A 139,194-nucleotide genomic window follows, 5' to 3' on the forward strand; every position below is an offset into this window, starting at 1 on the left:
ACTCGAAAGTGGAGTAAAGAGCATGCAGTCATACAGACATGATATGGGGATAGTGAACATTTTACAGTCTCCCCTCTAGACTCCTATTCAAAGTCTTGCACTTGGTTGCACACATCAAAAGTGACAGAAATTGTTGTGAAAAGATGAAAAAAAAAAGATATAGAAGTTCAAACCCTTGCTTATTTCTTTACTCCGCACTGCCGGCCAATCACAACATGTGTATGAAGTATGAATCTCAGATAATCGGTTCCAGAATGTTACCGAGCTCCCCCTCCTCAACTGAAAGTCAGAAACGTATCAACTATTCGTTAATATGTCACATAATCTCAAAAGTTGAGTGTTATGTTAATTGCTTGTTTCTGTTGCCCCCAAGTGGCCAAGAAATCTGTTACTGACATTTAAAATTGTGTTAAAATTGTGCTCAAAACTGTTTGACTGCATGCCTTGGTCCTGCACCATGTTGTTCCTACAGAGACTCAGAGGCAAAGCAAAAATGTGATGTGATCACATAAACCTCATTTGATTCAATACAGTTCCCCAAGACACTATAATGCTTTCATTAAACTGCAGGGGGTCTGAATACTGTGAAATACATATCACCACCTCGTAGTGACGTATATAATCCGTGCTGACAATACAGACAAGATATTAAGCAGGCAGGGATTACACATTTCCTATGTCTTCCAAAAAAAACCCCATGATTCATATCTGTTTCACAACCAAATACTTTTCCCTGTTTCTCCTTCCCATGTCGGTCCTTCATCGCTCTGGGTTCTGCTCCTGACCTTTTGGTATTGTTATAAATGGTATCAGAGAGAAGAGAACTTAGGAACAATACACTTTTGTTCGTACCAGTGTCAGCATGTCCATAAATCAGCAGCAGTATAAGCATGAAGTCACTTCAGGGCTGCATTGTACTAGTACCTTTCACCACTAGGTGGCTGCATTCATTTGTAAATCTACTAATTAAGATCCACCATGGCGGGGTGTTAAAGACTGCAGTGAGGCCTAATATCACAGTGTGCCCAGTTAGTTTTATATCTTCATATTCTCAGAAATATTCTAGTATTCTGCCGAAATTAATTCAGTCTCTCAGGTGTCTTTCCCAGCCCTCCCCTCGGCCTTTAGATAAAACAGCCTGTAGAAAGTGATTATGGGGAGATTGCCTGAGCAGAGCAACGGAGCAGGGTAATAAAGCTGCTAGTGTAATTAAGATTAGAGCTGTTTTCACTGGTTCTGACAGGCACCAGACACCCACGCTGGACTGAGAGAGGGCTGGATGGGGAGGAAGGGAGGGAGAAGGCTGAGGGAGAGAGAGGCATGGCTAATCTCTGGTCCCATGCCCGTGGGCACAGCAGAGTGAGGGGGGAGAACGGTGTGAGGCCGCGGCGAGGAGGAGGGTGAGGGGGCGTAACAGTGGGGATGATTACGGGGTGAGCGAAACACGTGAGCGGGTGGGTGAAAGTTTGGGAAGAGGGTGAGAGGTGGTGGGTCAGGCTGGGTGATCTATGAGAGGGCATGTGGACATCTCTGCACAGACTGAATGAAAACACGAGACTGTATTTATACTGTAACATTAGATTTACAGTCCGACCAGATGGCAATCAGTCACAATTACCTAAACTGCTCCACCCTCTGGCACATATCATGACAATTACCATAAAACTCACAACGCACAGTAAATGTCAGCAATGATCCCCTCACAATACACACTGACTTATTAACATAAATTGTGTTTTCATAAGGTTGTTTTTAATGTCATCATGAGGGCCAAGAAAGTCACATAAACATAAACACACAGGCCGCTGTGGCCATGGTGGCGAGGCTCAGTTAACATGCCCAGTACACATTCCTGGCTCATGAATGTCTCGTTCATGAGCAATAAAGCACTGCAGTGTAAACATACACGTGATTTCATTAAGATTTCTTCAGGCTTCTTAGATTTCTCTTTGATCAGTTAATTACATTGAGTGGGTGGTCATTTTTTTTTTTTTTTTTTTACAGTATAATGAATGTACATATACATTTGTGTTTGTGGTCCACTCCCTGGCTCCTCCTGTCCTCATGTCAGAGTGCCCTTGGGAAAGACACCGACCCCCCAAATTTTTTGTGGTGATCAGGCTATTGCCTCACATGATTTGACGTACGATGTGTGAGTCGGTATGCGTGGGGTAATAAAACACGTCACAAAGTCACATTGGAAATCTCTTAAGTCAAAATAATGATTTTTATATATTAATGCACTCCAGATACCAAAATAAAGAATAGCTAATAAACCATTAAGCAGCTGTAAATTGTTGTCTGGATGCTGTGCAGCTCCAAACTCTTCTTTGCAGGGGTCTTCTTGGTGAATGAAACAGATAGATAAAAGAAAAAAAAAAAAAAAAAAAGGACAAAGCATGCCAGAGCAGCTACACCAGCCAAAGGGATTGCTCATAGCAGATGTTTTTACAATGGCCTACTACTCATCTATTGAGCACTAAAAGTTCTATCGAAGCCCCCCTCCACTCAAAAATGATTTTTCATCAAGATATGAGCTTCACTCAGTAAAATGATTTATGTGCAGAGTTTGACGCTGGAAGGCTGTTTTCACATTCATTTTCTGAAAGTCGATTGCAAATCTAATTTGAAAAGGTGGACCTACAGACACAGTGTGTAACATAGCAAATAGTTAAGAAGCCAATCCTAGTCCAATATTCAGTATACAGCTGTGATGTGGAAACTTGATCTCCAATGCACATACACTGAGAATGGACTGTTTACGGTCAGGTAAGAGACATCTCCAGTGAAGTAGTTAAACTTTTGTAATGACACATATTTACATAATCATTTTCAGGATTCTTCAACAAGGCAAAAGGAAAAACAAGATAATAGAATAGGATAGAATTTTTGTGGAAAGTAAAAAAAACAGACATTATTAGTTATTTGAGTAATTTAGTGAAAGTACATTGTTTTATACACTTCCTTAAGGTGCTATCTAAAAGAAAAGCTGTTTTTTGAGTCTCAATCCTAGCTCAAATACTGATCCATCAGTATTTGACGCGTTGGGAATGAGACTCAAAAATCACCTTTTCTTGCAGATAGGCCCTTTAAAACATGTTTGGATGAGATATTTTAGCATATAACAAGTTATGCCAACATTTATGAATTACAGACTCTCTGACAAGAATATCTATCTAGCCACACTGTGAAGCTGTACTTAGCATAGCTGTGCTTTGAGCTACTGAGCTAAATGCTGACGTGCTCATAGTGACAATGCCAAAATGCTGATGCTGAGCAGTCACAATGTTCATGTTACAGTGAACTATGTTCAGTTATGCTTTAGCATGTTAGCAAGCTAGCTAGAGTATCAATAATATTACAGGTATTAGGTAAAATACAATTATTCAACCTGTTGACATCACCAAATAAGAACATTCAGTGGGCACTGCGGTTATTAATATTCATCCTGAGGGTGGGACATGAACATGTGCACCAAATGTCATGGCAATCCATCCATCCAGTTGTTGACATTTAACTTTAAACAAATGTCAATCAAATGTCAACATCATGATCGGAGCTTCACAGAAGTCAGCAGACATTACAAATATCCAATAGTTGCCAAGAGATTTCAGTCCTGACCACCTGACACTGCCATCTTAAGAGAAGTGGTTCCAATTAAGTAATGGTTAAATCATTGCAAATCTAACATCACATTCACTTTCTGTGGTGCTGCTCGCACACACTCACTTTCACTTTATATATACCATAAATGCCACAAATAACCTGGGTGCTAAGCCGGAAATAAGTAGAGCACATAAACAAAAGTGTCTTTGTTAGAGATTTAAGGAGATTTATGTAGCTTACTTTGGCCCCTACCAGGAGTCAGTGTGTGTGTATGTGTGTGTGTGTGTGTTAGTTCTGTGACTTGTCCCAATAGAACTCTGCTGTGCCTGAACAAGATTACACCTCAGCCAAACCTGCGTCAAGCGATTATGTGGGCTTGCATTTACGCATGTGTAAGTGTGTCAAAGGGTCTCTGTTGGCCCCTGCAGCATTTTATCCCATATCCATCGCTGTGCGCAAAACGTCAGTGTTCAACTAAACTGAACTTGTTTGGAATATTCTGAAGCGTGAAACACTGATTTTGTTTACTGACGCCAGCTGCAGCCTCATTTTGTACAGTCCTAACTGTAGTGTAGTACTGTAGTGTTTTCCCAGCAAGAGGATGCCAAACTAGAAGCTGAATGTCTGATTGTGGCCTTGAAAGATTAAAAAAAAAAAAAAGTGTTTTCTGTTTGTTTGATTACATAAAATGGTGCTCACAACAGGATGAAATCACATACAGGAAAAAACAAGAGGGGGTTTGAAGAGAGAGGATGAGAAATTCTTTGGTAGGGGTGCAAACTACTGCTGCTTCTGAACAAGTGTGTGTTTGCATTATATGTGTGGACAATTTTTAACCAGCCCTAATGACAAATCTGATGTGGGTCACAAATGACCCCGAACTGAACTGTTTCACCTTGACGTCCAAGGTGGAATGCTAGATGAAAGTGGCATTGTTATTGTGCGTGTGTGTGTGTGTGCGTGCGTGTGTGTATCTGGGTGTTTGTGTGTGATTAGTAGTTAATAGAGCAACAGGGGCACTGAGTCACAAACCTTTCAGAAGTAAAGTCGTACAGTCTAAGAGGCTCCACATCATGGTGCTTATGGATTATTCACATTTTTTTACAACCGTCCGTCAAGCGAACGTTCAATGATGCGTCTAGAATGCCGCTTTGGTAACTACTAGATACACCGACTGTTAGAGTGTTAGAGGTAGAGAGGTGCCGAGGTTACATTTGTGAACAGTGAAGACGGTCATGGGGAACTCAGAGAGCGTTTGGTGGGTCGTAGTGGAGTGCGCCTGCAGGATTCTTGGTGTTTCTACGGCAACAGGTAGGTAAAAAATAAAAACAAACAAACAGAAAAACATGACAATAGTTAATTATGAGTCATGTGCATCTCTTATTGTTTCAGTATGAGATGTGATTTAGTTCTTTGGATGTGCTAGCTGATGCACAACAGACTCCAGATCATCTCTCTGATAGGCTCTGTAGTCAGAGCTTGTACACTATTATGAAAATATGACTTCAAATTCAACATAAGATTATTGGCAGTAGGAGTAGTGATAGACGTTATACATTTCATCTGCTATGAAGTGTTGCAATGTGTTGTTTAAAGCTGATATCTGACTCCCGCCTGTGCTTAAAGTGTCACCTTGTTTTTTTAGGAGCTCTCCAGCTGGACTTTTTAAGGATTTCATAAACCCAAAATGTTAGAAGGTCAGATGGTGATGTTGGCCAACTGTATTCTTGACCTCCAGGAGCACTCGACTCTACAGAGCATATAAAAACATACTTGATCATACATAACCTTGCTAGTAGTGTCCCCCCTTTAACTGTTGTTCCCAGGCACACAGGGACAGATTGCACGCAGCTCTCTAAGCCACATTAAATCATCACGGGGGAAATAGCTCTCTGGATGCTGCCTCTTTCGTAAAATATGGGACCCCTCTACTTTAAACTCCAACAGCTGCAGACACTGAACATTTACTTAGAGACATGTGCCTCGCATCACACCAGAAACTGAGTCTCTGTATCCAGCTGTGTTACTGAGCTTATGTGATCACAAGCTGTTATACATTCACACCTACAGGAGCTTTCAGTGCATTGTTTCTATATGTGTGTGTGTGTGTGTGTGTATGTTTATGGTATGCCTCTGTCTGTGTTTACACGTCTTTATGTCTGTGTTGGCCTGTCTGCCTCTGTGTGTGTTCTCCAAGCAGACATGCATGCAGAGAGCACATATATGTTAATATCCAGCCGCTCTATATGCAGCGTTAATTCCTCTCACAGTCTATAAACTAGCAGAAAACAGTCTCTTGATTTCCCTCTGGTGCAGATTCTATCACAGAGTTTCTGCTAAGCACGCCAGAGAAATTGCTTCCATGTGTTTAGTGGCGATCAGCACTTGCTTACCTCTTTTAGACCCCACAGGAAAGCGCCTGATTAAAGAAAAAATTATATTTGATGGTCGATGGTTTGATGGGTAGTAAAACAGGCGGTTCTTTATAGTTTTTAAGACTTTGTTGTCATCCATTTTTATAGCGCATTTTCAAATGCATATGGGAACCTTCAAAATAAAGTTTGTACATTTTTGTTTCTCGCAGAGAGTTAGATGAGAGGATTGACGCTACTTTCATATCAAGATTAGAGCCAGTACCTTGTTAGCTTAGCTTAGCATGAAGACTAGAAACAGAGGAAAATACTTAGCCTGTATCTATCCAAAGGTGACAAACCTGCCAGTCTACCAGCACCTCTTACACATCATGCAAATTACAGTAATACAGTTGCTACCTTCAGAGGTGGCACCTTGTAAGTGTACATTTGTACATCTGAACGGTCAGAGTTATGATGTGTGTGCTAACGTTTAGTTTTTGACAGATAGTAGAAAAATGTATTGTAATTTTAGTTGTATAGCACTTTTCTTCCGCATCAGTTCCTGCATGCGTGACCTTCTTGCTAGCTTGCTGAATTATCAGCGTTGATGGCTTCCAGGCACCATTACTGTGCAGCGGCCATAACGACAAGCTCACAAGTCCCATTTGAAGGCAGCGTGTACGGCATGGTTTTTAATATTGTTGTGATTCAACAGCCATGATTTAATAAAGGCTTTTTGATTCAGTACCCTCTTGAGAGCCTCAGAGTTTTTCTACGATTTTGAACGAACGTGATCCCTAAACTGACGAGCACCGGAGGGAGGCCATTTTCCACAACTGAGCAGCTCTCTTTGCATTCTCTTTTTTGACTAAAGGCAGCATGTATGTCTCTTAATCATAGTGTGATTTTATGCCATATTATGTGCATGGTTCAATGGTATCTGCTGGTTGCGTGGTTCCCCACCATAAGGACAAGATGCAAGGTAGGCCTAGTTACTGTGCCTGCTAAGAAATAGTCCGGCACATGACTTCCTCTGAATCCAAAATTTGTTGTATAGATAGCAATGACAAGATATGATGACATATAATGGGTAGGCATAGGTAGATTTTGTTACCTTAAGACAGAGCCAGGCTAGCTGTTTCCAATCTTTATATCAAGCTGAGTAAATCAGCGGCCATGCTAGCTTCAGTTTTACCATACAGACATCTTCTCACCTAACCCTCAGGAGGAGGATACATTTATTTAACAGTATGTCAAATTATTCCTTTAAAATATTCTGAAGGTGGCGACAGATGTATAGATGAATCAAATTAAATAATCTTATTGATCTCTTCTGGGGATTTTCTCCCACCGCAGTGAGGTCGGAGATTAAGGTCAGCTATAGAAGAGATTCAACCTACTGAAGTTTAATGCAGCAAAGTTGATCTCCCAAACGGAAAGGGACAAATCTGCAGCTTCCAATTGCAATTTCCAAGCATTTGATTTACCAATAAATGTATGCTTTCATTTACAGTGAATTAATATAAATGGAAGAAAAGAAGAAATACTGATACTGATGTAAAGAAAGGATCTACATACCCTGATGACATGTAAGAACCACTTCTCAGACAAGTGGTGTTCTGCTGCGGCAGAAGATCTGTGATGTGTTAAGTGCCAACTCAAATAATGCAACCTAAACCGCCAGCAGTGAAATGATAATTACAGGCATGAGTAAGCTATTACAAAAATGTTGTGACCAAGGTGGAAACAATTTAAAAAATTGCCTTTTATTATTTTTTTTTTTATGAAGTACGCCCTCAGATGAAATCCATGCCCTTGGGCAGTTGAGTCACTTCAAGTCAAATCAGGTCAATCTTTATTGCTCAATGAGGGGAGAAAACCCAAAAACACAACAGCTACAAGGCTAGAGGAATACGTAAGTAAGATATGTAGAAATATGCCCCAAAAAAAGTAAAATCAGCACAACACAAATCTCCATCACAGTGGCAACATTAGAAATATTTGAACAACTTTCACTGGCCGCATTGAGTCACTCAAGCTTCGACCAGCTTTTGAGGGATTCATGAACTAAGTCTGACATCTGCTGGACAGAGTCTGCTCACCAGCAACGGAGTACCTGCGCCTGAATACAAAATGAGAAAATGATCATCCTGTTTCTTTTCCAGTGTTGTGTGCTGTGGGAGTGGAGACCATACATCATGGAGAGTTCAACAGCCTCGGCATCTACTTATTGTAAGTGGCATTACAGTCGACCTCATTATACACAGTATGTATTTAAACCTAACTAAGATCTCCTGACTCCGGCCTGCTTGGGACTAAACTGGTGGCATTCCTGAGTTACAAACAGACCGCCTCAATTTTAATATGGTAAAGAATGTGTGGCCTGAGGGCTTTTAGAAAACAATTACAATACTGTACCTGGCATGTACAATCACTTTTACACTGTATGTACACACACACACTTACAAGGAGCTGTTGGGAGGGAGTCAGTGGTATGAAACAAGGTGAAGAGGGCAGAAAGAAGAGCGATCCTTCAAACCTACTTCGTATTATCTCTGTGGCTCACAGCCAAACTCCCACAGAGTCACAGGAAAACATCTCCCGGAGGAGACGAGAAATGCACGACTGTTTATTCAGTCAGTACACACAGATGCAGATGAACGCCTCACAGTGAAACATGCGCGCACACAAATCAGTTTTAAGTCTTCAAAGAGAGGGTAGAGGGCGATGTTAGTCTATGGGCATTTTTCTGGTTCACTTGATCAGATGGCTATCAGACTGTTTAAACACAGAGGGGAGTTATATGGTTGCACCAAACACAATCCCTGAATGTCTTTTTGGTCTTTTGCACCATATAAAGATGATACCACTTTTTTTTATTGTGACAGGGCACTTGAAACATAACCCTTCTGCCCACATCTTGCACAACTCAGAAAATGCAATCTTCACCCACAGCCCAAGATAAGATGCACAAAAACTTAAATATTTATATTATTTGCATAGTTTAGAAAACAGTTTACTGATGTTATCAATGAGACCGTATCAGTTTCATGCGGGTCCAACCTTTTTTTCCTCCTTCCAGAGTGTCCTCTGTTGGTATCATGGTGTTTGAGCTGGCCTATTTCCTGGATACTCTTCTGTTCATGTGTCTGCCGTGAGTACAGTACAGTACAGTACAGAGGGAAAACCGCATACAGATGTCTGTCTTGCGCTGCTCGTATGAAATGACCGCACTTGCTGCAGCTTTAACTGCACAGCAGCAGGAGTTGGTTGGGCTTGACGTGCACAGACAGTGACTACAAGCCTGGCTGGTCTCAGAAAATTTTTTTTAGAATTTGTGCAAAAATGTTTTTTTATCATGTTGAATCAAGATGTATAAATTAAATAATTACATGTTTGATTTATTACAGAGACCCAATAACTAATTCAAAATTCATTACTTTTATGTATAATACTTGAATAATGAACACTTGAAAAGTTTATGTAGAAGATCCTCATAAATGATTGTGTAATAATTAAGTAAACGAGATTTATGTATAAGTATGCATTTATTTGATTTATTCAGATGTTGTTATCGATTTTATTTGCATTTACTCAACATTACAGAAAAACTCTGCATCGTACATGCCCATTACATTGAACTTGTGAAATTGTTAGATGGTAAATTATACACAAAGTACATTAAGTCACTTTGAGGCAACTGTTTTCCCCCAAAGTATTACACTGTAGTCCATTACCTTAAGTAACAAATTAATTCCAAAACACAGCAGAAACAAGAGAAGTTGGAAGATTAAGACCCCAATCCATAACAAATGAACTAACAAAAAAAAAAGAAAAAACATGAAAAAGTTGATGAAAGCCAAAAAATCCTGCAGGTCTAAGAAAGGAAGAGTCTCCTATTTCCCAAGCTAAAGAGAATATGATGATGTGCCAGGCAAACCGTAAGGACAGACACAGCCTGTCTTCTGATACCTTGATCATCGACCAACATTGCAACATGAAATGTCTGGGTCACGTATACAGGAGGGAAGACAGCAGAGAGGAAAAGGCCTGTTTGAAAACCAGATGGCTTCAGACAGGTACAGATTAAGCTGACCAGCGGTGATTCATATTGTTCTCAGGGCCCCCAGCGCCAGAAACAGAGGGAGAAGGCTTCATTCTTTGCAATGTAAACATATCTATTTTTGTAAGAACACAACTTTTCATGCCACAAGAAGAAAGACAGGGGTAGTGTTATTCCAGCTTCTACTACAACAATAGGTAAGAGTGGACCTAGCTCCACAGTGTCTGGATGTTCGCAAGATTTATTCTGATTCCTAGAACCAGGAACGCATGTGGACTCATCCCAAGAGGAACATACAATGTATGTGTGTTTTCATACCGAGGAGACTCTTGCTGACTTCATAACCTGGTGTAGTTAGTCAAACATACTGAAAATTCGGAGTACAAACTGATTCAGTTACACACAGTACACAGTATCTGCTCTTAAGAATGTGATGTGAAAGGGTACTGTATGTGTGTAAACACTCACACCTGGTTTCACAGAGAGATGAGCACATTGCACAGTTCATTAGTAACAATAATAAGGTCCCATGAATAATTGTGACCACAGAATTTGTTGTAGATGAGTCTCAATCCTTCTCTTCTTCCTATCTCTCTCTGTAGCTGTCCCCCAGACTGGCAGCTGTTTCAGTTGTGGGGGAAGATGGCTCGAATCGGAGGCTTCCATAAGTTCCTCTACTACTCCATAATGTCAGTGGTCTGCTTCCTGCACCCTGTGTTAGTGTGGCATGCAGTTATCCCAGGTAAAACTGCACCAGCAGGTACAACTCTTGCACTGATAATCACAGTACTGTTTACTGTACTGTTGTACTGTGTCATAAAGCACGGGTGTAGGACATGTGCTTTTGTTACTGTGGCATGTCAAATGTCTCTTTTAAAGAAAAAATATTCAAAAATATATACTTTCTGATTCCAGGGACAATGCTTCTGGTGACGGCCTTCTTTAACTTCATACTCAGCAAGAAATCAAAGGCCAACAAGTCTCCCAAAAGGCCACAGGAGAGCCACAGCGACCAAGGCCCGACCACTGTGTGTGTGACGGAAACAGCAGACTCGGACAGCAATTTCTCATTCCTCCACATGGCTCCGGGTAGGAGAGGAGGGGGACTGGCCCTCGCCACCAGAGACCGGTGCCTCGGCCCGGGGGAGAGAGGAGAGAGCGTCCAGGCCATGCTGGAGCTGGAGCAGACAGCAGCCACCGCAGACAGGGAGAGGAGGAGGTGGAAAGAGAGGAGGCTGATATGCTTCAGAGGCAGCAAGGAGGAGCCAGTGGAGAGAGAGATGGAGGAGATGGACTGCTACAGTGAGCCAGACACCACCTCAGACACTGCACCCATGATTACAGACTGAACGCCACACTGCGCTCAGACTGAGCTGCTTACTGATATCACACAAAGGAGAGGATGAGCAGTGTGTTCATACTGACTGGGAGCAACCAGCTGGTGGCCAAAATAAGACTTTTGAGCATTTTTGAGTGTTCACATAAAAGGTTTTGTGTATTTTATGTAATTCCTTAACTTAATACTGAAGATTATTAGATTTTTTTTAAATGTAAAATGTCCTACTGATTTGTGTATTTTTTACTTTGAAAAAATCTATTTGTACATAAAGAAACATGTACTGTATGTGGAATCTGCATGTATTTGAGCACAATTTGATCTCCAGCTGTATAAATGGAAAGAAATTAAACCATTCGTACCCACATGTGCACATGGGTGGCTTTTAGCGCGATTGCCTCTTTTTTTTTTTTTGCACAGCCAGCACTGATTGAAAAGCAAACATTAACGTGGAGCAATCTAATCCAGTTGCTGCAGCATGCATTATGCATGAGGCAATAAATAAGATCAACTGTTTCGTCCATTCAGCGTCAAGGAGGAAAAAATACGCGTGAATGTGACCGGGAGTAGCAGGAATTAAGAGCCTGTGCAGGTGCATGCGTTAGTCACATTCAAGTCTCCTCATTGTGTGTTTGTCGTGTGTGAGCGGTGACCATGGAGACGGAGCTCTGGGAGGAGTGCTCACGTTATTATGGTGATGAGAAAAAAAAAAAGAAAAAAAAGCATCAGAATCACGCTTGTGTTTCAACACAACATATCTTATGTGCCAACAAACCAAACACAATTACTTTTATTATTCATGCATTAACAATATGTCAGACGTCGTCCGTTGATAATATTAATAGGTTGTTTGGATCACACCCGGCCTCCATAAATCACCCTGGAATTAGCATATTTGTGATACAAAAGCATGTATGAAAAACATTTCATTTGTTTTCCTTTTGTTTTATCACGCTACAAAGGATACAATTCTCCGTGCAGACGTTTGTCTTCTGTTCAGGTCATAAATCAATACTGTTTCGCTCTGTCAAAACACACACACACACACATACACACATTCACACTATACACACATTGTATTCCTCAGTCCTTTGTTCACTGAACTGCAGATATATAACTGCATGTAGCCTTAAGAGGCAATCTCTCCGCAGCATCAAATCTAAAGAGGGAATCGATAAAAGCAGAGAGGCTCATTCATCAGAAAACACCTCACTGTCTGAGGTCAGACACGTGAAAACACACTCGCGCATACATAGCCTGTAGGTTAAACAACTGGGTTATTCCCCTGATTTGACACCAATTACACCGCCGGCAGCTATATTGATGCCATAAACTCTTTTCGCTGTTTAAATGTGGTTTTCACAGAATAGGTAGCACGGCATGTGAATCCAGTCAGGAGGGATGAGATGAGGGGAGAACAGAGAGTCTTTGTCCAGAGTTCAGTGAGGCCGCTCATTGTCCTGTAATCAGGGCTGTATCATCAGCTTCACAATGATCTTGGGTCAATTAGCAGCTGAGTGACCCAGTAATAGAGGAAGGGAACGTCAGTTTTTTTTTCCAGCCCGCTTCCATAAATGTTTCCACCAACGTTGTCATACCCATAGCCTTCAGAATGAGCTGTTCTCTGTGGGGGGAAGTTATTCAGCTGCTGGAACAACTTACTTCCTCTGTGCACGGTAAATCATAAATCCTGTTCAGGCAGAGAGAGAGGGAGACTTCCTACAGTTTGTACAACAGCTTCCTAGATGGCACATCCAGGCTGAAAAACAGGATGGGTGAAATAAATCTTAACAGGTCACTCGCAGGGACTTCTTCCTTTTACTGCTGTGCTGGAAAAACAATCAGGATAGGTGCTTTAATGGTGGCTGTGCTGAAGGAGTGGGGTTTTCTTACTGCTGCATTATGTAAAAGCACACAAACGTGTCATTGTCTTGTTTGTTTGTGCAACGGGTTTGCTTCAATTCTGTCCCCCAAAAAATATGCATGACTCAATCTTTCATCAAAATTTATAGCAAGATAAAGGGAATTTTTTTTTTTTTTTTTTTTTAAAAGAACACAAAAAACTATAATTAAAAAAGCATGTAAAAGAATTGATGATATTCATAAAATATAAGAATAATTCTGGACAAAAAGAGAAGGAGTAAACGCTATAGCTAATACAAATTAAATCAGCAATTCATCAATCAAGTCTTTCAGCCATTTGCCATGATAAAAAAAAACAAAACAAAAAAAAAAACCTTTGACATCTAATAACTTGAATAATGTTACAGATATGACTTGGGGGGGGGGTCCATTAAACATTCAGAATGTCCATTTATAAAAGTGCACAAGAAGGAAATACATTTCAAAGATCCAAAATATACATTAAATCAAATGAACATAATCCACATGTGCATTTTCTGCAGAAAACACATCAATAAACAAATTCCGGTGTAACCTCCAGCTCGAGTTTTCCTGGCCAAGCTATCATAATTATTAAAATCGAAGCGCTAGGAGTTGATTTTTGCCACTTTTGAGACGAGAAGATGAGAATCGAAGACACTGCTGTGACTGATGAGACAGAGGCAGAGCGCAGAGGCACCTTGATGAAGAGGAGACAGGTCTGAATCGCAGATGTCTTCGTCCCGCCCTCGCCCAACGCTTATTGGTTGAGGATGTCCAAAGCGGCCTTCCATTGGCTCACCCCGCCGCCAGTATAATCTCCCATCTCTGAATACCGCACGACCGGGTAGGCATGAAGACCTGATAAGAAACCAGCAGCGGGATACATCGCTGGTGGATATACGGAAGAAGACGGAAGACGCGCTCTGCTATGGTAAGACCCTCAAACTGATCACATTTACTGCGAGATGTTTTTATGTGAAAACACGAAGAAGCGGCGAACTTTAGCGGTGTAACTATGCGGTTAAACCCTGAAAAACAACAGGATGGGAAGTTGGATGAAGGTTATCACGCTGGAAATTCCTTTCATGCGTTATTGAATATATTTCATCAGATTTAATCATCGTGACTCCTACAAAACTGCACAGGAATACATGATTTATCAGCAAGTGGTGATTTCTCATGACCCCACTCGGCGTTTGTCTACATTTTTAGAAAGGTGTTCTTTTGTGTGTTAAAATTGGCATCCCGTGCGTCATTTTTGGAGCTCTCCTGGACAGTTTTTACGCGCGGGGATGGGTTGTCTCCGGGGCGCAGCTGCCGGAGAAGGTGCGATAATTGGATACGAATCTCGCGATGATCAAACCAATTAGCGGACCCGAAATGAAGCTTTCTTTGTCCACCGAGGGAGCTCAGAGGTGGGCTAACGCGCAATTTAGTCTCAAGAGAAGAGAAGAAAGGAGGAGAGGTACAGACAGACAGATTATGTAAATTCACTTCACCCACAGACTGACCCCTCTCTTCTTTGCACAGCTCTCAGCCCCTCCAGTCTGTCTCCTGTGCAGCCATGTGCGCTGGCTGAATAATTCATAATAATGGTGACTGACTGGAATCTTTAAGTTATGGAATATTTATACTCCCATTATTATGTATGAATATGCATGAGAGATAGACTGACCATCCCATTATGCACCTACTCTGTCAGCAGATTCCTCCATGGGAGTGAAAGCGGGCAGAGAGGTGTTTAAAGGGAGGGAGGAGGGCTGATGGGTGGTGAGGTGACCTCAGTGGTTAACAGTTTCACGTGGATGACGAACAAGTGCATCAGAGGTGTTTGGATTTGAATCCTCGGCTGTACTAAGTGATTAGAAAGGCAGCATAGTGACAGAGAGCTAAAACAATCTTTATCTTTCGTGGTCAGTGTTCATTGTTCAGCTGAATCTGCAGAGATCTCCCAGAGATCACTTCCCAGTCAGGTGGTGGTGTGGTCAGTGCTGGGCAGTCTGTTTCCTGGTTTTTGTGGTGACGATCACTGCTCATGCAAGCATTTTTGTTTTCTTCCAGAGTAACTTCTGTCTCAGCTGCAGGAAATGCAGAAGAATCACTTCCCATGTGCTTATTCTTAACAATGCTCTGGCTCAATAGCTTTTAAGAATAGCAACCATCAAGGGGTTTGATGAACTAGGTTCAGTTTATTATAAATGGGTCAGTAATAGATCAAAGCGGAACTACCCTAAATACATTAAATAAGTCAGACGTAAATGCTTAAAGGAACAGTTCAACAAAAAATTTAAATCTGTTGGTCAGTATCTACTTCAAGTCGATGGAATATGGGGTGAAGTTTCGTAGTTAACAGAACATCTCTGGAGCTTCACAGCAAAGCAACGTCGCAGTATTCACCTAAACAATTCAAATGGATGGGGACTTGTTTTAATAAAACAGCCAAAAAAAGCTTGTCTGGTGGAAGCCCAAGATCACATTCAGTTTGACTTGAAAAGACATTATTCACTCCTTTTTTAGAGCCAATATCTTCACTGTAGCTATAGTGCACACTCTGTTTAAGGTGGTGGTGGTGGCTCAGGGGTATATCTGACCAGTGCCTTTTTACCGGAAGGTTGCTGGTTCAGTTCCCCTGGTCTGCTTGTCAAAGTGTCCTTGGGCAAGATACTGAACCGAAAACTGCTCCTGAAGTGCCAATCGGCACCTTGAAGAGCAGCCACCACCATCAGTGTATGAATAACTGTTAGTCGCTTTGGACAAAAACATCTGCTAAATGCCCTAAATTTATATTTGATAATTTATTAAATGTGAGTGGTAACAGTGTTAATTGTGTCTTTTAAATATATTTTGGATCTCAGGGCTTCTGGCGACTTTGATTACACCAGACAAGCTGTATGGAGCCGTTTAAGTTTTAAAAAAATAAACAAGTCTCCATCTACTGCAGTTGTTTAAGAGAATGCTGCGACGCTGTTTTGCTGTGAAGCTCGAGAAATGTTTTGTGGATTAAGAAACGTCACCTGACATTTCATTGGCATGAGGGTGAGAAGATAATGACTGAATATTCAATTTGGGTGAATTCATACTTTAAACTGATTAACCTCCCTTATTTATCATGCGACCAAATAATGCAGTGCAACCAAAGGAATCATCTCACAAAGTACTGGGAGTCCCAACCAACAACTCAGCCATGAGCATGTCTGGAATTAATGCTAAATGAAAAGCTCCAAAATCCATCTGCCCACTGTCCTTCAGGCTCTGTTTCTGCAGATGGTGTCGGGGGTTTGTGCTCCAAGTTCAAGACAAACTGTCTCTTACCGCTGAGCGAGACCCAACGATGCAGCAACACTTTACAAATCAGATGCACATAATGATTTAGACACTAGATGGCAGCACAATCCAGTGTTGAGATGTACATTTTCAGGATCAGTTTGTAGTAAACACTAAGCTGTGGTTAGGAAAAGTTGAAGATGACATGTTATGGCATTTTTAATAAGACATTTCCTCTCCGTTTTACACTTATAACCTCTTGTCTTTATAATTAGTTTCAATAGCTGCTACTTTTTTTCACTTCTGTCAACAGAAAACCTCCAGTAATCAGACCAAAGCACAAACATGGACCCAGACTTTCATTAATACAAATACCAGCATCATGTTACGTCATGTTCATCGAAATTTTACTTAAGATGCCAGCTCAAAAGACTCCCGCACACTGCTCACCTCAATTGCAATCGTCTCGGTACAAAGGCCACCGTTGGGTTATTTTACAAGTCAATACCTGAGGCCATCTTACAATAGGTTGACACGCGTGGACCAGTCAGGTCACGCTACAGACCGACATCACTCAAAACATTATGAATCACACCAGGACCAATAAAGTCACACTGATGAATCAGATAGCACAAATACTGTATGTAGGCTGCAACAACTACATGGCACCGAAACATCATGTTACATCATACGTGGCGAATGTAATGATGAATGATACGGCCCCAAAAACATTATATGACACTGGCACTATTACAACAGTGATAAAAGGAATAAAAGAAAACACACTGCTATAAAAGTTGTTAGCCAATCATTTACCACGACATATTAATGATTCATGATTTGAACTACATTTGAATCATGTGGTTACACAAGATGTGTGTAGTGTGTGTCGCAGGAAAGGTTCAGCAAAACTGCAGTTTGTGTGGAAGTCTTAATACGTTTGGTGAACAGTCTTTCGTAGCTGATTGCTAATATTACGATTGACTCCATTACCTTTCACTTTTTGTAGCATTGTTACCCTTCTGTCCCTCAAAGGGAAAACAAGAATTAGTGTCAAACCAGAATTTGCAAGTTTAAGTATAAAGGCAATCGATGCCAGTAGTAAGTTTGTGTGAATTTCTGTGTTAATCATATTAATGTAGGATTTTAGGGAGTATGTGTTGCTAACATGCCTTCCGGTGACAAAACATGTTTCCTGGCAGCTGTTAGTTAATTATCTTGAGCAGTATCCTGTTTAACCAGCTCAGTGATGGATATCACTGAAGTCACCCAACTACTTTCTATTTATTAACCGATAACATGCTACCTGGGAAAAGTCCCGGCCTGAGACAAAGGCGACTCTATTAAGCTGTTTACTTTCACTTTCCATATTACCACAAAAGGCCACCAAGCATTCAGCGATAACATCAGGATCAGTTAAGCCAGAGTCCATAGCGATGCCAGCTGCTGAACTCTGTGTGTGTGTGTGTGTGTGTGTGTGTACGTGCGTGTGTGAGTGCGTGCGCGTGTGTGTGTGTTTTCTCTGTCTTCAGGCTCCACTCGGATCCATCCTGTCACATGATTTACAAGAAATCAGAGCTGGTGTTACACCGGTTTACAAGGCATCATAAAACGTTCACTTTTCAACAGCCCACACCCTGATCGCCTTGATTCTCAGTTGTGCAACGCTACTGAACAGTCCAATAAAGTATAGAACTACAACCTGCGACGCGCACAACTGACGCTGTTGTGCTTTTCAAGAACACCTCTAGTGATTGCTCCTACATCAAGTGGTCGCCTCTGTATATCTGTGCCACAGAAAGAGATATAGTGACAATAGAACACACAGCAGGCTCCTGTCAGAGCTTAGAGATATTTGTTCAGATGTTTTGAAGGAGACATGTTTGGTCTGTTCCGCCGCTCACTGACTCACATCCTGTCGTTTATTAACTAAAGCTGAAGCTGCGGGTTAAGCGACCTCTCATATCCTGCCAAGTACTTAATCTTCCTTCCCATCTTTGAGTCTGAAGATAATCAGGAGTTGTAACAATGAATTGCACACAGAGTCAAACTGTTGTTCTGATGTATTTATTTACAAAAAAAAATCCTCTATATTCATATAAAAATAAATATCCAACTAATGTCTTCAGTTAGCTCTTCCAGCTGCATACACAGAAGTACAAACAAACAATACATTGACCATTTTGACCATTCAACAGTGTTTTAAAGCTCAAACGGTTAACATTTATGCCAAGCCTCCAGGGCTTAGTAACATCAGTCATCTGCACAGAAAACATAAGGCCCGCTGCTAAGAATGATTTATACTCAGAAAAACAATTTAGGGTCGCTTGACATCTGAGCTGCATGACATTTACAGCGAGCAGAGTGGTAGCCTGCTGTTTCTCCATCTTAACAGTGTCTCTGGTGGTGAGAATCAGCGTTCACGCTTCTCTCCGTGCAGTAGCTTCCCATCTTTGGTCAGGCTGCTCGCTTACTGGGAGCTGGAGGAAGAGGCTTTCCTGATCTGGCTACGACTCCTCTGTCGAGACCGCTGGCGCTGACCTCTCCCCCTCCCTCTCCTCCTCCTCCTCAGGCACAGCTTCGTTTCACGACCCAACTTGTGAGCCCTAGAAAAACACACACAGAAGAAGAGAACATTAGTTTGGAGGAAGGTCTGTGAATGATACTGTTGTAGAGCTTGCTGATTAAAATAACATCTCTTAGTTGAGTCAGAGTAGATAAGGCACTAAGAACTTGGCCATAGTCCATTGTAAGTTGGTGAAATATTGGTGGACAATATATTTGTAGTGGCATGAAAAGCTATTGTGAAATAATCCATCAAATACAGTAAGGAAACGAAGGTTCTAATACAGAATTAGTCGAGTACGACTATGTTAGAAACTCTAACTTTTATTGTTTCTGTCTCACGAGTAGCAGAACACGTGAAGGAGAGCAAAAAAAAAAACTGCACAACTAGGTGCTTTGTCCGGACAAGAACTGGCTTGGCAACAATTAAGATACTCTTGGCTGTGATTTATGGGAAATATGAAGTTGGGTGGAACTCCAACTCTACCCTCTATAACCAGTTATAACCTGTCTTGTAAAAACGTTATTGTATTTTGCTGTTTTTGTGTTGCAGAATTAAATTTTTTGACGTAAATTTAAGGATTACATGTTGACAAAGCTATAGTATCCCCTTAGGCTTTAGTTTCAAAGATCAGTGCCCTCACCTGTTCCAGCAGCGTATCAGCTGTGTGCCCATGGCTCCATCTGGACTGAGACACACTGTCTCGTTACTCCTCAGTGTCACACTGAAAAAAAAACACACATTTACTCACACTCATCTGAATGTCTGTGAGTGTACATTAATGTCATGCACATGTGCGTGCAGGATTTGGTACTCACATTACGGTGACTTTATCACAGATGGGGCTTTTTGGATAAACTATGAGCTCCTTCAGTTGCCCTTTGACACCCGCTTGGGTTTCTGGACATGAACATCTTCCCGGGACAAACGGGGACGAGTCTGACTCTCTCACTGCATAGACACAGTAACAGGATTACAGGTTAATTCAATAGAGTGCAACACGAGCTGTGATTACTGCAAGTCTGAATACTCAATTAACACAACACGTTTACCGTATGCAGATTTTATAAAAGAAAAATACACGCATCTCTCTCTCTCTCTATATATATATATATATATATATATATATATATATGTATATATATATAGCATCATAAATGCATCCAATCTGTAGATTCTCACCTGTGATTAGTACACAGCAGAGGCTGAAGAAGGCGAGCTGACAGACCGACTGGTGATAAAGCTTCATACTGGAGACAAGCTGAGCGTTGACACTGAGCCCCTGAGCCACATGTTGCTCTTTTATACCCTTGCTCCTCCCCCCTCACAGTCGGAGCTGGGCTTTCCAAACCAGGAAATTCCCCATGCCTGGCGCTTTCCCGAGAAAATATCAGGACACAGGATTTAGGATGCAGGGATCAGGGACTCCATTCCGCAGGCTTTATCAGGAATAAGACCTGACACCTTGAAGGACACACAGATTGATAGCTAAGCCTGATTTTTTCTTACTGCACATAAAACCATTAGTCTGATGTTGCAGACTTGTTGTTGTCTTGATAAACTGTTCCACACTCACATGACCGAGGAGTGTTTCCAATCATTTTAATGATGCTAATTGTTTAGAAGAGGTTTGCCACAGTAGCAGGAGGTCTCCTTCAATGACATGAAAGACACATGAAAGTTTTCCGGGCTTTGTTCAGCGTTGCCTTGACATGTAACTTCTATCAGTGTGTGGCTCTGAGTCAACAACACCATGTGATTTCTTGTCATTCCCTGTCTCTGCTTTTAACAGGAGTCATCTGTCCAGCAGTGTCCTATTTAGAGAAAAAATACTCAGGGCTCAAACTGAATTACGAATATAGCAACACAATGTCCATATTTAGTATTTATGAATAATTGGTTGTGTTGAATTACATTTTTATGTCATTGTCCGTCATCTTTTAAGGAAATTAAACATGCTTTTTGTAAGAGAAGTCTCACTCCCAACACAGGGGTGGCAGATGACTACAATTCTAATGCATCAATGAGACTCAAAAATCAACAAATAGCACCTTTAAGGTTATCTGTACATGCACATCATCATTTATGTCGATTAGTTTACAGATAATTCTGTCATTATGTTGTTTCATAGTGTATGTCTCGTGTTTTTTTTTCGACTCAGCTGGGCTCCAGACAGAATGAGTGAGTGTCAGACCTTCGTGAAGCTCAGCAAAGAAAAACTCATACCAAAGTAAGTCCTTTGCGTTCACTCACTGCACAGCAATTACCCACGATTAGGTGCAATCACAGTGGGGATTTCTCGTATAGATTTCATCACTGCTTGCGGCGCTAATCGACCGTCTGTGGCCTTGTCTTCACATTCAGGTCTGACATCTTATCACTGCTGAGGACCTACAACTGTTACCACGAAGGGAAAAACTTCCAGCTGAGGACTCGCGAGGTAAGAAAAGGCTCGGCCGCCTCACACCATGTCACCAGACTGGCGGAAATAAGAAAGATAAACAGGGAGCGTTATCAACAATTGCGCACCCGTGAGTGCGTGGGCGTGCTGGACTGCAGGGCATTGTAAAAAAAAAATGGGTCGCACACACATCAACACTGGAACCAGTTAAACCGGCGCTTTGATACTCAGGCAGACAATGAGGACCAAAGAATCTCAGACCAAACAAGCTTCCAGCGTGGATGCAGATCTGAGCGCAGAGCCGCGACTCCTGGCTTCTTTTCCGACATGCCAATGGGCTGACAAACCACAAACAGCCCTCCTTTTCCCTTGAAATGAAAATGGAAGGAGGGAGGGAGAGATGTCACATTTTACTCATATGCACTGACCGCTCAGACAAGTATTTCCACAGTAGACGTTTTGCTGTTGCGGCGCGTCTGTAAAGCTCCTTGGCTATTTGTTTGATAATCATTCTATGGGTTTTATGGTCAGGAGTTCCCCTATGTGTTCACCAGCAGGTTTTTCAGAGAATGTGTGTGTAGGGGTGTGGGGTGTTGGACGGGTGGTCATGAGCGTCCCTCTTTTTGTCCCACCAGCCAGACCCACTACATCACTACACTCTGGGAAAATCCCACACACTCACATGTCGCATAATATGGCTCCATGCAACATACAATACACATGCACAGACAGACGGAGGGACCAATGAGATCACATCAGTGACATGAAATGACCCAGACTTATGGCTCGAACCCATTAAAAGGGTCATTTGTAGTGAACATTAGTGTTTGATGGGGAGATTTGAAACAGATTGTGCTCATTATTGTCCCTCATTATACACAGTGACTCAACACATTGCACTACACCACTGTAACTGGTCATCGCTCATCTGAGGTTTTTATGTGGGTGTCATCTTTTAACTTTGCTGAAAACACAAGTCAGTAATCCAACCAAAACATGTTGCATCACTAATCGGTAAAAAGATTCAGTCAAGGCTTTTAGAATAACCTAAATATATATCTATTCACTGCGATAGCTGTAAAAAGAGAGTCATTCCACAGTGTATTTTACTTACTGTGTTGTAACTCAGGCTGCCAAAGGGTCCGGCTTTGTGAAAACTACAGAAAACAGGCAAAGAAAGAGCTAAGAGTCTCAGCGAGAACAACTTTAAAGTAGCAATGCCTCACTAATACAACTCTAATTTTATTCATTGCATCTGCTCTTACTGCTTTCAAAGATGCCTGTGTTTTGTAAAGAACAATAGATTTGCTCTATAGACCGAACAGTCACTTCCAGGAAGACAACAGAGATATGAGAATTCGGTAAACTTTTTTTCATTTCTGATGTCATTTTCATTAACGTTAATGTTCAAGTATATAAATTTAAAACATGCTTGTCCGACATATCTGCCGTTTCTGCTGTGCTGATTATTTGTATTGTGATGCTTTGCCGGCATCTTTGATACCTACACAACAGCAACATCTTGGACCAACTGCTAGTTTTGGGTAACTCATAGTGTCAGTGTCTTAGTGACAGAGTTATTACTGACACATGAAAGCATCAAATCTGCATTTTAGATGACTGAGATATATAGACTTTGAAATAATATAATTTCAAATTGTGAGTGTATGTAAACTAGTGTTTGATGCAGGGGTTTTATACCCAGAAGTCATTCTAAACAAAAATCGTGATTCGGACTATTGGTAATATAAAATATTGGCTCTTTAACAGTATCATTGCAGAATTTTTTGCTGCACTTTCTTGATAATCTTGCCCAAATTGAAGTAACTCATATATGACTTTTTTTTTAAAAAGTGTTTAATCTGGTAGAAACAAAAAACATGGCATAAAAACATAAATTGGCATAGATCAGCCTCTACACTTATAGGGAAAGGAACACTTGATGTGAACTGTGGCCCAAGGCATGTCAGTCAATCCTAAATCACTCTGTGCCAAATGTGGTCATGTTGGGAAATCTGAGTCTGTGTGTATTGCGCAAAGACAGCATTGTTAGGTGAGTCTAGTGCGACCAAAAAAAAATCTGCAGCCACAAAGCTGCAACAACACAATCTGATCATCCGAGCGTTGAACAGAAATTCGATCTTGATGAATAAACGTTCTGCTGCAGTAAAAAAAAAAAAAAAAAAAAAGAAAGCATTCCAGTAGTGCTCCAGCGTTCAGTTTGTACTGTGAAATTACTTCTTTACAACTTATGTAGTAGTTGGGAATCAGCAGAGCCCTGATTCCTAAAAAGTTGGGACAGCATGAAATATACTTGATGAATTTTTACTGCTTTTTTGACATATATCGTGAAAAAAAAAAAAGACAGCACAAAGACAATATACTTAATTTTTTCAATAATTACCTATGTTGATTTTTGTAAATCTGTGTTTAGTCTGAATGTGATGCCAGCATCATGTTTCAAACATATTGGGACAGGTTCAGCAAAAGACTGGGAAAGCTGTAGAACAATCCAAAAACACCTGTTTGGAGTTCATTGGTGACAGTTGATAGCATCGTGACTGGGCATGAAACGTCAATCTTGATGGGGCGAGGTTAACCACTTAGTAAAAAACATGTTTTTTATTGAGGATGTTACAGGCCTGGCAACACATTGTAAAATCATTGTCACATGCTTAATTTGCAAATTATCACTTTCTGTTTTTATTTACATTTTATGCAGCGTCCCAGCTTTTTAAAAAAATGCTGTTTCTCTTACTTGAAATCAGTCATCAACGGGTACTTAGAGAACATCACATTTAATTGATTTGCTTTTTCTTTCTTTGAAGGGCCTCTTCTGATTGGTGTCTTTTCTGAAATATATTAGAAAAAAAAGACACAAAACAAAAAAAACTTGGGGGGGAATTGAAAGTTAGTTTCTTGACCTCTCATGAGCTGACAGAACAATCTAACAGCTGCCCAGCCTCTACTTTTGAACCAACATGTATGAGGTGTCCTTACATTGTAAGGCAAGGCAAGGCAAGTTTATTCGTATAGCACAGTTCAGACACAAGGCACCTCAAAGTGCTTTACAGGCACACACAAATTACATAAAGACATACAAATTTCATTTAAAAGACATTAAAAATTGCATTAAAAAACATAAAAAATAGCATCCTAAAACAAGTAAAAACATTAAGAAACAAACATCAAAACAAGTAGCAGCCATGTAGTAGCATGGTGACAACTGCAATACGACACATGATCAGGTTGAAATGAGCTCCTTAATGTAAAATGATCTATTCTCTTACTCTAGTAATTCATACTTGGCATGATCTGGTGACGTTGTTAGAGCTGATGGATTGAGGCCAAAAGTTACTGAGGAGTGACTCAGTAGATAGTTTGGGGATATAAGGGTCAAAAACATTACTCAGCAGTGACATTCCTGTGTAATTGAGTTTTGATTAAATCCAGCCGTAGACGGGCCACCGTCATTTCCAGAAAGAGTTTACTGCGGTCATATATACACAGGGGTTGTGAGCAACAAAGTACATTTACTCAAGTATAACAGTAAACAATGTTAAGTTTTGATTTTGAGATACTTGTACGTCACCTGAGTTTTTCAACTTGTGGCTACTTTCTTCTTCTTCACCACAATTGAGAGGTACATATCATATGTTCTTACTCCACTACATATATTTTATATTAATTCATTTTGGCTAATGGATATAGATTTAGTTTGATGATGCAAAATATGAGCAACAAAAAAATTATGATGCAATATAGATTAAGATACATCTTCATCGTTCCCTGAGAAGAAATTAACAAGAAAAACTGTGTAAAGGTGTTCAGTCATCTTTTAGCAATTTCAAGATTGAAGTGATAAACACATTAATGCATTGATTTTATATGGCAATCATGTTGAAAATGAAATGCGCTCCTGTTTAACCTTTTGTAGCCCCATACTGGAGTGTTGTTAATATCAATGTTTGGTAGTAGTCCACTAATGCTGATGCTGCTGTACATTTTTTAAAGTAAAACTGTGAAAGCATGACTTTTACATATATTACAGTATTTCTACGCTGTGGTAGGCGTATATACCTGACATATCTGAGGATTTGTTTTCATTGTTCCATAATTAGGGGTCTGTTTGAAAGGAAAAGTGGAAGATGTGGTTGGAGAGGGAACAAGGATTTACAAGTGTGGTTGTTTTAGGATTAAATCATGAGCTCACCTCTGCAGGTGCAGTCAGGTGATGTGTGTTAGTCATGTCGTGGGCGGACATGTCAGGTGCTTTGCGGTTCTGCACCATTCACTGTAAACAGACCCAGAATCTTCTAGGAGAACACAAGCTCCAACATGTATCCCCACTAAGAGCACAACTGTATTAGCTGTAACTATGTTGATGAGGCGGTGAGCTGAAGGTGTTTTCTCTCTTCAATTCTCAGACTGCAGAGCGGCAGCCTTTCCTGAGCCAGTAGTGATCCGCTGTCTCACTCAACAGCACTCCAGCATGGTGCATTTTCACTCAATCATCTGATTAAATGGATTCCTTTTACCAAACCATACTGCCACTAAATAATCTCTTCAGATTATAATGTGCTATAGTCAAACAATTTGCGTCTTATCTGGGATCAGCAAATCACAGGAGAGGCGGAGGGTATTCCTCTGTGCTTGTTTGCTCAAGATCCTCATGTGTCTAATGTGCCTGCAGCTCCCTCGAGTGGTGGTATCATGAGCATTGTAGTAAAAATAAAAGGCCATCTCTGCACCACCATTGACCACCACTAGATGACAGTGAGATGCTGGGGTTAAAATCACTAGCCCATTTTAGATAGAAAAGGCGGCACATTTGCTGCTAGGTAAATGTGGCAATCTGCCGCCCTGTCTTTCTAAAAGGGAGGCGTAATACTCCTCCTTTCCAAAAGCCGCCACTTGGCCGCCACTGGGGTAGGTGTAAACATGTGACGTGATGTGAAGCACGAAGTTGGGCAGAAAAGTAAGAGCTTTACATTGCACCCCACTGGAGTTTAGAACTGGGTTCTTCGCAGGGGGCTTTCACTGATATGGTCGGTTCAGACCCTTCAGACTTGCAGTGGAAACAAACACAGCTCTAAAAAAATGTGTGCAATTATATTGTTTCATATTGTATTGTATATTGTATTGTATGTAAAACAGTTGCTGCAATATGTATAAGTAGTATTTTGTTGTCGCTGGTCGTTTCAGGTACTTTGTATAATGTTCAGGGGGTTGATCTGTGAGATAGAGTGTGTACTCAGAACTAATTCCATTAAAGTAAGAGTAGCAATACCACAATGCAGATATAATCCATTACAGGCAAATGTACAAAATTGATAGCATATAAACACAGTAAAAGTTTGAGAAGAAAAACTTTTACTTTATGTTTGGGACATTTTTGCATTTAGTTGGCAAAATAGTTTCAGAGTAATATATATTGCATTATTGGATGTATAATGATGACAATGTGTGATGTGTTTAGCTTGTAAAATTTTCTCTGGAAATTGATAAAACCTTATATATCTAGAATTAAATTAAAATTGCCTTTGCTGATAACGTGATGTATTGTTAAATCTGCAAAGTAACTATTAACCAAAGGTCTCATGTAAATGTATTGGGCTACTGGAATATGGCTGTATGAAAATTAGCTGGAGACTTTAATAGTCAACTAAATGTAGGGGAGTAAATCAGAAAATGTTTCCCTGTGAAATGCATTTGACGTAGATAATGTTATAAAATTGCAATAACTTAAATGATGTACCTCATAATCTCACTTAGGTGTAGTATTTGAGTAAGTGCACTTAGTTGTACTCTGGCCTGAATGCATCAGTCTTTTCATACATCCATAGACACAAACCTGCAGTAGCATTTCAACTATGGCTGTAACTTATAATTGGTTTATTATCATCTAAGCTATTGATTCTTTTTTTTTTATTATTAATCATATTTCCTCATATGTCAAAAAAACAGTAAAACCGTCACATGTTCCCAGAAAGCCGAAGGGAATGTCTTCAAATGTTTTGTCAAAGACACAAAACTAAGATCAAGTTTACTTTACTTAACATAACATTTTTTTACACATTTGAGGGACCAGGAACTTACAATTAATTGCAATTTTCTGCTCATAAATGGTTTAAGAATTAACCAATTAATTAGATTCTGGCAAATAATCTACACTAATCATTTCAGTTCTTTTCTTAACCGCACTTGAGATGCATTGATCTTCAGCTCTTTTGTCGAGTAACTTTCGAAACAGCAAAGAATAAACGTTTTCATGATTATTTTAGTATTTTATTACAAAAATATCCTTAACATCTTTACAAACAATGTAAACACGTAGACTTGAGTCCTCAGTGCATAGAAATAAATAGATCTCCACTTTTCTTTCAGGCCTTCGTATTAAGTCCCATCATACACCGTGTTGTTTCAGTCCTTATAAACAGAGCAAGTACTTCCAGCCTTGTTTGATTACGAGATACTCCACTAGAGTGCGTTCAGGGCTTCACACAAAAACAACAGCTTTTTGTTTCAAGTCCTTATCTGTCCAAACAGCCAGTCCATGGGGTCTTTGCCCCTGCAGTCTTTTTCTCTGCTCATCTTTAGAGAAAAATCCTCCGAGCTGTTCAGACTCAGACTGTAAAGTGTGGAAGTCCTTAGTGTGCGGGGAGACCCGCGAGGAAGTGAGGCAGAGACGGAGGGCTTCATCGGAGCCTTTGAGAAGTTCCGCAGCCTGGGGGACCTCTGGAGTCTGACGGGGCCGCAGCTCGGGGCTTCAACGGGGCAGGCCAGTGCCTGGATACTGCTCATGTAGTCCTCTTGAGACTCGGAGCTCTGGGAGGATGAGGGAAGGGCAGGCAAGTCCTCGAGCGTCTCAGTAATTGTTGGTAAGAGAGGCAGAGAGAGCAACAACCGCCTGTGTTTCATGCTGAAGGGGGAGAAGAAGAGTAAAATAGTTAGACAGTGATTTTAGATAGTGATTTTAATTTTCTGTTCATTAGGGTCTTTCACTGTGCTGCTAAAAGATTTGCTGTTTTGCCTTTCGTTTGTTAATGTCCTGACTTGACTCTAATCTGAATTAGTTTTTCATCTACTTTATCAAGTAAACTATGTGATGTTGTTACATTTCCTTTAAAAGCACCTTGTAAAAGATAATATCTGGTAATGAAGAGCAAGCAGTAGAATTATTCTCACCTTTGATGCTGTAGCTGTAGAGCTGATATGCAGAGTGAAGCGGCGTGATGTCTCATTCGCTCAGTGGAGTCTGACTGGATCAGAGCGCGTATCCAGGCTTTATAGTGGCACGTTGAGGGAGAGCGATTAACTGCCTCGTCCAAAAATAGCTTGGCTGACCTTACTCACATCTCTTTGTGAGGGTGTGTTCATGCCTGTTCAGGAAGCTCAGGAGTGGTGGGTTAGCGAGGTTCAGTGCTGCAGCCGCTCTCACTGTTTATATTACAGAAACAATGAAGCCCTGGGAGCAATCTGCCTCCCCTTCAAAAACCCACCCTCTGCTTTCTTCTCTCCCATCTCTGACTTTCCAGTCATAAAATGATTGTGGTCATATAAAGATGGCTCTAAAAACTGCCTCCAGCATTATAATTCTTTCAGTGATTCCTCACTGGAGCGACTCCTTTAGACCCTGCCCTGTACAACCATGAAACAACAGTCTGTGTAAAGTTAAATGTATGTCAGTCACAAGTTATCCATGCAACTCAGTCCGTAAACAGTCAGGAAACATGAAATGTTTGAAATGAAATGAACTTATGTGACTCTCTTACACAATCTGACATCCTGCGTTCAACTTCTTTCATTCATAGTACGTTAGTCATGAGTTAGAAGGAACTCGTTAAAGCATTTCTGCCGAAATCTCTATTTATACCCTCAGCTTTGATCTGTTGTTTCAGCTTCGAGACATCTTTTGATTGCTCAAGTCACATTTTTGTCAGTTTTGTCTGTCAGACGAGTTGCTTAAAAATTCTCCAGAGAGGTCGACACATTCACCTTCTATGAACCTTTTATCATACTCTTTGGAATCTGACTGTGCACCATGCACCTCACACCTCTCCTTTGTTCTTCTTCCTCCTGAGAAATAACTCAACGTATATCTTCAGTGAGCTGGTTGAGACCACATTTTTGTTTTAAAGGACGTCATAATTGCGGTCTATCACTGAGGACTTTTGATCAGCTGTTGCAAGATAAACCCTTGAATTCCATATCCTGTTGGATATTTATACTCCTTAGCTGTGACGATATCAGATCTACACAACACAGTTATCCTGTAACATATGATAAGCTATTATTGAGAGAAATATGAAATAAAGCTATCAGTCAAATTAAACTTTGTTTACTGAGTATTTTGTCTCTTTCTAGCAAATAAGTTATACAAAAAATACGACAGTAAGGAGGTGGAAGAGAGTTTGTAACTGTAATGAACAAGTAGGGAAAAGGCAACTAGATGAAATGATACAAATATTTTTTTTTTGAGGATCCACACGGATTATTTACACGATATCATAATATTGGTATTATTAACACAAAACGTGATTTTTTTTTATGTCATGATTATCGTTAATACCAGTATGTCATGGCCTTCTAATACATCCACACACACCCATATATAGACCTAATTGAAATGATTTCCATAATTTCCATTTAAACATCTTTGAGTAAATTCAGCCCTTTTCCTGGACTTTTCGTGTTAGCACAATATCCCATGAAATTAGTTCAACAAAAATGCCACAGGGTGACCACAAACGTTCAGCCAACAACACTGACTTCATTAATGGGCACTCCCATCCACAGAATCTGAATTAGAAGGTCTCCATGGTATTCTGTGGCATCAAATAAGATACAGTGGTTATATAACAAGCTGTTTTGAAGGAACACTAACAAGAGTATTTGCTCTGTGTTTGTTTACACGAGGCCCCAGTTCTGGTTTAATATTTGATTTATCATATTGTTCAGTTGTAATATATGCACAATAAAAACCTGATTGGCTGTTGGAGCTTCACTATTCAGTTCCTTTTTCTCACCAGTCTTAAACACAATGACACAATTTGTTTCTCCTGTATTCAGAACACGTACAGCTGTGTGACCATTATCTTCCAATAGAGTTTCGGTTTTGTGAAATCAAAACACCTCCCCACGGTGGTGTGTACGTGACCCAAAGCAGTCAATTCTCTGCCTCCTCAGACGTGACTTCACCCCTGTACTGTATAAATAAAAGGGTGGGTCAGACCTGACGAGGTTTCTCCAAGATGAGAGGGTTCACCCCGTGAACGCTGCGAGCGTCTGCTCCTGCACGTACACCTGATATTGAGCCGCTGTGGCAGGCGGCCAGCAGGATTTCCCCTCTGACCATGAGTCCTGATAATTATTGTTGTATGTGTGTGTGTGTAGGAGGATGGAGAACTCATCCTCGAGGGGTTACTGAACATCTACTGGGGTCTGCGCCGACCGATCAGGCTTCAGATGTACGATGACAATGAAAGGTTTCGCCTCAACAGGTACCTGATGCAAACTGACACACACACACGCCTTCATGTGCTGAATAAACAGATGTGGGCCGTGTAACTACAACAGAATCACAGGGGATCTCACACACAATAGAAACTCTAACAACTCTTTGTTCAGCAGTATCCCCACCCTGTATTATTCAGTTAAGGAAAACTGGGAACATGGCTTTTACCAGTGCAGAACTTGATGTTTCTATACCCATGGTTTGGTCAACTTAAGAGAATACTTTATTCATCACTAAAAAAGGACATTTCCATTTTTACAGCAGTACAAGACACAGTTTTAAGAGGAAGTTTATGGAATATAAATCGATCAAAGAAAAATGGGGAATTGAAGAACAACATTCAAAACAAAGATACAATAAACATGACTTTGGACTAAAGTAAAAACAAGCATTTAAAATACAACATATTCACTATCCTGACATTTATGGTCAAAACAATCTTTGTATTTTTCAAGACTGCAATGGAATATGAATCTAAAATGAAAATAATTGTTAGTTGTAGCCTTCGTCACGAATGGAGGATATATTCTCACTTCCTCTCTCATGTGTCCCACATAAAAAAAAAGAGATGGACTTTTGAATCCAAAGACCAGTATTTTTAGGAAATGCAGTATGTCAGATAATTAAAGATATAACATTTCTGACTTTAAGTGTCTAAAATGGCTAGACCTTGGGAATTTACATTATTTCAAATATTTTCACGATGGTCAATCCCAGAAAAATCTATTTAATTTAAGGGTAACTTGACTAAACATATGTGAATAAAACTGTGAAATATTACTTCATCTGTGAACATTTCCACCTGAATCACATAGATAGATTTGTATCGTCAGTGGTGGTGGTTTAACCATAAAGAAAACAACTCCAGTGATTCCACAATGCCTTTGTCTTTTGACTTGTTTGAGAGTCACAGTGATAAACCACCTCCTGTAAAACCTGAGGCCTTATATCTTTAAAATACCTTCTTACTATTGTACATGAAAGCCTATCCTTTACCTTGGGACTGTAGTTTTTTGAAAATGTCTTTGCTTTTTTGACAGATGATATGATCAATAACTCAAATAAATCTGTCAGCCAGGAGACAGTTAGCTTAGTTTAACACTAATTTGCCCAATTACTGAGCGTTAAATGAGAAAATCAGTTCGATACAAAGCTATTGACTTTCTCATTAAACTCTCAGTAATTGGGCAAATGAGGTTATTTTCTTTTTATCTACTGTAAGATAAAGTTAAATAAAGCACGTAAAACACGTAGACATTTAGTTCAGATCAACTAAATCGTATCTTTGCACTTTGACGCATTTAATGTATTGTTTCGAGCCTCAGGAATGTTAACAAACACATTTTTTCCTCCCTACAGAAACGATGTGGAAAAGGAGTTATCACCAGAGTCCAACAACAATTCCCCCGGCAGAGAGACTGGACCAGCTGGTGGGTAACACACAGGTGCAGTCGCTCTCTGACAAACATGTGATGGATTTATGTACACATGCTGAAACGGATTAGAGGTCAGCAAGCACTTTAGTCAGCACATCCAGTGCGATGGTTGGCTCACGTGGAGAGTGAGGATTACCATAAAATGCCATTTAGATCAGATCACTGACACTATAAATAACCACGGCGAGACTACTTAGTCATCGATATGGGATTGTTTCGTTAAGCCGTTTTGTCACCTGCGGACAACGTACGGGTGTCATCTTTACCAAAGATAAACAGAGTGGTGTCACATGATGATCTTCGTGCTGTCTTATAGGATTTACAGTTCTGATGGGAAGACTAAACCCTGGCACAGAGGTATTCTTATTTAACTTGCACTCTCTAGACCTTAAATTGAGAGCAGAAGAGTTTATAGATGTGCATGTAGATTGCAACAAAGTTTTAACCAGGCCTAACATTGGCACCTGGGCTAAAAACAGTGTAAATTGTACGGGACTAGAAAAAATTAAATACACTTGGCGAGGCAAGTGTTTATGAAGAAATATAGAAACAATTTATACATAAATCCAGACAGTTTATCATGAGAAATAATTAAAACAATGCGACTTTCTAATTTATGGGGAGTTTATAGGCATAGCTAATACACCTGCACACCTATAGATACACCTAATTAAAATAATTTGCATAATTTACAATAAATATCTTTCAGTTGAGGTCAGCCCTTTTCCTTGACTTATATTTCCACGTATTCATGTGTTTGCACTTAATTTTTCCATGAAACAAAAATGCCGTAGGGTGGCCACAAACTTTCAGCTAATAACACTGACTTCATTGATAGACAACCCCATCTTCAGAATCTGAATCAGAAGGTCTTCATGGTGGTTATATAACAAGCTGTTTTGAAGGAATACTATCAAGAGTATTTGCTCTGTGTTTGTTTGCACTAGACACCAGTTCTGGTTTAATATTTGATTTTATTATCCGGTTCAGTTGTAATATATGCACAATAAAAACTTGAGCTCCCCACCGCCGTGTGTACGTGACCCAAAGCAGTCAAATGATACGATATGTAAGATAGGTAGAATGTCAGTGCTTTTACTTGTAATGGAGTGTTTTATGATTGTTGTACTGAGAAAAATAAAGTAGTACTTCTAAAGTAGTATAAGTAAAGGCCTAGTACTTTGCCCCTCTTCCGCCAAATCTGTAGATGTATATAAAAAGCATGCATACGGTAAGAAAGGTTTGTTTTTCCTGAGGCGGTGACGTGGTCGGTCAGGAGGAAGAGGATTCTCCTCAGCTGCTGAGGACCAGGAGTGATGCTTCCTTCATGCAGATTCAGAGGAGGTCGAAGACACACACTGCACGCGACTTGCAGCGCTTGCGCACACACCGGTTCTCAATCAACGGACACTTCTACAACCACAAGGTACAATAAACAGAACACACATGCGAGCGCGCACATTAATGTATCCCGTTGGTGACACATGTCCATGTGCAGAGGCAGAAGTTTCCTGTGCGGGTGAGCCTGTACTTGAGTTTCACAACAGCCGGCTTTGAGCTGATTTCATTAATGTGCCACAGAGTACAATAAGGTCCTTCAACAGTTTCTCCAGAGTACAGTGTGTGTGTGTGTGTGTGTGCGTGTGTGTGTGTGTGTGTGTGTTGCTATTGAGCAGATCCCAGCTGCACAGATTTCCTTTCTGTTTTAGATTTCCTGCTCAAAATGTACAAGGTTCTCATGTCCAGGAATCCCTGCTCAAATAGGGTCAGGACACAGGTGTTGATGAAACAAAGTCCCCAGTACTTTGTGTCCTCTCTGTAAAATATTTCTCCATGTTTGCTTTGTCTCGCCTCCAGACATCTGTGTTTACTCCAGCCTATGGTTCGGTCACTAACGTGAGAGTAAACAGCTCCATGACCACTATACAAGTCCTCAACCTGCTGCTACACAAGTTTAGGGTAAGACACTGGTTACACTTCCAGTGTTGTGTCTTAAAATGTGAAGTTATAAAGCGAAAAATAATATCTATTTGTGTTTTATGAAGGTGGAGAATAAATCGGAAGAGTTTGTCCTTTACATGGTGCACGAGTCTGGGGGTAGGTCGTAACTTTCATTGTGATTGCGCGGCTAGAAATGTTGCGCATGTGTGTGTTTGTGATCATTTTCTTTCTTTGTCTATGATTTTGTAGAGAGGACCCGACTGAGGGATGGTGAATACCCGCTGGTTGCCCGCGTGCTTTGCGGACCCTGTGAGAAAGTTTCCAAGATCCTTATCACAGAGGCCGACCTGGGAGAGGAAGTCACATATGATGTGAGTCTGGGCCTCCTGCCACCACTCTCTTTCTCTGTTCTGACATCTTGTTCACATGTGACCCGTTTTTTTTTTTTTTTTTCATTTTTGGTGTAGTCGTCAGCATAGACACACAATAATACAATGGAGCAGACAGTTGGGTTAAATTTAGCGAGCTGAGGAATGATATCCTGTTCTAGGACTGATGTAACAATAGGCTAAGATGACCGACAGTGTGTTGTGGCTGCACTGTGTGATATAAATAAAACCTAATTGTTGCTGGAGGACTTTTCTAGATTGTTTACCTCTGGTGCTATTTAGCCACAGTTTTGTTTGTATCGCTCAGGGCATTAAAAGATGTTCCAGTTGAAAAAAAAGTCAGTTTGTTTGTTTGGTTGGTTATTTTTTTGTTGTAATCATGATGACCTGACCATTTCAAGATAGTGGTACACCTATTCTACCGTGTTTTATTATTTTATTGTTTAAATGTTCTGACATGTTTTAATCTTATTTTCCTCCCCAGGTTGCCCAGTACATAAAGTTTGAGATTCCCGTGTTAGACAGCTTTGTGGAGAAACTGAAAGAGGAAGAAGAACGTGAGATAAACAAACTAACCAAAAAGTGAGTCAAGCATCTCCGTGCTCAGCTGGTTCCACAGCGTCCTCTTTAATGACATTACGCGCAGCCAGTTCCTCCAGGCACTACGGCGTTCCAACATTTTCCAATGAGGACAGTGTTTGTCTGACACATTCATTACGCACTGTTTGCACAACTGTGTTATCGTCAAGTCATATGACTGAAATTTCTGCCCTGCAACCCTTACTATGTGTGCGCCCCTTAGATATATGGCTCTGTTTGTTTCTACACGCTGGCATATTTTACAATCTACCAATGACACACTCACTGTAACAGTCAGCACTGAAAGATATGCCTGGTGATTTTTTTATTGACAAGAAAAAAACAATGAAAAAAAAAACAAACAAACAGCAAATTGATACTGCTACGCTCACATGCTCCTAAAGTTACAAAACCTTTTTACATTTTTACGTCTTACAGTAAGCACGAACTAAAAAAAAATCTATATAAGATCATGTGTCTATCAAATGAAAATGTGGATACGGGAAGTGAAACAATAGTAGAATGGGTCATTTCACAGGGGTTGTGATGCTCAATGAGTTTATGTAACGTTTTCTGACTGCGTCTTCAACACTGTCAGCCTGAGGGGGATAAAGCGTTGTGGCGCCAGTTTGCGTCAGGCAGTGATGTAATTACATGGTTTAGCCACTATGTAAAATTGGCCCATCGCTGTTTGAGGGGGCTCGGCTGAGATCCACAGACAGGCTTTCAGACAGGAGACCTGGTAACGCACTGTGTTTCTTGTTTTTGTCTTTAATTTGTCGGCAACGGGAAAAATAACATCAACCTTATCCTTAATTGTAGATGCAGCTGGTGTGATTAGTTGTGCTTCTGTCACTCATCTGATATGTCCTTTGTTACTTATATACAAATAAATATTTTGATATGTCTGTATTTGTATATTTCAATATTGTGTATTGTGTGTGTTTTCTCCCCTCTGCAGGTTCAGTGCTCTGAAGTCCATGATTCAGCATCAGCTCGAATGCAAAGCTAATACCAGCGACCGAGAATGACCGTTACTGTATTAATGTGAACCTGTGTAGTGTGTGTGTGTGTGTGTGTGTGTGTGTGCGTTACATGAGGGGAAGGGGTGGGTACAACACTACTTATTGTTGATTTACGATGGGAACTTTTTTCCAGATGCTGTAGTGAATGTGGAGGTGAAGGTTGAAAAGTAAAAATAAAGGCTGCAATAGAACCATAGAACATTGTACACCAACGTGCTTCTACTTTTAGAATTGCATATCTCAGCAGTTTGTATGATCTGTTTTTTCAGCGTTACTATTACCACGATGTGTATCACTGCTTTGATATCTTTGCATTTTGTATGACAACAACTATTCTTACTGCAAATGTGGATATTTATACAAGCTGTTTTTGCTAATGTTTTCTCTGACCTTTTTACGTAATAAATCAATTTTAGTGTGGCCTTTATAACTGCTGTTGGATCTCTGCTGACACCCAAAAAGTACTCAGCTCGGACTTCCCACAAAGAAAACAGTCTTCTTTATTATTTCCTGTACTTCCACTGTGACTGGAGCAAAGATTAGCATTGTTCTCCTGAGTGACCCTGTTTGCCAGCTTGTTCCCATGAGCTTTGTGCGTGTGTGTGTGTGTGTGTGTGTGTGTGTGTGTGTGTGTGCGTGCGTGTGTGTGTGTGTGTGAGAACCTATCAACATTACACAATAGGGGTATCCTGAGAGAGGAGGGCTGTTCCTTTTTCCCACAGTTTCAAGAAACAGCAAGTCTGTTGTAATATTTGGTGGAGCCTTAAACACTGACTTACAGCCAGTTGACCATTATTGTTATTTGATTAATCAGATAACAGTAATAATAATGCCCCCCTCTGTCTGAAAGACACACACACTCACAGTGAAACTGGTAGTTAAACTGAACAGGATAGATCTGCGAGGAAACATGACGTAGAGTCGGACCGATTCTGATATTACCAAGTAAATGAGTCCAATATCAATAGTTGCGATAGTTGCTCAAAGCTGGGCCCCTTGGCAGTCTTTTCACCTAGATGTGCAGACTGGAGAATTCTGGGGGAACTGAACGGTCCATTTTGAAATCCACAATGAATGACTTCATCTGTGGGTCCCAACACAGGTATCAAGAGTAATAGGGAGAATCAGGTCAGATGCAGGAAAAGAGTGTTATTAAAGACCACACTTATTCAGGCCATCACTTATTTTCACTGCCATCAGGTAAGCTAAGTCATACTATCATCAAGACACACTACTGTGTGTAAAAGACTTGAGAACGGGGGGATGAATTCTATGATTGAAGTAAATTAACTTTCTCTGTGATGTTTTATAGAGTAGAGTTGCCCTTTAATGCAGGGTCTGGATAAGAACCAATTTATGAAGATAATGAAATGACTTGACAAAATTCTGTTTCATTGATTACAACTATCAAATGATATTTAGACACACCTGGCATACAGTTGATGCAGTTAAGTGATGGTGGATCATTCACCAAACAAGGAAAGCAACTTTAAAGGTGTGTACTACTATACTTGCGACGCATTTGTTAAATGATCTACATGGCTGATGGAACGGCTTTTACCCACCCCCCACCCACAGTCAATCTGAAACATTTTATTCGTCATGAGTTCAGTCAACATCCAAAATAGCTTTAATTAAACTGAATAACAGTTTTTAAAAGCTCACAATTGATATGAAAGAAACATAAACACAGTGGCCACAAAGTAAAGTTGGCATATATATAATTTCATGTACTTGCACAATGCCTGTTCTGATGAACTTTGACCCTGGATTACTTAAAAACTAGGCAGTAAAAGTACTTCATAGTATTTGAGCAGGTAGTGTAGGAAGTACTAATACCAGAAATATAAGTTTGATCAAGTACTTATGGAAGAACATGTTTTTATCACACCTCAAAGTTAGAGGAAAATGCTTGATCTGATGAACTTTGAACTGAACTAACCTGTACAAGTACTTCATATTATTTGTGCAGGTAGCAAAAGAAGTACGGATTCCAAACATATTAATTTGATGAAGTATTTATGGAAGAAAATATTTTTTATCACACCTCAAAGTAGAGGAAAATGTCTGTATTGATGGACTTTGACTGGATTATTTAAATAAAACCATGCAGTAAAAGTACTACAATGCTCCTTATACTACTATAGCATGTAACAAGTAGTACAAGGAGATGCACTTCATTAGCCTTAGTGTCTGATAAAAAATAAATAAATAAATAAATAAAAATAGAGCATTCCTGTGTCACTCGTCCAATACCTGTGAGACTGCACCCTGAACAGTCTCCTCACAGGACGCTGCGTTGCAATTACCGTAACGTTTACATGAACCGCGCATTCGACATATTGGTGCGGCTCATCATTCGAACACGCGACCGTGAATGACGGCTGGCCTGAACGCAGTTTCCTGCTGGCTAGGGTGAAGTCCGTTCGGGTAAAGCGGAAGTAGCCGTCACTTGCATACCCTGTCCGGTACCTGTTATAATATCTTCTATCCTATCACTTCACACTGGTCCTGAGTTAAGCTTCGACTTCGAGACAACGGAACCGTCTGTTTAACGCGAGGCGACATGGCTGCGAGCGCGGATCCAGAGATAGTTGTCATCGGATGCGGGATATCAGGCATAGCAGCGGCTCAAAGGCTCGTCAGAGCTGGATTCCATCATGTGCGGATACTTGAAGCGACTGCGAGGAGCGGAGGGAGGATCAAATCAGGAAGACTGGGTGAGCGACATTGCCGTTCCTCTTTCTGTGTAATCATCTCCACTGCCCTCACCAGTGGCCATAACTGAAACTCATGATGATTGGCTCCACCTCCACACCTTACGAGCCCAAGCGTAGACTTGCGGAGGTCCTCCCATCAGTGCCACTCTCATACTGTTCCCGTTAAACAAACAGGGGTCCCTACATTTCTTCTTCTTTTTTCCTTTTCCTTTCTCTTTTCTCCAAATTTCCTGAAGCCACCAAGAACCCGATTTATTTGAAAGGATGCTGTAAACCTTTTTTAAAGAGGTCATATTATGCACATTTTCAGGTTCATGTTTTTATTTGGTTTTTATTTTATTTCGTCACTCTTCAAACTTTGCTGAAAGTTTCAAATGCACATTACAGGTAGCCAGTTGGAAGAGAGTGAATTTGTGCCACCTGTTGGTAAACCTCGCCTTTATAGACTTTGCTCTATTGAAATGATTGATTGTTTTTAAGAAGTAGAAGAATCCTTAATTTATCACACATAATACACATGTATAACATTTTTGTGTTTGCATCAATGACATGCAAATGGATCTGACGGCAGGAGATGCTCTCCAAATTAGAAAAAAGAATAAAAACACCAAAAAAACCACTGACTTGAATTTTAGTGGTCAATTCAGCCACGCAATCCTGCTCTCCCTCTACAGGTAATAACATCACGGAGATAGGAGCAAGTTATATCCACGGTCCATCTGAGGAGAACCCACTCTTTTGTCTGGCTCGTGACTATGGGCTCCTGGATCCAGAGGCCCTCAAACCGGAGAACCAGGCCATGTACATCGATGAACGTCCTCACTGGAGTCCTAACTGGTTCAGCTGTTCAGGTCAATGGAGGTTTTACCACAGCCTTTTTTTCCCCCCATTTCAAGTTATCCTATTGATTACTTTGTGGAAGTGCAGAGAGAGATGAATATTTTATATTCTGTGGGTGATGTGCAGGTCAGAGGCTGAGTACTGAGCTCATGAGACCTGCTCTGGATATGTTTAACGAGCTCATGGATGAAATTGAACAATTTCACAATAGAAGAGAAACACCCTGGCCCAGCGTAGGACATTTCATACGATCAGAAGTATGTCACCTCTCAATCAGCAAAAAATTTTCAGCCGTACGATCTGAAAAGTTCTTGGATGGTAAAATGAATCCTGTGTCTGCTCTCTGTGGGGGTGTGGTACCACGTGCAGGCTCGACAGCGAGCAGCAGAGAAGTGGAAGGACAAGGATAAAAATACCCAAGAGCTGCTACTGTGTGGCCTCAGTGCCAAGCTGAAGGACGAGGTCTGTGCCAGTGCAACTCACACCATGGACGAGGTAGACCTGGCGGGATTTTCCATGTTCGAAGGTCTAAGTGGACTGGACTGTAACCTCCCAGGGTTTGTACTCCAACATCTTCCAAACACATTCCTCCATAATAAAGGGTATAAACTTAAAAATAAGACTCAGTGAGGGGCTAAACATGCTCAGCCCTATTTGGTAATGGTTTACTCAGATGAGGCTCCCCCAGGGCCCCCCGAGACAGATCAATGTATTCGTCACCCAGTCAGGTGCTAGCAGTCCCTTCCTATCAGCAGAGTTGAAATGTTTAATAGATTAGTCAACTGACATAAAGTGAATTGGCAGTAATTCAGAAAAGGGACAGATGTTTCAAGAAAATGCTCTGCATGCTTTCTAAAATGTGAGGGTCTGCTGCTTGTCTTTGTCATACATAACAGTAAGCTGCAGTTTGTTTTGTTTTGGACTGGACTCATTTGCAGACATTAACTATGGCTCTGAGAAATTAATCAAAAATCTAATCATAAACAGTTTGATGTCATTTTGCAGAACGTAATTACAGCAGCTGATAACACTCTTATCTGTCTAAATAAGTAGTCTATTAATGAAAATGCACTCAGTTCACCCCTTTAATTCATTTAGTCATTTAAAATAGTTTTTGAGACACTTTGAATAATTATTTGAAATTTCTTCCATGTTTCTCCCTGTGAAAAAGGGTTCTTTGTGGAGTTGTCCCTTACCCACATCAAGGGTGTTGTATGCTTTACAGATTGTAAGGCTGCCTGAGGCAAATTTGATTTATGAGATTGGGCTATTTAATAAAAATGAGTCTTGCCTTGACTTGAATACACTTTGTTAATCCATTATGGAGGCTTCTTCTGCTCTGCCTTCCTTTTGCTTCGTTTGTAGACATGGAGCCGGAATCTCACTCTCTCTAAACCAGACACTCTAGCCTGACTACACCTTAAAATGCTTTTATGGTTTAGTCAGGCTAGAGCGCCTCTTGTGTAATATTATTGGTGAGATCATCTTGTCAGGCTCCTCAGGGTGCTGAGACAGGTTGTTACTGAGATAAACTAATATCTACCTTAATTAGAAGCTTATATATCTGCATCCAGGTAACGTTTACTCATGCCTTTCTCTTGCAGTGCCTTTGAAGATCTAATCAAAAACTTGATGTCGGAGCTCCCCGCTGACTCGGTGACCTACAATCGGCCTGTTCGCTGTGTCCACTGGAACAGCACAGAGAACGGAGTGAGCACTGTGACGGTCGAGTGTGATGACGGGGAGAGAATCGCTGCTGATCATGTTATTGTCACAGTACCTCTAGGTACATCTCTGTACTCACCCTGTACTATTGATACAGATTTGTATTTAGTTTTAGTTTATTATTTTATTTATTATACAGCACTTTCTGATATAACAATTCTTTTGGAAAACCAGATGAAACAACCATATAATACCATCTGGTTGTTTCAAGTACCTGACAAAGCAAGATACCTCATCACACAAATGCAAGAATCATTCAAATTCAGTATTGCCATAAAACAGTCAGGCTTGTTGCTCACAATAGCCTCATATAATAGTTTTTGATGGTATGGCAAAATGTTTCATCAATCAACTTTTTTCTCGTCAGGATACCTTAAGAAGCACCATTCAACCCTGTTCTGTCCTCCTCTCCCGGCACACAAGCTCCACTCCGTCCAGAAACTGGGATTTGGGACGTGCAACAAAATATATGTGGAGTTTGAGTCACCGTGGTGGGATGCTGACTGTGACATCATCCACCTGGTGTGGGAAGATGAGGTCTGTATTGCAGCCATGAATCACACAGTGCCTTTGCAAGCATGCACAGAGCCCTTGTGTAAATGCTATAAAGCTTGACAGAACACGTGTCTCTGTTCTGTAATGTTTGCACCCTGGCAGCATGCTTAGATATCAGGCCTTGTCAGAAGTAGTGCATCGCTGACAAATGAATATGCTCACACACACACAGTGATTGTTTGTTTTACACCCTTTGTGTCTTTAGGGGGACATTTTGGTCCACATAAAGGATATAAGCAAATCCTGGATAAAAAAGATGTCCACGTTCACCGTACTCAAATACTGTGAAAGGTACAGACAGGTGACAGTTTCTCAGTCTTTTCTGTGGGAAATGTTTACAACAGTTATGGCACTCAATTCCTCCTCTCAATTCTGTTTAAACTCTCAGGGGAAGCCATGTTCTCTGCGGCTGGATCTCCGGGCAGGAGTCAGAGTATATGGAGTCGCTTCCTGAAGAGGAGCTCAGAAGTTCCATCACGGAGCTCATCCGCACATTCACAGGTGAGTTTCAGAGCTGTGGTTTCGACCTGTAGCTGTCTCCTAATTGCTAGTATGGATCTTATCTCGTCTAATTTTCCTCTGAGAACAGCTTGTTTATTCAGTTATGGAATAACTTTGTTTGTATAATAAGTTTGTGTTATTACCTCATTGAAATTGTAAATATTCAAGTTCTTTATATTGAATGTATTCTCCAAAACTACATAGAGTGCTTTTAAAGATGTGAAAGAATTTTTTTAAAGACAGGAATTATGACGAAATTTAATTTTAATCTAGAACCTCAAAAAATTAAAAGATAAAGCTCAGCCCACCTGGGTTGTGTGACAGGCGCTTCACCTTAATCAGGTGTATGGACAAACATTTCAACAGTCAGTATTATGCACATACATGCTTTGTAAATTATCCAATAAGAGGACCACACACCTTTAGATAACACATTCATTCAAACTTATTACCATCCAGGAAAATAGGTGGAGGAAGTATTTCTACAAATGAAATCTATAAAACATCACACAACCATACTATAAGATTGGATACGGATTAGTTAAAAGTGTTACTAATATTAATAACAATTCTACTCAATAATGTAATGTACACACTGAGTGAATAGTTTATATTCATTTTTATAATAGAATTTATTTGCTTGCCAATTTAAAATAATGGGAATATAATGCATTTACATTAAGTCGGCATATAGTCATCACATTAATATCCTCCCAAACCTGTCAGACTTTTCAGGACGATAGAAGTTTCCCAGCTGTGAACACCTCAAGGATGTTTACAAAACTGGTGTCCTTTCCTGTGGTGCCACCCGCTGGCCAAACCGTACATATTTTGACTCACTCATTGAAAGAATAGCAGAGCTATTTCTCTATTTTTAGCTTTGTGCACAGGAGTATTACTGTATAGAATTACAGCCACAAGTATGACTATCAGTGTCCTGTTGAAAATGTATTCGACCTAATTAAAGAGGTGTCAGTTAATGTTTAAGATCGCAATAATATTGACGCATCAGAGGATCTCGAGATGTTCTACATAAGGTAGTAAAACTTCTGATATAATTCATGTAATCTGGATCTTGGATCGAGGACACAGTCTCTGTACATGGGGCTCACACTCACACCAACTGAACTACTTATTAAAAATGTTCTAAAAGTGTTTCTGAGTCTTTCCAGGATGGTCATGTCAGCATAACTGTGTGTGTTTAGGAAACCCTACAATCACACCAAGGGGAATCCTGCGCACTCAGTGGTTCCATGACCCCTGGACATGTGGGTCCTTCTGCTACCCAGCAGTAGGCGTCTCAGCGCAGGACCTGGAGAACATGATGGAGCCGCTGCCTGTGAAGGGATCACAGTCACAGGTATACGTGAACACGTTTTGTTTTCACACAAACGCACATGTGCATAGTGAGTACATGAACGCGACCTCAGTTGCCCCTCGGTTCTAACTGCTTGGATGCGTTTCAGCCCCTGCAGGTGTTGTTTGCAGGAGAGGCTACTCATCCCTGCCACTACTCCACCGTCCACGGAGCTCTCCTCACTGGGTGGAGAGAAGCTGATCGACTCATCTCTCACTACTCCACCGTCAGTCCATGAGGCCACCCAGATCAAAAAAAAAGAAGCTAACAACATTTTATATTTTTTTGCATCAAATTAATTAAGGTTGATACTTTTCATCCCATGGATTTTAATAGAGAACGCCACTATTTTCACATTTCTTACAGACTACGTACTGTATGTAAAAAAACACTCTATAAAGCCTTTTGCAGCTTGAAAGGAGAATCTCTCGGACCACATAAAGGAACCTGGTTTTCCACTTATTTATTTTTTAAGGGTTTTTTTGTTTGTTTATTTGTTTTTTACATTTGGAGCTAGTTTGAAATAAACCAAGTGGCATACACAATCATCCACCGATGTAAGATAACAAAACAAAAAAAAGCTTGCCAGATTACCTTCCAGTCAATTTATTTACCAACCATAACACATTTCTTTTGATTTGTTGAATTTACACTTCAGCCAATAGCTGTAACCACTGGAAAGATTCACTGTTCTGTCTGCCATGTCAGTATATTCGCTGAACAACTGCACATGCAAGAATGTAATTGTTGAAGCAACAGTGTTTTTTATGCAAAATTAAAATTTTCACAGATTAATCCATAAACAGGTGTGAGCATATGTGATTGCAGTCCTGCATGGCTATATGTTGTTTACTGTTATGGATAGGAAGGATAGGATTTTTCTCCTAATTGTTTCCATTCAGTCACCCTACCAAGTGGAGATCTAACAGGTTTTGGAAGCTGTCAAGTCATTGTGAACCTCACCGCAGCTGCATCATCTTTGTTGGTTGCACTGCAGAAAGTTCCCAGGGACCAACCCAGGAACGATAAAAACAGCGTGGTCTTATGGACAGCTGCCCTCTGGTCATACTTCAGGGGTCCCAGAAAGTTCCAGGATTACTGCATGTCCTTCTAACTGAAAATGTGTTTGATATTGTGCATTACACATTACAATATCAGGTGACATGATAAAGGCCTTAAGGAGGGTTCTGCTTTTACTGGCCCTGTTTGAGGAAGGTCCTGTTTATCGTTGCTTACATGTTACATACTCCTGAATTAATGTGTTTAATCAAGTTGCCACAATAAAAAAGGCCTCTCACTGGTAACAACCTATCCAAGCCGAAAACGTTATTGAGTAGATACTCACATATGTGTAAAATGTTTACACACATGAGTATCTGTCTTTTTACAGTAAAAAGCAGACATACAACCCCCCTGAATTAGATTAAAAATAGGGCTCTCCATTCTATCACGTAGGAAATATCAATCACAATGGACCACTGTCTCTGTAAATGTAGTTTAAAGTTGAGTAGCTCATCTTGGCTTAAAGTGACAGAAGTCAGTACAAAAGACGATGTCTAACCATTGCCTGGTGTGTGGGGATGTTCAGGTCACGGCTAGTCATTCAGTGGCGGACTGTCTGAGGGACAGGGGTTAAAAATGTTTTCACAAGGACACCAGCTGCAAAACTGTTTTATTGTGTGACTCAGGTTTAAAGTATAACCAGACTGAGTACATCTCTGTTATAAAACACACAGTGAACTACAGCCTGTTTAACCATTTAAAGGCACACAGAGACCAAATATGATGACGCCACTGTATCATGTTTTTTCTACCACGGGGGCACTTTTGTAATTCTTTTCAATTTTTCTTCTGAAAATGGGAGCACCAGAGAAGGAAAAATCTTATGCAAAGACTACCAAAAATAAGAACAATTATTGTAATACAATTATTATTATTATTATTATTATTATTATTATTATTATTATTATTATTATTGTTATTATTATTGTTATTGTTATTTTCCAAATCAAACAATGACTGAAGCTTGATATTTACCCCTTTACGAGTACATGTGTAAGAAGCTGAACATGCCACCATATGCATGTGTGTGCTTCCACATTCACCAACTTGTAAAGTAACCCGGCCTCCATATAAACGACCTTTATTTCGAAGGTTTTGAACCGGAAATGTCCCCCTTTTTTCGTCATCTCCACAGGAAGTCAAACAGAGACAGTTATCCATCAGCAGAGTGAACTGTCCGTAGTAGTTAGGGCCCAGCCATGTCTTTCGGTGTGAACTCTAAAGTAGTCATAGTAGGATGCGGGATATCAGGCGTAGCAGCGGCTCACAGGCTCGTCAAAGCCGGTTTCCATCATGTGCGGATTCTTGAAGCGACTGCGAGAAGCGGAGGGAGGATCAGAACAGGAAGACTGGGTGAGCGACTTGTCCGTGTTCTGTAGCAACTTCTGCACACTTACCCCGCAGCCTGTTGACCACAGAGACAGGCTGACTGGCTCTTCATATTACGTGTTAATTACTGCAGGAGTAGGTGCAGCCTGTTAATGTTTCGCGGTCGCCCCTGATGTAAGTTACTGTTGTACCTAATCATAAAAACAAATAAAAGTGCCGTTATTTTTACTAGGCAGACCGATTATCGATTGACCGATTATCTGAGCCGATATTCAACATTTTTCTGTCAGAGCGCCAGTACATATATATCATCTGAAACAGCTGATCCTCTCACTGTACATTACCAGGTCCCAGCTGACATTGGGGTACACCATATGAATATGGTACTTAAGAACAGCACTTGAGTAAATTGTACTGTATTCCGTCACTGGTTGTTTTGACAGTTTTTGACACTAAGAGTTAAGAATTAATGGAAATAATCATTTTTGCTTCACAATTTAAAGGAACAACAACCCAGATCCGTGATGATCTTCTTCTCTTCTGCAGGTGATAATATCATTGAGATAGGGGCAAACTGGATCCATGGACCGTCCGAGGAGAACCCCGTGTTTTGTCTGGCCCGTCAGTATGGGCTCCTTGATCCAGAGGCCCTCACCACAGAGAACCAGACCATGGACATCGGAGGACATCCTCCCTGGGTTCCCAACATCTTCACCAGTTCAGGTCGCCAGAGGTTTTGAAAAAACAAAGCCTGTTGTAAGACTGAACTCTCAGATCGTAGGAGTAGAAATCTGTATGTGAGGGGCCAAAAAGTTTGTGAGGTTAAATTGTATGGCATGACATGATGCAGTATTTTAGTTTATATTTAGTCCGTAATTATTTGTGGATAGTTTGACCTTTCCTTTTTATGCCAAGGCCCTATGACTCTCTGTTGTGGACTTAGCTGGTATGCATAGAGTAAATTCTTATATCAGTTAAAAAGGGTGGTGGATTTTTTATTTATTTAGGGGGGAAAAAATAGTTATGATTGTGCATTATTTATGTATAGCAGCCAAAAAAAAAAGCTGATTTGAGACTTAAGTTTGACTGCAGTCTGCTACACAAGTCAGACAGGTACCTTAATTTAACTGATGTTAAAATATGTATAAGCTTGAGTGCAGAAGAGACATTTTAGGTGTGTACGTGTGTAATGAATTACAGCCGCTTTTGCTTTGAGTCAGGGTATAGATGACTTAGTGTAATAGTGTGTGAGTGAAGTGATATAAGTTGGCTGTTTTCCTAATTAGCTTTCTGTGGGTTACGTAACGTCTGCAGGTCGGAAGCTGAATGCTGAGGACTTCGATCCTGCCAAGGAGATGTTTATTGAGCTGCTGACTGAAAGTTCAGACTTTCAGAGTAAAGGAGGCGAACCCTGTGCCAGTGTGGGAGATTTCATCCGATCAGAGGTACATTTCTTACAGTGACTACAACTGTAATACCAGCAGAGTGTGTTTTAGCTACCAGCCTGGATTATCTAGAATATTTTAGCTGTGTTTGATGATAAATCTTGTTTCACTGCTTGCTGTCTGGTGCAGGTAAAACAGCGAGCAGCAGAGAAGTGGAAAGATGCTGACGCAGCCACTAGATCTCTGAGACTGTGTTTGATCAGTACCATGTTGAAGGTGGAGTGCTGCGTTAATGGGACCCACAGCATGGATGAGGTGGGCCTGGGGGGCTTTGGCCTTTACGAGACTCTACCTGGACTGGACTGCACATTCCCAAGGTTTTTTACTCAAACAGTGCATCCTCACTTCCTGCATTTTCATTTTAAAATCTCATTATCAAGTGGCATAAAATAAAGATAATATGTTATCCAGTATTTTACTTAAAGGGATAGTTCAGGTTTTTTGAAGTGGGGTCATATAAAGTACATATAGTCGATCTGTTTCCTACCGTAATCACCTATCAGCGCAGCCTCAGTTTGGAGAAGTAGAGAGCCGCTCCAGCCCAGACGCTCAGCTTTGTACTGCAGTGAACGGGGTCCAGCAAAAAAGCAAAATTAACCACCTAAAACAAGGCTCACGTAAAAAAATCTATATAAGTTCAAGTGTACGTTGTATAGGTAAAATTCACACTGCTTAACATCACTGTCAGATCGCGCTTTCTTTTGGCACTACATTTTCTCAACCACAGAACCTTCGTATCCCTACGCATTAGCGTAACTGGGCAACAGCTGATCTGCGAGCGGCGGCTGGACGTGAGGTTTACTTTCGATAAAAACGAAATTTAACTCTCCGTATCCTTCCACATTAGCGCTCATGCGTAGGGATACGGGGGTTCTGTATGTAGTGCCAAAAGAAAGCGCGGTCTGACGGCGATGTAAAGCGGTGTGAATTTTACCTATACAACGTACACTTGACCTGATATAGATTTTTTTTAGGTGAGCCTTGTTTTAGGTGGTTAATTTCACTTATTCGCTGAACCCCTGTTCACTGCAGTACAAAGCTGAGCGTCTGGGCTGGAGCGGCTCTCTACTTCTCCAAACTGAGGCTGCGCTGATCGGTGATTACGGTAGGAAACAGATCGACTATAGATATGTACTTTATATGACCCCACTTCAAAAAACCCGAACTATCCCTTAAGTGATTTCTACAGCACGTGTGTCCGTCTGACTTCTCTTTTATGATTTTCTTTCTCCTGCAGTGGCTATGAAGATCTAATCAAAAACTTGATGTCGGAGCTCCCCGCTGACTTGGTGACCTACAATCGGCCTGTGCGCTGTGTCCACTGGAACAGCACAGAGAACGGAGTGAACACTGTGACCGTCGAGTGCGATGACGGGGAGAGGGTCGCTGCTGATCATGTTATTGTCACGCTACCTCTCGGTAAAATCAGATGCATTTATTCACACGCACAGTTTGATGTCTTCTATCTCAGTGCATGAAATGTTGAGTTAGTGCTACACAAACAAGTTTTGACATGCAACTGTATTATCCTCAGTTTGCGTCCAGCTTTAGTATTGTAAGTTATCACAAAAACATTTTTATGTGGTACCAAATCTGTCATTAAGTGACACCTTGGATTCAAAATTAAGTGACGACAGCATGACATCGACATGGGCTTTTTTTTTCTCAGGCTGTTTGGTACTGCGCATAAAGTAACTTGTTCTGTTTCATCAGGGTACCTGAAGAAGCACCACCAAGCCCTGTTCCATCCTCCTCTCCCTCTGCACAAGCTGCACTCCGTCCAGAGACTCGGCTTCGGAACGAACAACAAAATATTTGTGGAATTTGATTTGCCGTGGTGGGATGCTGACTGTGAGGTCATCTATTTCTCATGGGAAGATGAGGTGAGACGTGTGGTCAACGATGAAAGGTGTACATTTTACCGCGCATACACACTGAATCAATTACATACGCTCTTTTCTCTTTCGTGTTTTCGTTTCAGGATGCCATGGTGGACCAAGTGCCAGATGTACATAGATCCTGGATAAAGAAGTTGTTTGGCTTCACTGTGCTCAAACCCACTGAAAGGTCAACAAACACATTGGCACACAAATGCTGGTTCATGTCTCACATGTTGAGATTGCATTCAACAGAAATACACTGTCAGATTATTTGAGTAGGAGTGCAGTTTTGTTTGTGTTTTAACTTTCAGGTACGGCCATGTTCTGTGTGGTTGGATCGCCGGGCATGAGTCAGAGTATATGGAGACGCTGCCTGAACAGGAGGTCATGCAAAACATCACACAACTCATCCGCCGGTTTACAGGTGATTCTGAATGAGTCAGAAGCCTAATTGTATAATCATTCCAACCTTGGTTATGTTAGAATAATTTCTTTCAGCATTTCTGGACTAACTGTGTATGTTTAGGGAACCCGACCATCACCCCGAGGAGAGTCCTGCGCTCTCAGTGGTTTCATGACCCCTGGACGTGTGGATCCTACAGTTTCCCTGGAAGAGGCTGCTCAGTGCAGGACCTGGAGAACATGATGGAGCCGCTGCCTACGAAGGGATCACAGGCAAAAGTACCTAAATGTTCATGCTCAAACATAAATGTGTGCTCCCAGCCAACACACCGATATGCACCTGATGAGCCAATATTTAAGTTTCCCTGTTCTAGCAGTTTGGTCTGTTTCAGCCCCTGCAGGTGCTGTTTGCTGGAGAGGCTACTCATCCCTACTTCTACTCCACCGTCCATGGAGCTCTCCTCACTGGGTGGAGAGAAGCTGATCGACTCATCTCTCACTGCACCACCGTCAGTCAGTCAGAGCCACACAAGTCAAAGCTTTAAAGGAACGCAAAAAGGGATTCTTCACCGGATTTATAGCTAAAAATGTGCACCTTTTTTAAATGACCATGTTTGGGTTGATTGTCTGGGAGCCTGCTGCTTATTTAAATCAGTCATTTACATTTTTGAAAAATGTTCCCCGACCAGTGAAGAGCAAAGCTCCTGCTTACGGTGCATTAAAGTACAAACAGATGGACAGGCAATCTATACAAATGATAATACAGTTATGATTTTTTCATTAAACACATTAAAGATACAGCCTAAAATGTTAAATGATGAAATGCTCTTAAAATTAAATTTTAACATGTAATCCTGTTTACAAATCAGCTTAATAACAACACAGTGATATCAATTAGCAGTGATTTTGCATCTTTTTTATTATTATTTCAAGACTGAAGTCAATACAGCTTTCAACTTTCCCCTTTTGAGGATATATATTTTGGATATAGTGTCAGATATTGTAAATAAACATAACATTTATTATTACATTGTTCTTGTCCTGTTTTTGCTTTTTATTTTGTTGTCAATATCATACAACAATTCTATTCTACTTTTTTTATATATATATATATACATATGTATATGCATATATATATACATATATATATATACTGTCACCACTTTATAATACACATTCTTTCCAGTTGTATGATTCTTTAACTTTAATAATCATCAGACATCAGTTTTTGTTTGTAAGATTTCTGAATCTTCTGATGACAAATTACATAAATTGCCTGCTTAATGTTGCTTAGCTTTAAATTATTAAGTTACATTTAATTTAGCGAACTTTTATGAGAAAACTTACTTGTGCTTTTGGCATTGTTTTATATTTATAACTGACTCCTGATAATATCTATTTATGTTGTTTTGTAAATATAAGCTGCTGAAAATGTGTCACATCATCAAGAGACAAAACCTGACAAATTAAAGCTGATTATCGTTTTTTTCTATTTTTTAATCAAACAACTGCAAAGAATTAGAGAGAAGAAGTTTTGGGGTCTTTTTGATGAGACAGATTTATTTTTAAGTCAGTATTTGATTCTCACAGTGCTTTTTCACACTTTATGTTGAAACATTAAATTTATTTAAATGAAAATGAATAAATTCAATGTGCAATTAAATCACCGGCAGCTATTATTTGGAATCATGTGTGTGGTTGTTTGTCATATGATTTTACGAAGGCACACATTATAATAAACGCAACATTTATTTTAATAATTAAATGTCCACTTTTTATTTTTCCTTTTTTTCATTTACACAAAATATTCAGGGCCCACAAACTGTACACGTGTACCAAGTTTCATGTTTTATTAACCACAAATTAACTCAAAGACTGCCTCGTGTGTGCCTCCTTTCATACTGAACAGAGGGGAAACAGTATCTGACAGTAATATTCCAAGCTGTCAGGATGTGTTTCCCCTGTTTAAATGGTCAAATGTAATCATGTCCGCCTGAAAATCACAGGACTTGTCTGTTGTTGGGAAAGAAGTCAGGAGTATGAATTTGAAGGATGTGTGAGCCTCCTTTCATACTGAACAGAGGGGGAACAGTATCTGACAGTAATATTCCAAGCTGTCAGGATGTGTTTCCCCTGTTTAAATGGTCAAATGTAATCATGTCCGCCTGAAAATCACAGGACTTGTCTGTTGTTGGGAAAGAAGTCAGGAGTATGAATTTGAAGGATGTGTGAGCCTCCTTTCATACTGAACAGAGGGGGAACAGTATCTGACAGTAATATTCCAAGCTGTCAGGATGCGTTCCCCCTGTTTAAATGGTCAAATTTAATCATATCCGCCTGAAAATCACGGGACTTGTCTGTTGTTGGGAAAGAAGTCATGACTATGAATTTGAAAGATGTGTGAGCCTCCTTTCAAACTGAACAGAGGAGGAACAGTATCTGACAGTAATATTCGAAGCTGTCAGGACGCGTTCCCCCTGTTTAAAAGGTCAGATTTAATGATATCCGCCTGAAAATCACAGGAATTATCTGTTGTTGGGAAAGAAGTCAGGAGTATGAATTTGAAAGATGTGTGAGCCTCCTTTCATACTGAACAGAGGGGGAACAGTATCTGATAGTGATATTCCAAGCTGTCAGGATGCGTTCCCCCTGTTTAAATGGTCAAATTTAATCATATCCGCCTGAAAATCACAGGACTTGTCTGTTGTTGGGAAAGAAGTCAGGAGTATGAATTTGAAGGATGTGTGAGCCTCCTTTCATACTGAACAGAGGGGGAACAGTATCTGACAGTAATATTCCAAGCTGTCAGGATGCGTTTCCCCTGTTTAAATGGTCAAATTTAATCATATCCGCCTGAAAATCACAGGACTTGTCTGTTGTTGGGAAAGAAGTCAGGAGTATGAATTTGAAGGATGTGTGAGCCTCCTTTCATACTGAACAGAGGGGGAACAGTATCTGACAGTAATATTCCAAGCTGTCAGGATGTGTTCCCCCATTTAAACGGTCAAATTTAATTATATCCACCTGAAAATCACAGGACTTGTTTGTTGTTGGGAAAGAAGTCAGGAGTATGAATTTAAAGGATGTGTGAGCCTCCTTTCATACTGAACAGAGGGGGAACAGTATCTGACAGTAATATTCCAAGCTGTCAGGATGCGTTCCCCCTGTTTAAATGGTCAAATTTAATCATATCCGCCTGAAAATCACAGGACTTGTCTGTTGTTGGGAAAGAAGTCATGACTATGAATTTGAAAGATGTGTGAGCCTCCTTTCATACTGAACAGAGGGGGAACAGTATCTGACAGTAATATTCCAAGCTGTCAGGATGCGTTTCCCCTGTTTAAATGGTCAAATTTAATCATATCCGCCTGAAAATCACAGGACTTGTCTGTTGTTGGGAAAGAAGTCAGGAGTATGAATTTGAAGGATGTGTGAGCCTCCTTTCATACTGAACAGAGGGGGGAACACTATCTGATAGTGTTATTCCAAGCTGTCAGGATGTGTTCCCCCATTTAAACGGTCAAATTTAATTATATCCACCTGAAAATCACAGGACTTGTTTGTTGTTGGGAAAGAAGTCAGGAGTATGAATTTAAAGGATGTGTGAGCCTCCTTTCATACTGAACAGAGGGGGAACAGTATCTGACAGTAATATTCCAAGCTGTCAGGATGCGTTCCCCCTGTTTAAATGGTCAAATTTAATCATATCCGCCTGAAAATCACAGGACTTGTCTGTTGTGGGGAAAGAAGTCATGAGTATTAATTTGAAAGATGTGTGAGCCTCCTTTCATACTGAAAAGAGGGGGAACAGTATCTGACGGTAATATTCCAAGCTGTCAGGATGCGTTTCCCCCTGTTTAAATGGTCAAATTTAATCATGTCCGCCTGAAAATCACAGGAATTGTCTGTGGTGGGAGAATAAGTCAGTAGTATAAATTTTAAAGATGTGTGAGCCTCCTTTCATACTGAACAGAGGGGGAACACTATTTGACAGTAATATTCCAAGCTGTCAGGATGCGTTCCCCCTGTTTAAATGGTCAAATTTAATCATATCCGCCTGAAAATCACAGGACTTGTCTGTTGTTGGGAAAGAAGTCAGGAGCATGAATTTGAAGGATGTGTGAGCCTCCTTTCATACTGAACAGAGGGGGAACAGTATCTGACAGTAATATTCCAAGCTGTCAGGATGCGTTCCCCCTGTTTAAATGGTCAAATTTAATCATATCCGCCTGAAAATCACAGGACTTGTCTGTTGTGGGAGAAGAAGTCAGTAGTATAAATTTTAAAGATGTGTGAGCCTCCTTTCATACTGAACAGAGGGGGAACAGTATCTGACAGTAATATTCCAAGCTGTCAGGATGCGTTCCCCCTGTTTAAACGGTCAGATTTAATGATATCCGCCTGAAAATCACATGATTTATCTGTTGTGGGAGAAGAAGTCAGTAGTATAAATTTTAAAGATGTGTGAGCCTCCTTTCATACTGAACAGAGGGGGAACAGTATCTGACAGTAATATTCCAAGCTGTCAGGATGCGTTCCCCCTGTTTAAATGGTCAAATTTAATCATATCCGCCTGAAAATCACAGGACTTGTCTGTTGTTGGGAAAGAAGTCAGGAGTATGAATTTGAAGGATGTGTGAGCCTCCTTTCATACTGAACAGAGGGGGAACAGTATCTGACAGTAATATTCCAAGCTGTCAGGATGCGTTCCCCCTGTTTAAATGGTCAAATTTAATCATATCCGCCTGAAAATCACAGGACTTGTCTGTTGTTGGGAAAGAAGTCAGGAGTATGAATTTGAAGGATGTGTGAGCCTCCTTTCATACTGAACAGAGGGGGAACACTATTATACAGTAATATTCCAAGCTGTCAGGATGCGTTCCCCCTGTTTAAATGGTCAAATTTAATCATATCCGCCTGAAAATCACAGGACTTGTCTGTTGTTGGGAAAGAAGTCAGGAGTATGAATTTGAAAGATGTGTGAGCCTCCTTTCATGCTGAACAGAGGGGGAACAGTATCTGACAGTAATATTCCAAGCTGTCAGGATGCGTTCCCCCTGTTTAAATGGTCAAATTTAATCATATCCGCCTGAAAATCACAGGACTTGTCTGTTGTTGGGAAAGAAGTCATGACTATGAATTTGAAAGATGTGTGAGCCTCCTTTCATACTGAACAGAGGAGGAACAGTATCTGACAGTAATATTCGAAGCTGTCAGGACGCGTTCCCCCTGTTTAAAAGGTCAGATTTAATGATATCCGCCTGAAAATCACAGGAATTATCTGTTGTTGGGAAAGAAGTCAGGAGTATGAATTTGAAAGATGTGTGAGCCTCTTTTCATACTGAACAGAGGGGGAACAGTATCTGATAGTGATATTCCAAGCTGTCAGGATGCGTTCCCCCTGTTTAAATGGTCAAATTTAATCATATCCGCCTGAAAATCATAGGACTTGTCTGTTGTTGGGAAAGAAGTCAGGAGTATGAATTTGAAGGATGTGTGAGCCTCCTTTCATACTGAACAGAGGGGGAACAGTATCTGACAGTAATATTCCAAGCTGTCAGGATGCGTTTCCCCTGTTTAAATGGTCAAATTTAATCATATCCGCCTGAAAATCACAGGACTTGTCTGTTGTTGGGAAAGAAGTCAGGAGTATGAATTTGAAGGATGTGTGAGCCTCCTTTCATACTGAACAGGGGGGGAACACTATCTGATAGTGTTATTCCAAGCTGTCAGGATGTGTTCCCCCATTTAAACGGTCAAATTTAATCATATCCACCTGAAAATCACAGGACTTGTTTGTTGTTGGGAAAGAAGTCATGAGTATGAATTTAAAGGATGTGTGAGCCTCCTTTCATACTGAACAGAGGGGGAACAGTATCTGACAGTAATATTCCAAGCTGTCAGGATGCGTTCCCCCTGTTTAAATGGTCAAATTTAATCATATCCGCCTGAAAATCACAGGACTTGTCTGTTGTGGGGAAAGAAGTCATGAGTATTAATTTGAAAGATGTGTGAGCCTCCTTTCATACTGAAAAGAGGGGGAACAGTATCTGATAGTGATATTCCAAGCTGTCAGGATGTGTTCCCCCATTTAAACGGTCAAATTTAATTATATCCACCTGAAAATCACAGGACTTGTCTGTTGTTGGGAAAGAAGTCAGGAGTATGAATTTGAAAGATGTGTGAGCCTCCTTTCATACTGAACAGAGGGGGAACACTATCTGACAGTAATATTCGAAGCTGTCAGGACGCGTTCCCCCTGTTTAAAGGTCAGATTTAATGATATCCGCCTGAAAATCACAGGAATTATCTGTTGTTGGGAAAGAAGTCAGGAGTATGAATTTGAAAGATGTGTGAGCCTCCTTTCATACTGAACAGAGGGGGAACAGTATCTGATAGTGATATTCCAAGCTGTCAGGATGCGTTCCCCCTGTTTAAATGGTCAAATTTAATCATATCCGCCTGAAAATCACAGGACTTGTCTGTTGTTGGGAAAGAAGTCAGGAGTATGAATTTGAAGGATGTGTGAGCCTCCTTTCATACTGAACAGAGGGGGAACAGTATCTGACAGTAATATTCCAAGCTGTCAGGATGCGTTTCCCCTGTTTAAATGGTCAAATTTAATCATATCCGCCTGAAAATCACAGGACTTCTCTGTTGTGGGGAAAGAAGTCATGAGTATTAATTTGAAGGATGTGTGAGCCTCCTTTCATACTGAACAGGGGGGGAACACTATCTGATAGTGTTATTCCAAGCTGTCAGGATGTGTTCCCCCATTTAAACGGTCAAATTTAATTATATCCACCTGAAAATCACAGGACTTGTTTGTTGTTGGGAAAGAAGTCAGGAGTATGAATTTAAAGGATGTGTGAGCCTCCTTTCATACTGAACAGAGGGGGAACAGTATCTGACAGTAATATTCCAAGCTGTCAGGATGCGTTCCCCCTGTTTAAATGGTCAAATTTAATCATATCCGCCTGAAAATCACAGGACTTGTCTGTTGTGGGGAAAGAAGTCATGAGTATGAATTTGAAAGATGTGTGAGCCTCCTTTCATACTGAACAGAGGGGGAACAGTATCTGATAGTGATATTCCAAGCTGTCAGGATGCGTTCCCCCTGTTTAAATGGTCAAATTTAATGATATCCGCCTGAAAATCACAGGAATTATCTGTTGTTGGGAAAGAAGTCAGGAGTATGAATTTGAAAGATGTGTGAGCCTCTTTTCATACTGAACAGAGGGGGAACAGTATCTGATAGTGATATTCCAAGCTGTCAGGATGTGTTCCCCCATTTAAACGGTCAAATTTAATCATATCCACCTGAAAATCACAGGACTTGTTTGTTGTTGGGAAAGAAGTCATGAGTATGAATTTAAAGGATGTGTGAGCCTCCTTTCATACTGAACAGAGGGGGAACAGTATCTGACAGTAATATTCCAAGCTGTCAGGATGCGTTCCCCCTGTTTAAATGGTCAAATTTAATCATATCCGCCTGAAAATCACAGGACTTGTCTGTTGTGGGGAAAGAAGTCATGAGTATTAATTTGAAAGATGTGTGAGCCTCCTTTCATACTGAAAAGAGGGGGAACAGTATCTGATAGTGATATTCCAAGCTGTCAGGATGTGTTCCCCCATTTAAACGGTCAAATTTAGTTATATTCACCTGAAAATCACAGGACTTGTCTGTTGTTGGGAAAGAAGTCAGGAGTATGAATTTGAAAGATGTGTGAGCCTCCTTTCATACTGAACAGAGGGGGAACACTATCTGACAGTAATATTCGAAGCTGTCAGGACGCGTTCCCCCTGTTTAAAAGGTCAGATTTAATGATATCCGCCTGAAAATCACAGGAATTATCTGTTGTTGGGAAAGAAGTCAGGAGTATGAATTTGAAAGATGTGTGAGCCTCCTTTCATACTGAACAGAGGGGGAACAGTATCTGATAGTGATATTCCAAGCTGTCAGGATGCGTTCCCCCTGTTTAAATGGTCAAATTTAATCATATCCGCCTGAAAATCACAGGACTTGTCTGTTGTTGGGAAAGAAGTCAGGAGTATGAATTTGAAGGATGTGTGAGCCTCCTTTCATACTGAACAGAGGGGGAACAGTATCTGACAGTAATATTCCAAGCTGTCAGGATGCGTTTCCCCTGTTTAAATGGTCAAATTTAATCATATCCGCCTGAAAATCACAGGACTTCTCTGTTGTGGGGAAAGAAGTCATGAGTATTAATTTGAAAGATGTGTGAGCCTCCTTTCATACTGAACAGAGGGGGAACAGTATCTGATAGTGATATTCCAAGCTGTCAGGATGTGTTCCCCCATTTAAACGGTCAAATTTAATTATATTCGCCTGAAAATCACAGGACTTGTCTGTTGTTGGGAAAGAAGTCAGGAGTATGAATTTGAAAGATGTGTGAGCCTCCTTTCATACTGAACAGAGGGGGAACACTATCTGACAGTAATATTCCAAGCTGTCAGGATGCGTTCCCCCTGTTTAAATGGTCAAATTTAATCATATCCGCCTGAAAATCACAGGACTTGTCTGTTGTTGGCAAAGAAGTCAGGAGTATGAATTTGAAGGATGTGTGAGCCTCCTTTCATACTGAACAGAGGGGGAACAGTATCTGACAGTAATATTCCAAGCTGTCAGGATGCGTTCCCCCTGTTTAAATGGTCAAATTTAATCATATCCGCCTGAAAATCACAGGACTTGTCTGTTGTGGGAGAAGAAGTCAGTAGTATAAATTTTAAAGATGTGTGAGCCTCCTTTCATACTGAACAGAGGGGGAACAGTATCTGACAGTAATATTCCAAGCTGTCAGGATGCGTTCCCCCTGTTTAAACGGTCAGATTTAATGATATCTGCCTGAAAATCACATGATTTATCTGTTGTGGGAGAAGAAGTCAGTAGTATGAATTTTAAAGATGTGTGAGCCTCCTTTCATACTGAACAGAGGGGGAACAGTATCTGATAGTGATATTCCAAGCTGTCAGGATGCGTTCCCCCTGTTTAAATGGTCAAATTTAATCATATCCGCCTGAAAATCACAGGACTTGTCTGTTGTTGGGAAAGAAGTCAGGAGTATGAATTTGAAAGATGTGTGAGCCTCCTTTCATACTGAACAGAGGGGGAACAGTATCTGATAGTGATATTCCAAGCTGTCAGGATGCGTTCCCCCTGTTTAAAAGGTCAGATTTAATCATATCCACCTGAAAATCACAGGAATTGTCTGTTGTGGGAGAATAAGTCAGTAGTATACATTTTAAAGATGTGTGAGCCTCCTTTCATACTGAACAGAGGGGGAACAGTATCTGACAGTAATATTCCAAGCTGTCAGGATGCGTTCCCCCTGTTTAAATGGTCAAATTTAATCATATCCGCCTGAAAATCACAGGACTTGTCTGTAGTGGGAGAAGAAGTCAGTGGTATGAATTTGAAGGATGTGTGAGCCTCCTTTCATGCTGAACAGAGGGGGAACAGTATCTGACAGTAATATTCCAAGCTGTCAGGATGCGTTCCCCCTGTTTAAATGGTCAAATTTAATCATATCCGCCTGAAAATCACAGGACTTATCTGATGTTGGGAAAGAAGTCATGACTATGAATTTCAAAGATGTGTGAGCCTCCTTTCATACTGAACAGAGGAGGAACAGTATCTGACAGTAATATTCGAAGCTGTCAGGACGCGTTCCCCCTGTTTAAAAGGTCAGATTTAATGATATCCGCCTGAAAATCACAGGAATTATCTGTTGTTGGGAAAAAAGTCATGAGTATGAATTTGAAAGATGTGTGAGCCTCCTTTCATACTGAACAGAGGGGGAACAGTATCTGACAGTAATATTCCAAGCTGTCAGGATGCGTTACCCCTGTTTAAATGGTCAAATTTAATCATATCCGCCTGAAAATCACAGGACTTGTCTGTTGTTGGGAAAGAAGTCAGGAGTATGAATTTGAAGGATGTGTGAGCCTCCTTTCATACTGAACAGAGGGGGAACAGTATCTGACAGTAATATTCCAAGCTGTCAGCATGTGCTTGACCTGCTATAATGGAACTGGATTTAAGACAAATATGATAAAATAGCGATTTACATATATAAATGAATGAGCACATTTTGTTCCAAAAGTTCATGATATTCGAAATGAAAAGTCTCTCACACATATAATATTTTTTATTAATAGAAATATCAGTAGTTGGTTATGTTAATAAAGACATAAAAACACAAACATATGTGCTGTAGTCCCAGTTGATATCTTGACAGTCATGAAATCTGGATTTTACCGTCTACAATACAGCATCCTCAGATAAAACTCGCTAGGAAAAAAAAGTCTGTTTTGAACCATAGCACTCTCCACAGTGCCTCTGTGGTACGAGCACGACAGCTCGTTGGCGAGCTTTTTGTGAACGCGCGCTGCCTTCACCCTTCGGGGCATTTCGGATGGGGGCGGGACCAGGGGAAACAAACCTCGACGTGGAAACAGAGCCCGATACAACACCTGTTACGTCTGCGCGCGCTCGATCTTAAAAAAAATCCCCAAACATTGATCTTTCTTCTTTTACCTTAGTTGTTCTGACTTCATGAGTAACGTGTTTAAACTGCGTCCCCTCTAAACATACTTGTGGGGACGGATCTGTTGCTTTCCGCCATTTTTTTAACGCAATTTCGTGTAACTGTAAAACTGTGTTGATCCACGATTATCAGTACAGGTATTTAATAGCTGTGCAAAACAAGTGCAAGATACACATTTCACATTTTCACATTTCATTTCAGTGTAGCAGTTAAACCACACACAAAAAAGGCATAGAAGCAGAAGCAGTCTCAAAGCGGAACGAATGTGTTTAACGGCGGGTTCAACTCGGCATGTAAACAGTGCAGCACACCATCAACATGCCCAGCTTCAGCTTAGCAAGAGTCTGTCGGTCATAGTTAGTCTGGCAATACCACAAATGAAAGCCAGTTAGTCGTATGTAACGTGCCACTGAGGATGAAACTGTACCAGGCGCTCCGTAATGTCGGAAATTTCCGAACCGTGTTTGACTTCGGTGGACGGGACGTGGCACATTGGTTCCCCGGACACATGGCTAAAGGTGACAGCTCTGCTTTAAGTTATATATCAAATAATATAACATGTAATTTAACTTACTGGTGACATTGTTGTAATGATGGTTTCCAATGACTTTGCAGGACTCAGACAGATGAAAGCCAGCCTCAAGAGTGTGGACTGCATCATAGAAATCCATGATGCCAGAATATCCTTTTTTCTTTTTTTTACTGCATCAGTATTACAGTGTAGAAGAAATATTGTTCCCAAGTATTATTCCAAGATAAAATAATATTAATATAACTAAATTGATGTGTTAAAGCAATTTACCATCCTGCACACATGTCACCAGGTAGTATACCTGCATCATGCCCTAAGCCCAAGCAGGTGAATCCAAACACGTTTGTTGTTTGTTTCTTTAACATGAAGCACATTCCCTTCTCTGGAAGAAACCCTGTGTTTCAGGAGAGTCTAGACGTCAGACCACATCTGCTGGTTCTCAACAAGACGGACCTCACCGATCTGTCCAACAAGCAGGTAAGAAGTCGTGCTGCAGTTTCTGGAGAGTCACAGTTCTATCAGTGGTTTTAAAATCAGCCGTGCAAAATCATGCCTTTGCATATGCGCTGTAGAAAATCCTGAAGACGCTCGAAAAGAAGGGGGTGAGGAATGTTCTCTTCACAGACTGTCTGAGGCAGAGAGATGAAAACATCAAAAGGGTAAAGGTCATCTTCACTTTGTACCAAACGTTTGGCCGTTGTGGAGGTTTGTCATCAACCGATGTGAAGCAAAGATTATGAGCATAAATGTTCAAATTAATCTGTTTTGTATTTTTCCTGTAGTTGGTGCCAATGGTGGTCGAAATTATCGAAAGCACACCGCGCTTTAACAGAGATGAGGTGAGGCTAAAATGAATGCTTATCAAATTATACAACCTTTCCTCAACTTCCCCACCCCCATTTTATTGTTTCTTATATATTGGCCGTTCTCTGATCTTGTTCATGTGAATCTTTCAGAATACAAATTATTGCCTGATGGTGATCGGAGTGCCCAATGTGGGGAAGTCATCTCTTATTAACGCCTTGAGGAGAACATACTTGAAAAAAGGTATGTACAGTATAACCGAGTGTTTGATAGTTATTGGACCTTGATTCAGTCTGATAGCTAAAGATAGTAGTGAAAAAGTAATTGATGTTGTAATTTCACTCCAATTTCAGGTCGTGCATCTCGAGTGGGCGGGGAGCCAGGTATTACTAAAGCGGTCCTGACTAAAATTCAGGTGGGTTTGGAAGACGTGCTTGTCTCTAAATACGTCCATTTATGGGTTCACTATGTGCACATTTGTTAAGTATCTGTAACTGTCTTTGTCCTCAGGTGTGTGAGCGACCCATAATGCACCTGTTGGACACACCAGGAGTCCTGCCCCCTAAGATTGAGAGTGTTGAAACTGGGATGAAGCTGGCATTATGTGGTGAGCAGAGCAGGATTATTTTCATTATTAGAAGAATTACTGTCATTCAGGTGTTTGAAGTGTTTTTTGAGGTGCACAGCTAATCTTTGATATTTTTTCTTTCCAGGAACTATCTTAGACCATTTGGTGGGTGAAGACGTTATCGCTGACTACTTACTTTACTCTCTGAACAGGCTCGGAAATTTCAGGTGGGAACTTTCTCCCTCAATTATGACTGAGTGAACTTTGATATAATCAGTGTTTCTTTTGCGTCACATTGCTGTGATTGAAAACTGTGTGCGTGCGTTTATGTGCAGTTATGTAGAGAAATACAGCCTCCAAGAGCCTTGTGATGACATCAAGGATGTCCTCAAACGTATTGCTGTAAAACTTGGAAAGACTCAACGGGTAAAAGCCATTACTGGAGTGGGTAAGAAAAAGCTAATCCTTCACATACTCCTGCCATATACAGTGTCATTGACAAGCTACTAACAAAGCGAACAGTTTGACATTTTGGGAAATACATTTATTGTAATCCTGTCCAAGATTTGGATAAGATGATCATGTCTGTATGAAAAATATTACACCAAAGCCAGCAGCAGGTTAGCTTAGTGTAGAAAAAAGAGTGATAACAAGGGCAAACGGCTAGCGTAGCTCTGTGCAAGGGAACAAAATCCATCTACTAGCATCTGAAAAACTCACTGATTAATTATATTCATTAAATAAGTCTATTTCAGTTTAGTTATAATGAAATGAAATGACATTTGTTTTTTTGGCAGTAAGTTATTACTGCATTTATCATAGTGTCCTGGCAGCCTCAATCATAAGAAGAAAATGTTCCAATTCATTGGACTGTATCCAAACCAGGCAGTCAGTCTTCTTATCTCAAGCTTAGCAAGAATGTGAATCGGCATGTTTCCCAAAAATGTCAAACATTTGCTTTAAAAGTGACATTACATCACAGCCAGATATGTGCTATATGTACATTTATCTAATTTAATGTTGTGAAAAGAGCATTTGGTTTTTTTAAACACACAAAGACATATTCTAAAACTGTAGGAGTCAGTATTAGTGTCACCACTAGTATTCAATCATCCTAAATACTAGATGCATGTGTTTTCCACGCTGAAATCCGCATCTGTGTTTGTTTGAACATCAGTGGGAAATATGTGCCAGCGTCCTTGGAAAGTCTGAAATTGTTTGTTTCTTGTCTCCCTCAGGGAACATTACCATCACTGTCCCAAACTACACAGCAGCGGCTTACGATTTCATCAGAGCCTTCAGGAAAGGAGAGCTGGGACAAGTAATGCTCGACTGACCTCAGACATTTTAACCAGAGAAGCCACACAAGTGTCATCATGGGAACACTCTAGTCTGTGTCCCCGTGCCTTTGACATTTTGGGGGCACGATGCAGTTTGTTTTGTTTTTGGACGACATAAAAAGTCGGCAGCGCTCTGTGTCCTTTGTAAATAAAACAATTTAACGTCATCAGGTACATTTCTTTCTCGGCTTTGTTTTTAGAATACACGAGACAAGCATCTCAAACAGGGTGTAAACATGATATTTATTAGCATAAAGACATTGACCACAAACTCTTAATTTCATATGTACATAAGTAGTGTAGTATATAATAGAGTGCACTTATAAATATGGAACAGTCTGTTGCTCCTGAGTGTCTACTGCAGGTAAAAAGCTTTTCTGGGATGGCAGGCAGACCCTTAAAACCTTCAGAGACATGAATAACAGTGAGAGCAGCAGTTTGTTTACGAGTGTCCCTCCCATAACACAGGTCTGAGAATTACATTTCACACATTTCAAGTTTATAAAATGGCACAGACAATTTGAGATGATTGTTGGAAATGCAGTTTAGCTCGAGCCATAAACAAATACTCTCATTTGCACCGTCTTTTTGTAGAAAATCATTTTCACAGCCGCCATAAAAATCATTCAGATCACTGAGCGGAGTCTTTAAATCAAGTTTGAAATTAGGTCACACTGAAGGAATGGAGTATAAAACAAGAACGGCTTATTTTCCTTTCTAAAAGCAAAAAGTGTAATGGATTTCTTTTTTTCTTTGTTTTCCCCCCCGTTTTTTGTTTTTTTTTTTAAAGTGATTTGGCAGTTTTTTGTCTCAGGGGCAGAATAATGCTGGTGCCAACTGCGTGCTTACACTGTCAAGAAGAGAAAACACAATAATTTAATACAAACAGTTGACTTCAGTTGTGCTGAGCAGTAGCACTGATCATTCACCTCGCATTTGTGGTGCACATTATGAAAATATAGATTTTTGACCGACAGCTGAGTTTGGCAGTGCAATTACAATTGGCAGCCAGTGGTTTGATTTCTTTCTTAAGGGCTGGTGACATTTTTCTGATACATAATTTTCTTCATTTGAGATACGGGATTCAGGCTTTAAGGAAGGAAACTGACGCTGGTTCTTCTTGAGTTTTGTCTTTGATGAAAAGAGGTGAAATGTCACACTGAATACTGTGCTGGTTATGTACATTTGTCCATTGGTATAGAAGATTATATGTGTAAAAACATACAGTACAGTGATGTATTTCATAACAGTTGTTTCTTTCCACCTAGAGCTGCAATAATTAATCGATTAACTTTCAACTATGAAATTAAATTCCAACTATTTTCATTGTTGATAATCGTTTCGAGTCATTCTTTAAGATGAAAAAGGCTAAATTCTCTGATTCCAGCTTTTAAAATATGAATATTCTCTTTTTTTTTCACCTGTTAATGACAGTAAACTGAAGAACTTTGGGTTGTGAAAAAAATAAGAAACTTGAGGGTGTCATCTTGGACTTGATCAACACTTTTCACCATTTTCTGACATTTTAGAGACTTAACAACTAATCGAGAAAACAATCAACAGATTAATCAACAGTGAAAATAATCCTTGGTTGCAGCACTATATCCACCACTGTGTTGCACCTCTAACTGGTCTTCACAGTGCAGGTTCCAGCCAGTCCTGCACATTTTAGTCAGATCCAATGCAGAAGCTCGGCCCTAGACTGAATCATGAATTTTTCCTAAAAATGATTGTGAACACCTACAGTATACTGTCCAGTAAGAGTCCATACTTGGGGGAGAATGTTGCAACTATGATAGAAACCATCTGAGGGAGAGAAAATCCCCTTTGAGGTGAGCCTGACATGAGTGCATCAAAGTAATTGGTCCTGTTGTAGTAATCCAGCTCTTCCTCTGAGTTATCTGCGTTGCTGCGGCGGTAGGCAGAGGCGTACCATTTATCCGCTGTTAACGCCACCGCCGCCCCCGCCGCTGCTGCTGCCGCCACCCTCACAGGGGACGACCGCCCTGCCGCCCTGAAGCGGGAGCGGGTTCCACCGTATGTGCCTGCTCCTCGGTAGTTCCCCGCCGTGGAGCTGCGGGAGGGGGACCCCCGAGAGGAGCCCCGGGAGCCTCCGCGACCGCCCTTGGACAGAACGGGCTCGCAGAGGAAAGCAGAGAGCAGGAGGCAAGTCCAGCATGTTGCAAGCACCTGATTCATCCCTGACATTCTGTGATGAAGGAGACACGATGGAGAAGCTCGTTTTAGATGCATGCTGCATCCATGGAGACACCCTCCATTGTTGTAAGACATTTCAGCAAATTCAGAATACGGTCCTGAACAGGTGTGACATAATATGTTCTCAGCAGCAGGAAGGAGCTCAGATTGTACTGATCAACAAATGCCAGACATCCTGGTAGTGCTCAGTGTTGTTGTTGAATACGGTCCTCACAAACACACATCTCTCTGTTGCAGATTGGCCCTCTCCATTAAAGTAGGTCAGTTTAAAAATAAATATGCCCCACTGAGAAAGCAGCCGTCTGCTTTAGGCTTTAATGTACATCAAATAATATCCAGTCTATAGATGATTATGAAAAAAAAGGCAAAAGATGGCACGTTTGTTGATGATAGGCCACCATTTGAGATAGATTACAGATCTAGCAGGTAACTCGGCCATTACGTAGAAATGTAAAAGATGTTTTCAATATTTCTCGCTCGGTATGTGATCATACATGAATGCATGTACAATGTAGATTCATGCGTGGTGTTCATCTCACCGTATTCTTATAAATGAGCCTGTAAGCTGTTGTGTTGTAGCCTGAAGGAATCACACATTTACAGAGAAATGCACAGTATGTATATACATCCACGCCCACGTTAACCTGTATATCCTGATGGAGGATGCCTACCTTGTTCCCGTGTGTGTCTCCCCGCGTTTGTTTTGGCACTTGTCGGAGATGAGAGCCAGTTGTCACGGAGGATGCAGGCTCGTTCACGCAGAAGACCGCGAGAACGCGCAGCGCGCTCACACAGGAGCGTCACGAGAGTCAAACTGGGGTGAGTCCAGAACAGTTTATTATCTTATTTTGAAAAAAGTGTCTGTGATATTATTATTTTTACTATATATTTTATATTATTTTATTATTCTGCTCATTTCAACGTATAATTTATATTATTATATTAGACAAATAATACACTTTTACAATCACAATACTACTACATCCTTTAACAAAATAAGAGTATAAAGAAGAACAATTTCCATTACCAGACCATAAAATACTCTTGATACATGTGGCTCACCTTTTATTCTTTTCACAAATCATTATAAGTTCCACACTACGTGCTCACAAAGTATGTACAATAACAGTCATCTACACATCAAGGTTTGGCAACTTATCTCCGATTACCTTTTGTTTTTCAATTCTCTTGAATGTAATGATATTTGAGCTGCATTTTAAGTCATTATCCAGATGATGATGAGATGTTGATACGGTTGTTACGTTTGGTTCATCCCTTGAAAAGGGAGGCCTCCAGTGGGTGAACATAATCAGTAAGTTTCTTGCGATAATAAATTCTTGCAATGAGTTTTTTTCTTGGTTAATTCAAATTCTATCCAATATACAATGGCCCTGAGGGTCCAAACAAAATCACATTTAAGAAAATACATTTTAGAAAAGACAGAAACATTTCACGAAACACAACATTTGATTCATATCGAAAAAAACCTTGTGTATTTTAGCCATTTTACCAGGAAACATAATAAGAATATTTTATTTTTACATTTGAACAATGCAGCATGTTTGCCAAAAAGAACAAATAATATCTGATAATTGTTATTGATTTGTTTATAATCGGGTTAATTAATCCTGGATAATAAACAAACAGTAAAATAAATGGCGTGTTATAATAAGTCGGGCTTTACTAATCTAAAGCAGATTTTATTTATCATATTTTTAAGTGGGAAACTTGGAGGAGGGTAGCCTGATCACACGCTTCAGACACCAGGTGGCGGTAACGCGAGCTCGTGCTGGTGCTACCTCTTGGAAAAACACCAACGACGAAGACGACGCAAGAGGAAAGAGCAGCTAACGATCTTGGAGCAACTTCTTTGACAACAGTCCTCCTCTCTCTCCTCCGTTGTCGCTGTCATGGCTTTCCTGTGCAGAAGTGCAGCTTCTCTCCTGAAGTCCTCCCGAGCAGCTCCGGCCGTCCTGTCTGCTGCTCGTCTCTACAGCTCAGGTGTGTGTTTTAAAAGCTGTCCGGGTCAGTTTAATGGAGCCATATGAACAACTGGCCTGCCACAATGTCAAGAGACATGCGTCACTCAGTGTGCGCCGCAGGCACACTGTAGCTAACTTATTCTGCTCTGACATTTATCTGTATTTAGTGTTATTTATATTACCAAACGTTTGAGTGCTGAACTTTAATGGAGGATAAATCAGGAGCGTGATGTTTACATGAGGACCAGTCCTGTGTAAAGGGAAATTCCACCATAAAAAGGACTGTACAGGTGTTACTGTTTATAACTTTAAATCGCTCAGATGTTATTTGGGAATTTAAACGTGTCTGATATGATACTATTAATGTATGGACTGATGTTGTGCACTTGTTTTCAGTCCAGTCACGAGATAGTGCAAGACATACAACATTACAAAACAGAAAGAAAGGCTGTGCTCAAAAAATCAAAACATCTGAGGACAACAAGTAGATGGACTATTGAAGGAAGGAAAATGTAATTCAAAATATCAGTATATATAACAAAGATTGTTCATTAATGTTGTGAGACTGTAGTGATGCTTTCAGCCCAGATACAAATCCCAGAGCTGCTCCACAGATGTGACAGTGTAGCTGTGACAGCTCTCAGGACAGTGTGACAGCAGGCTGCAGGGTTTTATGGCGTCATGGGCTCAGAAGCAGTGATCTACAGCTTGACGACCTGCCCTCATATTTTCTATGAAACACAGAGGTATCCGCTTCCACTGATGATCGAAAGTTCAAACGGTTGTTAAATTGTATTCTGTTTAAATGTGTTATCTTTACCTAAATTACCTGTAAAAGTAGTTATGATTGACTATGATTGACATAGTACAGAACAATTATCACCTGTGATGTTGTTGTAGAATCAAATGTCTGAAGCTGGTCAAATTATTGAGATTTTTTCCTTTGAAAATGTAAACAATTTGTTCCATGTCCAGCTTAATTTATGGTGTGTGAGCCCATGCTGGCCACAATAATTCATTGATATAAATCTCACCTCAGTATAAAAAGCTATTTGTACTAGAGTTGGTAGTTCCATGTCAATTAAGCTCCAAAAAGTGTCACGCCAAACATACCATCAAGTTAAGTCTTGATGGTCTGATTTGCAGTTTAAAGAGACAAATTAATTGAACTAGCCCGGAGAGAAAATTCTGTTTTTAGGTGGATTTTCTCCTAAAGGCCCCACTTACAAAAAAACAGTTTGAAAGCACCAACCACGAGTCTTGTTCTTGCTCCACCTTGACACAAGGTTGTTACAGGTGTCAAAGCCTTGTGTAAAGGTGTATCCTTTTACTTGAATGATTAACCAGGACTTTACCTTTTCTTTGTGACATCACCGCTAAACTTGGACCACTTCAGTGACATTTCACCTGATTCCAGAATATGCTGCTTCTGGTTAATGAGTCCACAGTGCAGGGTGAACTGTGTACAGGGTAAATGCCCTGAAAAAAAAGTCTTGAAGGGGATTAAAAAGTCTATTATCTAATGATTGGTACAGGCTATATCCTCTTGCTAATTTACCATTATATTTTAATACTTTTGCCAGCACAACAGTAAAACGGGTATAAATTGCATTATATGTGATATTGAAAAGTTACAAATCATTGAACCCTGCAGAAACCCTTGAGTGCACAGAAATCTAATCTAATCTGTGTTGGTTCTCTCTGCCTGTAGGTGGTCAGTATGAGTATATTTTGGTGGAAAAGCGCGGTGAGAACAGTAACGTGGGTTTCATCCAGCTGAACCGACCCAAGGCTCTTAACGCTCTGTGCGACGGGCTGATGAGGGAGGTGGGACAGGCCCTGGATGCCTTCGAAGTCGACAGCGGCGTCGGAGCTATCGTCATCACCGGCAGTGACAGAGCGTTTGCTGGTGAGGGAGCCGAGCGTTTTCTTGGCTTGTTTTTTTTTTTTTTTTTTTTTTTTCAACTCCTCTGAGGAGCAAAGAAATTACAAGAAGCCGTTCACAGTGATTAGTCAGCGTTAAACTCTACTTTTGTGTTTTCCAGCGGGAGCCGACATTAAAGAGATGCAGAATCGAACCTTCCAGGAGTGTTACGGTGGGAACTTCCTGGCTCACTGGAACAGAGTGTCCACGGTGAAGAAGCCTGTGATTGCAGCTGTCAACGGATTTGCTGTGAGTGCCTTTTTAAAATTTGATTTATGTGCATGATATATTTATCAAGAATCTCTAACATCGCCACGTAAACCTGGAAATGATAAGACATTTTAAGAAAGTGAATGGATGTGACAGAAGTCAGATTGTAATTCTTGGCTCAAATGCACGGGGCAGACTGGAAAATAGCTTCATAACAAAAAGAAAGATCTGTCCACATACTTTTGGCCATGTAGTATTGCTTTTATCCCTTTTTATATCCAGTATTTGAACCATTCAGGAAGTACAAAATGTAAATGAAACGATGAAGAACGAGACTGATCACTGTACAATGAGCTTTGTTAAAAATCTCCATCCCTTCCTCATGCTGCACGTTGTTCTCTTTCAGCTGGGCGGAGGCTGTGAGCTGGCCATGATGTGCGACATCATCTATGCCGGAGAGAAGGCGCAGTTCGGCCAGCCAGAGATCCTGTTGGGGACCATTCCTGGTAAACACTCATTTCTATCCACTTTCCTTCCTGTTCAGACTTCACTTCCTTTATTCTGAGGTTATCAGATTCTTGTTTTTGGAGCAGCTGTTCACAACATCTGTCTACCTGCAGGGGCGGGAGGCACCCAGCGGCTGACCCGCGCAGTTGGCAAATCCCTGGCAATGGAGATGGTACTCACCGGAGACAGAATTAATGCCCAAGAAGCCAAGCAATCAGGTGACAGCAGTGTTGGAGAGGACATTTACTCAAGTACTCTGCTTAAGTACAATTTTAAAGCACTTGTGCGTAACTTGATCGTTTCTATTTTATGCTTCTTGCTCCTGGACTCTGAAGGAATTTTTTCTTTTTACTTTTTATGCCACTTAATTTATATGAAAACCGTAATCACTTGTTACTTTGTCGATTAAGATGTTGCGTAAAACAGTATACGATAAGCTTACAAAACACTTGTTTGCTCTGTGACATCTGGCCAAACAAGTCTTTTTATGGGGGATCAGATTTCAGATGTCTGAGGTGCAAGTATGTTCTAACAAAGAAGTATTTCCCTCCTCTAAAGATTGTCTCATTTAAAGAATTTATTCGAGGTTCAAGGAGTTTTCCATTATTTAAGAACATTTCCGAAAGCAAAAGATGAGATAAAAGTAAAAGACAACTTGTCCTTGTTACAGATTATTTTCACATTTTTGTATTGGTGTTTTCACATAAGTAAATGTTCTGAATTCTTCTTCCACCTCTAGGTAACAGCGACACTAATGTTTTGACAGTATTGACATACAGTTGACTTAAGATGGCATATGCTCTTAATACCTTAGACTGTACCATTGTACCTTACGATAAACTGACAAGACCTCTTAGTTGACTGTGTAAAATATATGTAAAGATTTCAGATCTGAAAAGTGAAGCCATGTGAAAGTGCCCTAAACTTTAAGCATTAATTCTAAAGGCCAGCAGGGGGCGACTCCACTCTTTTCAAATAGAAATTTGTATGCAAGTTTATTCGAAAATGACCCCACTTCTCATTTTATTCATCACCTCAGTAAATCGTTTCTTAATGAGTTTATGGTTTTAATCACTAGTTTCAAGTTTCCTCGAACGCAGCATGACACCCATATACTAAATTATGCTCCCAATTACAGTAAAATAGATGCTCGACTCTCTCAAACAAATATGGTCACTTCTGATTTCAAACAAAACCAAGATGGTGACAACAGTAATGCTAAACTCAAGGCTTCAAAACAGTCCACAAACCTCAGAGTGTCATCACTGTGCATTTACACTTGACTCTAGCATTTTGTGTTTTCCCAGGTTTGGTGAGTAAAATCTGTCCTGTGGACCAGTTGGTGACCGAAGCGGTTAAATGTGGGGAGAAAATTGCTTCCAACTCCAAACTGGTCTCTGCTATGGCTAAAGAGGCTGTTAATGCAGGTCTGTAAATTAATTCTATTAAGTTGAATGTTAAAACTTAGTAAATGTAATCATTTTCAGTGTTGTCTCACTTGTTCCTTTGTGTTATTGCAGCTTATGAACTGACTTTGGCTGAGGGTAACCGTTTGGAAAAGCGCTTATTCCACGCTACCTTTGCCACAGTGAGTAGAGTCTCAGAGCGAGGGAGGAGGGTGTCGACTCTGGTGTTGACAGTCCAATCATGATGTGTGTGCCTGTGTTGTTCCCTGCAGGATGACCGTAAAGAGGGCATGACAGCATTTGTGGAGAAGAGAAAGGCCAGTTTCCAGGACAAGTAGAAAAAAGCAAGAGCTCGGCCAAGATCACAAAGTTTCCTGATATCAGCGGGTCGATTCCTTATCTGCAATAAGTTGAGTGATGCAACAATCCTGATTGTAGTGGAACATACAAGTGTTTGAATTAGGATTTGACCCTGAGTGAGTGCACAGGAGTGTCTTATCACAGGGAACCCCCTCCTGCTGAGACTCAAAATCAGATGACATGTGTGGGCGCAGGAGTGCAGGGGGTGTGTATGTGAATAACATCTGATAACAGTTATAGTCAGTGTGTAATAGCACGAATCAGTCTGTGATGATTTGTACTGCCTTTGCCTTCTTTTCATTTTCACTGTCAAAATGTTGTTCTGCATTTTGCAGGTAAATTGTTTCTGTGTACATTTTACAAATAAAGCTCCAGAGTGCTGCAACTGAGAGATGGGAGTATACTGTAGGTCTGCTGTATTTAATCACACACATTGAGGTTTTACTTGCTACTTAAAGGGGGGAAGCTTTCTGGGGCTCATGGAGGCCAACAACAGACATGTTCATCCTCATGTAAGCAATGATATCCACATTTTATTTGAAGTCACTTATTAAAACAAGAAAAGTAAACATTTTATTTATTCCTCCTTTTGCGAGAAGTAGCCTGTTTCATAATGACAAACCCTCTGTCCTGCAGTATTTCATCTGTAATTGTTTTGTAGCAGTGGTGACAGCGGATCATTTTTGTATTTGTGCCACATTTTTTTCACTGCTGGTCTTAGTTTTGGTTTCAGCGCACTATTTCGCAGCACTGATATTGCTCATTTTGGTTATCTGATCATGTCCAAAGGGCCTCTTCTACACACTCTTCCAGTCGGCCAGGAGGCTAACATTAAAGCTAAGATTAATAGCCAGGAAGCAGCAAGCATAGGTGAAGGAGCCACGATCATCAGAAGATGATGGTGATAATAGCAAAGAAGTCGTATTAATGAATACACAAATGTTGAATGTGAAAAGAGGTTTGGGGAGGGCCCATTCACTGCACCATGTCAGGGGCCCAGCCAGTTCTGTGGACAGGCCTGCATACACTCATAATATTAGCTGATACAGTGTGATTGCAAATGAATTAAATAAGCCTATTTGTAGCTGAGTTTGCAACGCATCTGAACCAGAAGCGCTGGATTCACTCCACCCGGAGTTAAACCAGTGCGCACCTCTCACCACAAGAGGGCGCTCCTGTGCTGTCACAGACTGACCTCAGTGGGCCTGCAGCAGAGACACGCACCGGGCTGGGTGCAGAGAAGCGCGTCATTTAAGTGTAATGTGACAGTTATAAAGTCATTAGACTTTAAGACATTCAAATACTGCACAGAAAGGTTTTGGGTTTTTTTAAGGAGAGCATATTCTCAGCAGCTCATCGAAGTCAATCTCACTTATGATTTCTTTACTTGAAAATCATAAACCCGGATTTTGTCACCGCGTAGAACCGTTACGCAAAAACGGCTTTTTTTAAAAGGTCTTACAGCCGATAGCTTTTTGACAAAATGTCTATGGGTAATTGGTTATATATGTAAGATTTAACTCTACACAGCCGGTGTGATGATTTAGAGAAGAATCATGTAATCTTGGCAGCAGTTACGCTGCAGCATCAAAGAAGAGGCATGGAGAAATACTTATGTCTAATTGTAGACATTAAAAAGATAAGAGCCGTGCAGATTGATCTATATGATGTGAAGTCTTGTGCATCACCTATTGGCTGATGTCCATCGAGGGCACATGAAACCGTCGTTCTGACTTCAAAGGAAACACCAGAACAAATTTGGTTAGTGTGCGCTTTCTCCGGCCGCTCCAATCATCGCCAGCCACCGTTTTCTCTCTCTGATCTTCACACGGCGGCGCCCCATATCTCCACAAGGCCATGGCCTAATTGATTTTTATTTTCATTCAATATTCCCCTGGAGCTTGCTTTCTTGTCAGCCCCCTGGAACAAAACTTTGAGAAAAGGAGGAGGGGGGGAGAGAGGAAGAAAAAAAAAAACTCGTCTCCTCACTCCGCGGGGAGGCACAAAAGTCTGCGGAGAGGGCCCGAAAAGAAGCTCCTCTTTGAGGCTGTAGCGAAAGGTCAAAATAATAAATGTAGACTCAATTGAGGCTCTCCGCGCGGACAAAGGGGGCAAAACGTTACATTTTGGCAGCGCAGACCCTCATAGCGTGATAAACTCATTTAAAGAAGCCGAGATAAAGAGAGAGCAGCGTGAGTCCGGGGAGGGAGAAAGGGGCTTTCAGTCCGGCAGACAGGCCTTGGTCCTGCGAGGGCCCTTTCTCCTGCCCAGCAGCCTCCCTGTCCTCTCCAACAACCACTCTCAGAGCCCCAAACACTGCACTGCCTCTGTCGTGTAGGACACTTTATCTATTTTTATTTTTATTTTATTTATTTATTTATTTTGCATTAAATTCCTTTCTAAGAACTCAGTTTTATATGCACAACATTCTTAGAAACTCTGCATAACCAAAGGGAAGCAGCCACATAAACATGAGCGGTTTTCATGATGGAACTATCGTAATAGTTTCCTACATATGCAGTGAGAAAACGGTATTTTTAGATTTAGTTGCACACACGCAATCTCAAATCCTGGGAGAATATAAGAGGAGCAAACCATACTACATTGCAGGTCTGGAATGCGGGAATAATATGATGGCTAATATTTGCAGATGCAAAACACGCAATAAAGTACCAACACATTTCTCCCGTTCGTTATTAACAGCAGCTGTTTCGGGATTGTAAATGCAGTATATAGGCCCACAAGCCCGCGATGCCGAACTGTGACTCGACTTTTATAAAAGCCCTTTTTATATGCAGATCTGCTTCTTGCGGTCGTGGAAAGGATTCCTCAGCATTTTTCTGCCATCCAGCTGAGAGTTTCTCTGGCTCAGATGAAACGGGCCGGGGTGGAGTGGTTTTCATCCGACAAATATTTTCATTATCTCACATTCTTGGCACCAGAGACCGTGTCGGAATAGCACATTCACCGGTGTCTGCTTTAAATTATGCCCACCCAAGGGTGTCAGAAACAACACAGGCAGAAGATTAACCGACTATGAAGTCTGCCGGACTAATGACACAACCCTATACTTTCAAATAAGCTTCTGTCAAGTCTTTTGCTTAGTGTGTTTACAAACGTGAAATGTAAAATAGCGAAATGAATCATTCAATTGAACACAAACTATACATTTTAGTCTCATTTCATGTTATCTGTCTGTTTTTGTTATAACATGATCTCACAATTTAGGAATTTGGGCCACAATTCACGAAGAAAATTCACAAAAGGTGAATAAAATCAAGTTTAAGTTTAAGTTTATATATTTTGCAGGGACAGTGCACATTAATCAACATCACTGTAAATGTGCCAATGTTAGCCAGAAGGCTAATTTTCAACTGTTGTCCCTTGGTCAGAAGTTAAGTTAGCCATTGAAAAACAACAACAGTAAAACGCACAAGTAAAATATGAACAATCAAGAATAAAACATGAGTAGCTGAACCAGTAAAAAACTTGGAAAAATATGTAAGTGTCATGCTAAGTAGGACATAAACAAGCAGAGAGTTGAAAAATAAACAACAATTCTATTTATTTACTATAGAAATTGGACTTTTATTTGAGAATATTAAATATGTTTTAAAGGGCCCCTCTAACCAATCAGATTAGCGTCTTCGATCACATGATGTCTCCTTGCGTCTACAAAGAGGATGACGTTCAAAAACGAGATAGTTCATTGACTACAAAAACGTCCTTCCGGTGGACCGAAACATGTAACAGATGTCTGGAATTTGGCTTAATGACCAACAGGCGACATCACTGTAACATACACGAGACTCGCTACTTGATAAACGGCGTTTGTTTTTTTTTCAAATAGGGATTTGTGTTTTTTTTTAATCGGCTAGCATGCTTGGCGGTTCTAAACGAAGACTGAAGTACGCTGGCGTGAGCCCTCTCGCTTCACTTCCGCACTCTCCAGGTCTGCGTTCTCTCTGCCTGCCAGTATGGTCGTACTGAAAGGGATCCCCTCTGTTTTATCACCTGAGCTCCTCTATGCTCTCGCTAAAATGGGCCATGGGGATGAAATAGGTATGACGTTTAATTACGTACACCAAGTCGCCTTTCTTATAGGCTGTGCTAGCCTGTAACGTTTTTAAGCGATCCCAAGTCAAAGTAAACAGCAGTGTAAAGAGTGACAGAGCAGGTTTCACTGGATCATTAACCTGGAGCTGTAAGGACACATTCAGTCAGTCGCCCACTCACCCTTTTTCTTTCCCTTTTCAGTTCTTGCTGATGCAAATTTTCCAACATCTTCCATTTGTGCTTGCGGTCCAAAAGAGATCAGAGCTGATGGTATTTAAATACCTTTATATGTCAATAACAACGTTAGATCACTGTGTTTATGGTTTATTGTCTCAGCTCTCTGTAATCTTTATGCAGGTTTGGGAATCCCAAAGCTTTTGGAAGCCATTTTGAAGCTGTTGCCCCTGGATACCTATGTCCCCCATGCGGTACTGGACCCATACATCTAAAGCGAAAACCACTGAGTGATGTCTTGTCGGTGGCATTATTGGGCACATGTTCTTCTTTTAAAATGTATTTAACCTGTAATGTGTGTCCACAGGCTGCAGTCATGGATCTGGTGGACAGTGACAAACGGAGGGGTTTAGCTGTCCCTGTGTGGGTCACATACAGCGATCTCCTGACTGAGACTGGGACTCGGGTAAAACAGCCTGTCCACACAATGATTGAATAATTCAGTTAGTTACACTGTGTTCCTTTGAAATTTTGACTCTTTTTGTGTTCACTTCTGTGTCCACATAGACTCCCATTGAGACAGTGGAAAGATTTGCTTTCTATGAACGAGCCAAGAAAGCGTTTGCTGTTGTGGCAACAGGGTGTGTATTCTCCCTGCCTTTGTTTGAATATTATAGCTGAGTGTTTCACTCTGTGTCAGCAATATGGTCACAAAAGCATGTGCTACTTGTAAAAGACACACATCCTCTACAAGACAAGCCTTTGTTAAGATTTATTTGTCACTTGTCTTTTCCTTTTTTCTTTTTAGAAATGCGCAAACCCTAAAGTCAGTGAATGGGCACCTTAATATCTGTGATTCACTGGAATGATAATCTGATTGAATTTCTCTCCGTCTCTCATAATTTCTGAACAAGTATGAGATGACGGAGGTGATTCAGAGGTCGTCACAAAAGTCTCGTTATTTCGAACATGTCTTTAAAAATGAAGCTGATGCATTTCATTATCTTCCTCTGCAGGGAGACAGCTCTGTATGGAAATCTGATACTGAAGAAGGGGGTCATCCCTGCCGAGCTGCTGCAGTGATACACCGGCACACACACTTGACAACGATCTAATGTTGGTTTCAGTCGCAACTGTAATTCTTCGTGAAGAGACATAAAGCATATTTTATCCCTCATTCTTGTTTATGTGTAAATAATACTGTAAAAGTATCTGATTAATCTTCTGTTTACATGGAGCAGAAATGTATTTTGTATTTTTGTAACTAATCTTTGCATTGCACAGTCTGATCAATAAACAAAACGCATGAACTCCTTGATTGGTGTTACAGTATCTTTATCAGCTACTTTAAATACATAGAGTATGAGCAGCACAGTGTTCATTCTTTTCAACAGTTTAATGGAGTCGGACGACACATTTATTTACCTGTCGTAGCAACAGCGCATCGGCTGTGTCTGATTTGAAAAGTTAAGGATCAACACAGGGGGGGAGTTATTAAGTGATCACTGGTGGTAGAGATCATCCAGATCTTCCTCTGGTTCGCTGTGCTTCCTCTGAAACGGCACATCAGCAGGAGCGGCGGCCTCAGCTTCACCTTGGTAAGGGACGGGCTGGAGGACGTCTTGGTGGTACAGTTCGTCAAAGTCCTCCTCTGGTTGAAGGTGAACTCTGACATCACTTGCACCCCCGACCTGGTGTTTCAGCATCTCCATCTGCACAGGCAACAACTGCTCGTCTCTGTGGTACAGCTCGTCTTCGTCCCTCTCTGGCTCAGAGTACCCGACACGGACCTCTGCACGGGCCTCGGGATCAGCCACCATTGGGGCCAGATATTCCATCAGCTCATCTGTCTCTTTGTGGTAGACATCATCCCAGTCCTGCTCGGGTTCACTGAAAACAGGGCGGCCCATGTTATAGTCAGTCTTGTCCATGTCCTCTGGAGCCTCCACTTGCATTCCCCAGGACATCTTTCCTTTGTCATCTATGGACCTGAAACAAAAATCACGTGAGCTCAGTCTGCATTTCCTCTGTCCAAAGGAAGATTATTCACGTGCTTAGTAGTTAAAGGAAATCACAACTTACATAACGGCAATCTGGTATGCTTCATTCTCAAGTTTATTCTGAGAAAAGAGTCCAAATGTCACATGACCGCTGACCAAATACAAGTAACTGACAGTACAAACATATACAGCCAGGAGCAATATATACATACAAACATACATGTATACAATATGTACATACCAAGGGTTTATATGGCTTTGCTGTGACGCCAAATATCAGAGCAGCGCAGACGATTAGAGAAAACCTAAAAGTGAGTGTCTGGGTTAATGTCAAGATTTCAGGGCAGACGTTACACAACACATCTCTTCCGGTCAATGTGAAAAAACATGTTAAACATTAAAATCAGGTTAACAATCGCTAAAGTCAGTGTGACAAGACTTCAGTTTTCTTACCTGAACATGGTGTTGGCCTTCAGTTGAACAGTTGGGATCTGAACTACAAGAAATCTGTCCCTTCAGTCCACCTGCAGTGGGAATAAAAGGCCAAAGTTCCACCAATATAACCGTCGCATTTTTTTGACCTTTGTATCCTTTGAATACGGGAGCGTCAGCTGTGAGTGATCCATCTGTTTATCTAGTCTGTGTTTAACAAAGTGGCTCCGAGTTTTAAAAATTTAAGCTGCCTCCAGCAACATTTTGTCCATACAATGAGTCTCTGCTCGACAGCTGAGCACAGTTAACCTCCTCATCCTGTCATCAAGTCTACTCAGTGTGAATGGGCCGTGTGTACATGGTCTTATTAAGATTAATGTCCCCTGTTGTTGGTAACCTTTGTTGTTCTACTTGTGTCTGATTTTTTTGAATGCATAAATCTACACAGATCTAATACCATTACAAGTATTAAAACTTTGGTTTTGTGATTAATCTTCCTTGTCAGCACTCAGGGATTTCAGGGTTATAAAACTCTGTGACCTTAAAGCTGAGGGTTGAGATATTTAATCTTTTATAACACAGTAATCGTCTCTCTAATCTCCTTCAGGGGGTCGTCCCTACTACCTGGGTTCAATGTGACTACAGTGCAATGCAAATAAAGTTTAATTACAGAATAACACGTACAATAAATAAACATTGCTGAGTCAGTCTGTTGAGATTGTAATGCAGCAATTAATTATACAGCTTGCCACTCAGCACTTTGCTTTCACTGAGCGAAGTCTATTTTCTATAGACACACAGACATTTTTAATCAAGATATACTGTATTCCATGTTATTCCATCTGCGTTTTACTATAATGGCCATTCAGTATCTGTGTCCATCTGTTTGACTTGTTGACAATTACATTAATAAATACTTTTATCTGCTTTCAACCAGATGATTATTTGTTATAAATCATATATTAAATGTTTATACACCGATCGTACGTGCTAAACACTTTGATCAAAAATAAAGTTTTACCCAATTTTTACATTTTTTTTATAACATGTTCTCCTTTGTAATATGGATGGATTTGCATTTATTTTGGTGCAGCAGGCTTGCAGATGAATTGTGTTAACTTTGATCCCTGACTTTTCAATGAGCGTTATGTCCAATAATAATACTAATAATATAGTGATACCCTTTTTGACATCCTGTTTTCTTTGATTGCAGAAGTTCTGAGCTGACTTTTGGTCCTGCTTTGTGCGAGTCTTTCATTGTAAACAACACAACACCAACATACAACTTCTGCTTTACTGATAAATGCAGTGATTTGGGACTTATACTGGTCAATTCATTATTCATAAGAAGGGACTGTGTGCATAAAATGTGTATTATTCAAGAGTCTTCTAAACGTATGATTTTATCATGAAGCAATAATACTCACCATGCTGGGCGGAGTTTTCCCGGAACCATCTCAGACACAGACCCCTTCTTCATACAGCTTTAATCATTTAAAACAACTAATTACCCTTCACATACACACCCACATTGCCGGGGACAGATTGGAGGCAGATGATCGGTCTGTGATCTTAACGGCAGGCCACAGCACTCACTGAAGCAACTGTTGAATGTGTCAGCTCTAATTTACATCCAGGCCAAGATCCTTGTCAGACTGCAGAACTCGCTGTTTTCTGAAATAAACAGCCGCACATTTAGAGTATGGACTAAGTTGTTTAGATTAAAACTCGCTTTATGAATAAATGTTTCTGATATGTGGCCAAGAAAGAAAAAACCTTTAGCTCCGAGGCTAAACATCTGTAAGCTTGCAATACGCCATAAACTAATTTAAAGTAATCTAACACACGTATACACGGTTAAAGAATGTGACTTCATTTCAGTTCCGTGTTTCAGAGTCTGGCGGCCCCTCCGTCGAGCTGCCGTGAGACACCTCGTTCACTGTCCATGCAACAGTAGGAGGGTCATTAAGTTAACATATGGGCTAATAATGTCTCATGACAACAGGACTCAGCCCACATACACACACATCTACACAGTGTACAGTAGAACAGGGGCGGACAGACACACATTTCCTGCTCGGTTCGAGGGATGGCTCCGCTGCGTCTGCTGGTTATCTGCCCTCTCTATCAGATCCATATGTACAAGTCCAATGTTACCCCTCGACCAGCCCCACTCCCGGGTCACTGAGTCGTCTACTGTCTCCTACCCAGGAAAGCGCTCCTTAAGCAAGCAAAGGCCAGGTACCCTCGATATAGTCTGTGAAATACTGACAAGGAAACGGCTGCTGTTTTATTCTGCCTTCACCACCCCATTCAGTCCACACTTACACGGCCAGAGTAGTTGAGAAATATGGTTATTTGTTTTCTTGCTAAGAGGTAGCTGAGAATATTGATACCAATGTTTGTATGCTCAATATGGGGCCACTTGCAGCAGCTGGTTAGCTTAGCTCGACAGCTAGCCCAGTCCCTGTAAAACTACAAACGTAATGACTGATTTCTCTGACATTTAAATATAAGTTTCAGCTTATTAGCAAACATATTTCAGGCAACAAACCAAAGACTCACGACATTTAGACAAGGGAACCAGACGTGCAAAAATGCTAACTTATTTGGGGTTATCACTCCTCCTGCGACGCTCATACACACATTTTATCCAGTTATTATTTCTGGTATAAATGTTTAAACATTCCATCAACTTATCAAATACATCCTTAATTTTTACATGTTTCGTACAAATGAGATATGGGCTAACATGTTCATTTATTAAGCTGTAGAGATGCCAGTTGGCTGATTTTGTTACCTTTGTACAGGCTAGCTGTTTCCCCCTGTTTCAAGTCTTTATACTAAGCTAAGTTAACTAGCAGCTGGCTGTAGCTCCATATTTGCTGTACAGAAGGGACAGTGGTAACAATCTTCTCATCCAACTCGCAGCAAGAAAGCAAATAAGCATATTTGTCTTCATGAACATAGTCATAAAATCTGCCAGACTCATACTGGTGACAAACATTCACTGGCTGTTAAACTGACATGGAGGCCGGGAGATGTGAGCTATTATGGAAATGCTCTGCCGGTCTCCCAGAAACCGCAACCCCGGCAGAAGACATCCCGCTGCTCCGAGCCTTGAAAGTGAGGTTTGATGGATAAAGTGTGCTGAAGCTTCTACCAATCCACCCCCCCAGTGTCCCGCACACATCAGTGAAACAGCTTTCATGTGTAGCCCAGAGGCCCAGCAGCTAACAGCACAGATTAACCACACAACTGTGCTCCCTGAACCTCTGATGGTCCCACGGCTGGACAGGAAAACACGCTCCTGTGTGGTTTTGAGCAGCCTCTGGCTGGCGGGGCGCTGCGGCTCGGCAAGTGAGTCGCTCTCCATCATCTCACTCACTCCTCTACGGTAATTAAGTGTTAGAACGTTTAAAAGCAGTGGTATCAAAAAGGTAGCTTTTCAGAACAACACTGGCAGATTTATATGACACAGGAGCACTTTAAATGAATATCAATGTGCAAACTTTCGGAAAAGATCATGAAAACATCCAAGTCGGAAGAACAACTTCCCAACAGGGAAAGGACTGTGCTGTCTGATATGTTGGAAAAATGGTTTTCTGACTGGGAAAATTCACATGATGCCTGCTCAACAGCTTGGAAAGTTGGAAAACATTTTGGCACACAAGTTGCTGAGTTGTCGTCATATGACGTTGAACCATGGCTGAAGAAAAGAAAACATTGTCGATGGTAAGAAACTTATATCAAAGTCATGTACAGTCTTGTCATCCTTTGCACTTCCTTGTCACTCAAATACTGGAAACAGCTGTCAACGTGTTTAAACGCTCCAAGCGCTAATATGCTTAGCATCTTCATTTTGGCGGCCATGTCGCTCCCACATTCCAACATGAACATGAACCGAAGTCGGAAGACTGACTTTCCAACTTGGGAAACGAGACCAGGATCAAATGCATTCATAGGCATTTTGAAATATGCCTAATTTTTATATTATAAACGTTTCAAAAAACAATAGCCACCAACAGAAATGTGTTTCTGCCCATAACCTAAAATACTGTTAAGGTGTTTTTGTTTCAATCAGTGGCCACTTACAACTTCATTTGTCTCCAGGCAAAAAAAGGCAATGATTATACAGTAAAAACATCACCTTCAATTAAATTTTATATCAACATGTGCGTGTACTGCTTTGATATGATGACACATGATGAGCCATAAAGACAGTCACTTATATGTGATTGTATCGCACTGAGGTGATGTACGGCACACTACAAGTTTGTATTTAACTGTCTTTATTGGCAAAGAAGTTCATGTAGCGTAATTATCAAGCCTAGAAGCAAAACAAGTGCGAGAGATGGTGGAATACTTCTTAATGAGCCTCTAACACACCCTCAGCTTCTCTCGTCTCACATTGGCTGCAGGCGGTGTGGAGGTAACATACTGTATACTGTATGTGTGGTGTGCCCGGACACCTCTAGAGGCCATCAGAGGTTCCGTTTGCCAGATATTTTTCCCTCCTCTGGCGCTGGTGTGTTGTGCATACGCGCGTGCATCACGCGAACGACAGGCTGCCTTTTAGAAAACTGTAAGGGCAACAATAAAGACCAGAACGAATGGGAGTTGTCAGCAAGTAATGATTGCTGCCAATAAAGTGTGAAACACACACACACAGTCACACGATGTTGTTGCACAAAACGCACGGAGCAGGCCAAGAATAAATCGCCTGTCTGTAACTATTTAAATGCAGCATTAAGGGGTGATTTATGCCTGTAAATCTGGGATAGTAAACATGCTCCAAATGTTGCAGCTTGCAGTAATTTATGGGGGAAACCACCAAAATGAATATTGGACTAAATTCCCGTTTTGAAATAAATGATCTTGGCTTAGTTTTGCGTCATGTTTCTGTAACACAGTTGTCGTATGAGCATGAACGCACGTGCGCACAGTTTGCAGTACCACATACTTACACACGTGCACGATGTGTAGTCAGATACAGCGGATTAATATGTCATTGCCACTGATGACAGCACTCTCTTCCAATTGTAATTCTAAGTGCTGGATCTGATGTCCTGGCTCTACCCCAAAACCAATAACTGCTTATTACTGCTAAGACCGAGGAATGCAGCCGTCATGTTTCGACTTGACTCACAGTGCCATCTTCATCGAGGCTTCTCTACTGGCAGAGAAACAAATAGAAAACAGAATATTTAACGGGCGACAATCAGCTGGAGACATCTGACTCCACGCTAAACCTCAACGCAAACTGTATCCCTGTTTGAAACGTGATAATGAACATATTGCACGCCTCGTATGAAAACAGAGAAGAAGTCACCCCTCCACGCTAAAACAATCATCAGCACAAAAACCTCATCATCACCGTCATTACTATCAGTAAATCCCATAAAGGTCGTCCCGGAGCGCAGGGCTGTATTTGAGGCTAACCACCCCTCTGTCTTTACTCGCAGTCTTCCGTCATATCCCCCACACTCACAACATTTAGGAAAGCTGGGGTTTTCTAAATAACTAAAATTAACTCAATGATCTACAATTAACTTAATTGATGCCTCACCAACACCCATTAAACACACATTAGACATCTCACGTTGGAGTTTAACCGCACGAATTACAGGGCTGGGGGAAGGACCTCCATGGAAGAGCGGAGGCGAACATGAAATGTTGTGACGACGGTCTGGTGAACAGGGGAGCCGTCCGACTTATGAAGCGGCCGCAGAGAGAATTAGTGAGCCATCTGCTCAGCAGTTGCGTACAGACACTGCCTTTAACATGTTTCAGTTTAATAAAATGTCTCCTCAATGAACAGGCGGGATTTTTGGAGGGCAAAATAAGGGGGGGGGGGCTGATGAGCCAGTCAGTCTGGGGCCCGGAGCCACCTGGCTCCACAGGTAATGCCTGAGACAGATTTTCCAGCAACAATAGCACTGATGACAGCCGGGGAGGGCGAGGGGAGGTGGACCAGGAGCTGCGACAGACAGAGAGAGGAACTTTCCCCTCTGTCTGTTACATAACTGACGACAGAAAACTGGGAAGCTCTTTGTCTGTCGGAGAGGAGACACACAGGAATATGGCTGACCTTTTCGTTCAGAAGAGCCGATCCCTAGATCTGTGTGAGAGATGGCCATTAGCGCCGCTGGGCTGCTTTGAGCTGACATAGAGCCGTTACACTGTTGTGATAGTGTGTATCAGTCATGGAAATATCATATTATAGACAGAATAATGAGAGGGAAAGTTCAGGTGGTCCCTCTCTCTCTCTCTCTCACACACACACACACACACACACACACACACAAACATACCATACACCCTTATCCTCCCTCAATCACACCCCTCATAAACTCAGTAAACATGTGGGAGCTGTTAAAGTAAGTTTAATGGCTATTTACTGTGTTTTGGACGCTTCTCATTAAACACATTTTCCACCCGAGGAGAACTAATGTTTTGGAAAACTCTGTTAAATTAAGCACGCATCGTGCCAACACTTGGCACATGTGGCTCATTAATTAAAAAAGCTGCCCTCTACATGATAAACTGGGGAGCTGCAGAGGCAGGACTTCTTACATTCTCTCTCAAGAGATATTTCTTTATCAGTTGTCAATGCTTCGTGATATAACTTGAAACTTGCAATAACAGATATTTTGGCCACTTCGGCACAGTGGAAAAATACACCGAAAAAAATACTGACATCTGATCAACATTTAAGTTGATATTGTGAATTTGTGAGTGATCAGTCGCCATGTTCTCATCCAGCAATTACAGTATTAGCATTTATTTGAAGTTATGTTCCACCTATTCTATTATATATGTGCATATGAACGTAGAATCAGTAGACGGGGGACACGTTCTGGTTTCCGTCCTGTCCACGCTAATTGTTTCTGCACTGGTGCTGGGCAGGTAGTGTGCAGTGTACTTTTTTGTCTTGTTTTGTTGTTTTTCCATTATAAAACAGCTGTTCTCATGCTCTCTGCTCACTATCCTTCGCTTTAGTTAGCAACCTTTAGCTATTTACCTCATGGCTCAGCTAGCTGTGGATCCTGTGACCCTTGAGTTTGTCAAGACCAGGACCTTGGATCACAGAGGTCACCACGGGCAACGAGGCCATACTCAACTGCATTTGGCTCCTGGATACCATGCTATCTTCAATAGTCAACACCACAAATCTTTGACATGGCGTCCACACTGTTGTTTCTCCACAATGTGCTGATGTTGTTGGTCATTCTTTTTGAATGTTACAGACCAAAACGATGGCCATATCTCACAAACTGCTCCGTAAGATCTAAAAAAGAACAATGCAACATGTTTTTGCTTAGCTTTTTCTGACATCTGAGAGCAGAGATGTTTTATGCCAGACGGGGAAAAGTGGGCCTTGAGGGTGGAGTACATCAAACAAGACAGAAAGAGAAACAACTTCTGCCTCCTCTCCCCCCCCTCTTCTCCCCCTCCTGCTCCAGCCACTGAATGCCTCCTCACTGGAGTCCACGGCGGCCCTGGATGCCAGCTGGAGTACCCCTAACCTTTGACCTCTGACCCCCAGCACCAGCAAATTCATCACAGAGCCGTCAGCTCAAAGCTCTCAGCGGGGAGCACATCCTGCGAAACAGTGATGACGACAGAGAGGAGCGACAGTCAGTACAGGTGTTAACAGTGAGCGCAGGTGTTACAGATGTTCTTAAACACTGCCCTTGCCCCTCCCCTCGATATTCACAACACATTGTATCCATAAGACCAACGAAATCTCCTCCGTGTCTGTCACGCTCTGAATGTGAGTCTGTGTGTGTTTGCATGTCACGGTCCCATCTGTCCTGATGCTCCTGGGTTAAAAAGAGGATCCTGCTGTTCCTTGATGGAAAGCTGCCTGCTACAGAGAGATCCGGTTACAAGAGTGCTGCGCTTTCATCCTTATTAAAGAAACATGTGCCCTCTCTGTGCAGTTATGTCGGCAGATGAAACTTTTTCCCCTCTCCTCTGCTTTTGGTTTTTCCTCAGTACAAATAAGGATATTACACAAAGATATGATCGGTGGACAAAACTCTCATCTTTTGAAGTTTGTACACCCCCCCCCCCCCACGATAAGGAAAAAGCCAGCTCAGCTATGAAAATGACATAGATTAATAAAAAGACTTATTTGTGTCTCAGTGAACGTGACTGTGCATCTTCATACTTCAAATACCAGTGGTTTATTTGTCACACAGGGAGAGGATGATTACAGGCTCCCTGGTGACAAAGAATGTTAAACCCAGTTGATTCAATTAAAATAATCACTTAATCTTTGGTCTTCATCATTCATCCGCAACTAATTGGAGCACTGCTTCTAGGGCTGTTCTCATGTGCAGGCTCGGCATCGCAGCAATGCTTTTTCCCATCACGGAGGGAACAATTTGTCCACCCCAAAAAAATCCAAGTATCTGATGTTGGTTTTTCGGGCATCTTTTAATTTAAAATCTGTGGTCTCATCCTCAAAAGAAATTTCCCATCATCAACATCCCAAAGATCTCCTGACCTACTGATCTTGAAGTTAGCAGAGAGAGGGACAACGGTGTGTTGCATCACACACAGTGTAAAGACAGCCGTGATGTCAATCTTTCAAACAACTAAACTAATCATGATGAAGTTGTTCTCATGAGAAGGGAGAGCTTTTAAGACTTTACTGTGAATGTGGTGTCCACTGACACAGATACAGTTTGTATTTCAAGAATATAATGTTATCTGAACTGCTGGGAAATGTGAATAGATTAGAAAAAAATACTTCAATTAATAATGAAAATAAATAAATTTGTATTCAGTGTGATAAAAACGACTCCTTAGTTTTGAAAAAATGTGTTCATCTGTCGGACTCTATTTGAATATGTTTGGATGAGTAAATAAAGGGTGAATGCTGGGAAGATTCATTATTTTTTTTAAAAAAGGAAGTCTATCAATTTATTACCTCCACCAGGGAGCTTACCTTTTTACCTTCGTCCAAGTTTCTGTTGGTTGGTTGGTTTGTAGGCAGGATTACACAAAAACTGAAGAACAGATTCCCACAAAACTCAGATGCATGATGGTGTGCTGGCCCAGAATAGGCCCCAGTAACAATTCTCACTTTCAATATTTATGTTTTTTTTTATTTCATGTTAAGTTTTATAATGTTATTTGCGTATATTTATGCCAACCATATCATCACTATCATTTTGCAGCTGTTTACAGTAACCCAAACGTAAATTCAAAAGATCATGCTCGTGTGTATTTGTACATATAGTTATGAGCTTTCAACACACCCAGTGTTGTATAATGGCCATTAAATTACCCTGTTCCTTGTACAGTGATATCTACTTACATTGTCTATTTGCCTGTCAGTGTTATTCTGAGATGTGTTTGTGTGTTTTAATGTTCAGTAACTGCCCTGCCTCAAAGTGACAAATTGTAATCGGATTTGAGGACTCCTGTTACATGTAATGCCTCGGTCATCAGCTGCAGCCAATACAACAAACCTCCATTCATGCCAGATTACAAAGTTGCTCATTACGCATCATTCAGCGACACGTAAACTATCCTCGGCACAGTCAGAGGATGTGAGTCAGACCTCAGAATCTTATCCACTAACAGACTTTCATTTCTTGAAGATGACTGTTCCTCATTGATGTCTATCTCTGTAGTTTGCAGCCACCGTAACAGCCACCGCGCTCCCTGACCCGAGCTCCCAGACCCCGGCTTTGTTCCTAAGCGGTGCCCTGTGGAAAGTCTGGCTCCGACCTTTTCAAACCATAATTACATACCTGCAGAATGCAGACAACAGCGGGGTAAAGAGAGACACAGCATGAAAGGGAAAGGGGTCACCACTACTGATATGTGATAACTTGGTGCCGCTTACTCGCTGCAGTATATAATTTACGTAAAAAGGTGGCACTGAAAGAAAGCCTGGTAAATGTATTGCTTAGTGGCGTTCTGCCAAACTAAACTCAAATAAGAGTAATGTCGATTCTCTCCTCACTTCGTCCAGATCTAGATACCATACAGTCAAACAGTTCAGAGGTGGAAGCAGCGTTTTTTCTGTAGTTCTCCTATTTGTCTGACATATTTCTGATGAAGAGAACAAGATTGTGGAAGTTAAACTAAGATGTGAAGATGAATAGGTACTGATTATTTACAATGTGTTAGTTCCTTTATTTCTTCATTATTTGGGCACTGCAAATGAAAATCACACATTTGTCTGTACTCCAGCTGCACACCATGCTGTGGTTTGAAATTTTTCACTGAGCTGAATTTGCTCAATGCAAATAGCTGTTACATTTTTACATGTCTATTTTTATGTAGCGCAGTCTGAAAACAAAGCATTACATGCAAAAGTAAATACATCATCACAAAGTCCAGCTTGTTCCTTTTATCCAAATTGTATTCAGAAACAGGTTTGGCAGGAAATTATTTTTGTTGAGCTTTGATTCAAAGGCCTGTTCATAAAGTCTGACAGTCATATTCAATCTCTTTGTCACTACTAATGAGATGTGATGATGTGGAGAAAGTCAGGGATGAAGTACTTGGGCAAGCTGCTAAAGGGTGCACAGTCAGAGTTAATGGCTTAAAGGTAAAGTTCACCCAAAGCTGAAAATTAAGTCATTATCTACTCACCCCCGTTCTGATGGAAAGTCAGGTGAAGTTTTGAAGTCCTCAACACGTTTCTGGAGCTTCTCAGCAAAACGGCGTTGCAGCATTCTCCTTAACAGCTGAAGTAGACGGGGACTTGTTTTAAACAACTGAAAAGAACATAACATACAGCTCATCTGTCATAATCCAAATCTCTCAAAGCCCACACTGATTTGGAAAGATGTTATTTACACCCTTGACATGAGGTCGAGCTCGTGCACACACTTCAGATGGGGTGAACACGAACGCCTTTAGCTTAGCAGCTACAGTGAAGATTTCAGCTTTAAAAAATAACGTGTAAATAACTTCTTTTCAGATCACTTTCAGATCTTGAGGCTTCCAGGTGACTTGGATTACACCAGACGAACTCTATGGAGCCATTTTATGTTTTTTTTTTTTTTGTTTTTTATGTTTTAAACAAGTCCCTATCTTCTTCAGTTATTTAGGAGAATGCTGCAACACTGTTTTGCTGTGCAGCCCCAGGTCTGTTTTGTGGACAATGAAACTTCACCTGACTTGGGGGGTGAGTGGATAATGATCTAATTTTTCATTTTTTGGTGAACTTATCCTTTAAGACATGCTGTCTGTACGGGTCTGGAGGCGCAGGGAAATATTTTGGGACATTTTTAGTCACAACAGAAAAGGTTTTAAACTGCAAATCTAATAAAACAAACCTAGCATGCCTCCGAGCTCACAGTGTTTTCATCTAGTATTATTTCTATCACCGTATTTATGTACTTTTAAGTACTGTGTGTATTTCGGGAACTCTTCAAACAACAAAGAGCGCTACATGTTGTAGCAGCAGAGGTTAAACTCAAAAGTCACGGCGCTCTTTGCAAATAAAACTAACACAAACACGATGCCCACTGTGTCCTCTCAAGGCAAGCCCAAACAAGATGAATTTCGCTAAGGAGAGTTATTATTACATTATTGGTTTACTTAGCCCTATGAACTTATCCCTGAGGAGAGATGCTTGCCAGAGTGGGATTTAACTAATGTCACTAAATCACTCCCAGCTGGCCTGACTGCAGGAAATGCTTCTTTCTTCTGAAAAACCTCAGAGCAAATAGTACATGAAGCGTGTTGCATTCATGAGCATGTCTGTCTTCGGAGCTCGTGTTGAACTGTCTGTCCTGGATTTCATTGACTTTAATGTCCTCCAGGGCTGTGGTCACAGTCTGTCTCTGTCCGTCTGCACAGCCCCCTATCCACCACTTGACCTTTCCAAAACGGTCGACTAACTTCAGAAGGAAAAACGATTCCTGGTTTATGAAGGTGTGAGGGACGTCAGATCAGCGAGCATTGATGCCATAATGATGGCAACAACCGCCGCAAGGTCAGCCACACCGTGACCGCGGGTCTAGCAGTCATTTGAGCAGGCTTTGGTCTCATGCTTGTGAAAGCAGTTTAGCGAAGAGGTAAACAGCCCGGGGCCAGCAATAACAGAGTGGAACTGATTAGAGGAGGAGAGGGAAGGAGGGAGAGAGGAAGAACAGAGAGGAAAAATGAGACAGGGACTGATAGCATCTTCTTACCCAACTTAATTATATTAGACAGCTAAAGTCTCCATAATCTCCCCGACGACTGTGTGTTTAAAATCTCATGCGAACTGTAAACAATAACAAAAGACTATAATTTGGAAATATTTCTTGATTTTGGAGCAAGGACGGGAAATGTGGGCAAGAATTCATTCATCTTGATAGGAATATATTTTCAAGTATTCCAAATCACATGGTACAAATTTAACAATATGCTCATGCCAATAAGTAAAAAAATAAAATAAAATCATACAAAGTACACAAGAGAGTTATCTTTTGTGCTGTTCAAGAAACAAATGTATGAGTGTTTGGTCATATGACCCATGTCTCTCCTCCCTTGCTCATTGTTCGTGGTTAAAGAGAAAAGAAATATTTTGTGGTATCCTTGCCTACTTGAGCCAGTCAGGACAGAGACCTCCATAAAGAGGCATTCCTGTCTGCTCGTGGATGCGTGAGGGCAGAATCCTCCTGCTCTGGGACCTACACCAGCAACGGCAGACCAGGGAAAGCTACCAATTGCTGGCTTATACAATCAACACGCCAAGCAATGAAAACAATGTGCGGGAAAAGGAAGAAGTAAAGAGAACTGCCTGACTAATTCTGGTTCAAATTAAGTTTCTCTATCATGTATTTACAGAATAATAACTCCAGATGTCATGTGGCGACATCTGTGAAGCAAACTGGAGAGGGAAAAGTCCAAATGTTATATTTTATCTGATATCCAGCAACCGATTGCATCTTTATAGGTATTTTCGTCATCTGATAGATGTCTTCTTTCTGCATGGCCTGTTACAGTGTTTTGGGCAAAGCTTGCTTTAATTCGGCATTTCACAGACAAGCGGAAAGTACAATATGTTCTACTGAAGAAGAAGAAAAGGAAGGGCTCGGCAGAGAGGCATCTGTGTTGGCTTTTAACATTTGTACCGCCTCAGACAAGTAGACAGTAGACCGCTGTGAAATCAAGAAAAAAGCTTGAAGATACCATTTGTTTGGATGTTTCCCCTGATGTTTGTTTCGGGAAAGGCATGCGAGCAAAATTTGGACTTCTAGGCTCTCGGATGGGCCAAAACAACCACAGTGAACTAGTGTCTGTGTCATAGTTTGAAGGCTGAGATTCAGAGATCCAGGTTGTCAAATTCCATTTCTGTTTTTGTTCTGGTTTGACAGGATGTGGACATGCTGCAATTACCAACAAAGAGGAAGGATAACCCCTCGTCTCCTTTCCTTCATCGCTCCTCTCTGAACCCGTTCTCCATCTCTCATCCCCTCCCTCGCCCAATCTCTCCCTTGCCAACTCTTCATATGTCAGTGAAAGCTGTTGCTAATAAAAGTTAAAAAGCAAACTATGAAAAGGAGGTGAGAGGGAGCGGAGGGAGGTGCATTCTTTCCTGGCTGCATGGGAAGGGGTTTTTTGCCGGAGCGAAAGGGAGTTCCAGCGGTCTGGGATGGGGGGGGGGAAGAGAGTAGGAGCTGAGTGTCACCCCCGTCACCCCAGGACATGGAAAAAAAAACATTTTGTTTCGTCAGGTTTCACAGCAATTACATCGGAGAGGCAGGATGACAGGACATCCCTGCGCTGCAGCGGCGAGGCTGAGGGGAAAGAACCACGCCTTCAAAAAACTTAACAGGGGGACTCATCCTCTCCTCTCTTCTCTCATCACCTCTCCTCGACATGGATATAAGCAACACTAAAGCAGCACCCCAATAGCTCATCTCCATCTTCTCTGTGTCCGGAGAAGGCGGCCATTGTGTGCCCGTTCCTCTCTCCCCAAGTCAGTTTCCTATTGAGGCTCTGAAAGGGCCTTTGAGGGGCCCTGTTTTGGCTGTGCAGCTCACCTGCAGAGGGGAAACTATGGGTCTATTCTAAAGCCCAGCAGCTGCCAGGGCAGAGAGGCTGGCACCCAGTGGGAGAGAGAATAGCGGCTGCAGAGCCTTTCAATATGAAGCCACTTAGTAACAGAAGGCATGTGCCAAGCCTGCAAAGCCAGAATGAAGAGTCACCCTTTGGAGTTTACTAAATATTAGAAAAGAGTGAGACCCATCTTCTCTTCGCTCCCTTTCTCCCTTGTCCACTATGTCCTAGCTTCGTCTTTCTGGCCTCACTGTTATTGATTACTGATCGACAGGTCGCAGGACACAGAGAAAGAGCTGAAAAAAATATAAAGAGCCTCGGGTCAGGAGGAAGGAGGACATGAATCAATGCTGCCACACATTTTCCCTCGTCCATGTTCAAGAGTAAACGGCGCGCTCTTTGTGGTGCGACAGATCGAGCCATGATACGGACGTCAGGCTCTCAGTGACTGCGGGCCTGTGAAGAAGCCTTCAGCACACAAAGCCCCTTTTCTGTCAGCAGGCTAGCTCCCACACTGGCGCTAATTTACGATGCCCTCACAGCAATTTCCACAGTCAGAGAAGTTCAATTGTGTTTTCCAGCTCATTAAGCATCAGCACAACAAAGCTTTCATCTTCTCCTTCATCAACTTCATCCCCCTCTTCTCTCCCTCCGACCCGTCTTCCTTCGGCTTTATCCGGCTGTCCACTAATCTGCCTCCTTTTCCAAGCGTCCCATCCGAAAAGATTAAGTAGCAGAGGTAAAATGGGCCACCGTATTCAAACAATTTTCCCTGTTTAATTCTCTTTCCGTCTGGTTTTGTGTTTTTGGTTTGTTTAAAGCACGGCCCCTAGTCTGGAGGTTCTCCTCATGGAGGCGTAGGGAGAATTTAATGGTTGTTTATTCAGGGGCCTCCGCTGTGCCCTCCCATCTCTTTCAGAGCCTCATGAGACGACGTGGAACCTATTGTGATCTCAGAGGATTCAACTCAGCATATTTGTTCAGGTTGTCACTGTACTGAGATCACAGGCGGGCACTCACATTCTCACACAAACACAGATTAGTGCCGTAAATATATTTTAATTAGACTATATTTTTTCGAATGTAGAAAATACATTCACGTGCGAGATGAAACAAGACAGTTGAAATTTACAGAATTTGTCTGAGACGTAGGCGTGTGACCAGAACGTCAGGCTGGCTCAAACGCAAATGGCTATTCCCACCATCAAGAGTGAGCGCCGAAATGCCCTAAAGCAAGGCATGTAACCCCAATTTGTTCCAGTTTCGGCTCCTCTGTGGTCAACATTATCAAAGCCTCAAGTGCCTGATGATAGACCACTATAATTCACTGACAACCTGGCTAGGACATCTTTTGAAGTGAGTGCGAGTCACAAGCTCTGAGGGAAATATGAATTGGAAACATGGGTCCTTACTTAAACAAGCCATTCTCTCAAGACATTTGCACGGAATTGGCATTACAGGAGCGTCAATACACCAGATATGGCTTCGAGTTTTCTTGAATGTCAAACACTATGTTGCTGTTAGTTTCACTGTTGGAGAAAACAATATAAGCCATCTTGTACTTAATATCTTGTACACTGATGTTTGGCAAACGAGAGACTAAACGACGACTTGGCAGGGTGTGGGTCAAATTGGATGTAAAAAAAGAACCAAACAGAAAGATGAGGCTTTTAGCTGTGATCTATTAATGGAGTAGTTTGACATGGCAAATATGAAGCTACAGCCTACAGATTTAAGCACAGGGAAACAGGCAGCTCATCCCCGTCTAAAGGTACTAAAATCCATCTACCAGCACTTCCGTTAGTAGCCAGGCTAGCTCTTTTCCTCCATTTCCTTTCTGTGTGCTAAGTTAAGCTAAGCCACAATATCTGGCTGCAGGCTTAGCTACATGTTACTGTTTGGCACAATATGATACAGGAGTTGTGACAGTCACAATATGTCTTAAAATTAACAAAAAGCAAATAAACAAAATAGTGTCCCTCAAGTCAGAGCAACAGCTCGGAAAAGTTTGAGAACATTTTGGTACACAAGTTGCCGTGTTGACATCTTATCAGGCTTAAAGATAGTATAGAATAGAATAGAATTACTTTAATGATCCCAGATTGGGAAAAGATGGATAAAGATGTTGGACAAGTAAACGTTGGGTTGATGGAAACATGCATATTTGTGGAATAATCAGTTTCCTTTGCTCTTTATCGCCACTCAAATACCTGTAATAGCTGTTAATGCGTTCTTTTAACGCTCTGAGCAAGATAATGGAAAACATCGTACTTGTTGCTCCCACATTCCAACTTGACATGCATAAACACACCAAAGTCAAATAACGACTTCTGAAACCTTGCAGCGGGACCAATCTGAGGAGCACATGAACGCAGCATTAGTTACTTTCCTTTTTCATATGAATGTCTCAATCTTCCAATCATCAACAGGTGCTGATGCGTGATTTGTGATGGTTTATGCCGTCACAGAACGCTGCAGCGCGTACAGCTGCCATAACACAAGTGGTTTCAGAGAAATCGATTCTCCTAATTTGAAAATTTGTCAATCAGCAACAGCTGTTTGACACAAATCACCGCGCCATTTTCAGCTTCCACTGGGCCACTAAGCATTCAACACTGTCTCCCACTGTGCTGTGGTCTGACTTCATTCTGCAATTCATTAAGAGGTTAAACTGATGCTGTGGGAAACTGATGCCGTGGCAGGGACATTTGAGGGATTCAATTTGCTATCAATTTGTTGTGGCGACGCGGGGGAACTGTCACAGATTGAAAGAAAAACAAGAAGGTAATACTGTGTGTAGGATACATGGAGGATAAAACTTTTCAATCAGGCTCATTTGACCATAAAATTGCTACAAATACTGCACAAACTTGAACGCTGCTCTCATTAGACTCCTTCAGTTGTTTATAGTTGAGCTTCTCAGACTCCGAGGAGAGCTGTGCCTCTGAGTGTGTGTTTCTGTGAGTGTGTGTGTCGGGTTTCTCTTACTTGCATTAATCCTGTGATGTCCCCAGCTCCTCTGCTGTCATCACCCTCATACTAACAACGCCTACATCTGCTATCATGGCCAGACAATAAAGAGTCTATGATAATTTGACATCCCTAGCCTCTCTTAGTGGGTCATTCTCTAACATCATCATCATCCTCATTATCATCACTGAGTGCAGGCTACCATCTGAGTCCCCCCCCACCCCCCACGCTGTCAGCGCCATCACTGAGCTCACCCTTACCCCTGGCTTGTTTCAGGTCCAGAGAGGGTGTCCGGTTCCCTCTGTCCCCCTCTGTTCCTCCCAGATCACAACAACACAGCAACAATATCTCTGTGTTCACCTGTTAGCACCTGGCACTGCGGGAAAGACTCACTGCCGAGTGCCCATCAGCCAGCCACTCTGCTCGTCTCTGTCAGACGCCATGTGGAACGCGCCTTCCTGTCACCAAACCCAATATCCTACACACAAAACACACAGAGGCATAATAAGCCGCTCGCTGCTCGCCTGTCAACACTTTCCCCCGGCAGCCGACTCATGCTAACATATAGAGGATAAATGAAAAGCACTTAACCAATCAACAACCCATCAGGTAATTACAAAGGTTTCAAGCATCATCTGCCATGTAAGTCCCCAGAATGTCCTTCTCAAAAAAGGAAATTATCATTCTCACAATGAAGGGCTGAAACAGACAAGTCCAGCTTATTCTGCTTTGGAAATGTGTATGAATATTCTGTGGTTCAGCCACAAGCGCTTGTAAGATCACATGATCATGCAAATCCAGCTCCCTCGCAAAGTAAATGCAACACAGGATGAAAAAAACAGTAATGGCTGGCTCAAGGTTAATTCTTTGCTGACACCATGTAGTTTGTTCCTCCCTTGAAAAAGTGCCCCAATGATACCCATACTGACTATGACCAATAAAGGAAAAGGTAAACTCAAACAGAACAGGTCCCTTAGACCTTCCAACCACATCTGAAAACACAACTAAAAAGCGGGGAGGAAAGTGTGTGTGCGCTGCGGAGAGGGGCAGGATGTGATGAGCGTTCGAATGGGGTAACGGTGCGCAATCATTCGGGCATGCACTTGTACACTTGACAGAAGTACCATTCTAAGAATGAGAAGAGAAAGCTTGAGAGGGAGGTCCAAACACACTGTGTCAAAAGGTGTTGGGTAGGAGGAATTACCTTAAGTGGCCTTAAGTCTCTCTTGGTAAAGCGTCTCGTTTTACTCTCCGACACCCTCAGAAATATTCTCGGAAGATATCCGAGTCTCCTTACCACCTGAGGCAGGTTGGAAGAAGGAGAAAATTAAGTACGTTACACGCTCAGCAGGTCATATCTGACCTTTGTCCCAGTCGACAGGTTAGACCTGATTCTGAGTGGGCCCAGAGAGAGCAGAAGCTCACATATCACAATGTGCTGACGGTGGGAATGATGAAACAACTAATCAAAGCTGACGTGTTGTTGCAGTTCCCTTCAAGCTCAGATCAGATAAGGAGAAACATCACTGGGAGGACCTCAGGCCTTCCACATCCTCTTTGGCATGATTGGCATGACTGGGCCTGAGTGAAACAGAGCTGGAGCCAAGTGAGCCTGTATGCTTGACTTTATTATTCCAGCAGTTAATGTTACACCCGTGTAAATCATGTCAATTTACGGTGTGATTGTGGCAAGCATGGTGCCATCCACAAGTGAAGATTGTTGCTTGGTGAGTGGGTTCAACTAAACAAATTGTCAACATCTCAATTCATCTCATGGAAGGTGTTATGGTAGAATTAGCCGTAGCTTTGGTCGTTTTGATTCTGCCATGTGACCTGATAAGTATGGGATTATCTGGCACGTGACCCGATCATCATGCAATGGCATGAAGCTACCTAGTCACAGAAAAGTTAATATTCATCAATGATAATGATAATGATATGCAAACTTCTCAGAGGTTCTGAAGTTTTAAATTTAGACTTTTGGAAAAAGGTCACGTGACTGATATCCCAGAGATTTTTTTGTAGATGAAATGAGGTGAAGACAGGGTAGTTTTTATTCTTTTTAACCATAATATGTTATTAACGTTCAAGATATGTTGGAATATTTACAATTGAGACTCTGGGTATGACTGGACACAAATTTATTTTATATTCTTGCAAGGCTTAACTTGTTACTTGTGTTTCAAGACGCGAGACCAATTCAAGAACAAGAGCAAAGCTGACTGGGTCCCTTCACTGCATGAAATGGACCAAATCACAAATATGATACTTGTGTGTACAGCAATCAGCACTTTATTCTGTCTTTTTAAGAGAAGTCATACAGTGTGATTTATTGTAAATGCCAGCAAGGAAAGAAAAGTTTGTGATCTCAAATCCATTGACGTCTTGACATGCCAATGTTGGCAGGTCCACTCAGACACAGGATAATGTTCTGTTATGCTTCACCAGGCAGGCCTCTCGTCTCTTTTAAAGACGATACACTTTCACCACAAAGTTCCCCGCTGTGTGTTTCATAAATGTTTATCCCACATCACTCCGGCCCCCTCCCCAAAGTTTGCTTAGGATAGCTGTAAGCCCTGCCAATTCTCATGAAAGAGGAATATTTAAAAAATGAAATATATAAAGCCTGCTTCAACATGTTCAGTTCAAAAGCAGAACTCTTTTGGAAACCACAATTACCTCCTTAAACTATCCCCCACTCTGGCAAGCCAGCAGGGTTCAGAGAGGTGTTTGAATTTGTGTGTGTGTGTGTGTGTGTGTGTGTGTGTGTGTGTGTGTGCGTACAGTTCACTCAGGCTGATAACAGTTGAAGCAGATCAGGTTGTGAGTGAAACTAGAATAATAAACAGAAGAATACGGTACGAATATTTTTCCAGAACCTGAACAGAACACTCAGGATGAGTTGATTGGGGTTTATTTCCATTATGAGGATAAAAGAGAATCTATATAATGGTGAATATCCTCAAATGAAGAAGCTGTCTCGCTTGATAATGAACAGACTTGTATTGATTTCTTGATTTATTTTGTATTACCACTAGAGGGGGCACGCATCAGTCCATTCATTCCAAAATCCTAAACCTGTCACAATGGCTAAAGGCTACAGCGCTACAGCACATGAGGATGCAGTGGCCAGTAGCGTCTCTAAATTATGCTACATTTTCTTTTTTTGCCCATGGCAGAAATACTGTCATCAGCATTGGAGAAGTAAGCAGGTGTTTTGGATTAAGATCAGCGGAATTTGAAACAATCGCGGCCCACAGAGTCTTTTAACCATCCAACCTGACCAGCTCGACCGCCCCAGGGAGGAAGAGAGTTGGGATAAGAGTCATGCTAATCCAACTTGGTCTAAGGCTGCTCCTGGATAATGTCCGGTCGTAGGAAAAGGAAGTCGACAAATGGGACTCATGCTAACCAAAAAATGTGAGATCAGCGACTGTTGTGCCCACATTTTTGTCAGAGACCTGTCTCCACCTCAACAAACCAGATCAAGCTGTGGCACTTGATAGGCGGACTGTGATCCACTGCAGCAGGACGAAAAGAGGTGGACTCTGTGTTTCTAGCATTGATGCTTGATGCTCACACACAGTCTAAGTGGATGGACAGTATAACCCACATGTCAAACTTTTGATGTGAGGTTGCTGGCCACATTATCATCACCATCATATTGCAGCTTTCTACCCTTATCCTATGCATATAAATATAACAAATACAGCAAAAACTAATTTAATTCCCATCAGTCATAGCTGTACTTTCAGTTAATTGCTAGAATTTTTTAGCACGCTAATAATCAAACAATACAATAAAGGTAAGCTCCGGGCTGTCCATATTTAAAGCAATAGATCAATAAATTACATGCACGAATGATAAATTGACTGGTACAGGTATGAATGTTTCCTTCTAAGCTTTGGAGGGATTCCTCCTCCAAAAATCACGTCTCTGTTTTTATTTTAGAGCCAAATAAATGGAAGTAAGTAAACCTTATTTATAAAAGCACATTTATAACAGTTCACACTGACCAACGTGCCGTTCATAGTGCAGTCAATAGGTAAAAATTAAAGTAAAAATAACAATGTTAAATAAAAGATATATAAAACACAGACAACCACATATTAACAAAGATAGTAGTGCAGAGGTGAGATAGATTAATGGGGAGAGAATGTCTCTAAATGTCTCTGGTATTGGCCAAGCCCCACATAAATGCATGTTGGTGGCTGTATGAAAACTTTCTGGCATCTCAAAAAAGCTACAATTTGCCAATTATCTATCTGTTTCCACTATATATCCAAATATATTGAATCAATACACAGAGAGAAATGACAAGGATACTTTTGTTAAACAAAAAAAAAACTGCAGTACAGCTACTGAGCTATAGATAGATATTCATTTCTCAAACCAAAATACTCATTGTTGACTTTACTGGCATGTGCGTGCAACTGAGGGAGAAGCAGGAAATATGATTTACTTATTCATTATAAAACAATGGAGGAGAAACAAAACATTACAGACAGCCCTACATCCCTTTTCAAACACGAGGAGAGTGAGAGTGGTAATATTCACAGTAAGTAGAGGAGAATGTAATGTTGTTGGGCACTAAATTACAGTCATTGAAAGCTTGTATGGTTACCCAGCGATCTATCACTGTCACACAGAGAGGGAGAGGGGGAGAGAGAGCAGACAGGCGCCAGGCGCAGAAGGATCAAAGCAGAAATGTACCTCGGGGAGAGAAACTGTTAACTCCATTTAACCAATTGTCCTGCAGACATAAAGTCAGTGTGCTGCTGCAGGCCCGACAACAGTTCCCATATGAGGGAAAAATCCTCACATATTGGGTTTCACTGAAAATGATTTGACTTGATTTGAAGAGCTGCAAAACAAGACCAAATTGGTTGGCCTCTTCAATGGGCCTCTGCAGCATTAGTTGTGGTTTTAGTGTCTCTCAAAGGGATTACACACAATGAACACAATAGGTTGAAGTATGGGCAATACACAGCCATAGATAATTAAATTACAGGACACAAAGATGGAAATTTATAGTGATAATAACTCTTGAGAGTATAAAAAGTACTGTAAATCACAGCCTAGATTGCCCTACTGCTTTAATGAAATATGGAGATAAACTGCAGCTAACATATTCTCAAGCACAGCTCTTAAGATGAGGCCCAACAACGAGGAGTAGCAGGGCACCATAGTTTTGGCAACATAACGAAAAAAAATGTTATGTGTAAACCTTTATTTATCTGGGGAAGTTGAAGTTGTTATTTGGGTCAATTTTTGTTTTGTGAAACCTGCATTACTTGGTTTTTTTTTGGGCCACTTGGGGGCAGCAGAACAAGATGTAAACACAACATTGACATATTATCACTATGTTGATATGGCAAATAAACGAGCTGCTAACTTTGGAAGACACAAGATAGAATTCGAATTCACAGGAGTAATTTTATATACCTGATGGCCACATTCACGCTCCTTTTAGCTCTGTTTTGGGCTCCTCCACCAACTTCTGAGGGTTAGAAGTGATTCTCTAGCTGCTAAATGCTCCTCTGTGTTCCTCAGATAGTTGTTAACTTTGACTGTCAAACATTTGGTGCTGAGCAGGTATGGGACAGCGGGTTTTTAGAGATTTAAAGCAACATTATGTAAGGTTATTTTACTTCAGAATAATAGTTTGAAAATCATTTTAATGCTACACTGACAAATAATAGGGTGAATGGTTTCTCTTTCAGCCCCAATCACATTTATTTGCACTATGTAACTTGGGTGGGCGCGATGGGATCAGTGAATCTGGATCATATTCAATGGAGAAAATGTTTTCTGGCTTTCTCTATGATGTCCCCTGGCTGCTCTGTGAGTTTCCTGACTGCTAACTGTAGCTGCTGTTAGCTAGCTCATCTGTAATTGCAAGTTATAATACTATTACGGAAACCTGGGCTTTGTACTTGCGATGGTGGTGTTGGGACTGCGGAGGCACTACATCACACTAAATACCAATTCCTACCTAATGTTGCTTTAAAAAAGGTTGCTGGGAGCAGCTACAATCCTCTGAATAGCTGATGAGAACTTCAGAACTGGGCGACAATTCTGAGTTCTTCACATAAGCAACATCTCTCACGTCACAGTTATGTAATATAGTAAATGTAAAAATATTGATTAGTGCAATATAGTGCAATAAAATATTGATTTGTGCAGCTTTAGTTAAAGTAATCTATTCAAGTATAGAGTTTGTGTGGTGAGATATTTTCTAGACATTTTCCAGTCCATGTCATAACAACAATAACCAAATCCTGTGTTTGCTAAATTGATATGAGAGAAAACAGGAAAACAAATTGTCAAACTTTTAAAAGAAATTTCAAATATTATTAATATCAAACAAAATCATTAAGCTATCAGGTAATATTTCGAATTAGCAAATACGTTTTTGCACTGAATTTGACATTTTTTAATCATTTCTGCTGTGGTGGGCATTATCCTGTAGATGTTTGAGTAGCACCTTTCAAGAGCAGAGAGTGCTTCACAACAGCAATAATTCATAACACACATGTAGACATAAATCTCAATTAAAGCAGAAATAAAAGAGAAAATAAATTAAACTGTAGACAAATTAAACTTGATGCCAGTGCACCAGTGCTGTGCACAAAGGTGGTGCTGATGTGATGGCTGATGTAGGAGCCCACAGCTGGAGAAGGCCATTTGGGGAGGGGGGGTTTTTCACCCTGGAGTCTCAGAAGTCCGCGCTCCGCCCCTGTTCGGAGGTTTACATCTGTCAAGGCACCACAGGAGCATGAAATGGACCACAACACTGTAATTACAAGCCTGGCCTATCAGAAACCGTTTCAACCGAGTCACGTGGAGTCATCGGGCGACTGATAGGCAGGCGGCAAGATGAGAGAGATACTCGTGCCACTTGACTGAGGGAGAGGCGAGTCCGTGCGTAAAAACTCAAGTGTACCACGCAGCTGCGCAACACCGGAGGAAGCTGGCTAATGACACAGATTCCCTTAAGTGAAAACACTGCCACAAAAACAGCAACGGAGAGAGCAGCGGGAAAATTGGTTGTATGGCACCTCAGTCGTGCGTAATGAATCCTGCGCAGGGATCACCGCCCTCGGCCGCGCCGGGGGAGACCTCTCCAGAGGACCGAGCCGCTGGTGGCATGGGAACTGACGAGCTGGACCTGTCATCTGTCAGAAGATGTAAAACTAAAAGCCTAGATCTACCTTTCAGTGTGGAATCCCTCATATCGGACAGGACGCCGGACAGAAGCCTTCACTCGCCAGCTGGTTCAGTCCGGGTGGAGGAGACGGAGTGTGCGTCACCGAGGGGACTTTATCGGTTCAAACAGGAGGCGGTGGAGCTCAGTGACAAGGAGGCGAGCCCCTGGAGTCAGACTCCCTGCGCATCCCCTCCAAGTGAGTTCAGGACACTCTTTCTTACTTTACTCTGATAAATATGCGCTATTTTCAGTGCAGTGAAGACCTGATCCAGGATTCTCCAGAGAATCAAAAAAATTGTACAGTGAATGTAAAAACTATTCTGTTTGATATTTGTTTACGATCAGGCTTCACTTTTCCTCGTGCATGGTGGAAATATCAAATCGAAATCCACCGCGTTAGTTCATATCGATCACATATTCTCCATCCTAATGATATGACTTTGTAAATCTATTTCCAGGACTCCCCAGCCCGCCCCCCTGCAATCTACGGAAACACAAGAACAACAGGAAACCCAGAACTCCCTTCACAACCTCGCAGCTGCTTTCTCTGGAGAGGAAGTTCCGTCAGAAACAGTACCTCTCCATCGCGGAGAGAGCGGAGTTCTCCAACTCCCTCAGCCTCACAGAGACCCAGGTCAAGATCTGGTTTCAGAACCGCAGGGCCAAGGCCAAGAGACTGCAGGAGGCCGAGCTGGAGAAGCTCAAGCTGGCCGCGAAGCCGCTGCTGCCGGCCTTCGCCTTCCCCTTCCCCCTGAGCGCACCCATGGGCGCACCGTCCCTGTACGGGGCCCTGAACGGACCGCGGCCTGCCCTACCTGTCCCGGGACTATTCAGTGGACCATATGGGATGTACTACTTGTCCTAACCTGCACTAACTTTGAACTGCATCGTTGGGACAGTTGCCTTAAAAAAAAAAAAAAATGCCTTCATACAGCAAATAACCAGCACTGCAAAAAATGTCCATCCTGTGAGTCAAAATGTCAGAAATCTTATATTCAATCTAATCCATGATGTTATCCGCTACAGAGGAACATCCACTGGTGTGAAAATATTTGTAGAACATGCCTTCATTTTAAAACGGTCAGGGAAGTGTAAACAGACGCAGTTTTGTCATTTTTCACAAGTTTTTAAACGAATATGACTTTCGGTATTAATGAAACATAAAAGATTTCCTTTTACGGTCACTGATTTGTTAACATGGTCAATTTTGCAGTGTAGGTCTCTTCGGTAAAACCTTTTTTCTTTATTAATGACTGACTCTCAGTGAGCTCATTTGTCGGATTACAGTTTTCGATTTTCTGTTGCAATAGAAACTGCAATCTAATGTCGCAAGGGAAGATGACAATTATCATTATTACTGAAAAGGTCTGCAGCTTTTGAGTTGAAGCAACAGCTGTGGGTGACTCACTCAAGTGTCCTTGTGAAATGTTTATTTCCATTCCCGAGGCCTCTGAACAGTTCTCACTTTATAAGAACAGATTAAATGTTATAGAAAACAGTGAAAAACACGAGTGTCAATCGCCCACATTCAAACACACACCATAATATTAGCTGAATTACTTTAATTGATTCATCTCAGACTAAGACTTCATAATGTGGCTGGCAGTCGCCTCCTGTTTTAAGCTGAAGGTGGAAGAAATACATTACAAACAGGTCTGATTGTGATATTTTACCTTAAATGATAATCAGAAGCTAAAGAGGCAGCACAAAGTGGGTCTCCATCTGCGATAGATTGTGAGGAAAATGCTGATAAGTGCCTTTTGGTTGTAGGTGTAATAAAATAAAGTGTCTTCACAAGTTTCTTCTCGAGGTGAATTAACTGTTACAACATTATCACACAGTTCTGTTTCTTTCTAACTTCTAAATAATTTTCACAAGATTAAAAAATATAAACAAATTCTAAAATAATCCTGATTTCCTATTGTCATTTAAAAATTTAATTATCATTTTTTTTCACGTTACCTCAAAAGGAGAACCTTTTTGCACACGTGTTCATAGAGCTCTTAAAAGTCCGAGTCCACAGCTTCATCAGTCAGTGTAAATAAAAGTCATCAACTATTTTTGCAAACTCTCCAAATGCTCAGCATGACCGACAGACTCACGTCGGTCATTATTGTACAGTGTATTTTATATCTGATGGGTGGAAAGGTGTTTTATACAGTTATTAAAAATCTATTGTGTAAGTTCTGACATTTTCCTTGTTTTTCTTTGCACAAATCCTCTGCATCCAGTCATTTCAACACCGCCTCCAGCTGCACTGCATCATTCTTTTTAAAGTAAAAAAAACACATGCATTTGCTTTTAGTTTTTTTTTTGAAAGCCAAACTTTCCATCAGTATAACACTGTTCATCAGAATCCCACTTGGTGCATTCTGTCATTTTCATTTGGAAACTGTTATAAAAATAAAGTTTATTATAAGGAAAGACCTTAACTGTCACACTTCAGTCTTCTGACAGGCTGAAAGTGAAATGAGATGGGAGTCATGTAACAGAAATAAACCTCACAGAACACTTTTTTTTTTTTTTTTTTTTTGCAAAAACATTTTATTTCAAGTTAAGGAGAAATGTGACAGTAGACATGTTACAAGAAGGTTTGACATCTTAAAAGACAGAAGGCTCAACTCTGGTTGTTTCATTTCCTCCTGCCCCGCCGACCTCTGAAGCCTCGGACGGAGCCGTGACCAAAGCACACGGTTGCAGGGACCCTGAGAGGGAACACATTGTTGTTTTGTATCCCAGATTGTTTAACATTCAAATTACAATTGTATAAAAAATTCTTACGATATTACATATATATTAATTATATAACAGCACATATATGGTATAAAGAAGCCTCCCTACAGTTTGTTTAAGCCAAATTTGACTGCTTAATTGCACAAGTTTTACCTTAAATAAATTAAAATGTGGCTGAAAATTTGCACTAAAAACATCTAATAAATGGGACAACATGGCCTCTCTGAGTGCAGCAGTACTGAGCTAAAAACAGCCTGAAAACATCCAGTGGTTTGCAGCAGACTTCTTTAAAAACTAACCTGTATGAGTAACGTGGTTTTGGTGGCTCTGTGCCTGTATTCCCTGCACTGTGAGCCGCAGCAGAAAGGCCTGCGTGCTCTTCGGCAGAGGCGGACTCTGCCATGCGAGCGGCTTCGTCGTCTCTGGACACATGCGTCTCCATGGATTCCCCGCGCTCGGGTTGGTCGGACAGCACATCGCACATAACCTCACACACACCCTCAGACTCACACACATCGTCCACTACCTCCATGGCTGCGTCTTTGTGCTGGAGCTGCCTCTTCGTCTCGCGGGTTCTGTTAAAAAAAAAGATATGATGTCAAAGAATCAGTATTTCATATTTAGGGAAAATTTGTGTTGGGTCAGAAAAATTAAACACAAAAAAAGCATTTAATACAATTCACACGGTAGTTGAGTTTTTGTAGGAAAGTTCACAGAGTTACACAAGGGTTTCGATAAAAAGGCCAAGAGAATGTGTCACTCTATAACTTGACTTATCATGTTATGTTAGCAAAAGAATATAAATAATCGCACGGAAATAGAAATATTGCTTCAACTTCACAAAAAATGCCTTTTTGTGAGACTGGTTCAGCCCAGGAGAGTCCATGTTTCGTTGACCTGGAGTCTCCTGGGCTCACCTTGCACTGACTAATAGTTTAACTGACCTTTTGCTGCCACCTAGTGGAAAAGATGTTGTAAGTGCCGTCTTACCCTCTGTCCTTCTTGGTTTTGTCAAATCTGAAGTCTGGGGGATACTTGTGAAGTCTTATTAGATGGTCCTTCCTTTGTTTACTTGTCCTGAACTTCTGGCCACAGCCCTCCACCAAACACTGGTACTGAAAAATGTTTTAAAGCCTTAGTGTTCAACTTCAAAGCACGTTTAGAAATACTTCACTTTACATGCAGCTTCTGCCTCGTACCTTAAGGAGGTATCAAACAATAAAAATGCCACGAGAAAGAACACAAGCTCAGGGGATGTCCTTTCAGTAACGTACCATATCTTGCCTCTGGGCGAGGATATTGAAGAGAGAGTCGTGCCACTCCTGAATGTGAATGTCCAGGAGCCGTGCGCTTGGCAGCGAGCGGCGGCAGGAGCAGCACACGTGTCTGTGCAGGGAGTTGTAGTGGTGCTCGTACTCCTCCAAAGTGCTGAAGACCGCGCTGCAGCCAGAGATGTGACAGGCAAACTCTGACACACTAAGAAAAGAGGAGAAAGGTGGTATAGGTAAAATAAAAAAAATAAAAAACTATTTCTATCAGGATATGCGGATGTCACAACTGTGTATGTTTGTCTAGCACAGGGGTCACCAACACGGTGCCCGCGAGCACCAGGTAGCCCCCAAGGACCACATGAGTAGCCCTCAGGCCTGTTCTAAAAATGAAAATTTAATATTGATATATTGTTAAGTCATTGTTGATCATTATTGTGAGAAATCATTAACGTGATCAGTGTCTTCACATAGATGATTATCATTAATCATATATAACTAAAGGCAAACTGAGCAAATTTGTTTTTTCAGAAGAGTGTATCAAACTGGTAGCCCTTCGTATGACTCAGTACCCACGAAGTAGCTCTCAGTTTCAAAAAGGTTGGTGACCCCTGGTCTAGCACAATCCCACTGAAGTTTGATATTAGAAAATAATATAAGAGTTTCATGTAGAAAACACAGAGTTGTCAACCCAATCAAACAATATAATGGTCAGTAAAAGTGAGTTATGACATACACAACAGAAAAATGTACTGACAGAAAATGGTATCAAAAGCATACCCAAAAATTAGTCACACCCAAAATGATTCAGTTGGTTTTATACAAGTCATATCATAACAAAATATTCTATCCATCTACCTCAATAGTAGCAATGCGATGGTAACTTTTGAGAGATGACTTAATTTTAATGTCCAGGAGCTTGTGGTATTTTGTCTTCGATTGTTTTACTGAGTTAGCTAATCACTTGTCATTTACATTACTTGAATGATATTTTCATTGTATTTGAGTTTTAGGCGTTTGTTCGTTTGTTGGTGTGTACCTTAATGTTCTTTGCTTGTCTTTGCTTGGTCACAGTGATGGAGTTTCAGTGTGTTGCCTGTTAGCGAACTAAAAAAAACAAGCCACTATATAGGCTGAAACTGAGGCTTTAATCTGATCTCCATACCTGAGTGTTGTCTTGTCGTCTGCCTCTGAGATGTAAAGGTCTTGCAGGTACATGTGTCTGTGAATGTCTCCATCCTGTAAACAGCATTGACAAGATGGGTTAGCTAATGCTTATTTTTGGCGGATGTTATCCAAGAGCTTCGACCGGATGAGCGATGTTCAGTCGGTTCAGTAGCTGTGTTACCTCAAACAGCTGGTGGTCCTTGTGCAGGTGGATGAGCTGTGGGGTGTAGTTGAACGGGTTTCCCTCGTCAGCCTCACGCTGTCTCAGTTCGTGCGTGTCTCCTGACGGACAGTCTTCATCACAGCTTTTTAATAACACCTGTCCCCCTGCAAGAAGTCGGGCCAGTTCTGGCTGCAGCATCTTGTTCGCGCGTTTTCATACTCTGTAAACTGTTACCGAAACAATGAACGCCGCGTTTTGTGCATGTTCTGTTTTTGGTTTGTTGATGTCGCGGAATGACGACGTCACATAAGGTTTTTTTGGCGGTTGTAAAAGAACAAAATGGCGCGTTGTCGCCCCCAGCTGGCGAGATTCGGCATGGAAAAGGTTAGCAGACCTCAACTCCAGGCAGCCACAACAAAGCCCATGTTTAGATATCAGTGGGCCGTGTCTGATTTGTCACAGGGTAAGGTTTTACAACAGTCTGTTATTGTGTTAGCTGACAAAGGCTAGATCACCTGCTGGAAAACTGCCCCCCGGCAGAAACCCGAGGGCCCCGGCAATGGAAATTAGTGCCTGGTAATTTGGTTAAATTTGTTTAGTTTTATGTTAAGGCTACTCCTCCTCTGCAAATTATGGTCTTGGACCCGTGACAGGAGGTCACAGCGTTAAGTATTTGTTCCTGTTGTTTGTTCTGTTTTAGTTTTGAGTGTCATATGTAAAATACTATTTAAAGCCTGTGAACCGCTGTGTTCCGCTGCGCAACAACCATTTAGGTTAGGCAGCCTTTATTACTTTACCACTCGCACTTCATAAAACGAACACGTGCTAAGTTATATTTAAAAACTCAACCTACAATTTATGTTCACTGGCAAACGCTCCCTCAGGAATAATCTTTTTTTTTTTTTTTTTTTTATCAAACATCTGAGCGACTCTAGAGCTCCGCCATTATACCAAAAGATGGCGACAAAGGCCACCATGGGGATCTGTTGCGTGTGCTGTCAGTTTGAGTAGAGGGTACTGGGTACTTAACACACACAAAATAATAATAATTATCAGAAGAACTTTCCTAATTATTAACTTAAAAATGTGTGTTTTACGAGTCATACACAGTAACAAAGAACGTCTCTAAATGTCTTATAGAAATAAAAGAAGTCTAAAGTAATCCCACAGTGTCATTACAATTTGTGACAGTCATAACGATGAAGGGGAAACCCAGGACAGAGCCGACCCTCCTTTCCCAGTAATCTGCTAAATAAGCCAACATTGTGTCTCTCTCAGCACCTCGGACAATAAGATTCATTTCTTAAAGCACCACGTTGAACTTTTTTTTTAAAGGCTCCGGTTGTGACTCATGAGGTCTCTCTGCCTCAAATGGAGATTGTCAGGATATTACACAGCGGAGAGGGGCGGAGAGCTGGATATCTTCTCTTTTTCTCACAGACTGCCGAGCACACAATGAAACAGTCCGTCCGGTAGAGCAACATGAACTATTCTGGATGTTTTATATGGATTTTCCTCTTCTCATGGGGTGCGAATTCTGTTGTTTTTTTTTCTCTCTCTCTTTTACTTTTTTCTTTGTATTTCATTTGATTTCTTTTGGTCTCATAAAATATCCCTGAAACTTGCAGGAGCAGCTGCGGACAGTGTGAGGACTCTACCTCATGTGATGAAGTACCAAACAGTGATACCTCAGAAGCTGAAGGATTCATCTCTCAGTGGTGATGATGATGCTGCTACACACCAGGTAACACACTCTACTGTGTTATTTTATCAGTTTATTTAAAAACATCAATGATTAAAAACACAGTTAATTTTTTCTCTGTGTGTGTGTGTGTTTGTGCACAGACGTACCCTGATGTACTCCAGTATTCTTTGACGATTGCAGACCAAAACTACACTCTGTACCTGGAAAAGAACAAGTGAGAAAACTTACATTGTTCCCTTAGATTCTGGTAGATTTCTACCCATGTTGTACTTTCTTTCTTGATTTGTCAATATTATTGAAAATAAAAAATAAAAAAACATCCTTTTTTTTCAGAGATCTTATTGGGAACAGTTTTTCTGTGACACACTATTCTGACCAGGGCGCCCAAGTCACAACTACACCAGATTATGGGGTATGTAGCTTTGCATTGTTCATTACTATTTCACTAACATCAACATAAGCCCTGTATTTATGATCAACTTGAATTAAAATGTGGTTAAATTTTACTTAGCTGAGTCTGTAAGAATCATAAGTTTAATGCAGATGATTTAGGTGCATCTTTATTTATTTTTGTTTATATATATATATATATATATTTTTTTTATAATGTAATATACTCTTCCATTTCATTTAACTTCATTGATTCTTTTCAAGTCACTGAGTAAAAAGGAAATAAGGGTGGCTCAGAAGTCTGAAACCAGGCTGCTATATATGATCAAAGATTCATCTTATTATCCAGGCTTGAATGCATAAAGTACTGGATATCCTGTGCCACCTACTCACCTGGTGTGTGTGCTTTAGTCACATCTGATTTCTTCTTTTGTGGTTTTGTAAAACAATGTTATCATCAATCTAAAATGTATGTCACAGCTCTGAACTGTAGCGGGGTTTCTAACATGCAGATATTGCATCTAGAAGTTTGATCTTAAATTTCTGAGCTGCACTTATGGGTACAGTATTTATACTTGTAGCAATATTTTTAAAGGCTGCCGGCACAAATAACAGAACATTAAATTCATGTTTAAGTAAATGCCTTAGATAAGAATCGTTTCCATCAGCAACATCTATGTAAGTCCTGTTAAGGACATTGTATGCAATACATACCAGCATATTCCTTATTTCAGAATATCACATTTCCAAATAAACCTAAGTTTCTCAACGACAAACTTCCTCTTTATGAGAGATGCATCATCTCACACTGCATGATTGAGTCTTAGGTGGAAGAGGAAACGACATATAAGGTCAACATTGTCATTTCATCTGACCATGACACATACAGTACACAATATCTTCTGCAAATTAGACAGCAATGCTTAAGAAAAAGAAGTGTGTTGAAATTTATCCTTTTGAGTCTTTGAAAAAATAATGCATGTCTTCTCAGGTTCACTGTTACTACCATGGGCACGTTGTGGGAGTGGAGGACTCCTCTGCCAGTGTTGGACTGTGCTCAGGAATCAAGTGAGTAATACTGGATGAACATTTTTTCATCCTGTATTTCTAATTACTAAAAGATGATTGTTTTTCTAAGTAGAGTGCTAAATGTAATTAAATCCATGATGACTTGAGACTGTGTTCCAATCCAAAGAGAGCTTCAGTCCCTCAGCATCCATTTGCTTCATCACGAAGACCATTAAGACTAAATGTACTGTAACCCAATCAACAAAAGCCGTAGAAACTTCTCTGTTCAAAGCCACCCCCTGCCTGCTATAAATACATTTCTGTTACGATAGATGTATTTATTATCTATCTGTTGGTGATTTAGATATGTTGAAGATTTAGTAAGGAAAAAAAAAAAAACACCCTGAAGTTCCTGTTTTGCACTACAGGGGGTTTGTGCGCCTGCAGGACCAAATGTACCTTATCGAACCCATGGCCGGCACAGAGGCGGGACAGCACGACAACAAACAGAGCTCTGAAGCTCACAGTGACGAGGGTCTTCACGCTGTTTACAACTACAAACACCTGAGGAGGAAGAGAAGCTCCTGTTCCCATGGAAACACAACCACTTTCTATGATCATGGAGCTCGTCCGTCTGGTCTGTTCCAGCTCAGCAGTCTGGTAAAGACACACAGTGTGGACACATTTAGATACACACCGGGGTTTGGAGCCTACAGCTGAGATCTGAGATCTAGTATTTTGTTAGTCATTCTTACATTTGATGATTCTAAGCTAAAAGCAAAAGTGGTATGGAGTGAAATACTACAATTTTTTGAGTGGTTTATGTCATTTTGGACGATAAAGTGTATGTATATTGATATATCAGCCCAAATATCGGTATTCCGTTCAGTACCACTAATTAAGATAAAACAAAGGGAATTTACAGAAGGGAACATGGTTACAAAAGCACAAAAGACGAAAAAGAAGAAAAAGAAATATACGGTAACAGATAATTAGTTAATATTGTTGGAAGTTATGACTGGATGTGATTACTGGATCTATTTGAATTCACCCTGACTTTATTTGCTGACTTATAAACTTCATGTTGATGCAGGATTGTATTAATTCTTCTTTTGCCTTTATAACATTGTTTTGAAAGGTGCCATTAAATAGTTTATAATATACAACTTGCCAAACCATATATGTGTGCAGCCACTATATGTGTGCACACACACTGCACCTGTTGTTGTTGATGTCTTCCTCCTTCTGTCTTCTTCAGAAAAGCAGAGCTCAGACCAAAGAACGCACAGGGTTAGGAAAACCCAGGACAGTGGAGCTGGTCGTGGTGGTCGACAACACAGAGGTTTGATTCCTTATTTTCCTCTCTCTGACTCAGTCTGTTATTGTAGTTGTAGTCTTTTAACGATAATGATGTTGACACACAGACTGATTGTATTTTATCTGAAATGCTGTTGTTTGTATTACTAATTGATGTAATCATTTCTTTTTAGTATAAAAAGTATGGCAGTAAGAAGATAATAGAGGGCAGAGTGCTTGAAATAGCAAACCATGTGGACAAGGTATGTTTGTTTCTCTGAAATCTGCCAATTAAGATTATTCAGCCTTGTTAAAAAGAAAACTATCTCCTGATCTTGAGGGGGGGGGGAACAGCCAGGACTATAAAATAAGGGCATTATGAAGTTAAAATGAGTGTAAAAGCTAATTTTGTGTAATTTATGTAATTTCTCCTTCTGGACCAAAAGTATTCTGTGTATTTTTGCCAGTGATTTAGCGTTTCTTCATTGCCAGCTGATAAGACTTCCACTTTTCTCACAATGCAGTGCAGCCACGTGTAAGAAATCTGTCCTGATACTATTTGTTCTTTCCTGACTGGAATCTGACCAATAAAATGAAGGAAAAGTTCTCTCGCTGTGAAAATCTAACTTTAACTGTGAATATTCACACCAAAGCTGAAGATTTTCACACATATCACACAATCCTCTTTGCATACTCTGAAAGAGAAGAGCCATCATGAATGCACCATCAGACAGCTCTAGAACCAACAGTGGTTTACCAGTGCAGCAGATAGACCTACTTTTAGGGGAATTTTTTCCCTTTCCAGTTTGTGCTAACATGCTGCTCTGTTTCAGCTGTATCGCCCTCTGGGTGTTCGCGTGATGCTGGTTGGTCTGGACATCTGGTCGTACAGAGATCAGATAGAGGTCAACAGTAACCCTGAGGTCACCCTAGGCAGGTTCCTCGAGTGGCGTCAACGTAGCTTGCTGCCAAGGACCAAACATGACAATGCGCAGTTTATCACGTAAGACTTACTAAAAAGACAATGCCAAGATGATGTGTTGAGCTGTAAATGCAGGTGTCTGAACGTTTTTCCTCTTCTTCATTCAGAGGTGTGGATTTTGAGGGTTCCACTGTTGGCTTAGCCAACACCAATGCAATGTGCACCTCCAACTCTGGAGCTGTCAATGAGGTAAATGTGCTTTTTTTGTTTAATAAATGCAAAGTTTCAGTGTTTCTAAAATGGAAACAGTTTTTTTACTCTACTTCACTTTTTTCCAGGACCACAACAATAACGCGATTGGAGTGGCCTCAACTATTGCACACGAGATGGGTCACAACCTGGGCTTGTCCCATGACACTGAAAACTGTGTCTGTGGCTCCTTGACAACCAAAAGAGGCTGCATCATGTCTGAGAGTGTTGGGTAAGCTCACTTTTTAACCTGCACATAAATTCCCCAAAAACATGACTGCTCTTAAACAAAAGTAAAGCTACTAAATACCTTCTTTGTCCTTTTTCTGGGGGTCTCTTTTTGTAGCATGGTGTTCCCAGAGCTGTTCAGCAGCTGCAGTCGGCAGCAGCTCGGCAGGTTCTTGGATGAGGTCAACCCTGCCTGTCTGCTGGATACTCCCTCTACCAATCGTATCTACGGAGGGCCGGTGTGTGGAAATGCTTTCCTGGAGCCTGGAGAGGAGTGTGACTGTGGCACTGTAGAGGTTTGTGCACACAGGGTGTATTAACACAATAACATTTCAGCACACAAAGAAGAGTGGTTTGTAATATTCTGCACCCTGCTGTCATTCATAGGAATGCAAGAATCCCTGCTGTAATGCCACTACCTGCAAACTTAATGCGGGAGCTATGTGTGCAGAGGGAGCGTGCTGCCACAACTGCCAAGTAAGAAATACTCACTATGTCCTCTCTACATGTGTGAAGTAACACTGATGCTAATTGTGTTACCATTCAGCTAGACACTGTCTGACTGCGCCGTCTGGCCGGTTATGTGCGAGTGTATGTATTTCAATCGTCCGTACATCACCATCTGTGATTCTCTACACTCTACACAGCTGAAGGCGACAGGCAGCGTCTGCCGACCGAAGGCAAGAGACTGTGATCTGCCAGAATACTGCACTGGCTTCTCGGCCTCTTGTCCGACTGACGCCTACACCCAAAATGGCCTTCCCTGCAACCGTGGAAAAGGATACTGCTACAATGGACAGTGTCCTTCCCGACAGGAACACTGCAAGAGACTTTGGGGACCAGGTAGAGCACCGGTGGAGGTTTAGATGTGCTTTATATCTGATTCATCAAAAATCTTTAGTCTGCAGCCATTTTGTTTTTTTATTTTGTTCCATTTAGATGCCGAAGTAGCTGCAGATGCTTGTTTCGCCCAGAATGGAAACTGCAGAAAGACACTGTTTAGCCAGAGATGTTCAAGCCGGTATGTAATGAAAAGCCAAAACAGCTCTGTCATAGCCTAATGAACAGTGTGGTGCTGTTGGTTTTGGGATTACTACTTTGTGGTTTCTGGTTACAGAGATCAGTCCTGTGGGACACTTTACTGCTCCGGTGGCTGGGAGTTTCCGGTCACATCCAGGAAGTTCTTCAACAAAGTGGGAAATGGAATTATATGCAATGAAGCAACTATGAAACCCGAAGATAACTACCCTGCAGATCTGGGCAAGGTCCCTACTGGTACCAAGTGTGGCAACAACATGGTAAGAAAACCAGTGTAAAAAGTACCCAAAAGTTATTCTTGAGTAAAAGTAAAGATGTAGTGTGAAAATATTACTTTGCCAAAGTGGCAGTCACCCATAGGAATCGGAATAAGTGTTTCGTTTTTCTTTTTGTTTTCCGATTGCTGAATAAATAAATGATCAAATAAATAGGAGAGCAGAAAAAGGAAATAATGAAGTAAAGTACAAGAACCTAATAACTGTACTTAAGTACAGCACTTCAGTAAATGAGGAAAACTGCCCCTGTTGCTGTTCGCAGTTTGTATCAACAAAACCTCTGTGGCCCCCTGCCTCAATGTCCTCACATTATCTTTCAGGTATGCTACAACCAACGGTGTCAAGACATTAGAAACATAAAAGTGTACGGACCAAACGACTGTTCTGCTAAATGCAACAACAACGGGGTAAGACGTTTGTTAATCTCGCAACATTTTGGAACATTATGAGCCATGACAACATGACATGACTGTGAGTGTGATCTCTGGCAGGTTTGTAACCATGAGAGCAAGTGTCACTGTAACCCCGGCTGGGCGCCGCCTTACTGCGATGTGCTGCAGTCCGAGCTGCCTGAAGGTATGGTATGCTTGTCTTGTGGCACATCTAAGCACCGACAGTCTGCGTATCTGCCTCTGTGTATGCTTGACCTTCTAATGACCATGCTGCCTGTGTCTTCACTGTTTTTCACCAAGATTTAATACTTGAAGTAGATTTCTCATGGACTCGCAAACAATTGTGCTCTGTTCCATTGAGCACAAACAGACACTCATTTAATGGAATTCCCCCATTAGTCTGTACAAATGAAGTAATGACATTACAGTACATTTTGTTTCCGGGGGGTTGGGGGGGGTGACGACATTTGAAGTTACATGCTCATCCTTGAGCAGTAAAAGAGTATTATGGTAATCAATGTGTGGGATTGTGTGTGTTGTACAGAGGGACGTCTGGTGGTCTTTATCGTGTCACTGGTGGTTGGCTTACTTCTGCTGCTAGTCCTGGTTATTGGGAGTTTGATGTGCTGCATGAGAAAAAGGAGACCTACAAAGAGGTAAAGTTGTTCCTTTCCTTCAGTGTTCGTTAAATCGCTCTGTTCATGAAACGATAAACAAAACTGTTTATCTTATCCGCCAGAATCTTAATCTTAGCTTCTGTCTGTATTTTCTTTATAGATGTTTCCAGTCTACCGCAGGACAAACCAACCCATTGTTTCGGTCGAGCAGTACACGAGGCAGCCCTCGTCTTGGGACCACACAGATCAGTCAGCCTATATTTGTGGAGTCTTCAGCCACTCAAGCCTGTAAACCTCTGTCCACTGCTCCTGCCAGACCAAAGACTGCGGCGCTGAAGCCCAGCAGAGCAGCTCCAGAGGTGAGCTTCAGCACCAGAGTGTAGTCATATTATGACATCTTATTGTCTATATTTACATTTGTGGCAACTGTAGTTTGCATCTAATACAATGTCACTGTGTAGATTAGTTTTGGGTAATTAGCCTAAATTTAAAGCTTCAAAAAGTATCCCTGATCCACACGCTGACGACCAATGTGCTCCATGAATGCTATTCAAAATCATAAACAGGCGAACCGCTTGACAATGTTTACATGCACATTAGTTTTCCACTATTGTTTAGATTGTGACAATAAAGGGTGTGGAAAACCGCAAATTCTGTTACGATATTATGAATTAAACCTCCTAATGTAGCATTAGCTGACTGTGACATGTGAGATATGCATATATTATTCATGTTTTAGGAGCAATCTTTGGACATGAAGCACATTTGCAGATTGCAACACGCAGCCTCTCGCCTTTTTACGGTCAGCTTTGCACTTGCGCTTAGTCAACAGTTTGCAGGGCGAGGGAAGAGATGCATGCAGCAAAGAAAGAGGAACGCACCTACTTTAAACATTTTCATTATAAGACTTTGATAATGTTGTCTTTTTCGGAATAAGGGCAAGCAACTCAATATTCTTTGCATGTGATCGAGTCATTATAATTAAGATGCGATAACAGTAAAGATTATTGTTAAAAAAGACAGTTTGCCTTATCTCATCTCTGTTTTTGTCTCTTGCAGCCACCTAAGAAATTCCCAGCTGTGCCTCAGCCATCAAAGATTCAACAGGTAATCTTGTCCCGCGTTGAGTCTTTATTTAGACGTAGCATATTTTTATATCTAGAATGGCAATTTTTATATACTATGGCATAACACCTATTATAAAATGTTTTTCTTTAGTTTGTAAGGCCCTTCATGCAGCCATCAACTGTTCCAAGCAAGCCCATCTACACTGAGGTAAACCTGCATACAGAATTTAACAATATTGCTAATTTCCTTTTAATGACACAAATTGTTTGCTTCGTTAAATTGTGCTTTGTTGTCGTTTTAATGTTATTTTGTCTTGTTGTTTTCAGAATAAGCCCCTACCTCCATCTAGACCTCTGCCACCACTGGCATCAAAACCGGTAAGTCACATTTATTTCTATAATCTTCATTTGTTCCCATTCACACGTTTAAAGTTGAGGTTGGTGAGTTGTTATATTCGCTGAAAATCTCTTAACATCCTGACAGCAGACAGTAAATCATATGCTCTGAGGAAAAAACAAGAAAGTCTAGTGTCTGTTGCAGTCACAGGCCTCTAATAAGCTCATCAATTTTTTTTTTTTTTTTTTTTTTATTGAAATCAGATGAAGCAGCTAACCCAGTTAGCACAAAGCACACTCCCACAACAAAGAGCAGTAACTGCTGAGCTAGGTTGTGGAGAGGAGGCTGTGAAGAGAGGGTCTGAAAGTATCCAATTTTAATTTGGGTACTTTCAGAAGTTAGCTTGCTCTTGTGGTTTCTAGAATCTAACCAAACCCCAGCTGGAACTGTAATTGCCATTGCTTGTGTTGTAAACGTGAACATCTCCTTTCTAAGATCATGAAGCCAAAGCCTCCGATGCCTCCGGTGAAGCCGAAGCCCTCTGCAGTCCTGTCTCCACTGCCACACACTCAGCTGGTACGTATTCAGACGGCATCCAGAGTCAACCAGAGTTTCCATCCTCCAAATCCTGGCAGTTAGCATTCAGGCATTCCTGGTGTCATTCAGGGCATTCAGGTTTATAAAGAAGTCTGTGGTTTTGGACATTGTCCCAACATAGCAGTGTTATGAGCAAGCGGTGGCTCAGAGTTAGTCAGTAAGCACATAAACTTCTCCTGGCCACCACTGAGACAGATAACTTGAGTGTTTGGAGTAAGAATTTATGGGTTGTACTGAGAGAAAGCTTATCAGCATCACGTTTGTTAACAGTGCTTGTTTTTCTAGCTTGCAGGCAGAGCTGCCCTGATGCCCCCCAGCAGGCCCAGATGACGGAGGGAATAATTCAGCTCGGTGTAAACACTGAGATCCTCTGACAGAGGACACTGTTGTGGTGCCACCTAGAAGGACTTGGAAATCCTCTCAGGAGACGCTCGTCTGTCTTAAAGTGGAAACAAGATCCACTGAAGGATCAGCAACAATAAGTGACGGAGCTTTCCTGTCAATTATGGCCTCCTTCAAGATTAGCGCCGTCTGTCTCTTGCTTATGTAAGCCTTCAGTCTGTTGATGAAAACCTGAAGCCATGATTGACAGACTCAACGTCTGTGCTATATAAATGACAAATGGCTGTGCTGCCATGATGATGGTTATTTTCTTCCTGTTTTTCGTTTTATTTAAGGGAATTCTCTCTCTGCCTTGATCCTTGGATATGTGAACACTTTATGCGACAATTGCACTATCAATGCTGTAACCGTTTTACTAACTGTTACTGTTCCCTCACATAGTTTTGGTACTGCTTTTCTAAGAAATAATGTTAAGGGATTTTAAAATGTTGCACCAATGTGGGCACCTTAGAGACTTTTAAATTAAGGATGTAAAGTTCTGACATTTTCTTGAACTTTTTTTTGTACTAACAAAGGTATGCTTGACGTGTGAGACTGAATTATTATTATTTTTGTCTGTGTTGACTTGATACATGTTGATTGTAATTCTTCAAGGGATTTTATACCGCATATTCTATGCAGCAGACGGTCCCTCACTCATGGTGCCTGATGAAGGACTCTGCCTTGGATTTGTCTTGAAAAACTTAATATTTATTGAATTCTTGTTTTCTTCTTGCCTGTAAAACGGAGCTTACAATAAAGAAATAAATCGCCACAAACAATGTCTCAGTCCGCTTTCTCCGCCTCTGGTTACATCCGGAGGCGCCGTGTTGGCATAGTTCATTAGCGGTCGCCTAGCAACGCCTTAAACAACCTGTCGGGGAGGGAAGCTAACAGGCTCACGTTAGCTCTGTAAAACTTTACAATAAACAGATGTCGTTTTGAGGAAAATGGACCGAGAATTGAACGAAGAGGAACTCCAGGATTTGTACGCATGGATAGACAAAATACCTCTGTCCCGGCCCAAAAGAAACATCACAAGAGACTTCAGCGACGGGGGTAACTAGTTAACTTAGCCTTTGAGCTTGGCTAGCGCCCCCAGGGAGGTGCAAACTAGCTAAACAAGCAGCTGGAGTATTACATCTGTCACCTAACACTATCTTGTTTTTGCTCAGACGTCTGTTTGTTTATTTACCTGTGAGCTGACCCTGCCTCTCTGCTCAACCCTCCGTAGTGATGGCCGCAGAGGTGGTCAGATATTTCTTCCCAAAGCTTGTCGACCTGCACAACTATATCCCCGCGAACTCCACGCAGCAGAAGCTCAGTAACTGGAGCGTACTCAACAGGCAAGAAAAACATATATTGGATGTATAGTATGTGTCTATTCAAGGCTGCATGTACTGTGGAGAGGAGACAACCAAACAAAAGGCTGCACGAAGGACACACAACCACCCCTCAGCTAGAAAGATTACAAATTTCACAGTCTGACGTTGTTAATATGCCCACACCTCCTCAGAGCATCAGTACACAAACACACACACTGAACAAAAAGTAAAAAAAAAAAAAAAAGAAAAATCCAAACTGATGTGGAGCACCACCGCCGTGGGGCCTCTGCATCAGGTCGTGAGAACCAATCCAACACACACCCACTCGTCCTCTCCCTGGCCACTGATATGGCACGCAGCCAGCTCCAGATTTATGGGTCTTCACTGTAAACAACATTGGCCCCTATGGTGTTTATCATCATCATCATCATCATCATCATCGTCTTGGATCATCCGTTAAATCACTTTCAACCCACTGCTCCTATTCCGAACTGGTTTAGCTAATTAGAAACATCTGTGGTGTTTGTTTGCTGTTTGTTTTATTTCCACTGCGGACAGGAAGGTGTTTTCCAAGCTGAACTTTCACGTGCCCGGGGAGACAGTGAGGAGGATTGTGCTGAGCACCTCGGGAGTGATAGAGCCTATACTGTGCAGCCTCAGGGAGAGGATAGATAAGAAACTGGAGCACACTACAGAGAATATACTGGTGTGTACTGTGTTTATGCGCGTCTTCCAAGCCAGTCTTTGCCTGCCTGAATACTTATGACAAAATACAATAATCACTGTGTTTCTTCTCTCCTCTGTGTGAATCATAAAGCCGGCCTCAGTCTTAGTGAGAAATGTAACGCAGGCGGAAAAATAACCACATTTTAAACACTTTTTTTCGTTTGAACTCAGGATTTGGACTACTATGACACCAGGGAGCAGGAGAAGCTGCACGCAGGTTAGACAACATATCTTTTATTTCATTACCAATTCGTCAGAACTTTATCTTCTGACTTGACATCCTGTGAAGGGATATTGAAAAAAGATTTCTTCAGAAGAAGCTGTTGCAATTGATTCGTGGAAAAAGGGAAATCAAGCAAATAACCGAAGTTGCTGAGTTCACAAGATCGCGATGACTGTGTCCTGACTTCACGCCTTGTGCAAGCTATGACCTTATTTCAGTGTCATCTGTGGAGTTTGTTAGCTGACACAGTCGATCTGGAACCCTGACTGAAGCAGCGCAGCCCCAAAGTTGCCTTTTTTTAGCACAGAGGGAAGTTTAAGGTGTTATTTTAGACTGTTTATGATGTTGATGTGTCTGCTTGTCAGTGTACAAACACAAAATCAGCATGTGAAAGACACAGTGCGTTGTTGTGTGTGTCTGTGATCTATCTGCTTCCTGCCGTCTCTCTTGCCTGTCTTGCTATTGTCAGCCTTTTTCTGCTGTGCTACCAAGTCTCTCAGTTAATGCTAATCTGTCCCTGTCAGAGATATCAGTGACCACACAGAGACACAAACATACCTACGTCTAACAGCATCAGACAGGGCTGATTAGAGAAGGCCACAACCTTTTAGGTGACGTGTATCCCTTCCGTTTCCTACACCTCATTTGTCCCTGAAACCACCCTGTGGAGCTGACCTCAGGCCCGGGACCTCCTCCCTCTGCTCTTTCCTCCTTCATCTACACCCCATCTACAATCAAACACACAGTTCGGCTCCCCTCATATCAGCTCTTAACATCACCAGGTGGCCTTTATCGCTGGCCTGAGCTCAGCACGGCCGAGCTTACAAAACCTCCTCCTTTCTCTCCGTCTCCATCCTCAAACCTTGCCTCCCTGTTCCTCCCTCTTTCTTTCTGCTTTCATTAATCGCCTATCTGCCTCCTGTCCTCCTCCCTTTTTACTCATCGTCTCGTGCTCAGGTTGTAGTCGGAGGAATGTTACAGTCCTGTTTTGCTTGTCTCCAGAAGTTCGTCAGACTGAGGCGAAACGTGCTGTTCAGCTGGCAGGAGGAGAGACGAAAAAAGATGACAAGAGCAGAGTAAAAAATGGGTATGACCACAGTGTTGCCTTTAATGCGAATTAAACAGCAGCCTTTATGATAATAACGTTTTGTTTGTATTTTTCATTGCATAGCAGACCGCAGCCCGCGGTGCTGTGCTACTCAGACATGGACCCAGCTTTCCGGCTAATCCTGCAGGAAAAAGAGCAGGCTGTCATGGCTTTGCAGGAGACTGTGGAGGTACACACACACACACACACTCACTTAATTCCAGGAAACAGTCGGCTGACTGGTTGAACATCTGCAAACATAACCACCTTCCGTTTTGATGTCCTGCAGGGAAGGAGATTTGTCATACTGTTTTAACACCTGTATTATTGTTGCAGATGTGTGTGTGTGTGTGTGTGTGTGTGAGTGCATGTGTGTGTTTGTGTGTGTGTGTGTGTGTGAGAAAGAGAGAGAGAGAGAGAGCAAGAGAGAGACAGTCATTTAGGTGTGTGTGTGATACATATGCGTCATGAGCTGTGTCAGCAGTGGTTGCTGAGTCAGTTTCTGCTCAGTGGATTTAACTTTTTTCTTCCTCTCTGTCTGTGGCCACATCTGCAACATCTGCATGTTAAGAGGGAGGCAGAATAGTCTCACAAACGTGCAACACGTCACCGTAACGCTAAACTTTCAGGAGTTTTTATCAGTTAGGTAATTCACATTTAACAAACCTCACCACAAAAAAAAAAAAACCTCGCTAGTCTTACCATGTCCTTTTCCATCCTCGTTTGTGTGTGTGTGTGTGTGTGCGTGTGCGTGTAGCTCCTGCAGATGAAAGTGAGCAGGTTAGAGCATCTGGTTCACTTGAAGGACATGCGCATCGACGACCTGACTCGGCATCTGGAGACGTACAAAGCAAAAGGCAACACACGCTGATCCAAACACGCACAGCAGCGATTTGTGATAAACACTCACACACAACCGGTCATACAGTCGTAGCGTGCTGAGATGTACAGCCCTCCAACCCTGACTCTGATGAACTCTCACCTTGTTGAACTCTTAGGATCAGATCATACAGTATAAAGGTCTGAGGTTAATGTCCTGGCAGCTCAAATGTATCAACGCCTGTTGAAGTGCACCGGATGTGTGTTACGCTTCACCGTGTGTTTTTGTGACGTAATCACATTGGTCCGGTAATTTGATTTTTGTTTGTCTGACCATTCACAGTGCACAGCTGTGATGTAATAATCTCTATGATAGCAATGTTATTGCATTTCATGTCCCTGTGTTTAAATCTTGGCGGAGGAGATTCTTGTGGAAATAGTTTATCCGCCTGTTTGGTGAGGATTTGTGTTTGTAGAATGTGTGTTTCATGTTGTTTGTGGCTCTGCAGCCTTCTCTGACCCTCTGTGCCTTTTACGCAGCCCATAACTTCTGACTGCCAAGCGCTCCAAAAAAAATCAACAATCCACTTGAACTTTCCAAAGTGTCTTTCTTAATATGAGCAGGGTGTAGCAAATAAGCAGAGTAGAGATTTGAAGCTTAGATATTAACCACACAAAGGCACACGCAGAGACGTATATCCACTGTCACTTCCTTCCGAGTATGAAATTGCGTGATTGCTTTTCTAGGGAGCTCTAGTTCCTCTTTAAGTGTGACGATTGGTCAAAGGCATCGCGCAGATATTGATGACCTAATTTTCCACTGTTGGGTTCAGAATGAATGTGCGATGAGGCTGACAGATGACCAAATATAGTAAAGCGTCACCGGCATTGATCCTGCTCAGCTGTATCAGCAGCCTGACCTCCTCCAGCTGCCTGCTGCTGCTGCTGCTGCTGCAAATCTGACTTTTTATTCTCGATATTTAAACATTTTCATCACTTCGAGTGGATGCAAGATTTTTGCGGCACTCTTGTATAGATAATAATTACATATGAGATTAAACCAGGAATAAATTACACTAATGCATGTATTATATAGTGAACGATGTAAAGATGAGTGAAACTGGCCAGACAGCGTTGTTCATCAGCAATATTAATGAAAAGTCTGCAAAAACACTTTTTAAAATTACATTATTTTATCAATAATAAATGTTATCATTGACACATATTTATCTATAACTGGTCAAATGTCAAAAATAATTGTCAAAATATTTTTTTTTCATTTGATAAACCAGCACAAAACAGCCTTCCATAAAATCTATTTATATTAAGAATAAAACTTCACTGTATACTGTAGTGAAGCAAAAGTAAGCAGCCAGCATCTCAAGTAATAACCAGGAAGATATGATATATCTACTATAATGAAGACACCATTCGGATCTGTAACAAAAAAAGTCCAACATAAGTGCTGATATTCACACTGATCAGAATTCAACAGTTGTTAAAGGGATAATTCAGTTTGGTAGGCTAACGCTCCGCTGTACAGCTACATGACTTCAGAGAGACCCTTGGAGAGGGAGTTTTAGTCCCCAGTGTGAGTAGAGCACCACAGATGCCACACACCATAGCATTTTCCATTACACCTTCTCTGCCCCCAGTTCATAATAAAGTTAACACTAACTCTAACCCTAAGTCAAATATTTTAAGTCCTGCTCACACCAGAAACCAGCACACCAAAAGCAATCCGTGTGTCTTCATGAAATTCTTGAAGTGTGCCGGACAACCTAACCACTAACACGCCAGACAGTCAGAAAAGCTCTCCAAGCTTCTTTCGATTTTCTTTGTACTGGGTCTTTTACTCCCCATTGGATTTTTTTTTTTCTCAGGATTGTACATCATGTATCCTTCAATATAGTGTTTCACTCAGAACAGAAATAAAGCTTGGTCGCTAACAGAACAATATGTGCATGTAGTTTATTCAAAAGACATTTGTACCATCGACCTCTGTCTTGGAAACCATTACTCTTTTGTGGAGCGGTATATACGTCAGTAGAGTCGGTGAAACAAAAGTCAACGGTGACACACAGTTAATCAGCTACTACAGCTTTCTCCATTTTGGACTCTCTGGCTCTCCGATTCTTCTGAGGAGAGCACTGTCAACATGCCTTGCGTTATTCAGCGATGTAGATGTCCAGCCGAGAGTTCACCCAAGTTGGGTATTTTTGAGTTTATTCACTTAAGAAATCTGAAGTGTTTTACATGACGAGTCTAAGCCTTTATTCGTGCCAATGCTGATGACATCATTTGGGTTACTTCCCTAGAAGAAAGCTCCCTTCAGAGAGAAAGAAGATGTGAGTGCGCTTTTACAGGCTGACTAACAACTGGGGAAAAAACCAGAACACGGCCCAGAGTTTAGAGCCTAAATTACACAGCTAACTCAGGTAATAAGTCAAATCCATCCAGAGGATCACAACCTGGGGAGGTCAGACAGAGTGGAGGACTAAAAAATGGCAACGCTAATGCTCTTTATCGGAGTGTTGCACCCAACGCACACACACACCGGTTAGGAATGTGAGAGAAAAACTGCAGAACAGAGCAGCTATTGACGATGGTGCTGCCTGTCGCTGATGAATCATATTCAATATCACGCTGTTGTTTGGGGAAAGGATTTATAGCTCTACAGTCAGAGATGAGGAACCACACCCTGGGATCTCAGGGGAGGGACAGATCCAGGGAGGAGTCAAGGCCAGAGGAATCTCGTGCAGGATCTGATGATGAGGGACAAAAGGCAGGAAGAGAGAAGCGCTGGCTCATCCAGGGAGAAGCAAACCTGCCCTTGACCCCACTTCCTGAGAGGGAGGTGCTTCAAACTCGCTGGCTCCGTAACCCTGACAGCAAATCAGACCACCCATTAAAATGAGCGCGGGCCGCCAGACATCCAGCCAAAAAAAACCCCTCCTCGGTTAAAGTAAACAAAATGAGAATAAGCAATAAGTGTATATACACTCACAAACATGTTTTATGATCAGATTTCTCACAAATCCTGACACCAGGAAAAACCCGATCTGGGGTCAGTCTAAACACCCTCCCTCACAGAGCAAAGAGTGATGATGTGGCTGTGAAAGGATACCAGAGTGAGAGGTCAGAGGAGGAAGCTATCCCTCATCTGGTCATTCAGCCAGTGGTCACATGCACTCACACACACTTTTAATGCTTCATGGAAAGCCTTTGCGAACAGCTGACTGGCCTCGCTGAGGGCAGGACTTGAGGTTTGGAGTCAGTCTCTCGGGACGGCCATTTTACGAACCCAAGAGACAAACACATCTCTTGTCTCTGTAATGTTTACAACACGTTATCTGGGTTAGAACAACAGGGAGTGTGTGATGGATTGTGTCTGCATGTTCACTCAATGTTCAATGAATCATCCTCGTGTCGCCTCAACCACACTGACACCCAAATGAGTGACTGGCCAACATTGTATGACTCGTCACATTTTTGACTAAAATACCAGTGATGAAATGTAACTAACTACATTTAAGTACAATATTGAGATAATTGTACTTCACTTGAATATTTCCTTTTTCCGTTACTTTAAACTTTCTTAACTGCAGTTAAGAAGCAGATATTATACTTCTTACTCCTCTAAATGTATGTGATTACTTCAGTTACTTGTTACATCAAAGCCAAAGTAGGGCATTGTTAAATTAATTCATGTAATTGCAATCGGATAAAAAAAAACTCAGATTCCAATAATCAGAAAAATGCTGACTTGACCTGATAATTAGCTGTATATACATGCATGTAACTATCTTTATTTATTGATCAGTACAGTACAGAAAATTATTTTTGATATTTTACTTCCCAAGTACCTTTTGTTTGGTTGACTTTCACCAGTACGACTTAGAGGTACTTGTGAAGTGAAACTAGAAAAAAAAAATCCCTAACAAATACATCTGTGTAAATATTTGCAGTTGTATAAAATGTTTAAATAAAATGTGGGGACAAATCTTATCGCCTGTGAGTCAGAATTTTAGTCAAAACCCAAACTTCAGGATGTCTTCATTGTGCGTTTAAAAATAAAAAAAGATATTTGTTGTGAAAGTAATGCAGTCACAATTTAAATCAGTTTCAAGCAGCTGCACACATTTAAAATTCAGGTGTTTTCATGAAATCCCAGCACCCTCACAGACTTTGAAATGCTCTTAACATTGTTTCACATCATCACTATTGAGCTGTCTTGAAGTCCATAATTTGGTCGTACTTTTCCTCCAACCACTAAAATCTGTCAGGAACATTGAGCATTTAACAGAGTTAGATCTCCTCCTGTTGGCAATAGTTGTGTATTACACAATGTCCACACACAAATCCGCACAGGGAGAAGAGAGGTACCAAAATAGGTTTTATTTTACATAAGAACATTGTCAAAACTTGAAAACATTTTTTTGCATATAAACCTTTTAAAACAAGGAGACAATATTTGAATTTCACAGATTGTACAAAATATTCACAAGGAAAAAAAAAATCATTGTCATGAGTGATTCATACCCCTCTTTTGCATCTTTATTTGAACCCACCACCAAAGCAAATGCCTTAAACTGCCATTCAGAGGTCAAGTAAACATTTACGACATCTTCCAAACACTAGTAGTGTCCACTGCTAGTTCTGTCCGTCTCAGCTAGAGTCTATGAAGAGGCAGCACTGGACAGTATGTACAACCAGGCTCCCACAGATTCTTAGTTAAGTTCAAAAGGAGCTTTTTAGTTTATGAATCACTGAATCTTTCAGTCTGGGATAACCCATTCTCATTTAAGGCTTGAATTCTGAATAGTGGAAGTATTTCATGTTTCTCAAACACAGAGCTGCTGAGCAAAATCCAAAAGCTTAAACACAATAAAAACTAGCACCAACTTGCATCTTATTTAAGCCCATTAACATTCATCTTAAAATAGAACAAAGCATGTGTTTGTGTAGCACTGAAACTTATGTCGTCACACAGAACTGATCAGAGGTTAAACAAATTCTCATTAAGCATAAGTCACTGTTGTAATTAGGAGTATCTTGGTTGGCAAAGAAGGAAAAACTTTACAGTCCAACAATCATTTAATACAGAAAAACATTAACATTGCCAGAGGAAAAAGGGGATTTTGTATATATTATTTCTGTTTTGACAGACCAACATCCTCGTTGAAATAAAAATGTTACCTTAAATATTTGCAGGGTTAGGGTTAATTTTTTTAAATCTTATTTTTTTGTAAAAAAAAAAAAAAAAAAAAAAAAAAGTGTTTTATTAGACATAGGACTTGTATTTGAATTATAATAATGCTTGTCCTCAGATAGTTGTTTTATTGTTTGTTCAAACTTATTCATCACTAGATTCAAGATTCATGATTTTTCTTTTTTTTTGGTCAATTTGGACCTTGGAACAGTGTAAGCTCTGACCAACACTGAGCAGCTGTTTTATTAAATAAAAGCAATTTTCCTGAGAATTTACATCTAAATCACTTTTGAATAAACTGTATTACAACAGAGTCGGCAGACAGTCACAGGCACCACTAATCATCTGAATCAAGCCACTACAAATTTCAACATGCATGGCCCTGATAATCAAAACCAGATGGAGATATACAAAAATAAAATAAAAAAAAAAGAAGATGCACACACAACACAAATCATGACTTTCTTTAGGTGGCACTGTTATTGAGCTGCTGTATTACTCAGCTCCAGTATTAATTCTTCATTTAAACCATTACTTAATTAACTTTTAGACGACAAAATCAGATTTTCTTTAGGCAGAACCTTATTTCTCAGTTGGCCTCACAGTAATGCCACTGCAGTGCAGCATCTCAAGTCTTTCTGTGGTGGCTGCACTCTCAACCACATCTACTATCACTAAGCTAACAGAAAATAAACTACATTACTACCAATCTGACACCACTTTATATCAACTATGGAAACTCTGCAAACACGATGACAGCCCTCCAACTTCAAAAGACTCGAGTACCTGTAGAATAGTGCTGAACTTTAAGCAGGCTCAAGTGAATTTAGCAAAAATCCATTCACTTGTTTCCCTCTAGAACTCCATCATAAAAAAAAGGATTTCACATCTGTAAGTGTTCAGCCAACTGGAGATGTAGGTGGATGGTGAACGACTGCTGAAAAATAATCACATGTAAAATGCTCCAACTATTCTATCTACAAGCTGCATTTGACAAGAGATGAGATTAAACTGCCCTCACACTGACTCGTGTTGAGAGAGAAGAGCCAACTAGTGATTTTGTGGAAGAGAAGATGGCACAGAGATGACCTGCTCACATCACACACTTACGCAAACCATCCCGCTTTTAATTAGTGTCACCTGTTGAGATTCCAGTTCAGCTAAACCAGAAAAATTAATTCTCAAAGAAATCATATACATTTTCATCACAAATCACTCCTCTTGCATACAAACAAACAGAAGTAATGCAGCTCCAACAGCAAAGTTAAACACTGCACTGGTTGCAAGCACATGTAAATTAGGGCGACGACTTGCTGTCGCCTTCCCAGGCATAAGCATTTATTATGCTTTTGATTTTTAACTATGGCATCATTCTCGTTCCTAAAATTCGTCTTTTCTCAAAGAGTGGAAGATAAAAAAAACGTTCCCTTTTATCTTGCATTTCCTACCTCTTACTTCAGCTTATCTTTAAATGTTCCCGCTCATCCTTTGCCACTTTGATTTAAGACTGAAGTGTGCTGTTCACCACACTAGCTGCAAAGCTATCCCACCCATTATCTTAGTTCAGCACTCTCAAGTCCTCTTCAGGTTCTCCTGTGCAGAGGCAGAGCTAAGGGCTCACTGCCCCTCTGGCTTCACTTTATTAAACAAGTCTGGTTGACCATTAGGAAGATTCGGTGGGCGCTCAGACTTTGGGCCATTGTTTCCCTCTACAAACATGTTGGGGATATCCTGGCCGAAGTAGATCTTACTGTTAGCTGCTATGGCCTGGTACTTCATCAGCTCCAGGTACTCCGGTGTTAACTTCAACTGTACAGATTGAGGAGAAACATAACAATGTGTGAGGATTAGAATTGGGCTGGGTCATTGGCATTCTTCAAGACAACACACCCACTTCATTTGATAATCACATCTTGACAAATTTTACTTAATACAATCTATAGCCTTTTAAAGTTTAAGTCAGGTATTGACAGGGTGTCTACATGTATCAGACACTTACATGTTGTGCTTTTTAATACATTTTCAAGATGATTTTTAACCAAATCTAAGACAAATTGTGTTTTTCCTATCCAAGTATGGCAGGTACATATAAAAGGTGTGCAGTAAACATGCAGGAGAGGTTATATGTAGGAATACGGTTGTGAGATTGATTTATGTTTATCTACATTTTGCCAAAAGGTATGTGCAAGTATAGGTCAAAAGACAGTATTGGGTTGAGTGGAAGGTTTAAAGATTTGGAACATCAGAAATGTGAATGACAATTAAGGTTAAATTTAAGACTGTTTAATGATTTGCCAGTCCTCATATTTATAAAACTGAATGAATACATATTTTGAAGGCTGTCAAAAGTTCCTCTGAATCCAACACAACGAGAAAACATTGACTATCATTATCATCTTATTGTGTTGCAGTGACCATAAAAATAGCTTGCAATATCTGAACATTATCTTAAGGCTAGTAGATTGGTTGTTGTATTTGTCTTCAACTGTCTACATGGCTTTTTACCCGGTTTGCTTCAGCCAGCTTGGCAGAGGAGTAATATTCTGCATCAGCCCGAGCCTTCTCTCGTGCCAGGAAGGCAGCATCTGGAACAAAGAGACAGTGTTGAATGAGATAGACTCATGACAGATCAGCTCACCAGTCATCACGTGTACACACATCCATCTCACAAAAGTACATTTAAAGCAATGTAGCTAACCCTCAATTTCAGAGATTCTTTTCTCCGTCTCCTTCTCCATCACCTTCTGCTGGAAATGGATCTCTGCTACCTGAGCCACCTTCTGAGCCTCTGTGGGAAAGACAAACAAGGGAGCTTCAATAACTGTACAGGTTGAGGAAATTATCTGAAGGGTTACTCTAGGTGACTGAAAGGGAAACTGCTAAAATTATAAACAAGGGGCATGCAAATGCAAACCCAGCTGACTGATTTATAGTAACACACTGTCACATTTACCAATAATGGCCTTCTTCCTTTCAGTCTCTGCTTCCTTTTCCACCACCTTCTGAGTCTGAGCTGTTATCAACAGACGAGTCTTCTCTGCTTCCCTGCACAAACACACGCAAAAAAAGCTCTTCTAAATATTTTTCTATGTGTCATCTTAGTTGAACCGAGTGGGTGGATAACAGGAAAGAATCTGAAAAATGCACCAAAACCGTGCTGGTAAGTACAGATTTGCAAACTCACATGAGTTCAAAGTTCCTCCTGATAGACTCGGGGATCTTTGGCTTGGTAACACGGACTGCCTTTGTCACGATGATGAAAAAAAAGAAGACAAACAGAAAGTGACCCCTTGCTCATAAATCAAATCTGCCAATAAATTTTACAGGGAGCAGTTGACTTTCTTTCACGCAAGTTATGGTTTTCAAATTACAAATAGTGGACTGGAATCATTTCAGAATTTGAGTGGAGGACTGACAAATGTTCAGACCACAGCCTCAATCACTGGTCAACTGTCATTGGACAGCCCGGCCGCAATACTGGCAGATGTGTTGTACAGGAAGTTGAATTGTGCTTTAGCTTCCTTCCCCTCAGTAACCATGTTTGCATTCTTTCATTTGCAAACACTGTTTACCTTCTTTCTGGCGCAATCACAATGAGTAGATGTTTGCAGTGTAAAAGATATGAGTTACTGAAAAAACAAAGACTGTAGTGCATTTCTTCAACATCCTTAATTAAATTGTCATTTTCAACAATCTCCTCAAGTGTCAGAGCCTTGGAGGAGAAAAAACTCACGCAACCCAATCTGGCCAGCTCTATAGTTATGCCATAACCCGTTTGCAGGACTATAAATCCTGATTCGGTATTCAAAAGCATTGTAAACATGGCTTATTGTGTTTTATAACCAGTAGATTGCAGCCTTGAGCAGCAAGATTTGTCCTATTCCCCTCTACTGCTCCAGTTATGCATTTGTTTTAATACCTGTATTGTAAGTCCTGGTGCCATTACATTAAGATCTTTCTGCAACGCAGTCTTTAGGTTCTCATCTATAATGTCTGCAAGACAACAAACAAGAGATGTCAGAGTAGACATCACACGGTTGCATCACTTTTCAAGAATTAAAAGAATGAACACAGAGCACAAGTTTCCTACTATGTGTTGCATTATAATGAAACAAAACTATCTATTTTATTACAGAACTCACCGAACAACTCGATGTAGACTTCCTGTAGTGTGTGTACACTGCAGAACTGGTTAAGTTCATGGTGAATCTTGTTGAAAATTAGAGTTTTGTCATAATCAGCAGTGTAATTCCTCACAATGTCCACCACTGCACATAAATAAACAAAAGCAACAGTTACTGAAATGCAAAGCAGCTGGATGCATTAATGAGTCAGCTTAAAAAATTACTTCAGCAATGCAGGAAATTACAACATTTTGTACCTGCAAAAGGGACCAGCATGTTAACAACTTCTATCCTGTCAAAATAAATCATCACACCACCACTGTGAAGGAAACAAAAGACCTGTTAAAAACATATCCATTTTCATGAATGCAACAGCTGTATCAATAAGCTCTGACGTACCTCGTTCCACAAGGCACATTCTTGATCTCATCAGTTTGGAGTGTCGTCTAAAACACAAAGAAATCCAAACACAATCTTACATTTATTAAGATTATTCTCGTACCACACAGGCCCATTCACAAAGATGACATGTGACATGATAATTTTTCAAATTTGCATATTCCTTCAAACTTCAAAGTCAACCTCTGTCTTAACTTGGGTCAAGCGATGAACCTTGTCCTTAAAAACTGAGTCCCCACCCAGATATGCAGTTCAAAAATATTATTAAGTAGACTTTGAGCAAGCTCACCTGCACTGATCTGAAGGTGGTAATAAAAGGCAGCATGATGTGATATCCAGGACCATTGGGAGAAGTCAGCAAAGCCCCACCCCTGAAACAAATACAAACAAATTTTTTGGATTGACTTCTCAGCATCACATTGTCTTCTGATTGCATTTAAAGAGGGCGAGAAGACGGAAAAGACAGATGGGTGTATATTCAGGTTAAAGAATAATCTATGGGGGTGTTATTACATTTTAGTTGAATTATGGTACATTATATTAAAGGATGGGGGGGTGTTATTTTTTCCACCCTATAAACACTATTACCAATAAATGCTTAATGTGAAGGTTATGGACCGTATTTTATACTGTAGTTGTGAACTTTTATTCAATTTAAACCAGTAAATGTTAATCTTAATCACTGTTGTGGATCAGTTCCTGTGACATTCAATTTGCATTAGGTATGATACCACTTGGAATCATTGGGGGGTGAGTTGTCTGTTTATACTTTAAATTAATCTGTACAAACACAGAAAACTGCAAGACTAATCCTCCGGTCTGAAAAAGTTCTGAGCTGTCATCACAAACGTGAAAGGTCAGTGCTGTGATACCTGTAGTACACAGCAAGATGCCCTTCTTCTATCTTGTGAATGGAAGAGTGCAACATGATGGCGACCACTCCTGCTATTGCAGCAAATACTGCACCTACATGCGGCATCGTCATCCTCACTGGCGCTCACCTACAGGCAGAGAGAGAAGCATAAACATACAACAATATTTATGCCACATTTAGGACACCACTGAGCCTATGCTCTGAGACCTTCACTGGAAGTGTTCGCAGCAGTGCGTACAGTTAGATGAGCTCAAACTAACACAGTCCAATACAACAGCCCTGATTTTAAGTCTACCTTTATGCATGAATCTTTGTTTAAACTGATCTAGACAGGTGTTTATTCAACTGCAAGTTTTAAGAGGCTGCATTTGAAGGCGCTGTTGAGTCTGCCATCCAAAAGAAGACGAATACAATGAAATACTATACATATATCCCACTGATTAATCCAAAAAGCAATTATGTCATAACAGGAAGAACATTTGTAGCTCTTTCATTAGCAAAACAAAGTTTAATAAATGGCAAGTATAAAAATAAATGTATTTTCCCCTGAGCTGGGTAGTTCTTTGTCTTTGTTAATGTTCTTTTTTCACTAATAGTTAAATATAAATAAAACCGTGCACATACAGTACAGTGCTTGAGATTATATAAATAAATATATGGCTTGGTATATTTAGGAGACTATACCAGTTATCTTTAGTAAATGTAATGTATCCTGACTGTAACACAGGTGCACCGAGGTCAAAGCCTTAATTGACCACAACTCATCGTGAAACTAACGCTAGCTCACTGTCTTCTGGACGCTTCTACAGCAACTTCTTAATTTACATATATATGACAGCAAGTTTTAACTAAAATGGCTGCTTAGACAGCTAATACGTGTAACATATGGTCACAATAATAACGCCAAGCAATTATAGTTCGCTGCCTCTATAAGAAATAGTAACGTTACCCATGATGTTAACGTTAAACAGCGAGTGCTAACCGACACGATTAGTTAGCTGGCAGTATTACTCGTGAGGAAATAACTACGTTAGCGTATAAAGCCTCCTTTCACAGCTCTGTCTTTTACAAAATAGCCAACATAACACTGAACGTCTGAAATAATTCACTGCAGTAAAGGCTGAAACACCATTCGTTTGGTAGCCCAGCTAGCCGGGTGAGCTAGCAACACAGCTATCGGGTGGGTTCGGAAGTCAGTTTCTTGTAGCGTAGTGCTAACATAAGCTTGCTAGGCTACAAGCGTAGAGCAAACGAGTTAACGCCAACTCACCCCACACTGCGCTAGAATTGAATCATCGATATGTAGGCGTTGAAATGAGTGGCCTATTTATGAACAAAAAGTAATGATAAGTAGAATTACCACTGTATCGAACCGTCTTTCCCTCTGGTCTTGTCATTCAACGACCCATCCCCCTTACCCCGCCTCCTCCTACAGGTTTTGCTCTCGCTTTTACATGTTACATTATGATGCCTTCATGGACGGTCGGACATTTTTAGAATAAATACGGTATTAATAGAGAAAAAAGATATTATTCCAACCAGTTGTTGTCATTCATCTTTTTCCCCTTACTTTGATGAAAAATAAACCCCGACACTTGTTTACTGAAGGGGAAAAAAATCGATAACAAAAAGTTGTTGAATCCAAATTGGTCATGTGCATGTCTGTTATTATGAATATCATTATTATAATAATAGACATTATTGTTATATTATCTTTAAATTAGGATTACATTTGGATAGATTGAACCGAAGTATTCGTATGTATTTTATTAATTTTATCTTTAAATTAAAAATAATGTGTATGCTATGATTCGCTGTCTTTAGAAAATTCCGTTCTCATCGTTAAAAGTGAACTTAATCTCCAAAATATTTTAATTGTCATCAATTCGTATTGGTGATTATATGAACCAAACCAAATATGAACCACACAGGAAGGCAGGAAAACATCCATAAATCATTACCAGTCTTTGACAATGAATAAATATGTATGGGAACAAGTATGAGCGCATTCAAATAAAGGAAGAATGAGATTTGAAAAGGAAAAAGGAAGGCAGACTGCCACGTGCAGCGCCGCATTTGGATGTGTCTGACGCTTGGAGCTTAACTTCCCTACGTTTCTCCTACAAATGGGCCTTGAGCTTGTTTGGAGGTTCTAGCAGGGGAGCGCAGCTACTGGTACACCGATGGATGGTCGTCCGCCGGGGGGACCTCGTCCTCTTCCACCGAGCGCGGGGCTTCGGGAGGGACACACATGGAGCGGTGAGGGAGGAAGGGGACACCCGCCTAGCCAGCCAGATCAGCCGAATCAACCCTAGCGATCAATGGGGTGACAGATGTCGCAGCCAGATCGCCCTCACATCCAACTGCCTATAGGAGGGCGGGGCCAATATATAGCTCCACTTAATACTGCCACTCACGATCATGGTTTTCATCTAGGTTTCTACATAATTTGCGTTGACGATGATAGTTCGCCTGTAATGTTTATAAAACAGCATGATACATGCTAATGGTTTTGTTAGCCCGGCGAATTCGTCATTTTTGTCTGTGATTATCTCGTACCCATGATGCTTAGGGACAATATGTTAAGTAGCTTGTTTGTGTTGGCCATATCTACCAATCACAATTCACTACGGTCAAGCCCATAGCCCGCCTCCACTCGGAAAACCCCGGTCGTACAAGCTCCTAGTTATTTTGTGGTGCCTGTAGATATTACGGTAATGCAGTGCAATAACATAATTCAAAATAAAAGCACAGACATATGAAGGCAATTAATTTGCAATTTCGGATGAATTGGCAATTTTTAGTTTAAAATATAAATTTAAATTTGAGGGAAATATTGAAACTATTTGACTATTAACTGAGCTTTTATTTCAAAAAAATCCTCATCAGAAGTTCCTGATATTGAGTTTATTTTGACGTTGGAATAATTATTCACACAGTTGACGATTAGGATGGTAAAATGAAAATAATCAATAAATTCCTCAATTGTTCAATTAATTAATTAACTAATCGTTAAATAAATTCATCAATTGATTAACAGACTGACTAAAATCATGTGAAATTGCTTTTATACGTCAGTGCTTTTGTTTTGAATTCTGTTCTTGCACTGCATTACCATAATATCTACTATATACGGGAGCCACAAAATAATTTGGGGCTGTTTCGAGTGGAGTCGGGCTTGACCGCAGTCGCAAATGTTTCCTTAGGTCTCCTGGATTTAGAAAAGAAAAGCTACTCGTTTGACCGTTTTATTTAACAAATGTGTCACCAAAGCGTACAGTCTCACGTACTGTTCTTTCTTTCAGTGCACATGATTTTCGTTTACAGCAATGGTCAGCCATGTCATCTGTGATACGTACTTTTAAATCTTTGAAAACGAAGATACTCGTATTTGACATATAACAGGATGAAAGGCAAGCTGGCTGGTTTATCGTGCTTTTAACTAATAGCTGCACAGGCTTTGTGCGTTGTATTGGTATATTCTGTAAATGTACAGAAACATGTGTGAAGGCCTCTGTATTTCTATTATGTCTTTCTATTTCTGCTTTTTTTTTTTTCTTATCGTACAATCAAATGACATGAAAGTGAAATGAAAACACTTCAACAAATTATAATGTTGATGGTCAGTGTATGATAATAGCAGGATACATCCTCTATTGAAGAAGGGTCAACATTACATTTCTGTCATTTTCTCCATGTTCCTCTTGTTTAGCCTCCCCATTGTTTGGATTTCAGCAGCCCTCAAGAGCATTTTGAACCCTGGGTCTCATAAACAAGCAATTTCCTGTATGTGTGCAGACAGTTGTCTGACACACTGTGAGAATGTAAATAACCAGAGACTGAGTATCTTGAGGAGTTTAACACATGAAGACAAAAGACAAACTGTTTCTAAGAAAATGCACACTGAAAGTGCTTGAACAAAGAAAAAACAATGACTATGTGCCAGACATTTATAAAATGTATTCACATTCCATCATGCAAAGTTTGTCAGCAATCATCATTTACCCTAATCAAAATAACTATTAAAATAAATAAGTCTTGGTTGCAGCTAGAAGTAGATTTTAAAATTCAACAATACACATTTAAGTTAAAACATGAATAGCTTACCACAACATGCTGTTTCACATATTGTCTTACAGCATTATTATGTAAATGACACAGTATGGAATCACAAAGCTTTCAGATAGTGTCACTCTGACAAGGCACGTGTTTACAGTATAAATCGTTGACTCATAACACCGAGTCTTTGGTCGGGTTCTTCACTGCTCTGTACTGAGTCCAGCTCCAGTCCTGCTCCTGGAGAAAGAACAAACAAGTTAATGCTGCACTATTAAACAAACCATTTTCCACTATTACTACCTGAACAATTTCATGCCATTCTTACATTTTATAACCTGAACCTTGACCTCAAGCAGATGAACTAGTGTGACCTTATGAAGACTAATGGCAAAGGTGTGTTTTTAGTCTATACAAAGTGAACATATATGTGGTGCCAACTAATATTTACAACAAGCAAGATTATTTTTACAGATGCCTTCTGGCAAGTCAAACAGAAATTGTGAGCAGTGAGTCTATTTTCAAGGAGTCAATTTACAAGCATGGACTCACTCCCTTGCACCTCCATAACATACCATAACACTGTGCTCCATCTCCTGGGTGGTGTCTTGCAGTAGAGAAGTAAGCTGACTCAGATAACGTTGATTTGCATCCAGTAATTCATGAACAGTTTCACTGAAAGAGACAGAAGACTCTAAATTGACTATTTGAATACGTTTTCCTGCATATGTAACCCCACTAATCATGCAATGAATGTCGCAATTGTGCACAGACCATAAAAAACAGATATTTTTGGACGTCAAAGCTCTATATTATTGTCGGAAAAAACAATAGTAATTGAGGAAGTAATGATTCTACAGACAAGCCAATGACAGAGAAACTGTCTCACGATGTTTTCCTAAGGATATTTACTTTGTTTAAGTCTGTGAAACTTGCGGCAGAGTATTACCTGTCAGAGATCTTACCTGTCAGTGGGCCGTTGCAAAAGCGATTGTGGTGGAGAATTGCTCTGGGCCTAAACGACAACAACCACACCCTGTATTAACAACAGCAT

The 139,194-nt window shown here is 40.9% G+C and overlaps 15 protein-coding genes across 27 annotated transcripts in view; 10 read left to right on the forward strand and 5 right to left on the reverse strand.

Annotated features, from left to right (window-relative positions):
- The first annotated feature begins 4,588 nt into the window (after nt 1-4,588).
- Nucleotides 4,589-11,724, forward strand: tmem72 (transmembrane protein 72). 2 transcript variants are annotated; one of them, XM_030441484.1, is made up of 6 exons: nt 4,591-4,738; nt 4,772-4,917; nt 8,126-8,192; nt 9,043-9,114; nt 10,626-10,765; nt 10,939-11,724. In XM_030441484.1, exons 2-6 carry the CDS (start codon nt 4,842-4,844, stop codon nt 11,370-11,372), a joined length of 789 nt encoding a protein of 262 aa, XP_030297344.1. In that variant the 5' UTR covers nt 4,591-4,738; nt 4,772-4,841; the 3' UTR covers nt 11,373-11,724. The 2 variants fall into 2 exon arrangements, with proteins under 2 accessions (XP_030297345.1, XP_030297344.1); XM_030441485.1 differs by lacking the exon at nt 9,043-9,114 and having other exon boundaries at nt 4,589-4,917.
- Nucleotides 11,725-14,044: 2,320 nt separating this feature from the next.
- Nucleotides 14,045-36,788, forward strand: rassf4a (Ras association domain family member 4a). The gene is made up of 11 exons (XM_030441478.1): nt 14,045-14,174; nt 21,235-21,303; nt 21,438-21,513; nt 30,871-30,977; nt 32,351-32,421; nt 33,684-33,853; nt 34,285-34,386; nt 34,473-34,524; nt 34,618-34,739; nt 35,242-35,339; nt 36,298-36,788. The coding sequence occupies exons 2-11, from the start codon at nt 21,251-21,253 to the stop codon at nt 36,365-36,367; spliced, it is 921 nt and encodes a 306-aa protein (XP_030297338.1). The 5' UTR covers nt 14,045-14,174; nt 21,235-21,250; the 3' UTR covers nt 36,368-36,788.
- LOC115596419 (C-X-C motif chemokine 9) lies at nt 18,559-20,391 on the reverse strand. The gene is made up of 4 exons (XM_030441506.1): nt 20,256-20,391; nt 19,892-20,024; nt 19,717-19,797; nt 18,559-19,113 (listed from the first exon to the last, which is right to left on the reverse strand). Exons 1-4 carry the CDS (start codon nt 20,320-20,322, stop codon nt 18,978-18,980), a joined length of 417 nt encoding a protein of 138 aa, XP_030297366.1. The 5' UTR covers nt 20,323-20,391; the 3' UTR covers nt 18,559-18,977.
- Nucleotides 36,789-38,679: 1,891 nt separating the features above from the next.
- Nucleotides 38,680-44,862, forward strand: LOC115596377 (peroxisomal N(1)-acetyl-spermine/spermidine oxidase-like). The gene is made up of 10 exons (XM_030441436.1): nt 38,680-39,081; nt 39,756-39,932; nt 40,048-40,178; nt 40,291-40,478; nt 41,526-41,707; nt 42,014-42,183; nt 42,407-42,492; nt 42,590-42,702; nt 43,908-44,062; nt 44,169-44,862. Exons 1-10 carry the CDS (start codon nt 38,928-38,930, stop codon nt 44,295-44,297), a joined length of 1,485 nt encoding a protein of 494 aa, XP_030297296.1. The 5' UTR covers nt 38,680-38,927; the 3' UTR covers nt 44,298-44,862.
- Nucleotides 44,863-46,231: 1,369 nt separating this feature from the next.
- Nucleotides 46,232-51,207, forward strand: LOC115596375 (peroxisomal N(1)-acetyl-spermine/spermidine oxidase-like). The gene is made up of 10 exons (XM_030441433.1): nt 46,232-46,474; nt 46,997-47,173; nt 47,765-47,895; nt 48,025-48,212; nt 49,133-49,314; nt 49,609-49,778; nt 49,877-49,962; nt 50,087-50,199; nt 50,302-50,456; nt 50,570-51,207. The coding sequence occupies exons 1-10, from the start codon at nt 46,321-46,323 to the stop codon at nt 50,720-50,722; spliced, it is 1,509 nt and encodes a 502-aa protein (XP_030297293.1). The 5' UTR covers nt 46,232-46,320; the 3' UTR covers nt 50,723-51,207.
- A 9,474-nt stretch (nt 51,208-60,681) lies between these two features.
- Nucleotides 60,682-64,641, forward strand: mtg1 (mitochondrial ribosome-associated GTPase 1). Its single transcript, XM_030441476.1, has 11 exons — nt 60,682-61,263; nt 61,361-61,425; nt 61,650-61,754; nt 61,850-61,936; nt 62,060-62,116; nt 62,234-62,324; nt 62,435-62,496; nt 62,592-62,688; nt 62,795-62,876; nt 62,985-63,097; nt 63,888-64,641. The coding sequence occupies exons 1-11, from the start codon at nt 61,161-61,163 to the stop codon at nt 63,983-63,985; spliced, it is 960 nt and encodes a 319-aa protein (XP_030297336.1). The 5' UTR covers nt 60,682-61,160; the 3' UTR covers nt 63,986-64,641.
- Nucleotides 64,642-65,729: 1,088 nt separating this feature from the next.
- sprn (shadow of prion protein) lies at nt 65,730-66,188 on the reverse strand. The gene has a single exon (XM_030442203.1). It carries the CDS (start codon nt 66,186-66,188, stop codon nt 65,730-65,732), a length of 459 nt encoding a protein of 152 aa, XP_030298063.1.
- Nucleotides 66,189-67,999: 1,811 nt separating this feature from the next.
- Nucleotides 68,000-72,996, forward strand: echs1 (enoyl CoA hydratase, short chain, 1, mitochondrial). Its single transcript, XM_030441482.1, has 8 exons — nt 68,000-68,207; nt 69,900-70,097; nt 70,234-70,361; nt 70,729-70,828; nt 70,943-71,047; nt 72,137-72,256; nt 72,350-72,417; nt 72,508-72,996. Exons 1-8 carry the CDS (start codon nt 68,117-68,119, stop codon nt 72,571-72,573), a joined length of 876 nt encoding a protein of 291 aa, XP_030297342.1. The 5' UTR covers nt 68,000-68,116; the 3' UTR covers nt 72,574-72,996.
- A 3,328-nt stretch (nt 72,997-76,324) lies between these two features.
- On the forward strand, nt 76,325-78,143 carry fuom (fucose mutarotase). 2 transcript variants are annotated; one of them, XM_030441504.1, is made up of 6 exons: nt 76,325-76,657; nt 76,853-76,921; nt 76,988-77,079; nt 77,193-77,291; nt 77,393-77,466; nt 77,842-78,143. In XM_030441504.1, exons 1-6 carry the CDS (start codon nt 76,573-76,575, stop codon nt 77,906-77,908), a joined length of 486 nt encoding a protein of 161 aa, XP_030297364.1. In that variant the 5' UTR covers nt 76,325-76,572; the 3' UTR covers nt 77,909-78,143. The 2 variants fall into 2 exon arrangements, with proteins under 2 accessions (XP_030297364.1, XP_030297365.1); XM_030441505.1 differs by having other exon boundaries at nt 76,339-76,657; nt 77,009-77,079.
- A 24,909-nt stretch (nt 78,144-103,052) lies between these two features.
- msx3 (muscle segment homeobox 3) lies at nt 103,053-105,652 on the forward strand. The gene is made up of 2 exons (XM_030441486.1): nt 103,053-103,658; nt 103,921-105,652. The coding sequence occupies exons 1-2, from the start codon at nt 103,307-103,309 to the stop codon at nt 104,325-104,327; spliced, it is 759 nt and encodes a 252-aa protein (XP_030297346.1). The 5' UTR covers nt 103,053-103,306; the 3' UTR covers nt 104,328-105,652.
- Nucleotides 105,653-105,987: 335 nt separating this feature from the next.
- On the reverse strand, nt 105,988-109,082 carry znf511 (zinc finger protein 511). Its single transcript, XM_030441477.1, has 6 exons — nt 108,812-109,082; nt 108,629-108,702; nt 107,470-107,671; nt 107,186-107,310; nt 106,495-106,770; nt 105,988-106,167 (listed from the first exon to the last, which is right to left on the reverse strand). Exons 1-6 carry the CDS (start codon nt 108,989-108,991, stop codon nt 106,095-106,097), a joined length of 930 nt encoding a protein of 309 aa, XP_030297337.1. The 5' UTR covers nt 108,992-109,082; the 3' UTR covers nt 105,988-106,094.
- adam8a (ADAM metallopeptidase domain 8a) lies at nt 109,041-120,070 on the forward strand. 3 transcript variants are annotated; one of them, XM_030441398.1, is made up of 25 exons: nt 109,041-109,177; nt 110,422-110,537; nt 110,639-110,712; nt 110,832-110,910; nt 111,880-111,956; nt 112,325-112,556; nt 113,155-113,238; nt 113,387-113,455; nt 114,026-114,195; nt 114,282-114,363; nt 114,453-114,595; nt 114,710-114,887; nt 114,979-115,068; nt 115,239-115,434; nt 115,531-115,612; nt 115,709-115,889; nt 116,225-116,311; nt 116,396-116,480; nt 116,841-116,952; nt 117,074-117,272; nt 117,973-118,020; nt 118,132-118,188; nt 118,308-118,358; nt 118,813-118,893; nt 119,200-120,070. In XM_030441398.1, the coding sequence occupies exons 1-25, from the start codon at nt 109,087-109,089 to the stop codon at nt 119,242-119,244; spliced, it is 2,709 nt and encodes a 902-aa protein (XP_030297258.1). In that variant the 5' UTR covers nt 109,041-109,086; the 3' UTR covers nt 119,245-120,070. The 3 variants fall into 3 exon arrangements, with proteins under 3 accessions (XP_030297258.1, XP_030297257.1, XP_030297259.1); XM_030441397.1 differs by having other exon boundaries at nt 109,133-109,256; XM_030441399.1 differs by lacking the exon at nt 109,041-109,177 and adding an exon at nt 110,057-110,321.
- Nucleotides 120,071-120,155: 85 nt separating this feature from the next.
- Nucleotides 120,156-125,429, forward strand: spef1 (sperm flagellar 1). Of its 7 annotated transcripts, none has more exons than XR_003986892.1 (8): nt 120,156-120,354; nt 120,530-120,641; nt 121,179-121,326; nt 121,518-121,563; nt 122,572-122,656; nt 122,741-122,846; nt 123,228-123,302; nt 123,414-125,429. XR_003986892.1 is itself a non-coding variant. In XM_030441487.1 (7 exons), the coding sequence occupies exons 1-7, from the start codon at nt 120,246-120,248 to the stop codon at nt 123,525-123,527; spliced, it is 720 nt and encodes a 239-aa protein (XP_030297347.1). In that variant the 5' UTR covers nt 120,156-120,245; the 3' UTR covers nt 123,528-125,429. The 7 variants fall into 7 exon arrangements, 4 of the variants coding, with proteins under 4 accessions (XP_030297347.1, XP_030297348.1, XP_030297349.1 ...); XR_003986891.1 differs by having other exon boundaries at nt 123,228-123,297; XR_003986893.1 differs by having other exon boundaries at nt 122,744-122,846; nt 123,228-123,297.
- A 2,427-nt stretch (nt 125,430-127,856) lies between these two features.
- Nucleotides 127,857-135,569, reverse strand: erlin1 (ER lipid raft associated 1). Of its 2 annotated transcripts, none has more exons than XM_030441465.1 (12): nt 135,445-135,569; nt 134,083-134,211; nt 133,500-133,581; nt 133,211-133,257; nt 133,069-133,130; nt 132,830-132,955; nt 132,607-132,680; nt 131,872-131,930; nt 131,641-131,732; nt 131,386-131,475; nt 131,193-131,272; nt 127,857-130,496 (listed from the first exon to the last, which is right to left on the reverse strand). In XM_030441465.1, exons 2-12 carry the CDS (start codon nt 134,193-134,195, stop codon nt 130,305-130,307), a joined length of 1,017 nt encoding a protein of 338 aa, XP_030297325.1. In that variant the 5' UTR covers nt 134,196-134,211; nt 135,445-135,569; the 3' UTR covers nt 127,857-130,304. The 2 variants fall into 2 exon arrangements, with proteins under 2 accessions (XP_030297325.1, XP_030297326.1); XM_030441466.1 differs by having other exon boundaries at nt 135,355-135,503.
- Nucleotides 135,570-138,020: 2,451 nt separating this feature from the next.
- Nucleotides 138,021-139,194, reverse strand: part of LOC115596366 (inhibitor of nuclear factor kappa-B kinase subunit alpha-like) — a 7,643-nt gene continuing 6,469 nt past the window's right edge. For both annotated transcript variants that reach the window (XM_030441419.1, XM_030441420.1), the window contains 3 exons: nt 139,106-139,155; nt 138,716-138,815; nt 138,021-138,380 (listed from right to left, as the gene is read on the reverse strand). In XM_030441419.1, the coding sequence (XP_030297279.1) occupies nt 138,315-138,380; nt 138,716-138,815; nt 139,106-139,155 (216 nt within the window). In that variant the 3' untranslated portion in view covers nt 138,021-138,314. The remainder of the gene's footprint in view (nt 138,381-138,715; nt 138,816-139,105; nt 139,156-139,194) is intronic.

The sequence above is a fragment of the Sparus aurata genome, chromosome 15 (assembly GCF_900880675.1).
Source record: "Sparus aurata chromosome 15, fSpaAur1.1, whole genome shotgun sequence".
Lineage (NCBI taxonomy): Eukaryota > Metazoa > Chordata > Actinopteri > Spariformes > Sparidae > Sparus > Sparus aurata.

Coding starts and splice junctions, on each gene's coding strand:
- tmem72 (XM_030441484.1), top strand. CDS start 4,842: ATGGGGAACTCAGAGAGCGTTTGGTGGGTCGTAGTGGAGTGCGCCTGC. Junction 4,918..8,125: donor TGGTGTTTCTACGGCAACAG/GTAGGTAAAAAA, acceptor TTTCTTTTCCAG/TGTTGTGTGCTGTGGGAGTG. Junction 10,766..10,938: donor GTGGCATGCAGTTATCCCAG/GTAAAACTGCAC, acceptor TTCTGATTCCAG/GGACAATGCTTCTGGTGACG.
- LOC115596419 (XM_030441506.1), bottom strand. CDS start 20,322: ATGAAGCTTTATCACCAGTCGGTCTGTCAGCTCGCCTTCTTCAGCCTC. Junction 19,798..19,891: donor TGTGATAAAGTCACCGTAAT/GTGAGTACCAAA, acceptor TTTTTTTTTCAG/TGTGACACTGAGGAGTAACG. Junction 19,114..19,716: donor CTGATACGCTGCTGGAACAG/GTGAGGGCACTG, acceptor GTGTTTTTCTAG/GGCTCACAAGTTGGGTCGTG.
- rassf4a (XM_030441478.1), top strand. CDS start 21,251: ATGAGTGAGTGTCAGACCTTCGTGAAGCTCAGCAAAGAAAAACTCATA. Junction 34,387..34,472: donor TGCTGCTACACAAGTTTAGG/GTAAGACACTGG, acceptor TGTTTTATGAAG/GTGGAGAATAAATCGGAAGA. Junction 35,340..36,297: donor ATAAACAAACTAACCAAAAA/GTGAGTCAAGCA, acceptor TCCCCTCTGCAG/GTTCAGTGCTCTGAAGTCCA.
- LOC115596377 (XM_030441436.1), top strand. CDS start 38,928: ATGGCTGCGAGCGCGGATCCAGAGATAGTTGTCATCGGATGCGGGATA. Junction 39,933..40,047: donor TAACTGGTTCAGCTGTTCAG/GTCAATGGAGGT, acceptor GGTGATGTGCAG/GTCAGAGGCTGAGTACTGAG. Junction 42,493..42,589: donor GTACTCAAATACTGTGAAAG/GTACAGACAGGT, acceptor TTAAACTCTCAG/GGGAAGCCATGTTCTCTGCG.
- LOC115596375 (XM_030441433.1), top strand. CDS start 46,321: ATGTCTTTCGGTGTGAACTCTAAAGTAGTCATAGTAGGATGCGGGATA. Junction 46,475..46,996: donor GATCAGAACAGGAAGACTGG/GTGAGCGACTTG, acceptor TCTCTTCTGCAG/GTGATAATATCATTGAGATA. Junction 50,200..50,301: donor ACTCATCCGCCGGTTTACAG/GTGATTCTGAAT, acceptor GTGTATGTTTAG/GGAACCCGACCATCACCCCG.
- mtg1 (XM_030441476.1), top strand. CDS start 61,161: ATGAAACTGTACCAGGCGCTCCGTAATGTCGGAAATTTCCGAACCGTG. Junction 61,426..61,649: donor TAGAAATCCATGATGCCAGA/ATATCCTTTTTT, acceptor AACATGAAGCAC/ATTCCCTTCTCTGGAAGAAA. Junction 62,689..62,794: donor GATGAAGCTGGCATTATGTG/GTGAGCAGAGCA, acceptor TTTTCTTTCCAG/GAACTATCTTAGACCATTTG.
- sprn (XM_030442203.1), bottom strand. CDS start 66,188: ATGAATCAGGTGCTTGCAACATGCTGGACTTGCCTCCTGCTCTCTGCT.
- echs1 (XM_030441482.1), top strand. CDS start 68,117: ATGGCTTTCCTGTGCAGAAGTGCAGCTTCTCTCCTGAAGTCCTCCCGA. Junction 70,362..70,728: donor CAGCTGTCAACGGATTTGCT/GTGAGTGCCTTT, acceptor GTTCTCTTTCAG/CTGGGCGGAGGCTGTGAGCT. Junction 70,829..70,942: donor CCTGTTGGGGACCATTCCTG/GTAAACACTCAT, acceptor GTCTACCTGCAG/GGGCGGGAGGCACCCAGCGG.
- fuom (XM_030441504.1), top strand. CDS start 76,573: ATGGTCGTACTGAAAGGGATCCCCTCTGTTTTATCACCTGAGCTCCTC. Junction 76,658..76,852: donor GGGCCATGGGGATGAAATAG/GTATGACGTTTA, acceptor TTCCCTTTTCAG/TTCTTGCTGATGCAAATTTT. Junction 77,080..77,192: donor ATACCTATGTCCCCCATGCG/GTACTGGACCCA, acceptor GTGTGTCCACAG/GCTGCAGTCATGGATCTGGT.
- msx3 (XM_030441486.1), top strand. CDS start 103,307: ATGGCACCTCAGTCGTGCGTAATGAATCCTGCGCAGGGATCACCGCCC. Junction 103,659..103,920: donor TCCCTGCGCATCCCCTCCAA/GTGAGTTCAGGA, acceptor ATCTATTTCCAG/GACTCCCCAGCCCGCCCCCC.
- znf511 (XM_030441477.1), bottom strand. CDS start 108,991: ATGCTGCAGCCAGAACTGGCCCGACTTCTTGCAGGGGGACAGGTGTTA. Junction 108,703..108,811: donor AGGACCACCAGCTGTTTGAG/GTAACACAGCTA, acceptor TGCTGTTTACAG/GATGGAGACATTCACAGACA. Junction 106,771..107,185: donor AAAACCAAGAAGGACAGAGG/GTAAGACGGCAC, acceptor TTTTTTTAACAG/AACCCGCGAGACGAAGAGGC.
- adam8a (XM_030441397.1), top strand. CDS start 109,133: ATGGCGCGTTGTCGCCCCCAGCTGGCGAGATTCGGCATGGAAAAGGTT. Junction 115,069..115,238: donor CGTGCTGCCACAACTGCCAA/GTAAGAAATACT, acceptor CACTCTACACAG/CTGAAGGCGACAGGCAGCGT. Junction 118,894..119,199: donor CACTGCCACACACTCAGCTG/GTACGTATTCAG, acceptor TTGTTTTTCTAG/CTTGCAGGCAGAGCTGCCCT.
- spef1 (XM_030441487.1), top strand. CDS start 120,246: ATGGACCGAGAATTGAACGAAGAGGAACTCCAGGATTTGTACGCATGG. Junction 122,657..122,740: donor AAGAGCAGAGTAAAAAATGG/GTATGACCACAG, acceptor TTCATTGCATAG/CAGACCGCAGCCCGCGGTGC. Junction 122,847..123,413: donor CTTTGCAGGAGACTGTGGAG/GTACACACACAC, acceptor GTGTGCGTGTAG/CTCCTGCAGATGAAAGTGAG.
- erlin1 (XM_030441465.1), bottom strand. CDS start 134,195: ATGACGATGCCGCATGTAGGTGCAGTATTTGCTGCAATAGCAGGAGTG. Junction 133,582..134,082: donor CATCTTGCTGTGTACTACAG/GTATCACAGCAC, acceptor TATTTGTTTCAG/GGGTGGGGCTTTGCTGACTT. Junction 133,131..133,210: donor AATGTGCCTTGTGGAACGAG/GTACGTCAGAGC, acceptor TTTCCTTCACAG/TGGTGGTGTGATGATTTATT.